General features: G+C 44.5%; 1 long non-coding RNA gene and 2 pseudogenes across 1 annotated transcript; 1 reads left to right on the forward strand and 2 right to left on the reverse strand.

The window, feature by feature from the left end:
- Nucleotides 1–2,585: 2,585 nt before the first annotated feature.
- Nucleotides 2,586–10,527, reverse strand: LOC138393997 (uncharacterized). Its single transcript, XR_011235281.1, has 3 exons — nt 10,213–10,527; nt 7,774–7,929; nt 2,586–2,771 (listed from the first exon to the last, which is right to left on the reverse strand). It is a non-coding gene; the product is annotated as an uncharacterized lncRNA (long non-coding RNA).
- Nucleotides 10,528–10,577: 50 nt separating this feature from the next.
- LOC138393903 (centromere-associated protein E-like) lies at nt 10,578–75,350 on the forward strand (annotated as a pseudogene).
- Nucleotides 75,351–83,798: 8,448 nt separating this feature from the next.
- On the reverse strand, nt 83,799–100,421 carry LOC138393904 (rho GTPase-activating protein 27-like; annotated as a pseudogene).
- Between the last annotated feature and the right edge of the window lie 43,758 nt (nt 100,422–144,179).

Raw genomic sequence — 144,179 nt, forward strand, 5'->3', positions numbered from 1 at the left:
TGGCTGGCTGAGCCTGGAAGCGCGGCGACAACGTCCTCCCGCCACACAGCCCTGCAGGCCCAAGCTCTGCCTCCCAGATGTCCCAGCCGGCGTCCCGGCACGAACCAGATGGCCCCGCGAAGGCTGCTTGCTTCCCGGAACTCAGCCTCGCTCGCATCGGGGACTGTCCCCTGCTTTGCCTGCTGCACCGAAGATTCAGAGGACAAGAGACTTGTAGAAAAGCGGCCGCCAGGTGGAGCCCGACCACAACCGGCGCCAGCCACCAGAGGTCTGCTGCAAAACACGGGGCAACCCTCTGGAGCCCATCATTTCAGAGTCCAGAAGGTCCCCCGGGGGCATCAAACACAGTCCCCCTACTCCCCACGGAAGCCATCGAAAAATGACGGGTCAGTCTAGGGCCACGCCACCCTGAACGCGCCCAATCTCGTCTGATCTTGGAAGCTAAGCAGGCCCCGGCCTGGCTAGCACTGGGATCAAAGAAAGGATGGGTCGGCCCGACCACCGACATCGTCCACCAAACCCGTCTCTGCACAGACCACAACATAGCCGAGAGACAGACAGGCAGAAACAGAAAGAGAGAAAGGGAGAGAAAGGAAAAGAACAGAAAGAAAAGAGACGGAGAAACAGAGAGAGAAAGTCAGAAAGAAGAAAACAGTAAATAAGAAAAGACAGGAAGAGGGCACGGGGAAGAAAGAAAAAGGAAGGGAGGAAGGAGATAGGAAACACAGAAAGACAGAAGGAAAGAAGAAATAAGGAAAGAAAAGACAGGCAGAAAGAAAGAGAATGAGAAAAAGGAAGGAAGGATGGAAGCAGAAAGAAAGAAGAAAGAAAGAAAGACAGACAGAGACAGAAGGAGGGAAAGAAAGAAAAGAAAAAGAAAGGAAGTTAAGAGAGAAAAAGAAAGAGCACGGAAAGATGGAAAGAGAAAAAGATAGAGAGAAGGAAGGAGAGAGACAGTATAGAAAGAGACAGAAAGGAAGAAGGAAGGAGAGAGAAAGGAGAGAATGAGAAAGAAAGAAGGTAGGAAAGTAGAAAGGGGGAAGAAAGATGGAAAAAACAGAGATAGAAACACAGGATAACAGGAGAAAGGAAGAGAGGAAAGAAATACGGAAGGAAGGAAGGCAGGCAGGCAGGAAGGAAGACAGGAAGACTGAAAGAAGGAAAGAACAAAGAAGTAAAGAAAAGGCAGAAGGAGGAAGAGAAAGAAAGAAAGGGGGGGGGGAGAGATGATAGGATGAGAAAACCTTTCTGTCGTGGAATCATAAAACCCCTTCCTATCTTAGGATCATGAAACCCAGGGTGGAACTATGATACACTTCACATTCTCAGAGCACGCCGGCTGGTGAAACAAAGAAAGAAGTCAGGGACAGAGAGAACACATTCACGGGGCCTGGCCGGGGGCCAGGGTGGGGCGGCCCGAGGCTGTCGCCAGAGCCATCTCTGTGGCAGGACGTCGCAACACGCCTACCGGATTTTCCCATAACGCTCGCCCGCCGCCAGGTGACCCCCGTCATCCACCGATCCAAGTGTCAGCCTGGAAAGGACGGGCTCCCTCGTGGGGGAGGGAGCGTGGGGGCGGGAGTGGGTACACACTGGGTCGCAGGCCTCCTCCCGGCCCCTCTCGGACCACGTCTCTCAGCCCTCGGGCACACTCCCCACCACTAGTCGACCAGAGAGCCCCCGGGGGCGGGGGGCCGGAGGGGGGCGTCCACGGCAGGGAGAGAGGACAGGGACCCATCGGCCCGTGCTAGATGCCACGGGTGGAGGCAGGACCTGCTGAAGACACACGAACAGTACGGAGAGGTTCAGAGCGGGGCCTAGGCGCAGCCACTCACGATGATCTCACAGTTGGACTATCTGTCACGGTGGACCGAAGCGCATGAAGTGGGCGCTCCCGGAAACGGCGTGTGTGTGTGTGTGTGTGTGTGTGTGTGTGCGCGCGCGCGCGCGCGCGCGCGTGTGCCTGTGTGTGGGAGGGAGAGAGAGAGAGAGAGAGAGAGAGAGAGATGGGAGAAGACGGTCGGTACATTCACTCACTCCTGTACCCGGGCCAGTCGTTTCTCCCGAAGGACAGAAATCCATAAAACACCCACGTCTAAAGAGTGTTTACACAGAGCTAACCCTAGGTCGAATCAGTCTGGAGTCGAGTGCGGGGAATCCTATGGTCCCAAACTGGGACTCCAGTCCCGGCCCCATAGCAAAAGGGGGTCATTTCTCAGAAAACGCACGCACACAGAATCGGGTAACGTTTATACAATTTTATACCGTGGTAGTGACTTCCTTCCCCGCCCCCGTGTTCTTAGGATCGGTCTCACTACATAGTACTTTTTTTTTTTTTTTCTGAGCTTTATTTTATTTTATTGTAATTTCATTAGAGATGGTGGGTTTCATTGTTTTTGTGCACAATAAGAGATGACACTACAAAATGATGATTTTTTTGATTTTCAGACAGCTCATGAAGCACCCACTTACTGAGCTTTTTCACCTTTGCAATTTGTTTCAAATGCCAAATGACCACAGAATGAATGCTCAACATTCAGTTCTTCAGCAACTTCTCCTGTATTTGTAAGAGGATCAGCTTCAATCATTGCTCTTAATTGGTTGTTGTCACCTTCTGATGGTCAGCCACTGTGCTCCTCTTCTTCAGGGCTCTCGTCTCCTTGCAAAACTTCTTAAACCACCACTGCACTGTACATTCCTTAGCAGTTTCTGGGACAAATGCGTTGTTGATGTTGCGAGTTGTCTCCACTGCTTTATGACCCATTGTGATCCTGAGTAATAAAATCATTTGAATTTTCTTTTTATATAACATCATTTCCATTGTCTAGAATAAATATAAAATAAACAGCAGATACTAAGTCCTTAGGAAATAAACATAAAGTGAGAAATGTGGATTAAAATAATATATAACATAACCATATTTATTTAAGAATTTATTCCAATATCAAACGACAAATGTTAGCAGTGCTAAAACCACAATTACTTTTGCACAAAGCTAACACAAATTAAAGTAATAATAAATATCTTTTTTCCTCTTAAAATTGACAAAAGCTGAAAATATTGATAATATCTAGTGATGAAGAAATGGGGAAGTGGATATTTACATATTGTTGCTTGTAGTATACTTCGAACAAATTATTTGAGAAGTAATTTAGTAGTACTTGCTATAATTCAAAACAAGCACATCATTTGCATCAGCATTTCAACTTCTAGCAATCTAGGTCATGAAAATAAAAGCCTAAGTGTATAAGGGTATATATGTGCAGCTGGATTTTTGTATTATAAGCAACATTGAAAAATTTGAAACAATCTAAATATACATAAAGAAATGAATGAATAAACTACAATACCACCATATAATTGAGTATTATGCAACCAATATAAAAGACAAATCTACATATTGACTTGGTAGTGCAAAAGCCAAATTTTACCTTAGTAGCCACATAATGACTCCATTCTCAGAAACATAAAAGTGTGTGGTTATTTATACATATAGATTTCTTGCATATACTCAAGAAAATGTCACAAAGGAACTTAACATAGGCCACCTTGGGGAAGATGGAATTTGATGAGTGGGTGATAGAACAAATGTTCACTTAACAACTTTAGATAATTGTTTTAAAGTAGTGGAATTACAAATTATTTTTCATTTTTGTTGTTTTCTAGCATTTTTCTGAAATAGAGAGCAAATAATGGCTGGATCAGGATCCTGGAGGAGACTGTAGAGGAAGGAACCAAGGGTATAAGCAGAAGGACGCACTTCAAACACAATGAATACTTCACTCCGCAAGTGCGTGACAAGAGGGAAGAATTGGTGGGGATGTAGGTCTGCAGGGGTGCAAGAGGTAGGGTCGGAGAGTTAGGAGTGGAGACATCTTGCCTGATGACCCTGCGTTCTCAGTAAAAATGAGAAGGAAACCTGGGCTTGAGGAGAGTGGTGAAGGTTTGGAGTCGTCAAAGAGGAAAAGAGGAAAAGATGCTGACCAAAGACAAGTGAGGAAAAATCCACCTGTGAAGTTTTTCTTATCTAGGCCTAGCGGTGGCCCCTCACTTGCAAGACACTAACAGCAAGACAGGCTAACGATGCAGTCTTGGTTTCTTGCCAGAAAGAGGAGAATGGATTCGGTGGACTGCCATCATTGTCTGCCACGTTGTGACTACCTTAGATGTTTTCTGTAACGCAGATCACTTTTCCTACCCCCTCACGCATCCATATTCAATTTGACACTCACCCATCCTCAATTTGAAATTCGTTTTTTAAATGTTATTATTTATTTTTTTAGTTGACAAAATTGCATACATTTACGGTGTACAACATAATGTTTTACAATATGTATATGTTGTGGAATGGCTAAACCAAACTAACATATGCATTACCTCATACACTTTTTTGTGGTGAGAACATGAAAAATCTACTGTCTTAACAATTCAAGTTTTTTTTTTAATGAAGACATCATACACTTATTGGAGCTAAAAATGACCTTTGAAATAAGCATTGTATCTATTAAGCAAAAATTACTCCTATGGAAGGTGATAGCATGATAGGTAACATAAACATATTGCAAATAATTTTATGTGAAATGCATAAAAGAGCATGGGTGAATAATTTGAACTGATGCATTTTTTTAGTACCAGGAGCTTCTCCAAATTCTAAAATTTGCACCACATTCACGATCTTCAAAACACTATCCAAGGATACACCATGCTTTTGGAAGGACTACACTGCCCTCTAGCTTCAGCATAAGTAATACCGTTTGTGGGGAAAAACCAGCAGTTGAAACATCAACACGGAAGTGTGTGCGATTAACATGCCTCAGAAATTCACTTTTCCTTCTTGAACTGAATGAAAGTATTAAAATTTTAATAAAATTTTATAAATTATATTTATTTTAATAAATAAAATGAAAATATTAGAATAAAGATCACATTTTAAGCAAAGTGTACTACAGTATGTATAACAGGTAACTAATTATGTAAAAAGATACTAAATATAGAAAAAGATGCATATATGTGCATATCTGTACATTATTTTGAGGAGAATCCTTTAGGAAATGACACAGTTGCCTACAGGGAGGCAAACTGGCATCTTAGGGGTTAAATATGAGATTTATTTTTCACTGTGGATCTTATTGTAAAACTTGAACTTTTTGATCATACACATTCATTAATCTTTCCAGTAAGAAAAGAGTTAATCAGTAAAAACTTTACTAATAATTACCTACCAGAGAAGTTTTATGCATCCAAATGTTAAGCATCTCTTTCCAGAAATTACATAACTTCAGATAAGTTATGTAATCTTTGTGCGTGCCGTGACCACTCAATTTAAATTAAAGCATACCTTCCTTAACTCTAGATTACCTTATTAGCTACAGCCCAACATCTTCACAATATAGCCACAAAAAGGGTAGTGTATATTAGCTCACATTTGGATAACAAAACAAATCTTGAATGAGTACACTGTATTTTATATCCTGTTTTTATCTATTAACTATTTTTTTAAGTTGAGAGAAACTAATTTTATATGGTTAAAATATTAATTATGAAAGAGTATACAATGAAAGGTAAATCTATTTCCAACTCAGTCCTTCTCGCCAAAGGAAGCTAGATACATTCTATATATCTTTCCAGAAATTATGCCAATAAGTATTTACTGAGTGATGGAATCAGCAATATTTCAATTGAATGTTTATTCTGTGCCAAGCATCTTTCTAGGTGCAGTGGATAAGGAGTAAACAAAACTGTCACTGACCTCATAGAGTTGACACTCTAGTGAGAGGAGGCAGATAACACATACATAAATTAATACATACATACAATGTCTAAAAGTTATAAGTGACATTTAAAAAGGAGAAGGTCAAAGGAACAGAAGTAACAGACAAGTGAGTTGCTGTTTTATGCAGAGAAAGCTTTGAGAGGATGACATTTAACCGGATATTGGATTCAATGGGAAGGACACATGAGTATCGGGGTAAGTGCCTACCAGCCAGAAAGAACAGCCAGCACAAAGGCCTTAAGAGGGAGTCTGTACAGGATTCAAGAAAATGCTAGGCCAGGTACAGTGGCTCACACCTCCCAGCACTTTGGAAGGCTGACATGGGAGGATCACTTTTGTGGCCAGGAGTTTGAGACTAGCCTGGGCACCACAGTGAGACCCCATCTCTATTTTTGAAAATATACATATATTTCTAAAAGAAAATAAAAAAAATTACAGCTGACTACTTTGTTAGAAACCATGCAAGCAAAAATGAGTGGAGTGAAATATTTAAAGTATTGAAAAAAAAAAAAGCCCACCAACTTAGAGTTATATATCTGGCAAAATTATTCTTCAAGAGAGAGGAGAAATTAAAAGGAAAAAAAACTGCCAAGAGGCCAGTGTGGCTGGTGTGTAAGGCCAGAGTACTGATAAGGAACAAGATCACATAAGGCTTGGGAGACAAATGAAAGATTTGTGTTTTATTCTTACAGAATCAGAGGGTACAGGGGACTTTGGGGGTCTTCAGAGAGGAGAGGTATGACCCAACTTACATTTTTTAAAGGCTCCCTCAAATTGCTAGGTTGAGAATAGACTGGCAGTGGAGGTGGGAAAAGGTAGAAACAGAGATGAGTTCAGTGTCCGATGATGGCATTTTGGACCAGGTGGCTAGCATAAGTTGTGACAAATGGTCATATTCGGGAATATTCTCAAGGTAGGCCCACAGAATTTTCAGGTACATTGAATGCAGACTTTGAGAGAAAAGGAGAAGTTGAGCAGCATGACTGGATACCTGGAAGGATGATGGACGCACCCTCAATTGAGATGCAGAAAACTGCTGAGAAAGCAGTTGGTGAGAAGGAGATTATGAATCAGTGTTGGACATTTTAAGTTTAGAGTATCTATTAGATATCTAAGATGGGAGAAATTACGCTATATGTTTGCTGCTGAGACTGGCTTATTAGAGCAGGAGAAGATGCCGAGGCAGAACAGAGAGGACTAAGAAGGGGAAAGGATCTAGTGTACACATGGAGAGATCTTCAGAGGGGAGAACGGTTGTTCATCTAGACACAACCGGGAAGGCAGGTATGTGGGCACAGGCACAGGTAGGTGGACAGATAGGTTGACAGGAGCTAGTGCAGAGTCTCTTCTGCAAGCTTCTGTTTTCATAGTGAAATAAAGAAATTCTTGTTTGAAGGAATTAATAAATCCCTTTTTACTCTCTTGCTTAAAACCCTCCCCAGGCTTCCTCTCACCATGAGAATAAGATCCAAATGTTTTATCACAACCCACAAGTCCCCGCAGGATCTGGCCCCGCCCACTTCTCTCCATTGCCCCAAATGCTCCAGCCACAGGGGCCTTCCTTCTGTGTCTCAGACCCATGACAAACTCAGACAACCATGGGTTCACCCTCTGTCTGGTACGCCCTCTCTCTTATCCTCATCACATAAGTTTTACCTCAAAGTTCACCTCTCCAGGCCTTTCTTGAACTTCCCATCTAGAGTGTCCCCTCCTCCCACCATGAATTATTTTATTCATTTATTCTGTATTGTCTGCTTCGTCCAAAAAGAATGTGTTTCCTAAGAAACTAGCACCCCTACTCCTGGCTCCCCCTCCCCCTCTCTTCTCTTTCCTGATTTGGCTTTAGTTTTCTTCTCAGTACTCATCAGAACCATATCTGGCACATAGCAGGAGCTCAGTCACTATTTCTTGATGAACAATTTTGACAATTTAAATGAAAAAATGGATATAGAGCATATAGCAGAGAGTCTGGCATATAGTAAATATTTGATAAATGTTACCTGCAATGGTGATGGCAACAAAGACAGCCATGGCAAGAATCAGAAGCACAACTCTGAAAGGCTGATGCCTCCTCTGTACTCTTGGACCAATTCCCTTTTGTCTCATCAGAGGCTTTCATTGATCATGTCCCTTCTTCCTCTTGATAGCATCCTTCCCTTCAAGTAAATATTAGTATGTGCAATATTAGCTCACCACTAAAAACAAAAACAGTTAAAACATACCTTCCTTAACTCTGGGTCATATTAGATACAGCCATGTGTCCTCATAGTTTAGCAATTAAAAAAAATATTCTATACTAGTTCACAACTGGTTAACCAAAACAAATCTTGAATAAGTAGACTCATTTTTATTTACCACTCTTATATATTGACTAGTTTCTTTAAATTGAAAGAAACTACTTAATATTTGCATGGTTACAATATTAATAACTATAAAATAATATTCAATAAAAGATCTATTATCTAATTCAGTGCTCACTCTGCAAAAAACTGGCATATCTGTGTATCTTTCCAGAAATTATATACGCATATCCAGACATATAAATATCTTTTGAAAATACCAATATGCACACAATTCTAAACCTTAGGTTTCCTTTAGTTAATAGATACCATGACTAGCTTTCAAAAGTACACATAAAGAGCTATATCATTACTTTTACTGGCTACGTAGTGTTCCATTGGGTATGAATGTAATGTCATCCATTTAACTAGTTCCATATTTACTGGCATTTAATGTGTTTCCAGTCATTTGTTCTTGTAAAGAATGCTGGAATTAATAGTCTTGTATATGTGTATGTATATTCATGTATACATTTCATATATACATACTTTTTCAAATCTATCCATACATAAATTCTTAAAAGTACCATTGCTGGCATAAAAAGCATATGTGTCTTCAGTTTTTATCAACATTGACAAATTACTTTCTAAATATTAATAAATTTTTTAAATCAGATTTTTTGACTCCTCTACATTATGAACAATTACTAAGTGCTTTGCTTCACATTATTGTTGAGGGATAGCGGACAATTATTTATATTCCCTGTATCAAAGCAGAAAAGGACTGAAACCACTTTTAAAGAAAATGTTAGTACCTACTACGATACATAGTTGTCCCCCCTTATCCAGGGTTTCACTTTCCACAGTTTCAGTTACCTGTGGTCATCCATGATCCAAAAATATTAAATGGAAAATTCCAGAAATAAACAACTCACAAGTCTTAAATTGCACACTGTTCTTTCTGTACTGAAATCTCTCACCACCCCACACAGTAGGTGAATCATCCTTTGGTCCAGTGCGTCTCTGCTACACATGCTACCAGCCTATTGGGCACTTAGTAACCATCTCCATGATCAGATCAAATCCTCTGTCCTGGTTCCACGGTGTTCGTGTTCAAGTAACTCTTATTTTACTTAATAGACTTAATAGTAGAATGAAGTAAATACTACATAATAGTGGTCCCCAAACTCAAGAATTGTGGTGCTGGCAATTTGATATGCCAATGAGAAACTGTAAAGTACTTCCTTTAGGCAGAAAAATGAAAGTTCTAAACTTAATAAGGAAAGAAAAACATAATATGCTTAGGTTGCTAAGATCTACGTTAAGTGAAAGTCTTCCTCAGTAAAACTGTGACAAAGGAAAAAGAAATTCTTGTATAGCATATAGAGGGTTCAGTACTACCTGTGGTTTCCAGCATCCACTAGGGGGCTTGGAATGTATCCCCCTCAGATTGGGGAGAGGAAGGGGAAAATACTGTGTTTAAGACAAAGGAAAACCAAGCACTATTTTGGGGAAAGAGATTCTGTATTTAGAATAGCTCAGTGTTGGAGATAAGTTCTTTGTGCCTCTGCAAAGGCTCCTTGCTTACCCAGTTTGAACCAGTTAGGTGGTAAAGAAGAAAGGATGAGGTCACTCATTGCTCACGCCATAACTTTGAGGACCGATGGTTTTGCAGTGGTGACTGACCTGCAGGATCCTCCTAATGATCCTGAAATTCAGGATCTGTGATAGCTGGGCTCACTTAGAATTTCATTTAAACTTCTTATGTAGTTGTAATTCAAGTAATGTTTTTAAAGTTTTAACATGGATGTCCAAGTTTCAAGCTGGTGTACAAATCTTGGCACACAGCCAGATTGCTGTAAGCCGTGAGAAAGCTAAGAGAGTTTAACAGGGGTGTGCTTTCTTTTGAAGCTGGACATTTTCTTTGATCTTTCAAGAATAAAGTAATTGTATATGGTAAAAAAAAAAAAAAAAAAGGAGCTTTCTCTTTCAGCTAATGAAAGTATCAACACATTAAATGAACTTTTCCAGTCCTCAGCAGTTCTTTCCCCTAAGTCAGCCTCTTAGAAACTCACAGCCTATGGAAACAAGAGTTAAAGACACAGAAAGAAAAAAAACCTAAACTCAAATAGTTTGTCAGGAGCACAACGAGCTTCTTACCTTTCTAGACCGGCCAGTGAGTTTCAACTTTCGTCGTTTGAGGTTTTTTCTTTCTTTCTTTTTTTTTTTTAAACTGTTAGTGTGGTTTAAAAAAAAAAAAAAAATGGTAATTCCCTTCTAGTGGAAAAGTACATGTCCCTGCCTGGTTTCTTCTACAGATTGCAAACTCTTCAAGGGAGGGGGTGGAGGATAGTGTTCAGGGGGTTTTAGCAAACAGCAGTGTCCGGCTATTACCGAGACGGCCGCTCTCTGTCAGGCCACCATCCCGTCCATGCGAGCCCCCCTCCCGCTCGCCGCCAGACTCCGTCAGGTGTGCGCCGCCTGCCATCGCGCTCCCCCGCACCGCGCCGCAGGTGGACTCGTCCATGACGTCACGAGACCGCGACCCAATCAGAGGCGGCGTTTTGGAAATTTTCAACTTAAAGGCGGGTCTGCCCTTGCGCCCTGAAGCGCCGGCGGCGGAGGGTTTTGGCCACTTTCCTGGGACCCAGCGTGAGAAAGCTGGCAGAGGAAGGCCCCGTGGCGGTCTGCGTGCGAGTCCCGCCACTCAGCAGCAGGTAGGTGGCCCAGACCGCGGCGGGGCGCGCACGGCTGCCGGCGGCGCGGGCCCGAGGGGGAGGGGCGAGTGCTCCAGCCTTTCCCAGAGCTGCTTTCCGGGGTTTGCTTGTCTGTGAAGTGACAGGGAAGGATCCGAGATCTGGAAGATAACTTCCAGTTGCGAGATTCACCTAACTCTAATGCGGGCTCGCTGACGTTGAAGACCTTCACCTGCTGTTTTTCCGACATCTGAACCTCCTTACCCATTCCACGCCCTAAAGAAGTCGTATGGGATGGTCATTTTAAGCTTAATTGGCGACCTCTAAACTCCCTGAGGGCAAGGACTAGTCTGTCGCATTGCATTCAATAGGCACTCAAGACTGCATCCATTCAGTCGTGCTAAAAATACTTATCTATCTGCATATATGTATTTTAGTACACCGTAACAGCACTGAACAGACGCTACCGCATTGCCCTGTGGATCTTCCATTCTAGTGGAGAGACAGAACATAAAGTTAAAAATATAGAGTGTTAAGTGGTTATACGTAAGTAATAAATGCTATGGAGAAAAACAAGGAAGGGGAATAAATGAAGTCAGTTTGTTTTAGTAGCCGCTGGTCCTCGACCCCAAGGGCTAACATTTTCTGTGTTTGAGAAATTTTTATTGAACACAGCGTTTAATTACAGAGAATATCAAGATCTGGGATTTCCTGGTTTTAAGGAGCTCCTTATCTAATACATTAGAAGACATCAACATAAAGAAGCCATTACAATAGGTTGTGACAAGTGTTATGATGGGCAGGTGGAGAATGTTTGCTAAAATGATTAGTCCATAGGAGAGATGACAGTTTGAGTGGGGTGGGCTCCTGTCAGGAGAGTCCTGACAGTTTTCACAAGTGAAACAATAGATAAGTTACTTAATGGAAAGGAAGGTCAGAATATTCTAGGCCCAAAGAGGTTAAATCTGTCATTTTGAGAAGACCTTCAAGTAGAGCTTAGGGTTCATGTAGAAATTTAGAGGACGATGAGGTTGGAGAGTGAAATGACATGATCCAGGTCTCATGTGCTATGCTAAGGATTTCATAAGTTTCCAGAAAGTTTTCAAGAGTTTTAAGCAAGAGGGACATAATCAGTTTCATTTTTAATCTATTCTCTCAGCTGCCAGTGTTGGGTGAAAGGGAGAATGAATGGTTTCACAAGAAACTCCCATGACAGGGCAAGAGGCACTGAAACCCCATTTAAGAGGGCTGAATCCTCAAAGCTGGATTTTTCCATCTTTCTCTTATAAGTGGTATATTATTACTATCTTTTAAAATAATCTTCATCTGGGCATGGTGGCTTATGCTCGTAATCCTAGCACTTTGGGGACTAAGGTGGGAGGATCCCTTGAGGACAGGAGTTCAAGACCAGCCTGGGCAACATATGGATACACCACTGCTCCACCCCCTACAAACAATACAAGCATGGTAACACAGGCCTGTAGTCCTGTCTACTTGGAATGCCGAGCCAGGAGGTCACTTGAGACCAGGAGTTTGAGATTGCAGTGAGCTATGATTATAGCCCTGCACGCTAGTGCCAGCAACAAGGCAAGACGCCATCTCAAAATAAAATAAAATGTTCTTGAGAAGATGAAATCTTAAATTATCCTTCCTATAACATAACTTTTATGACCAATTATGCTAAAATGCAGTATTATTATATTTTTAGAGAAGAACTTGGAGAAACTGCCCAAGTTTACTGGAAAATTGACAATAATGCCATCTACCAAGTTGATGGAAGTAATTCCTTCAATTTTGGTAAGATATAAAAGCATCAAAAATTAGTTTGCTATTCTTTTGCTATTAAGAGTACAGAAGGCTTATCAATAATACTAGATTTATTACTAAAGATCAGACTAAGGCTTTTGTAAACTGCTTCATTGAAAATGAAAAATTGTTTAGCCATCATGTATGATACATGAGATAATACATTGATATTTAAAGCACAGTTATATAATTTGTATGCAGACAAATTCCAGACCCCATGTGCAACCACTGTGGTCTACTGCCTTGTAAAAACACATAGGATCATTAACTTGTAGTATATTTTTTGTCTTTGAGGACCAAAACATTTTACCTCAAGGAGAGGTTTTTTCAAAGGATCAAAAAGTTGAAGAAAATACTGTCTTAAATATTTTATCATCCTAGATTGACAATTTTATTTCTTTGGGTAATTACTAGTTCAGAATGAAAACACATTTGATTTGTTTTGTTTAACTTCAAATGTGTTGTTGTTTTGCAGGTCATGTCTTTCATAGTAATGAAACTACTAAAAATGTGTGTGAAGAAATAGCAGCACCAATCATCAATTCTGCCATACAAGGCTACAATGGTTTGTATTCGCTCAGTGTTGCAGAAACATTTTAGTCTTGGGTGTCTGTGCAACATGTATTGATAGTTCTATCCACTGCAGATTCATTTTAAATCTTTGTGTGAGTGTATTTTGTTTGTTCAGGGACTATATTTGCCTATGGGCAGACTGCTTTGGGAAAAATGTATACTGTTATGGGTTCAGAAGATTACTTAGGACTTATGCCCAGGGCAATTCATGACATTTTCCAAAAAATTAAGAAGGTAAATAACTTAGCTGAATTTCTAGTATATACTGGTAAAAGTAGCAACAATGTTAGTGTTTTTCTTGTGTAATAATAAAAGGAAGTAAATTTACAGTTATCTCTTGATTATCCATGGGGATAAGAAGAGAGGCATAACATAGATTTACTTTTATCCCAACAAACTTACTTTTTTTTTTTTTTTTTTTTTTTTTTTGAGACAGAGTCTCACTCTGTTGCCCAGGCTAGAGTGAGTGCCGTGGCGTCAGCCTAGCTCACAGCAACCTCAAACTCCTGGGCTCAAGCGATCCTCCTGCCTCAGCCTCCCGAGTAGCTGGGACTACAGGCATGCACCACCATGCCCGGCTAATTTTTTCTATATATATTTTTAGCTGTCCATATAATTTCTTTCTATTTTTAGTAGAGATGGGGTCTCGCTCTTGCTCAGGCTGGTCTCGAACTCCTGAACTCAAACGATCCGCCCACCTCGGCCTCCCAGAGTGCTAGGATTACAGGCGTGAGCCACCGCGCCCGGCCTTCCAACAAACTTACTTTTTAAAGCTTAAAGTTCTTTTATTCTTTCCCTTGAATCCTGCAACAGTAATACTTTCTACAAAAGTAGTCATTAAGGAACAGGCGTATGTACAAGCCGCCATGATAGGTATACAGAAGGCAATCAAGAACTGTGGGTTGACTGACTGATGAGTAGGAAATAGCCCAATGGATGGCTTAGGGAAGAATGTTCCAGGAGGAGACCTGTATGTACAAAAGCTTGGAGTTGTGAAGCAGCATGATATGTATTCTTTGGACTCAAGATTTTCTGGTGGCAGGGGCATTTTAAACCACATTGAGGGATTTAAATGTGACATTATGCTAGGGACAAAGAAAAGCCATATATGTGACATCAGAATTGCGGTTTAGAAAGATGTAGCTGCTGTGCTGATCACATTGGCTGGGCCTCCACAAGGATTGTGGCTCCGGAAAAGGAACAAATTGGATAAATTGGAGAGCTATTTGAGAGGCAGACTCAACAGGACTTTGTGATTGGAATTTGGGGGCAGGGAAAGGGAGATGTCCAGAATGACGTGCAAGTATTGTTTGCCTTCCTGGATAGCAGGTGGCAGTATTCATTGAGTGAAGAGACACTGAATGAAGAGCAATGGAGATACTGAACATTTTATTTGGTACTTCTTCAGTTTGAGATGGCGGGCAGTCGAAATGCAAATACATGAAAATAAGGTAGAAGAGCTAAGATACAGTTAGTCGATTTGGGCATTAACTACTACAGATCTAAATTAAAGTCATGGGAATGAATGAGCTTGTTCGGTGAACATGTTGAGAATGAAAATAACAGAAGGCCAAGGGCAAAATCTCAAGAAATAACTTTTCAGATGAAGGCAGAAAAAGAATCCATAAAGGAACCCAGGTTTAGCTCTAGAATTAAGAATGAAATGAGGTGAATACGGTAACTAAGGAAAGAGACTATTTCAGGCAGCTAGTGGTCAGTGGTGTCATGGTCTGCCAAGAAGTTAAATAAGATAAAAATAGACAAAAATTCTTTGCATTTAGAAACAAGGAGCTCATTTGCAAATGTAGTTTGAGTTATGTGGTGGAGGTGAAAGCCAACTTACAGGGTGAGATGGCCCATAGAAATGGGGTCTCAAATATATTCGAAGGAATTGGCCTTAGATAGGAGGAGAAAGACCTCTTGAATTGTAACAAACATAGAGGAGAGGATAGGCCTCCGTGCAGGCAGTACTTCTATAAATGTAAGCGTACATTTTCTTTGTGGAATAAGTTTAAGTTTTCTGTGGATGTGGCAGGTGATGGTAGAGTCACAAGTTTGCAGAGTTACTAAGGATTTGAAATAGTCTAGCCATTGTAGGTAATGGAAAAGAAAGCTGACAGGGGGGAGAGGAGCCCTGCCATGTAGCATTAAGGACCTGATTCACGTTGGCAGCCAGTCTTCTGGCTTTATGGCTCTGGCAGTGCTCAGGAAGCTGATAAAGGTTCAGAACGCAGTGTATTCACCTGGGTATACATTGTGTGGTATAGGTGTGAGGCACAGAAAATGGGGCAAATAATTTGAGGATATTGACTTCAAATGTCAAACATAATTAAAATAATGAAATGGAATCTAAGGTGATGAGATGAGAAGCAAAAGGGAGCTGGCCAGAAGAAAGTCATATAACAAGGGAATAGAGTCCCTGGTAAGCTAAATAGCTTTAATTGGATTAACCTAATAAATGAGTTGGGAAGGATGGCAACTGGAGTAAGTGCAGAAGGTCTAGGATTTAGGTTTATGAGTTTCAGATAATGACAAGGTCCAGGGGTGGCATTGGGAGCAAACGAGGTTGAGCTAAAGGTTATGGGAGTCAAGGACATTTATATGACTAGGCTTTTGCAGAATGGGCTGTGGAAAATGCTGCTCATTTCAAGCAGAAGGGCAGTGTGTGGAGAGGCTTGAGAGAGCACGTAGTATGTTCTGGAGACAACAGATAATCTGGAGAGGCAATGTGGTAGGGTAGGCTCTGAACTTGTAGGCATGAGCTCAGCCACCAACTGGCTGTACAACCTTAAACAACTTCTCCAAACTTGTTGGGCACCCAGTTCATATATTAAAAGGATCTAGTAAGAGAACGTAACCCATAGGGTTGTTGAGAGGATCACATAAGATGAGATGGTACTTGTACCTAGTAAAGGCGCAAGAGAACAGTGGAGACTGTGAAACCTGGGAAAACACACATACTTAAGAGTCAGGCAGAGGAACAGAAACCAGCAAAGCGGAGTGAGTAGTAAGGATACCCAACTGGGTAGGATCAGAAGCCGGAAACAGAGGGGTCCCTGAAGGGATGAGGAGCCAGTGGATAAATGATGAGAGAGAACAAAGTAGGAAAAAAACAATGGTAGCTAGAGTGAAGTCTTATTTATGTTTTAAAAAACTCAACCAGAGAGGCTTGAGCATTTGTGAAGCAGAGAGGAGGGAGTCTGTGGAGATGACAGATGGACACATAACTGAATGAGCAAGTCTCAAGAGAGAAAGGAAGCAATGAGGTCAGGGGCACTGGTGGAGGCATTTGCTTTACCAAGGAAACTGGAAGGGAGTTGGCATTGGGAAGTACTCTGTGAAAGATTTATTTGCTGAGGGAAGTTCAGATGGGCTACCTGTGATATTACCTGCGATCTGTTCCTTCCCAGTTAGGGCTGGTACCCACAGGGGGTCGCTACGGTGATGGCAGCAGCAGCTGTCCCTCCTGTCTAATGACAGATTGTTTCAATGGTTGTAAGTCAACAACTTCCTTTCAAATAAGTCCCAAAGAAGCTTGTAAGTAACACTTCAAATAAAAAGTGAAATTTAAACAGTAGTTTGATCATATTATTGGTACTATGGGGTTAAACACTCATTTGAAAAGTTTGAGTATATTTTCTGATCTTGGGATGTCCTTTTTTCTTTTTTTTTTTTTTTTTGAGACACAGTCTCACTCTGTTGCCCAGGCTAGAGTGAGTGCCGTGGCGTCAGCCTAGCTCACAGCAACCTCAAACTCCTGAGCTCAAGCGATCCTCCTGTCTCAGCCTCCCGAGTAGCTGGGACTACAGGCATGCGCCACCATGCCCGGCTAATTTTTTCTATATATATTTTTAGCTGTCCATATCATTTCTTTCTATTTTTAGTAGAGGTGGGGTCTCGCTCTTGCTCAGGCTGGTCTCGAACTCCTGAGCTCAAACGATCCGCCCACCTCGGCCTCCCAGAGTGCTAGGATTACAGGCGTGAGCCACCGCGCCCGGCCTTGGGATGTCCTTAGACTAGTAAGATATCAAACTAGGCTCAATAAAAATTCTACCAAGTGAGTGGCTTTCAAAAATAGAAACTAGTTACCTTGTTTGAAACCAGACCTCTGTGACATAATTTTGATTTTTTTTTCTTTAGGCTAAAAGAAAACGAAGAGTTACTTGGTGCCTTGGCAAAATTAACAAGATGAAGGACTCAAACTATGCAGGTGGATTTCAAATGCCAACAACTATAACAACAAAAACACATAAGCCTGCTATAACTAACTCTATTAGGAGAAATTGATGAATGTGAGTTCTTTTTCAAGTGAATCTACTTGTAATTTTAAAATTATAAAAGCCTCCTTATAAAGAGAAGCTAGTTATAACTTAGTTAATGTGATAAACATGATTTTTAAATAAAGTGTGTATTCTGTATGTGATTACAATGGAGACTATTTATGATAAAAATAAGTAATTTTAAGAAAATAAACATTTATGAAGTTCTTTATTAATTCCAAATCTCTTAAGAGTGATGCACTATAGGGGAAACACACAAGAGAAAGGTGTTTTTGTTTCTTTGTTCTAATCATTATCCAATTAAATTACTAATGATATAACATCTACCTTAAACATTGCTAATCTTGAAAGGATAGCATTTACATAGGAATCTGTTTCAAAATTATGTCTCCAACATTATAATCTACTTTGGGGAGCATTTTAAAATCTCCTTACGGGGACCAAATTTCAAATTCAGAATTTGTCCTTTTTACCTATATTTCATTAAGGATCTTATATTTTATCACTCATTCATACCAGTTATCTTAAGTCACACAACAAATGAAAGACCACATCTCTTAATGTATTTTTGGCATTCATACTCTAAGCATGTATTAGCTAATTTGAGCTTATTATTTATTACCTCTGATTGAATTTTTTTTTAGAGATCTTTGACTTAGGATTTTCAATAAATATGTTTATGGATAAATTTCTTTTTCCCCTAATTACAGCTCTCTGTTCAGAGTCTGACTTTTGCAGTAACACTCTTGATACATTAACTGAAATAGAGTGGAATCCAGCAACAAAGCTGCTAAATCGGGTAATTCAATGATTTGATACAACATAATCTTTTTCCTCTTTTTAAAATTCTTTTCTGATTGGATTTTGTTGTTGTAGCACATTACTAGCTCTGACTTAATTTCAGTAACAATTGTGGCACTGAAGAAGGCTTCACTCACTCTTTATATTTATACTTGATACCTATGAGGCATCTAGAGGAAGGCTAAAAATTTCATAAGGCAAGTGTGTACTAATAGGTAAAACTTTGCTTCTAGCTCTTCACTAGCAGACCTTGGTATCTATGATGTCTGTGAAGTTTCTGTTTTGCCTTAGGAAATACCATGAGGATAAAAAGATTGATTTTAAAAGTGTCAAAATTCTCAGGCAGATAGAATGTACAGCTGGATACATTAGGGAGGGGTCATTTTTCCAGATAATACTGATAAAGATATGTAGTCTCATCAAAACTTTAAGAAAGAAGGAATACTGTGGTAAATAATAAAATAAGTTTAGATTCCATGTTTACCATCTAGATTGTTCATGTTCAAAGACACATAGTTATATAATGTATTTATTAAAGAAAATTTCATTTTTTTTTTTTTTTTTTTTTTTGAGACAGAGTCTCACTCTGTTGCCCGGGCTAGAGTGAGTGCCGTGGCATCAGCCTAGCTCACAGCAACCTCAAACTCCTGGGCTCAAGCGATCCTCCTGCCTCAGCCTCCCAAGTAGCTGGGACTACAGGCATGCACCACCATGCCCGGCTAATTTTTTCTATATATATTTTTAGCTGTCCATATAATTTCTTTCTATTTTTAGTAGAGGTGGGGTCTCGCTCTTGCTCAGGCTGGTCTCGAACTCCTGAGCTCAAACGATCCGCCCACCTCGGCCTCCCAGAGTGCTAGGATTACAGGCGTGAGCCACCGCGCCCGGCCCATTTTTTTTTTTTTTTTTGAGACAGAGTCTCACTCTGTTGCCCAGGCTAGAGTGAGTGCCATGGCGTCAGCCTAGCTCACAGCAACCTCAAACTCCTGGGCTCAAGCGATCCTACTGCCTCAGCCTCCCAAGTAGCTGGGACTACAGGCACGCGCCACCATGCCCGGCTAATTTTTCCTATATATATATATTTTAGTTGTCCATATAATTTCTTTCTATTTTTAGTAGAGACAGGGTCTCGCTCTTGCTCAGGCTGGTCTCGAACTCCTGACCTTGAGCGATCCACCCGCCTCGGCCTCCCAGAGTGCTAGGATTACAGGTGTGAGCCACCGCGCCCAGCCGGAAATTTCATTTTTATTTTGGAATGCAAGTGCAGTGCTTCTTATTATCATTAGTTAATGCCTATAAAGTACCACAGACAAAGTGCTTTTGTGTTCCTGAGACATACTCTAAAGGTTTGTTGTTTTTTCAAAAATCCCTGGTGTAGGCTTTTTTTTAACTTGTAGTATAACTCTTTCTCATCATAGTAGAGAAAGTAGAGATAGGCCTCTTTGAGTATGGTAAAACTTAGCCATACTCAAACCCATACTATTAGTTTTAAAAATCAATAAATAATATCTGTTTCCCTTCCTGAATTCAGAGCCATCTGAAACATAAAATAGGATTTGGGAAATTAAATTATCAGCTGTATTGCTGAAGAACTTGAGGATTTGTAGCCAAATAAACTTTCCAATGTGCACCCTACCTTCCCAGTTGAACTGTGCCTGTCAGGCACAGACAACATGATTTATTTCTATGATTTGTTTTTTATTCTACTCCTTTCAAAATAATCTATTCTAAATGAGTCACTTTACCAAAATGTAGACCGTTAGAAAGTTGTTAAAGAAAAGAATGGCTTAAACCACCAAATGCATCAAAGTTAAATTAATTACTTAATCCAAATTTTAGTTAAAGAAACAAAGCATATATGACATGAATTCCCTCTGATTGGAAAATCTGGTTTTGTTTATTATAGAAAAATGTAGAAAGTGAGTTGAACTCACTTTGTGCTAACTATGATAACCTGGTAATAGACTATGAACAACTAAGAACAGAAAAAGAAGAAATGGAATTGAAATTAAAAGACAAGAATGATTTAGATGAATCTGAGGCTCTGGAAAGCAAAACTAAAAAAGATCAAGAGGTAAGAGAGATAGAAAATATGAAACTACTCTAAAGTATACTTTTGAAAGAAGTCTCATTATCTTTTCTGATAATGTAAACATTTATTAAATTTTATTTTTAAATTCACAGACAACATTATGTTTTAATTGTGTACAGCATGATGTTTTGAGGTATTGTGATACGGCTAATCTAGCTAAATAACAAATCCACTGCCTCACATAGATATCATTTTTGTGGCGATAGCACATAACGTCTACTTTTTACAAGTTTTAAGAATATAATAGGCCGGGTGCGGTGGCTCACGCCTGTAATCCTAGCACTCTGGGAGGCCGAGGTGGGCGGATCGTTTGAGCTCAGGAGTTCGAGACCAGCCTGAGCAAGAGCGAGACCCCACCTCTACTAAAAATAGAAAGAAATGATATGGACAGCTAAAAATATATATAAAAAAATTAGCCGGGCATGGTGGTGCATGCCTGTAGTCCCAGCTACTCGGGAGGCTGAGACAGGAGGATCGCTTGAGCTCAGGAGTTTGAGGTTGCTGTGAGCTAGGCTGACGCCACGGCACTCACTCTAGCCTGGGCAACAGAGTGAGACTCTGTCTCAAAAAAAAAAAAAAAAAGAATATAATATATTGTCATTAACTATAGTCATCTACTGTACAATAGATCTCTTGAAATTTATTCTTCCTATCTCACTGTATTTATGTATTATCTGACCAAGATTTCCCTCTCCCCCTTCCTCGTAACCACCGTTTACTTTCTCTTACGAGAGATCGACTTTTGTAGGTTCTGCATTTGTGTGAGATCATGTACTATATTTCTTTCTCTGACTGGCTTGTTTCACTTAACATAATATTCTTCAGGTTTATTCACATTATTGCAAATGGCAGGATTTCATTCTTTCATATAATTCAATGGTAGTGCATTGTGTCTATATACCGAACTTTCTTTATCCATCCTTCCGTTGATGGACACTTAGGTTGGTTCCATATCTTGCCTATTGTGGATAGTGCTGCAATAAACATGAGAGTGCAGAGCTCTCTCTGACATACTGATACGATTTCCTTTGTGTGTATACCCAGTACTGGGGTTGCTGGATCATACGGTAATTCTATTTTCAATTTTTCAAGGAACCCTCCTCCTATTATCCCTACAATCCCACCAATATTATAAAAGAGTTCCGTTTTCTCCACATACTTGCCAAAATGTTCTCTTTTATCTTTTTGATAATAGCCATTCTAACTAAGTTGAGGTAATACTTCATTGTGGTTTGGATGAGCGATGTTGAGCATTTTTTCATGTACATGTTGGCCATTTGTATGTCTTCTTTGGAGAAACATCTCTTCAGGACTTATACCCATCTTTTAATAGGGTTATTTGGTTTTTTGCTATTGAGTGTTTTGAGTTCCTTATATATTTTGGATATTAATAGTTGATCAGATGTATAATGTGCAAGCATTTTCTCCCATTCTGTAGATTGTCTCTTCACTCTGTTAATTATTTTCTTTGCTGTGCAGAAGCTTTTTAGTTCAATGTAATCCCATTTGTCTATTTTTGCTTTTGTTACTTGTGATTTTGAGTACTTATCCAAAAAATTCTTGCCAAATATCCTGTCTCATTAGTGGTCCAGTTAGATTTTTTATTTCTTTGTAATTCGGTCTTGGTAGGTTACAGAAATGTATCCATTTCTTCTAGATTTTCCAATTTGTTGGCATATACTTATTCATAATAGTCTCTCATCAGCCTTGGTATTTCTGTGGCTTCAGTTGTAATGTCTCCGTTTTCATCCGTATAGCTAAGCCCTTTGAGAAACGAAGCTGTTTCCAGGTTTACACCTGGGAGTGCAATTGCCAGATCTCTCACCTGTGTGTTGTTAGGCACTCTCAAAACAACCCTCCTAGGTCTGGGGCTCCACAACTTCCTGCCTGAATCCAAAGTCTCCCACAAAGCATTTTGTCTGTAATGGGTGCAGAATTCTCATGGGTGGATATAAACAGGTAACCTCCTGTTCCACCATCTTCCTGATATCGCTCAGAAGTATTCTCTGAAAGATATTTATTTCTAAGATTGAGATATTCAGTATCTAACCATTTTTCAGATGTACACACAGTTTAGAGAATGTATTTAATTCATTTATGTTGTTTTAAAAATAGTTGAGTCATATTTGTTTCCCTTGTGCTTACACAAGACAAGAAAGAATTAAAAGCATCTATGGGAGCGTTTGGTATATCTGCCTCTTGGCAGATTTATATTGAGGAAATAGTTTCCTTATAGTTCCTATATTATCAATATTTAATTTATTGAGCATGCCATAAATGTGCCTAGAGCATAGCCATTTCCTGCTGAGACCAATATGAATTTAAATATCTAATTGACTGTTTTATATGTGGATGTTGCATATTAATGGATTCCTTTTCCTTAGAACGAAAGTATATTCCTAAATAGTTAAAACATTGGAATAACTGGAGAAGCTGATTTTGCATATTTTATTTTTCTTTCTCCATGTAAGAATGTTATTGTGAAAATTAATATACCTAATACTAAATAGTTTTAATGGAACTTTTAGAAATAAAGCATATGACTCATTTTCTAAGTATGTAATATTAATATTAAGCTACATGTTAAGAGACCCTAATCCAGAAACTGTCAGACTATAGAATCACAAATTATCCAAAAGATTTAAGGGACTTCTTAGTGCAATGTGTCCTTAACCTAGAGTCCACAGACACTATGAAATAATTTTATAAAATTTTTAAATGCATACTCATTTTTCTAAAACACGAAACCACGCCTGTTATCAGACTTACAAAGTTATCCATGAACCAACCCCCCACGATATATAAGCCAGTGCTTTGATATAGTTAAAATATGAGTTAATTTGCAGCTACTTTTTAGATTTCTGTATATGGCTAGTCCTAAAAGACATTCTCCCTTTTCCCTCAGTATCATTGCTTACTTTCCCACCCTTGTTTTCTTTTTAAGGGAAAAAAGAATTCTGTGCCAAAGCTATTATTTCCATTCTTCCTATAAATTAAAGTTAGTCCTACATTTCACAGGTATGGTATTCAGAGAGGTAAGAGTCTATAAGTTCTCCACAGGGTTACATTTAACTTGTTTTAAAATGTACTTATTAATAAAGTGAAAAATGTCATGAAAAGAACATTGGATTTCAATCCATAAAATTGGGTTTTATTGAGGGAGGTTGTCTAGTGTCATGGTTAAGAGCATGGTCTCTAGAGCAAAGCTGCCAGGATTAAAGCCCTAGTTTTGCTACTTAAAAACTCACTGCAGATCCAAACCCATCATGAATTATTGGCAAGGCCTCGAGCAAGTCATTGAATCTCTCACAGTTTCCTATATTTCTCCACCCTTGAGATAGAGACCAGGTGCTCACTAAGGTCCCTTCTGACTCCAAAATTTCATCTGATGTTTGCATATTTCTTATTGGTAATAATAATATTACATAAAACTATGGGCATAAGTATGGCAACAATTTATCTAATTTTTTTCTCACATCATTAATATAACTAGTTGATAATGAAAATTGAAGCTCATTGAATTGAGTCAGCACACTGAGAGATTACAAAATACCGCAGGGTATATAACTTCTTTCACATCCCCTCATTACTTCCCTTTTAACCCCAGTTGAGGAGGAAATTAATCCTACTGCCTTCATTTTTAAATGGACACAAAATTTAAGGTTACCTAAAAGATTATGTAATACTTACCCTGTTCAAAAACAGTCTTGAAGGATCTATTCCATGTTACTAAAACTATAAGTCTATGTGTAAGCAGCAAAATATGTTCCCAAACCTGCACTTTGGGGAAGAGTTTAACCAAAGGGAATAAAAGTCAAATTATGGCAGTAGGACACATGGTCATTTTCCTTGTTTTACTGAGGGTTTTGTCACAAATTATCAAAGCTGTGGGTAATTTTCAAGTGGGAATATAGTAATATAGGATACTTAAATAGTAAATTTTAAAGCGAAGAATAAAAAAGGTCAAGTGTCATCATGCTGAGGAACAAGAAAAATCTTAACCATTTACCTATTCTGATCTGGTTTATTTAATTTTATAATTTTCACAATCTCTAAGATTTAAGTTAAATATTTCATTTCACCTGCTGAAAATTATAGTTGAAATCTGCAATATTTTCTTATGTAGCAATGGTTAACTCTTGATAGGATCTTATGTTTAAATCATTTTTGGTTTTCACACACTTTCTCTTTGCTCAGCAACTTAAGCAGCATGTCATTGGGAGACTACACTTTTGTCTTTACAAAAGTTAATATTTTCTGTATATAAGAACCAAACTTAAGATGAGGTGCTATTTCCAATGAGAAGTGGGAGAGTTTTTCTTTCTAAATGGTTACTTCCTAAATGTTTTCAAAAGTTAAGATTATTTGGCCCTTCTTTATCGATAAATGTGATTTTCTTATCCAGACAGTAAAAATAGGAAAGAAAAGGTCAAGGATGGAAGCCACTTTAAATTATAACTAGTACAGATGTCTGAGACTGCGCTGTACAATAGGGTAACCCCTAACCATAGGTGGCAATTAAGCACTTGAAATGGGACTTGTCTAAATTGACTTAAGTATGGGAAAAAGAATGTAAAATATTTCATTTATGTTTTTTAATGTGTCTGCTAGAAAATTTTGAATTACATATGTGACTCACGTTATTTTACTATTGGACAGCACTGACCTAAAATAGGAATTTCAACATTGTTACTAGTTTGAAATCTAAAACTAGTCAGAACTGAATTAAACATCCAGAAAATATTGTTTAAACAAGACACTATTTTCTTAAATCCCTTACATACTATTAGATTTTGCTTTCACTCTGTAAGTGCTCATTTGACTGAGAAGATTAAATACTTCTAAGGGAAAATATGTTTATCCTCGGTAAGTTGTGGTTTGTTTTGAACACAACATATTTGTACTCAAGTATTTAATGCTACAGATATTTTGATAGAAAGGCAACTTTAATAGAAATACTTGTATCTTTATACTTTTACACAGTTGAACAACATAAAGCAATAGCATCATCTTTCCAATATTTCCTGTAGAATAAATCAACAAGGTAATAGTTGATAATCCCATACCTCTATAGCTTTGATGAACAGTAATAATATTCTAAAGGGACTACATGAAACGACTCTAGTCCAAACCTAGATTCCAAATCAGAACTTGTTACAAATTATGTCAGTGTAGAGCCAGATGGATAATTTATGGGAAGAAAAAACATCTTTATAGCATCAATACATTTCTACGCTTAACTTGCCGAAAATAAAAATCTATTAAAAGTGTATTTTTTAAAAGTTTGATTTCCACTTCACTACCTCCTCAAAGTGGTGCATACTAATTTGATATTGGCATTGTTGTAGCTTTAACAGAAAACTATTGGGGTCATGCTGAAATTGAAATTTTTTTTCTTATTTGCTTGTTTTATGGGGTTTTGGTGATTATTTTTTATATTTTTAAATAATGAAGTACTTTGTTATATAGTTGCTTAAACAGTTGATCTCTCAGTCCCTTCTAATTGTCTTGGATGATTCTGAAGCAGGGAATGATTGCTATCTTTTTTTGTTTTTGTTTTTATGTTTTTTGGTGAGTTTTTTTTTTTTTTTGCTTTATTAACTATTGGTTGGCTCTATTGCCTGTTCATGTACTCTCACAGATGCAACTAATTCATGAAATTTCCAACTTAAAGAATTTAGTTAAGCATGTAGAAGTATATAATCAAGATCTGGAGGTGAGAATTCATGTTGGTAATTCTATTGATAAGTAACTAGAACTATAAAACATGCAACATATATAATTAATTGTACATTATTTCAGAAAATAGAGGAATTATTTTTGAAATATTAATAACTTTGAATTTTACTATGAATTTAAATTGGTATATACAAGTTCTTTTTTAATTCCTTAGAATTGCAATCAGATGCTAAATCATGTTGCCCTCTGCTTTGGTTCTTTTCGAATGAACTAAGGTCAAAAGCAGACCTGCTTAGAGAAAACGAAGACCAGATTAAGAAGCTACAGCAATACGTAGCCTCTCAGAAGTTAGAAAATACGAAAACGGACTTGTCCTACTCATCGGTACAAATCAGGTTTATTTTGTTATGTAATCATGTTGGCATTTATAGTATACCATCATCATAGCAAATATTTCCTTGCTGTAATCAATTTACATATATTTCATTTAATTTGTCAATAACCATATGATAAAGTGACTATTAGTATAACTAAATGCCATTTTTACAGATAAGGTAACATTCATAAAGAGTTGATCATATTCTTTGAAGAAATATAAGGAAGTTAGGGACAAGCTTCCATTAAAAAGCAATAATTTTAAACATTTTGGATTTTTTCAATTGTTTTATTCTAATTCATGTGGAAGTATATAGTCAAGATCTTAAGGTGAACACTTAGAATTGATAAGTAACTGAAGCTATAAAATACATAAGTAATGGAACATGACTTCATAAAATTTATTTAATTAACAGATATTAATGCATTCTCATAATTTAAGTAACTGTTTTAACAGTTTGGTGAGTATTTTTTTAGAATTTTATATCTCTAGATTTGACATTAACATTAAATAACACTGATTCTGGTGGTGAAATTGATAATCTCTTTTCAATTTGCTTTCAGTCTGCCTGATTACTTCAATAATGTATCAGTTTGGTTCCAGTTTTTAACACCCTTTTTTAAGGCAATGGTTTCTAGCTGGGGCTCTTAAGCTATTAGTTTCTGTTGTTCTTTTGTTTTCATTTGAGTTTTTCAGAGTACTTTTTGTTACCTTCTATTATATTCTTTTTTTGCCTTCTATTTGTCACAAATGTGTCTCTTTAAAAGGGTTCACACCAGTTTACACCACACTATTCCGAGAGCCTGGGTAGGAAGGCTCTTTCATACATTTCTGGAGTATCCATTCATAGTGTGGCAAGCAGAATTGCCCAGTTTTTTTCTTATTCATACAATTCATTTATTCCTTCATTCATGTATTAATTTATTGCCAAAGATACAGTGTTGAATTTATGTAAGCTAAAGTCACTTTAAAATGCCACTGCTCTCTAAAAATGAAGTTGTGGATTTTTTCATGTATTTGTCATTTGCATTTTCTCTTCTGTGAGTTGCCTGTTAATATCTTTTTTTATATGTTTCTATTTCATTGTTTGTCTTTTTCTATTCAATTTCTGGTTTACTATCCTTATTTTTAGCTGTTAACTACTCACCTGTCATGTGTTCGAGAGAATAACTCAAAATGAAAATACGTAGGGAACTTAAACAGCATTGTTGAAACAACAATTGTGTTAACCTTTGGCCGGGTGCGGTGGCTCACGCCTGTAATCCTAGCACTCTGGGAGGCCGAGGCGAGTGGATCGCTCGAGGTCAGGAGTTCGAGACCAGCCTGAGCAAGAGCGAGACCCCGTCTCTACTAAAAATAGAAAGAAATTATATGGACAACTAAAATATATATATACAAAAAAAAATTAGCCGGGCATGGTGGCGCATGCCTGTAGTCCCAGCTACTCGGGAGGCTGAGGCGGTAGGATCACTTAAGCCCAGGAGTTTGAGGTTGCTGTGAGCTAGGCTGACGCCACGGCACTCACTCTAGCCTGGGCAACAGAGTGAGACTCTGTCTCAAAAAAAAAAAAAAACAATTGTGTTAACCTTTAATTAAACAGTAATAGATTTCTAAATTATGATACTTCTATACATTGCTTTTGTATTTTGGAAAAATATGACTGGAACTTTTAAAAATATTTTTATTAAGGAAAACATGATTTCTTTTCATTTATTGGTAATTAGCATATTTTTAGTTAGGAATAACATCTATGTACATGTTCACTAAAGTATTTTCCAACTCTATGAAAATTATGTTTCACTGAGGCCCTTTTGTCGTCTGTCTAGGAAAACACTGAAGACCTTAAAAAGATGAAACAGACTCTGTTTGATGCTGAAACTGTAGCCCTTGGTGCCAACAGAGTATCAGCCTTGCTTAGCAGTGAAAATCTGGAGCTGAAAGAGAAAATGGTAAGTAAGTTTTGTAATATTTTTTTTTTTAAGCAGTTGTAATGATCAGTACATTTTTGGGAGTTTGCAGTGTTTTTTTTTGTTTGTTTGTTTGTTTTCACTAGAAAGAGCTTGCAAGTACATGCAAACAAATTGAAAATGATACTCAGTTATATCAAAGGCAGTTGGAGGCAAAAAAAGAAAGTGCAAATTGATCTGGAGAAAGAATTACAATCTGCTTTTAATAAAATAACAAAACTCACCTCCCTTATAGACGGAAAAGTTCCAAACGGTATTTTTTAATTTCAAATATTTCTTTGCAAGTCTGACTTCCTCTAGAAATGTACCTAAATGATTTGACAACTATATTCCAAGGATTAAACATCCATTATACTCTGATTTTTTTAAAGAACTTAATATAAGTTTTAAGATTATTGGTATTGGTATTTAAGATATGGATATCATTGGTATTAGTACTTATAATGATTTCCATGGACTTCAAATAATAAGGATTTAAAAAGTATTTTTCAAATACACTGGGCCTGATCTTAAAAAAGGCGATTCAAAGATATTAAAAACAAATTATCTGTTTCCCAACATTGGCTCTTTATTTAATTTATCAGAACTTCCTGGATTTGCTCTCTAATATGGAACTGGAAAGAAAGATTACTGATCTCCAAAAAGAACTGAAAAAAAAAGTTAAAGAAAATGAGACTTTGTGGAAAAAAGTTAATTTGCTCTCAGAATTAAAATCTTTACCCCCTGAAGTAGAAATGCTGAGGAAAGAGGTAACACAGTTTTAAGCACTTAACCTTTGTTTTAAAATAAAAAACATCGTAATAGTACCTTAAATATTTTGATGTCATTTATTTTAAACTAGCGGAAGAGACACTGAAACATTTGATTCAACTCGTTAGGAGGAAAAATGAATATAGTTCATCTTTTAATTTGTTCTTATGCTACTGGATGAAAAAAATACTTATTTTCAAAGTGTATTTAACATATTTGACATAATCCACGTAGCAGCCATTCCTCTAGTCCTCAAATGGCCCACCCTTAGTCTTGACCTCTTTTTTCTTGGTAGTAGCCAAGAGAGTAATGAGGTAAAGGGGCAGCGAACAATTAAGCATTTAAATTATTCATGGATTAAGTTTTGGGACATCTGACCTGCATTCAAAGCCTTTAGGGAAAAGAAATAAGTCAAATTCTGAGAAAAACCATAAAATACCTGGCACGCAATAAAGTTAGAAAACTCTTTAGAATAAGAAAATAAAGACACATCCTACTTAAGTGGTTTCACTGACTGTTTTCCATGCAGTCCTTACTAGACCCAAAGAGATTAGAAAACACAATATTGAAGGTAAACAGACTAAGAGAAATGTGGCAATAAGAATACTGTATTGCCTTTCCTCAGTCAATTCTTTAATTTAAATGACTTTTTTTTGCAGAGAAATTTTTTCCTGAAAATTGCTTCAATGAATTATACAGTGCTAAATCTTATTTCTTTTCATAGATACATGATAAATCTGAAGAGCTCTGCATAATAACATCAGAAAAAGACAAATTGGTGTCTGAGGTAGTTCATAAGGAGAATAGAATTCAAGGTTTACTTGAAGAAATTAGTAAAACTAAAGATGACTTAACAACTGCCCAATCGAATTATAAAAGCACTGATCAAGAATTCCAAGATTTCAAAAGCTTTCATATGGAATTTGAGCAAAAGTATAAGATGGTCCTTGAGGAGAATGAGAGAATGAATCAGGAAATAGGAAATCTCTCAAAAGAAGTACAAAACTGGAGGACTGAGTTGGTACAAGATGCAGTCTAAAGAAATGACCTTTAGTCTTCTTGGGTTTGCTGTGTGTGTGTGTGTGTGTGTGTGTGAGTGTGTGAGAGTGTGTGCACACACACATACACAGCCACACCGTAAACTGCTCTGCTTTTACTATGTCACGTTTACTTTTTTTTTTTTTTTTTTTAAGCTTTCTCCCAAGACCCAAGAACTTCAGCAGAAAACATTTCAGGATCATGAAAGGTTAAGAGAGGTGGAACAGCTGAAGAAACAATTAGAAAATAGAGGCTCTGTGCTGCAAACTGTAGAAAAGGAGAAAACACTGATTGCTGAGAAACTTCAGCAAACTTAGGAGAAGTAAGAATTTTAACCCAAGAAAGAGATGAACTAAAACAACTCCAAGAGAGCCTTCAAATTGAGAGGGACCAACTCAAAAGTGATATTCAGGATACTGTAAACATGGCAACATTTTGATTGATTAAACTTTGAAAAAGCAGAGTCTATAAAAATATTTTAAGAGCCATCATTTATTATTTATGATCAAGTAGTAACTATAAAATAATTTTGTTTCATATGCGTATGGAAATTATTTTATATTTATCTGACAAAGAATATAGATGCTCAAGAACAATTATGAAATGCTCTTGAGTCTTTGAAACAACACCAAGAAACAATTAGCACACTAAAATTGAAAATTTCCAAGGAAACTTCCAGGAATTTGCATATAGTGGGAAACATAGGAGAAACTAAAGAAGAATTTCAGCAAAAGGTAAAGGGTGTTTATTTTCAGAGTTTTCATATACTTATATATAAGCTTTCTCTTTAACCTCAAACACTTAAGTATATAATGATAATTTTGGTTTTATTTGTTATTCACAATGGCAATAACTAATAATAATTTTATAAGTTTAACCCAAATGTCTTTGAAATAACTTTGAACATAACTGTTTACAATCAATCTGAAAAGGAAAGGACAAAAAGGTAGTTCAAACTTTGGATAGCTGATATTTTTGAGACCCAAAGTATTTTAAATATCTTTAAAAGCCCCTCTGAATTATAATTATGGCTAAAGTATTTATTTTATGTCAGATTTTCTGTACTGAATTTGCTTAGAGTTCACAATTCGGTCCATTACAGAGGGGATTGCCTATAATGTTATAAAGGGCTTTATTGTCAATGCATTTCTATTTTATCAAAATAACTTTAAAATATATTGTCAATGGTAAGTTTTTAAATAATCTTTCATTTTTGTTTTAGTCAATACCATTTTAATCCAGAATATTTACTATTAGAATTTTAAAGCATTCTTCAATGGGAAACTGGTGAAGTAACCTTTCATACATCCACAGCTCAGAATAGTGTATAGTCTTATTTTTTAAAATTTGTGGTAAAATATGCATAACATAAAATATACCACCTTAATGATTTTTATGTATATAGTTCAGTAGTGTTAAGTTCAGTCACACTGTTATACCACCAATCTCTAGAACTCTTTTTGCAAAACTGAAACTCTATACCCATTAAACAACAGCTCCCCAATTTCCCCTTTCTCCAGGCCCTTGCAACTACCATTCTATTTTCTGTCTCTATGATTGACTATGATGGGTACCTCGTACAAGTGGAATCATGCAGTATTTGTCTTTTTGTGACTGGCTTATTTCAATTAGTACAATGTCTTCAAGGTTCATTCAAGGTTTACATGTTATAGCATGTGTTAGAATTTTCTTCCTTTTTACAGTGAATAATTTTTCATTGTGTGTACAAGGGGGCATGCAAGAGTTTGTAGAAAATGAAATTAAAAGATAAAAATTAAAAATATGAACTTTGTTTTTGAACATAAACTCCATCAAAGTCAAGACACTTTTGTAAGCAGTGATACCAGCCATTTAGTCCATCCATAATGAACCGAGTCCTCGGAATTTAACCATGTCAGTGCAGTCTTCTTTACATCATTAACTGAAGAAAAATGGGTACCCTTTAAAGACGTTTTTAAGATTATGACACAAAAAGAAGGCAGAAGTGGCCAAATAAGGACTGTAAGGTGATTTCGCACCAAAACTCTCCCAGAATTGTCCTCATTTAATAATGAGCAGGAGCATTGTTGTGGTAAAGGAGGATTATCTCATGAAACTTTCCTGGGCATTTTTCTGCTAAAGCTTTGGCTAACTTTCTTAAAACACTCTCATAATAAGCAGATGCTATTGTTTTTTAGCCCTCCAGAAAGTCAACAGATGAAATGCCTCAAGTATCCCAAAGAACTGTTGCCAATCTTTGCTTTTACTAGTCTACGTCTGCTTTACCACGTCCACCTCTTGGTAGCCATTGCTTTGATTGTGCTTTGTCTTCAGGATTATACTGGCAAAGCCACATTCCATCTCTTGTTAAAATTCTTCAAAGAAATGTTTCCACATCTTTTTTTTTTTTTTTTTTTTTTTTTTTTGTGAAAGAGTCTGTGTCTGTTGCCCAGGCTAGAGTGCTGTGGCATCAGCTTAGCTCGCAGTAACCTCAATCTCCTGAGCTTAAGCAATCCTTCTGCCTCAGCCTCCCAAGTAGCTGGGATTACAGGCATGCACCACCATGCCTGGCTAATTTTTTCTATATATTTTTAGTTGTCCAGATAATTTCTTTCTATTTTTAGTAGAGATGGGGTCTTGCTCTTGTTCAGGCTGATCTCGAACTCCTGACCTCAAATGATCCTCCTGCCTCAGCCTCCCAGGGTGCTAGGATTACAGGTGTGAGCCACCATGCCTGGCCCATGTTTCAAAATGTTGATCCCACTTGTTTAAAATTTCCATTGAAAAGCCCTGCTTTTGTGTGCAGCTGATCTGGTTGCAACAGTTTTGATACCCATCAGGTGGAAAGTTTGCTCAACTTTTAATTTTTCAGTCAGAATTGTACAAGCTGAACCAATTGCGATGTCTGTGGTGTTGGCTTTTGTTTCTCATGTTAATTGTCTATCTTCTTCTATTAAGGCACAAGCAAGATTAATTTTTTCCTTGCAAAATGATGTGGATGGTCTGTTGCAGTGGGCTTCATCTTCAACATTGTCTCATCCCCTCCTAAAACACGTTATCTATTTGTAAACTGCTAGTTTCTTTGAGGCATTGTTCCCATAAACTTTTCATAAAGTATCAATGATCCCACTATTCTTCCACCTAAGCTTCACCACAAATTTGATGTTTGTTTTTGCTTCAATTTTAGCAGGATTCATGTTGCTCTGATAGGGACTCTTCTCAAACTGATGTCTTATGCTTCTTAGTGCCTCAAACTAGATCCTGTTCAGACATGTTATAAGAAGTTAGTATAAATTTATTTTGGTGCAAAAAATTTTGAAATCTGTTCATAGATTTTTCATAATATACACTTTCCATGAACTTCTTGAAGTCCCCTCATGTGTATCATATTTTGGTTATCTATTCACCCATCACAGAATCACGGATACTTGGGTTGCTTCAAACTTTTGGCTATTGTGACTAATGCTGCTTTGAACCTAGGTGTACAAATATGTCTTTGAAACGCTGCTTTCAATTCTTTTGGATACATATCCAGAAGTGGACTTTCTGGATTATATGGTAATTCCATTTTTAATTTTTTGAGGAAGCATCCATAATGATTTTCACACAGCTGCTCCGTTTTACATTCCCACCAACAGTGCACAAGTATTCTAGTTTATCCACATCCTTACCAATACATTATTTTCTATTTTTTTGGTAGTAGTTGTGCTAACGGATGTGATGTGATATTTTATTGTGGTTTTAATTTACATTTTCTAATGATTATTGATATTGAGTGTCTTTATATGCTTGTTAGCCATTTGTATATCTTTGCAGAAATGTCATTTCAAGTCTTTTGTCTATTTTTAAATTGGGTTGTTTGATTTTTATTGTTGAATTGTAAGAGTTCTTGATATATTCTGGATATTACCCTTTTTTCAGTATATGATTCGCAAATTTTTTCTCCCGTAGGTTGCCTTTTTAGTCTGTTGATTGTGTCCTTTAATACACAGAAGTTTTTGATTTTGATGTATGTAGTCAGATTTATCTATGTTAACTTTAATTATTGCCTGTGCTTTGATATCATATCCTGGAAATTATTGCCAAGACCCCTCTATATTTTCTTTAAAGAATATTCTCCTATGTTTAGGTCTTTAATTTATTTTCTGTTAATTTTTATACATATGGTATACGGTCAGGATCCAACTTCCTTTTTTTGCATGTGGATATTTAGTTTTCCCAACATCATTTGTTGAAAAGACTATCCTTTCCCCATGAAGTATTTCAAGAATGCCCCTTTCCCTGGCATTTGTTGGAGATCTTGTGACCATATACACAAGGGTTTATTTCTGGGCTTTCTATTCTTTCTATTGTTTTATATGCCTGTCTTTATGCTGGTACCATACTGTTTGATTACTGTAGCTGTACCGTTAAGTTTTGAAATCAGGAATTATAAAACCTCCAACTTTGTTCTTTTTCAAGATAGTTTTGTCTGTTCGGGGTCCCTTGAGATTCCATATGAATCCTAGGATAGGTTTTTCTATTTTTACAAAAGACATCATTGGGATTTGGACAGAGATTGCATTAAATCTGTAAATTGCTTTCGGCAGTATTGACATCTTTATAATATGAAGTCTTCCAATCCATGAACATGGATGTCTTTCCATTTGTGTCTTCTTTAATTTCTCTCAGCAACATTTCTAGGTTTCAGTGTACAAGCCATTTACCTCCTTGGTTAAATAAATCTCTGTGTACATTTATATGCTACTACTCTATAAAATGAGCTGCTGCTTTTCCCCATTTACTCTGGAGCACAGTCCTGCCTTGGAAAAGGAGATTTTTCTGTTTCTGTCTCCTTGTGCTTCAGTAATTCTCTCCTATAAAAACATTTTCGCTTGATCCATATCTTGTGTCTTGGCTTATATATAATTTGGATCAACCATGGGCCAAAAGCACTTGACCTTGATTTGAAATTTTTAACTTCTACTTATGTGATGGGAAGGTTTTTTGAGTAGATTTTTGAAAATAAGATACAATAATCACTGACTACTTCGAGTAAATCCAAAATGCAATTACAGGACCCTATAGGAAAGGGGCAATAGAGGAGGAAAGAGGGTAAAGGAGTGTTATACTCACTGGGAACTGCTAGATCCTCTGTTATAAAGTTCATTCTGGAATCGTCCATCTATGTCAATAAAAAGATCTAGCTGTGGATTCTTTGGGGCAATTCTGTTCATTAGGGGTCCTATAGTCTGGGATACAAGACTGAGATCAATTTGGTTTTCTATCATGTTCATGCTGGAATTGGCCATGAATATATAAGAGTGGGTGTGGGGATTTCCAGGGGTCCCCCTGTCCATCTGGGCACCAGGGGCTGCATCAGTAGACCTATCATGAATCTGCCTGGAGTGCTCATTTTCAATCCTGCTCGATGTGTCTCTGGAAATGTAGTTCCTTTAGCATATCTCAACAAAAATTTTAAACTTTGTGATTAGTAAACTTATTCTCCTATAAAGGACAAAAGTTTTTTCTTTATGTAATAATTAGATCTGTTAGATTTTACTGATAACCATGGTAGCTGAAATGCCTTTTGGGCTAAATTCAGATTGGAATGTACTTTGACTATTGCTACAGAATACTCTGTCTCAGTCTACTTTGTATTTATGTATACTACTGTTTTTAGGAATAAAGATGCAACATTCCAAATTATGATATCTAACAGACTAATCCCAAAGATTATGTGTTCCCCACCTTAATTTCTCATGTAGTTAGCTCTGTGCTCACCATTGTCAGAAGCTCATGCATATTGCCAGCAATAAGAGTATTTCAATAAAGTATGATTTATCCATATCCACTCTAGAGAATGAAGCAGCTACTAAAAATTATGATTTGAAGATTACGTAACAGCATGGGAAAATAGATATGATCTAAGTAGATAGAAAAGACAAGCTAAAAATAATCATAGGTATATAAATTAATTACAATAGATATGTTTAAGAAAAATTTTTAATAGAAAAAACTCTTGAAGGAAATATACCAGAATTCTAATAGTTGGTTATATGAAGTTGCTAATATTAGATGTCTTTCCTTTATCTTTCAATTTTTTTCTAATGTGATTATAGATTATCATAAAAACTTTTAAATACATGTGTGGCCAATATGGATCTGAACGTGTGTAGTGGGCTATTGTAAGGTTATGGAATAATACCCTAATGTTGTGCTAACAATTGTAATGTCAGTCTCTGTCTCCCTTTACCAATGAGTTCATACATTAGGTTACCTTTGGTTGATTATGACTTATTAATATTTATGGATAAATGAATGTATATATCTTGCTTTTCTTATCAGCATATAAAAATAAGTATATTAAGAAAAGATGAATTATGCCATAATATTATGAGATAGGTCTCTATCAAAATTATTTTACCCTCTACATATAATAACACTCTCTAGCCTTTTGTGAGTACAACTGCCTCAGAACATATAGATTTGCTGGAGTGGGGGATAGGGAATGATCTCCAGCTTTGGGGTGGGGGAGAATAGGTAAAGTGATAGAGTTCAAAGTTGCCCATTCCACTCCTATAGTAGTAAAAAAGCAAACTACTAGTAATGTGAAACTTAGAAAGTATTTATGGAAGATATGTACAAAGGAAAGGCAAATATCTTTTATTTATTATGTAATTGGTTTGAAGTAAGTGAATATGCATACAGTCAGGTTAACCTATCATATATCAAGATTATTATAGTAATTCTTATCAGTGAACAGGCATGAGAGCACAAACTCTGGAGTCAGCCATTTGGGTGCTAAACCTGGTTATATCTCTCTGAGTGACCATGGGCAAGTGACTTTACCTCTCTGAAGTTCAGTTTCTTCATCTCTCAAATGGGGATTATGATAATACCTACCTCATAAAGTGATAGTCAAGATTACATGTGTAAAGATATGAGAATAGTACCTGGTACATAATATATGTATTGGCTATTTTATTAGTATTACTGAAGTTGTTGTTATTAACTACAAATTTAATGAATTTGTATTTTAGATGGATGCCATAGATAAAAAAAAGAATTTGGATACTGAAAACACCCAAACACTGATTGCAGATGTTAAGGATGACAAAGTAATTGAGCAACAAATGAAAATATTTTCTTTAATACTGGAGAAAAATGAACTCCAACAAATGTTGGAGAGTATTATAGTGGAAAAGGAACAATTGAAGACTGACCTAAAGGAAAAAATCAAAATGGTAGGATTTAGCACTGTATATTGGCAATACATTTTCATCTTTGTTTTACATTTTTATCAACTTTATTTAAGTATAATTTGCCAGCAATAAATGTATCTGATGGAAGTGTACAGTCTGATGACCTTTGACAAATGTCTTTACCTTATGTAGTCCCCACCCCAGTCAAGATAGAAAATATTTTCATCACGCCAAAGTTTCCTCATACCCCTACCAGCTGATCCTCATCTCCCCTTTTGCCCCCGATACCGCCATGATGTGTTCACCTCATACTGTCTCTTCTAGAACTTCATACAAGTAGAATCATGTAGTATGTAGTGTTTTGTGTTTGACTTGTTTCTACATTGCTTTTTATTGCTGAGTATTAGTCCATTGTATGAATGTCCCTCTGTTTTTTTTCCCTTATTCCTTCTGCTATTGATGGAAATCTGGGACACTTCCAGTATTTGACTATTTTGAAAAAAACTTTGAAAACATTCTTGTACAACTCTTTATATGTGTACATTTGTTTTTTATTTCTCTAAGGTAAATATCTAAATGGAATTGCTGGGTCATAGGGAGGTGTATGTAACTTCATGAGAATTTGCTAGATTGATTTCCAAAGTAGTTATACTGTTTTACATTCCCATGAGTAAATTAAGAGAATTCTGGTGGCTCCACATCCTTCCTCACCAACACTTCCTATTTATTGTTGCTTTTAATTTTAGCCATTCTAGTAGGTGTGTAATTTGTCCTTCCCTAATGACAAAAGATATTGAACACTTTTTCCTATGCCATTGTATATCTTCTTCTATAATTTATGTGTTCTCTCAGTGGTATGCTGTAGATTTTCAGTGAACAGGTTTTACATATTTTGTTAAATTTGTTCATAAATGTTTCTCTTATCTATGCTGTCGTAATGTTTTAATTTCATTTTAATTGTTTATTGTTGGTGTTTGCCAATATTTTCACACCATTTAGTTTCTGTATCTTTGTTTAGGAGCAATATAATGTGTATAGGTTGAAATTAATATTTGGAGAAGTTCACTATGGATCACAGTCAAACTTGACCATTTGTGTTTTAATTTTCTAAGTTTCTTGGTATTGTCAGCTTGGTCAAAAGAGCTGAATGTAAATAAACATACAAACAAAAACTATATTCTCTTCTCTTTCTCTGGCTAGTTTTGTTTTTTGTTTATTTTATGTTTTTATCTTGATATGAGAATGTCACTGTGTGAGTTTACTGACTGGGATTAGCCCAAGACATGCTAGCAAAGGGTGGCTGCCATTTTGAGCTTGCTGGTGATCGGTGCCACAAATCAAAGCCATCCCAGTGTTTGAAAAACCCATAACTACAATCTCATTATTAGTCGATGATAGTTTGACAAAGTCTTTTTTACCTTACAGGCAGAAGTGAGTAAGCTCTCATGATAGAATGTAAAATCCAGTTCTAATTCTCACAATAGGAATGTAGATTGAACAATAAAGAAACAATAAATAAAACATATTCTTGACATCTATATGATTAAGGACTCACTTTCTTTTTAGAATTAGTCTTTTCCTAAATAGTTTGCCTTGATGTCTTCATTTGTAGGCTGAGGTAAATGCTGATTTTTACCTGATTTCATAAATATAAGTTAATATTTATTTTAATATCAACTTTTTTTAAAATTATAGACCATTGAAAACCAAGAAGAATTATGAGTTCTTGGAGATGAACTTAAAAAGCAACAGGAGATAGTTGCTCAAGAAAAGAGCCATACCATAAAGAAAGAGGAAGAGCTTTCTAGGACCTGTAAGAGACTGGCAGAAGTTGAAGAAAAGCTAAAGGAAAAGGTGAATTTTTAAAATTATCTTCCTGGCCATTTTTTCTGACTAAACATTTTTTTTTGCTAATGTATTTTGATTCCCATAGACCTAAATCCAGAAATAACATGTACCTCCCAAATGAAGATCTTAATGCTAATATTTTAGACAATTTCATCTTACACTAAGATCTAAATTAACATACTTTGTAAGGATTATATTATTCTAGAGTCTTTAGGTGAGAGATGGCCTGTGTCATTTAAAGAAATCATTCATCAAATATATATTGAGTAATACCATGGACCAAGCACTGAGATGCATTAGACAACAAAACAAATATCCTCTCCTTATAAAGATATGTTAGTCATTCTCTAAAATGTAAGATTTATAACTATCACCATGGTTTTGATGTCTGCAGTTTCCTGAATCATTTATTTTATAGAAGTAAAGTGCTGTTGTAATATTTGCGTAAGAGCTAAGACCCCTGTAACAACCTGGGCATTTTAGCCCAGGTGATTCTAAAATGCACCCACAAAAATATTTCTAGATAAGCTGAGGGCAGTGCCACATGTATTATAGATAATATATTGTGGTTTCTATTGTTCTCCTGTTGAGTGTTTTTTCCCTAATATGTGTTTTCTTTTAATTCTGATCTCTCTCATCATTTCGCCTAATTGAGTTTACTAAAACCTTATATCTATTTCATACTTCTCCTAAAGAAGTAAAATCAATAGCCTGTGAAGGTCGATGTCTCAGTATTTTGGGGGGGGTCACCCCTTATAAGCATTTTATTAGACATGAAAGTAAATTATCCAAAAAGTTTTTAAGAGAGTGAGGAATTAGTCATTTGATAGCCATATATGTACATTTAATTAGTCTCTTTGCTTTTTTACTTTATCTCATTTTCCCCTTACCTCCTTAATGAACCTATATCAGTGTCCTAGGGCTGCCAAATCAAATTACCATAAAATTGGTAGCTTACAACAACAGAAATTTATTCTGTCACAGTTCTAGAAACTGGAAGTCCCAAATTGAAGTGTCAGCAGTGTCATGTTCCTTCTGAAGGCTCTAGGGAAGACTCCTTGCCTCTCCCTAGCTTGTGGTGTCTCCCAGCCACCCTTGGCATTCTTTGGCTTATTACTGGATCACTCCAGTCCCTGCTTCCATCTTCACATGACCTTTTAATCTGGGTCTTTATGTGTCCTTTTCAGTCTCTTATAAGTACACTCTCATTGGATTGAGAGACCACTCAGTAGGGTCTCTTCTTAATCATAATCTAATTACATCTGCAAAGGCCCTATTTCCAAAGAAATTCATACTCTGAGGTTTTAGGTAGACATGAATTTGGGTGGGACACTATTCAGCCCACTACAGACACGTATGCCTAGAAGATTAGTTTACTTTTAGTGATACTTGCCTGTTTCCTGTGGGGAGGGGAGGCAGGGCTATTAATGATTTTACATAAGAATCTTGAGAGAATGTAGACAAAATGGTAATTATAAAAATTGTACATCTTAAGAGCCAACAACTTCAAGAAAAACAGCAAGAACTTTTTAGTGTACAGGAAGAGATGAGTGAAAGGCAGGAAAAGGTGAATGAAATGGAGAATTTAAAGAAGGAGTTAAAGAATCAAGAATTAACGATGGAACGTCTGGAAATAGAGCGACTTAAGTTGGCTCAGGAACTTCATGAAAATTATGAGGAAATGAAATCTATAACCAAGGAAAGAAATGATCTGAAGGAATTACAGGAATCATTTGAAACAGAGAGAGACCAACTTAAAGGATATATAAGAGAAATTGAAGCTACAGTAAGTTATATCTTTTTCCTTTATCTGTTAAATGTTTCTTTCAAAAACTGAGGAAAGGGGGAGGCAATGTTGGGACAATGTTGTTATATTTCTTAAATTTCACTTGTTAATTAAGGGCCTACAAACAAAAGAACTAAAAATTGCTCATATGCATCTAAAAGAACACCAAGAAACTATTGATGAACTAAGAAGAAGCATTTCTGAGAAGACAGCTCATATAATAAGTATTCAGCAGGACTTAGAAAAATCCAAAACAGAATTACAAAAAAAAGGTATGTCTTTTCTTCGTCTCGTTGTTTGACACTTCTTTCCTTACTTTCTCCTTTAAAGAAAAGATAAGAAGTAAGTAGTGGCTAAGTTATAGTTCATTCATTTATTTGGTAAGGATTTGGTGAGTGTTTAATGTGTCAGGCATAGTCCTAGGTTATGGAAATACAATGGTAACAAGGTGGACAAAATCCCTATGATCCATTTGTAGTGGAAGAAAATAGTTGATAAATAAGTAGTCGAAGGTACAAGATAACATCAGATAATGATAAATGCTATGGAGACATGAAACATTGGGATAACTGGGACAACGTGTTAAATAACTACTCTGTGCCCAACATTGAGACTATGGATATAAATAAGACATCGTTCTGTGCCCCTGATATAGGCATATAGAAAATCCCTCAAGTCCAATATGGTGAATACAGAAATATGATAATGCAAAATTACATGGTACCACTAATGACCATGGATAGGGTAATAAATCTGTACACATAGAAAAATTGAAAAGTAACATGGGGACCTATTTGAAAATGGGCACCATATAGTTACTGGAATACAGCCTGCTTTGATTTTTCTCTTGTAGCATTTGGAAACTAGTATAGAAATAAGGGTGCAACTGACTGAATCAACAGTTTGTTGGTAAAGCATAAGGATTGGTTCACTTTTGGTCTAAGCTGGAAAGAAAATTATGATAGAAAATGCCTAGCATGGGGGGGAGGGACATATACCTACCTGATGGGTGCAATGTGCACTACCTGGGGAACGGACACGCCTGGAGCTCTGACTTGGGGGGAAAGGCGGTACATAGGCAACGTATGTAACCTGCAATTCTGTATCCCCCATAACAATAAGATGAAATAAATAAAATAAAATAAAAAAAGAAAGAAAATGCCTAGCAGAAAAGTCATGAATAGCTTTAGTTGGAAATGAGGGAAAATGGATAGGAGTTTGCGACCCAAGGTAGGCTCTGAGGGTTCAAGATCACTTTCATTGTTGTAGAAAGTATCCTGATCTTTTCCCTTTAAAAAATTATGATATTCATAGTGATCTTCAAACAGTAACCTTGGTATTTTATCAATATGATAAGATCGCAAGGCTTCATGAGGAACAGGAGCTATTTTCCAATGTGAAGATAGTCAGCTTGTCTCAGGAAATAATAAATGAATTGGAGTTATTGAAAAACAGTCCACAACCAAGGACTCAACAACACTGGTAAACATAGAAACAGAAAGGCTCAAGTTGACTGAGAAACTTCAAGAAAGTCATGAAATAAAATCTCTAACTAAGGAAAGAGATGATTTAAAATAATAAAAGAAGCTCTTGCAGTTGAACATGACCACCTGGAAGCAGACATTAGAGAAACTTTGACTTAAGTCACTGTCATCTTTTCCTCCCATTTAATAAATATTTTATAAGAGAAGACAGCTGTTTTCTTAAATATTCAAAAATGATTTTGAAAAAGCAATGCTAAATTACAAGAAAGGGTAAAGCCAAAAATGCATCATTTCTTTTCTCCTTTAAACCTGTTCCTCCAGCATCCCATAAAGCATGACGACTGTCTTCCTCGTTACTTGAGTCAGATTTCCGGGAGTTATCCCTACTGGTGGTATCCCTCCTTCTCTGCTCATTCTATAATCCAAGCACCAAGGTCATTGATTTGAGAGTGTAAGAGTGAGTGTGTGTGCGTGTGTGTGTGTTTAAAATCCTCCCACTTTTCTCTCCACATTGCCACCACCCTATTCCAAGCCACCATCATTTCTTTCTGCATCAGCCTCCTAACCGGTCTCCCCACATTCATTCCCACACTTCTCTACTCCAGTTTCCATTCTGAGCCCAAGTGATCTTTTCTTCTTAAATTCCCTTAATAACTTATTGTTGCTTTTAAAATGAAGCCCAGGATCCTCTACATGGCCTGGGAGGCCCTGGGTCCCAGACCTTGCTGGTCTCTAGACTTCCTTCAGCTCACTCTTCCTCCTGCTCCTTGTGCTCCAGCGACACTTACTGGTTGCTCTTTCTCATCTCATTGCCTTCAGACATTGATCTCTCCACCTGCAGTGCTTTCTTACTCCTTTTTGCCTAACTAATATTGTTATTCTTCAGATCTCAGCTGTAGCTTTCATCCCTTAGGAAGCCTTCCTCATGACTCACAATAGGTTAGGTTTGACACTAGTGCCTGGGGAGAACTCAGCACCTCTATTTGGTAAGATACAGCATAAAATCTATCTTTGTTCCTAAAAGTGTAAGTAAAAGGCAGAGATCAGGTAAGTTTTACTTATCATTTTGTCTCTGTCCTCTAATAGGATACTGACAACAGAGTGAGCCCTCAGTAAAAAAGTCTTAAATACCTGAATAATGGAAGAGCAGGAGGGTGGAAAGATTGCTCTGTAAATGAGTCATTGAATCCTACCTTAATTGTTTTAGGAAGTATTCTGATTTCTTTTCCCCTAAAATAAAATCTCTCCAAATATCAACTGTATTGTTGTTTGATTCTCTTAAGATCCAAGAGTCTCAAGACCAACAATCACAGTCCTTCAATATGAAAGAAAAAGACAATGAGACTACTAAAATAAAGAATGAGACGGAGCAATTAAAGGAGAAGTTGAAAGCCAAAGATTCAGTACTACTAAGAATAGAAATAGAAAAGCTCAATTTGTCCAAGAGACTTCAAGAAAGTTATGATGAAGTGAATTCTGCAGCTAAGGAGAGAGATGACCTACAGAGACTGCAGGAAGTTCTTCAGTCCGAAAGGGACCAACTCAAAGAAAACATACAAGAAGTTGTAGCTAAAGTAGGTTTCATCTTTTCACCATATATTTTCATAAATATTTTGTAAGCAAATATTTTCATAAGCATTATAGCTTTGGAAAACGGTGTTAGTTATAGTATAATGGTTATAATTTTTCTATAAATGTCTTGGAATTTCCTCTAATAAAGCACCTGGAAGTGGAAGAAGAACTTAAAGTTGCTCATTGTTGCCTGAAAGAATAAGAGGAAACTATTGATAAGTTGAGAGTGAATCATTCAGAGAGAGACACTGAAATATGCATTCAAAACAAGTTAGAAACAACCAATGATAAATTAGAGAAAAAGGTAAATTGTGGGTGAAGGAGCAGTGGGAAGAAACCTGGGCACAGTGTAGCCAACTAGATTGTGAAGACTACTGTTTAACATACTTAAACAAGGTTGCTTTCCAAAGCAATTTTTTCCTTAAAATAAATAAATATATATATATGTTCATATGTATATTTTTATTAATATATAATTATTTTTAAGATCCAACAGCTTCATGAGAAACAGGAACTTACTAATGTAAAAGAAATTAGTGAGACTGAGGAAAAAAATGAGCGAACTGGAACAATTCAAGGAGTATCTCAAAGCCAAAGACGCAGCATTACAAAATTTAGAATGTGATAGGCTCAAATTGACTGAGAGACTTCAATAAAGTCAAGAGAAATAAAAATTATGATTAAGGAAAGAGATGAGCTGAAAAGGGTGCAGGAGGCCCTTCAGATGGAGAGAGACCAACTGAAGGAAAACATTAAAGCAATTATAGCTAAAGTAAGTTTCTCTCTTCTAATGTTTTTTGGGTATAAAAATAATGTTAAGGTGACAATGATGTTCACTATTAAGTTTTATTAATTTTCCTCTAATCATAAAGAGACTGGAAATGAAAGGAACTAAGAACTGCTTACATTCATCTGAATGAGTACAAAGAAACTGTTAGTAGAGGGAATATTTCAGAGAAGACAGCTCAAGTAGCAAATATTCATTGGGATTTAGGAAATTCAGATGTTGAATTACAGGAAAAAGTAGGATTTGTTTTGTTAAATTGGAAAATGACATCTGATTATTGTGTTATTCATATCCCTTATGAAAGAAAACAGAACATAAGTTAGATTACAATGTGGAGATGATTGCCTTAATTTAGGAATAATTCTGTTTTCCTAAAAGACTCTGCTTGTATCTTAACTGATTTTATGATTTCTCAGATGCAAGAACTTCAGGAAAAAAGAAGATCAATTTCTTAAGATGAAAGCTGTCAAGGAAGCTCAAGAAGAATGAAATGGAACACTTGAAGGAGCAATTTGAGGCCCAGAAGTTAACTCTGGAACATATAAAAATGGAGAATGTTAAATTGACTCAGAGACTCCATGAAAACCTGGAAGAAATTAAATCTATAACAAAAGAAAGAGATGACCTTAGGAGTGTGGAGGAGACTCTCAAAGTAGAGAGAGACCAGGTCAAGGAAAACCTAAGAGAAACCATAATTCGGGTGAGTTACCATCTCCTACCCACCCCCCCAGGAGCTAAGACCTTGTGTCCTAAAACAACAATTGGCCATAGCATTAGTGGGAGTGTAAAATAGGTCCGATCTTGGGGAAGATTGGAGGGAGTATATTTGGTAATACCTTCCACATTTTTCAATAAGTTTATTCATTGACTCAAAAAGTTCAATCGTGGCTATTCATCCTGCACACATTTGCATAAGTATTCAAAGATATTTGTAGAATATTTATTACAGCAAGTTGCAATAATGACATAAAGCAAACAAAAAATGAGAAAACTTCTAACTGTCCATTGGTAGGGGCCTGGATGAATAGATGCAGCACATTCACATCATGGAATACTACACCACAGATAAAGAGTGTTGTAGGGGTGGAGTGCTGATTTGGAAGTGTGCTATTAGGGAAAGGGGTAAGTTGCAGAGTAGTGTGGGTGAGGACTGGGAGGCCTCAGAAGGGGGTAGGAAGATGTTTACTTCCTGCCCTAGATCTTTCTATACTATGTGAATTATTTTACTCTCAGTGTATTATTTTTCTTTCTCTAATAATAAAAGACCTAGAAAAACAAGAAGAACTAAAAATTGCTCAAATACATGTGAAAGAGCACCAAGAAACTATTGATAAACTCAGAGGGATTGTGTCACAGAAAACAGATGAAAAATCAAATATGCAAATAAAGTTGGAAAACTCTGATGCTGCCTTAAAGGCACAGGTATTTTGTTTTAAGTTGTTACTGAGTAACAGAGTTTGAATCAAATATTTTTTGTAATAAAACAAGATATGAATTGGCTGAAAATTGAAGGCAAGTGAAGATTTATTTGCCTATTCAGAGACTACTATATAGATTTTTATGTATATCTATTGATATTCTAATTTTACTGTATGATTATCTCAAGATCCAAGAACTTCAGGAGAAAGAACATCAACTTCTTAAAGTAAAAAATGTTCTTGGGGGGCTGGGCGCGGTGGCTAATGCCTGTAATCCTAGCACTCTGGGAGGCTGAGGCGGGTGGATTGTTTGAGCTCAGGAGTTTGAGACCAGCCTGAGCAAGAGTGAGACCCCGTCTCTACTAAAAATAGAAAAAAATTATCTGGCCAACTAAAATGTATATATAGAAAAAATTAGCCAGGCATGGTGGCACATGCCTGTAGTCCCAGCTACTCGAGAGGCTGAGGCAGTAGGATCACTTGAGCCCAGGAGTTTGAGGTTGCTGTGAGCTAGGCTGACGCCATGGCACTCACTTTAGCCTGGGCAACAAAGCGAGACTCTGTCTCAAAAAAAAAAAAAAAAGTGTTCTTGGGGAAGCTATGTATCAAACAGAGCAACTGAAGAAACAATTAGAGGCCCAGAGTTCAACTCTGGAAAGTATTAAAATGGAGAAATTAAGGTTGACTCATGTGATGAGGCACAGTAATCAGTATAGCTCTGTGAGCCACAGTGCAGCCATCTTGTGTACGGACTCACTGCTGTGTAAAGTTAAAAAATACATAAATAACAGAAAAAAATTTATACAGTGATTAACTTGTAAGTGATTGTTTAAAATCATTAGATGTATAGTTACATTGTACTACACTTGGCAGTTCCTTGGAAAAATGTTCCTTGGATGTTCCTCAAGGAAATGTTCCTTGATTTAACGGATGCTGTTTGCTTCTGTAAGTTTGCTTGCTTATGAATTATTGTAATCAACATGTTTTTAGCCGTATGTGTATTGTTAGTATTGTTAGTATTGTTAGTGGTGAAGGTATATAACCCCTGCTCACTTTAAGATCGGGGCCATTCTCTGTCTCTGGACTTTCCCAGGACAGGCGGTGGTCGCTGGCCAGCTAATAAAGACTCCTAATTTGGCTCAATTCGGTCTTTAGGTGGTCATTTCTCGCATCTTAGGCTATAACAACTCAGAAACTTCATGAAAACATTGAGGAAATAGGGTTTGTTACTAAGGAAATTGATAGCCCAAGAAGAGTAGAGGAAACTCTCAAAGTGGAGCGAGAACAACTTAGGGAAAGCCTTAGAGAAACAGAAGCTAAAGTAAGTTATACTCATTCCTCTTCCTAGCAAGTAAATGTATTGTTTCTTAAAGCAATGAACCCTTCTTTGAAACGAGCAGTATAGTTGGCAAGAGTGAAATGGTATAAACTTTAAGTGCATAATTTGGTATTGTTCTTGAAAACTTTAAAATAGCATTTTCTTTATGGACTTTATCATACATATATATTGAATCAATGTTAAATGAATATGTGTATATGTATATATACCACAAGGTTGTTCATAGTAGTAGTTTGTAATGGGAAATAATTTAAATGTTCCTTAGAAGGAAACCGAGTAAATGTGAGCAATAAGTCAAAATAGTTTGCAACACTTAAAAAAATATTATGTGTTTGCTTCATAGAAAGCAGGAGAAGATTAAGGGGAGATGAGAACAGGGAAGAAGCAGCCTACAACTTTCTAAAAACAACAAAAGTGTAGAGTAAAAGTGTTATTATTTTTACTAAGAAAATGTATCACTTTATAAAAAAAAAGTACTAGTTAACATTAAGATATGTCATTGTTCTTAAAATTTCTCTAATGATAAAGGATCTAAAAAAACAAGAGGAACTAAGAATTGCTTATGTGCATCTGAAAGAGCACCAGGCAACTATCGATAAACTCAGAGGAATTGTTTCTGAGAATACAGATGAAATATCAAATATGCAAATAGATTTAGAAAATTCAAATGCTAAATTATGAGAAAAGGTATTTTTGTGGGGTTTTGTTTGATTGGATGTCTGATTTATCTGTGCCTAAAATTTGAGGGGATGTAAAATGGTTCAGCCACATAGGAAAACAGCATAACAGTATTTACTAATGCTGAACATAGCCAGCCTTAAGGCCTAGCATTTTGACTCCTTGGGGACGTACGCAAGAGAAAAGTTTTGTGTATACTTCCACAAAAACACATGTACAGGAATATTCATACCAGCTTTATTCAAAAATAGGCATTGGAATTGTTTTCAGTTGTTTGCTATCAGTAAGAGAATGGATACATATATTGTGATATATAAGTTCAAAAGCAGGCAAAACTAATCTAGAATGATAAAGGTCAGAATAGTGGCTCCCTCTAAGAAGGGACACACAGAAACCTTATGGAGTACTGGAAATATTCTCTGTTTTAATCTGGCTTGTAGTTACATAGCTGTATAACATGTCACAAATAATTGAGTTATATACCTAAGATTAATGCACTTAATGTATATTGTACTTCAAAAGAAAATTAAATTCTATGGAATTATGCAGGGTATCAGTGACAGTAACATAGGTAGACTATTTTTTTTTTTTTTTTTTGGAGACAAAAGTCTCTCTCTGTTGCCCGGGCTAGAGTGCTGTGGTGTCAGCCTAGGTCACAGCAACCTCAGACTCCTGGGCTCAAGCAATCCTCCTGCCTCAGCCTCCAGAGTAGCTGGAACTACAGGCATACGCCACCATGCCGGGCTAATTTTTTCTATAGATATTTTTATTTGTCCATATAATTTCTTTCTATTTTTTTAGTAGAGATGGGGTCTCACTCTTGCTCAGGCTGGTCTCGAACTCCTGAGCTCAAACGATCCACCAGCCTCGGCCTCCCAGAGTACTAGGATTACAGGTGTGAGCCACCATGCCCAGCCAAGAACCAAGCTTTTTTGAAAAGGATAACAATAGAAAAATAAGCACCACATGTACTCACCAGCAAATTGGTTTCCCTGATCATCACCTAAATGCACATTTAGGAATAACACCAATTGGGTATCGGACAGAGGTAGGGGGTGGAGGGAGGGGATGGGTGTATACCTACATGATGAGTGTGATGTGCACTGTCTGGGGAATGGACACGTTTGAAGCTCTGACTCGAGAGGATGGGGGGATATGGGCAATATATATAACCTGAACTTTTGTACCCCCATAATAAGCTGATATGAAAAGAAAAGAAAAGGATAACAATATTTTTCTTTTCTGGAAATCTCTATGAACAGTAAAGGGTAGTGGGAAAACTATTTACTATAACTTTCACACAAATAGTAAACAGTCTTAAATGAAGTCACATTTTTTTTTAGAAAATACCATTTAATTCATTATTTTTGAGAAAAGATTTGTTAAAGCAACTATTTTCCTTAATATAATTTTTTAAATCTTTTTTAAACCAAGAAATAGCATTATTCTAAATGAAGAAATATCTGAAGGATTTGATTTGTAAAAGAGCAAATAATCTCATTTCTCTACATGAAATGATAGACTTCTAGAGATGGGCTCTTTTTGGTGAAGTTAAAAGGGAAAAAGGCAACATAAATATAAAAAAGAGAAGTACTTCTGGTATGACTATTGATAAATACTCAGAATCTCATATATTTATGAGAATATTTATGAAAAAAAATATATATATTTTTTAAGACAAAGTCTTGCTGTGTTGCCCAAGATAGAGTGATAGGGTGCCAGGGTCATGAACATAGTTCACTGTAACCTGGAACTTCTGGGCTCAAGCAATGCTCCTGCCTCAGCCTCCTAAGTAGCTAGGACTACAGGTGTGTGCCACCACTCCCAGCTAATTTTTCTGATTTTTTGTAAAGACAAGGTCTCACCAAAGTGAGCCACTGCACCCGGCCCAAAATTATATAGTCCTTTTTTTTTTTTTTGTAGAGACAAGATCTTGGTATGTTGCCCAGGCCTAGGCTGGTCTCAAACTCCTGGCCTCAAATGATCCTTCTGTCTTGCTTGACCTCCCAGAGTGCCAGAATCATATATTTTTAAAAAACTTGATTGAATCCTCTAAAAAGTAACAAAAAGTTCAAATAAATGAGTTGTATGAAATAAGTCTGTAAAAATGTTTTTCATTTTCAATCAATAATAAAATAGAAAACAATTTCATTTGCTATCTGAGCAGAAACACTAGATATTTGGGAATCTTTGTGTTTCCTAGCTAACTTTATATAGAGAGTTAATTCATTCAACAAATATTTATTGAACAGTTAGTCATTCTCCTATGTACTCTAGTGAACAAGATAAAACAAGTGGGAGAAAGTGTTGTGTTTTGTACTTTTTAATCAGAAATGCAAAACATAAACAGGTTATGAACTTTCTGTTCCCAGGTGCTGGGAAGAATATATGACTAGGGCTTGGAACACTGTGGACAGTGTAGGTAGCTTTGCTAGCATTTTTGGTTGGTGGCAATAAAGTGCTTTAGGATAAAAGTTAGTGCCCCCTGTCAAAACTACAAATGAATAATGCAGAGATTTGGAAAAGTCAGGACCAGAAATAAATCTAAAACCTTATTTTACAACTATGAAGAATAAATCTTACCTCCAAAAAGTACATGATTCTCCCACTTTTTTTTTCCCAATGAGTTGAAGTCACTCAGTATAAGATTTAGTGATATTATTATTCATTTTCAGATCATTTTAACATTGCTTTTGTGTTATAAGTGTAATATTTAATTCTATTATTAAAAGTTAATGTAAAAAAGTGATAAAAGAGTATATAATTAATTAGACATTATGTGAGAATGTAATTACAGCTGAAGTCCTGTTTATTTCTTTGTACCAAAACAGAACCATCAGAACCATGAGGAGGCAGTAAAATATGAAAAAATGTTACTAAGCGATGGACAACAGCACCTTACAGAAAGCCTGAAGGAAAAGCGCTTTAGGATAGAAGTAAGTGCCCCTCTTAAAACTTCAAGGATTCCTAAAAAGGATTCAAAGGGACCTCTGTGGAATGAATAGTTGGTGCTCAGTGATTTTCTAAACGTTCTAATCTAGTACATGTATGTATGTGTGTGCATGTATAAGTACATACACAAACAACAATAGCAGTTTGTGAGGTAAGGCCTCTCTGGAAAGGTGACATTTGAGCAAATACCTGAAAGAGGTGACACCAGGTGAAGCCATACAGGTATCTGGGAGAAGAGAATTCTAGGCAGAAGGACCACCAAGTACAAATCTCCTAAGGCAGAAGACTGCGTGGTGGATTGAAGGAACATGAAGAAGGAGAGAAGCTAAAAGGAAATACGGTCAGCAAGTTACAAGGGAGAAGGCAGGCTGCGGGACATTAAAAGGACTTTGGGTTTTATTCAGAGTAAGATGGAGATCCATTGGAGAGTTTTGACCACAAGAGAGACATATGTGACTTACATTTTAAAGGGATGACTCCTATTGTTGTGTTGAAAATGGACAGAGTGGAAGCAGGAAGACCACTGCAAAGACTAATTTCAATAATCCAGGCAGAGGTGATCATGCTTTGGCCCAGAGAAGGAGCAGTGGAAGGTAGTGAGAAGTATTTAGATTCTGAATATATATTGAAGGTAAAGCCAACAGGATTTGCCGTCACCCCTATCAGAATGCAAGATCACGAAGGACTTTTTGTATAGTTTATGGTTATACCATTTAGCACAGTCCTGACAGAAGTCAGTGCTCACTGTGCCGCTGCGTACCATAACGTGGTTCATCCCAGACCAGAAGTAGGAATCCGCTCTCCAACATCACAGATTAAGGAACGTGTAGCTTTTCTTAAATTATGAAAAACAGAGGGCTCATCATTGTGAGAAGCCTCCTGTTGTATTGCTTCACACCCTGATTGAAACATGTCACTGACAATGATTGCAGCAACTTGAACTTAACATGCTCCTCCACCTGGGCTCTGACCAGTGTGTCACCTTCCTGGCCCCTCGTCATTGGAGTTTACAGGCCCAGGTTTATTACATGTCTACCACATGCCAGGTCCCATGCTGGGTGTTTTACCTCAGGAGATAGGCTTTGTCACTCCATTCATACACAAGGGAACTAGGGCTCAGAAAGGAAATTTAGCAGTTGCCCAAGTTTACACAGCTAATAAATTGGTAGAATAACTTGAAACCAAGTCTAAGTTCAAAACTTGGGTATAGAAACATTTTTACAAATATAATTTTATTTCCTGCAAGCTTAATGTCTGTATCTTTTTATAGAGTACATAGATATATATAGATGGAGTTAATATTTTACTTAATTCCCTGGAAAACTTTGTGGCAGTTATTGTAGTCATCCTGTTGTTGATGGAAATGGCTCGGTAACTTCCCCAGTTAAGAAGTGCCAGAGCTAGAACCTGAACTCTAGCACTGAGAGAGGGCTAGAAAGCAGATTCTAGGCAGATAATAGAAACATGTGAAGTGGCTATACCAAGCTTGCAGATAGGCAGTTTGATTCTTAGTCTCTTGTTTTAGCTGCTAATTTATACTGCCTACTATAAACATAAGCCAGCATTCAGCCTTGAGCTACAATGCGTACTAGAGTGAATTCACTCAAATTTCTCATCAGATTTTGCCAATGTTAATTCAAAGCATGGATATTCAAAGACTAAAAGAAAAAGCATCAAAATGATAAGAATGGTTGTTCCTGGTTTTCTTTGTAATGTTTAAAATTTTTTTAATTTCCACAATAATGGTGTATTATTTCTTTAATCCAAAACCAAAAATAACAATTTCCTTTTGGTTTTAAATGTAAAGGTCTTAATTTATTTCTGGTCTACAGAACATGTAAAAATGTAAGTTTAGTTAAAATGTTAGGGTTGGAACTACTTATTGTTAAATTTGAATGCATTGTTAAGTTGAATGAATTCTAATTTCCTTTAGGGGCTCCTGAAGAGATACTCAGAGATGAATAATCACTATGAGTGCTTAAATGGATTGTCTCTTGACTTGGAGACAGAAATTGAAACCTAAAAGGAGCTTTCAATTAGAGTAAAAGCAAACCTGTCACTTCCAGATTTGCAAACCAAACAGATTCAAAAACTTCTTACCGCAAACCAGAGATGTTCCATGGAATTTCATAAAATCATAAAGAAATTTAAGGTACTGTCTTTTTTAGTAATATCTTTATAGATAGAGCTATAAATTTCAGTTACAAACTTCAGTGTATTTAAGTCCTGCTATGGGTGCTGGCATATTTGCTATTTTGTGTACTTACTACCAAATTAAATATTACATAGGTCTGTGAATAATATGTTCAGAATCTTCAGTATTCCTAATACTTGTTCATTCAGCAAGGCCTGAGCTCTGCCTGTGGGTCTAGACACTGCCAGGGTGTTCAGGAGGCAGATGTGAACAACATCTGAAAGATCTCAGTCCAGCTTGGAGTTCATTTTGTAGATGATAGGCAGTCATTGGACGGTTATTTTGAGGGGTGGCAGTAACAGGATCAGATGACCATTGAGGTACTTCAGTACAGAATAAAGAAGAAATGAGTTTGAGGGGGATATTTCTTCCAGTGGTAGAAAGAAGAGACAAGAGGCAGTTACAATAGTCCAGACGAGATACTTGGTGTGACTGTACTGCTAGGGAAGGTTTCATAGTGCTGGAGAGGACAAAAGGGATTAAAGCAATATTTAGCAGCTTAAAATGGTAGGTCCACATGATAGATTGTGGAGGTAAGGGAGAACAGTTTAGATGGAGTCTCGAGGTTGGGCTCAGTCAGGTTTGTGAATAGTGGTACCATTAAATGAGATAAAAAAGAAAGAGAAGCTTGGTAGGTGAGGCAAGAGAGACCAGGTGATTAGACTGAGATATTTTGAGGTTGAAAACCTTATAATGGAATATCCAAGAAGAGAAACCAAGTAGGCATTTAATTGTGATTCTGAAGTTTGGCAGGAGAAAAGTCGGGACTAAGATTTGAGATTCATCAGCATATAGGTGATAGGTAATAGAAGAAGTGTGAGGTAAGATCATGCAGAAAGCATTTGAAGAATAAGAGTCTTGGGCTAAGAAGAGAACTCTGGAAAAGATAAATGTCTAAGAGGCAGTAGCAGAAAAGGGAGCAATACTTGGGCTCAGGGTTGAAAAAGTAAGTGAGACAGGAAAGAACTGAGTGAAAGTGGTATTGCTTAAGTCAGTGGAGAAGAGTATAAAAAGTGAAATGGTCAAGGCCCGGCGCAGTGGCTCACAGCTGTAATCCTAGCACTCTGGGAGGCTGAGACGGGGGATTGCTTGAAGCCAGGAGTTCAAGACCAGCCTGAGCAAGAGCAAGACCGCGTCTCTACAAAAAATTAGCCAGACGTAGTGGTGCAGACCAATAGTCCTGGGAACCATGCACCATACTACTACTTGGGAGGCTGAGGAAGGAGAATCACTTGAGCCCAGGAGTTTGAGGTTGCAGTAAGCTGTGATAATGCCACTGCTCTCTACCTTGGGCAACGGAGCAAGATCTGTCTCAAAAAAAAAAGAAAAAGAAAAAGATGAAATGGTCAAGAGTGGCAAAGACTTCAGAGAGCCAGAATATGGACTGGTGATATCCTCTCAATTTGGTGATAATAGAGCTCATTGGTAACCATTGTCAGAACCATTTTCATTGGGTGGTTAGGGAAGAGGCCAAATTATAAGAGGTTAAGAAATGGTGGAAGTTGAGCAATTGGGGAGCAGTTATCTCCTAGGTAGATGGCCCCTCAGGCCGTGATAATTCTTCCTCAGATCCTGGCAATGAGACATCCAGAACTTATTCCTGAGGTCCACAGATACATATGGCATTCAAGTCATTGTCACCTTGAAGTCAAACATCTAAATATGCTTAGCAAGGAAGTTTTGAGGTATGTAACATCATCTGTTTGGTTACCCAATCAAGGAGGGGAAGAGATGATGTTGAAAATGAATCTCAAGTGTCTAACTAGGAAACCTGGGTGATTGGCAATATAATTAACCAAAAAGAGGGCAATAGAAAAAGGAGGAATCATTATGGGGAAAGGGATTATGTTAAATTTTAAACATACTGAATTTGAGGTACTTATAAGACATCCATGAGGTATATCTAGTAGGAAGTCAGAAATATGGAAGTAGAGGTCTGGAAGTTATTCTCCCAAGATGCTGAGTAGAAAAAATTAGGGATAGAGAGAAGCTCCTTACCTGTTCCTCACTTATCAGAGTATATAGATAAATAAGAAATGCCATCCTACCTCATAGTTTCAAGGATTAAAACTTCCTCTAAATGTGATAAAAGTTTCATTTTCCAATTTGTTTAATTTTTTTCTGCCAGTGTGTACTAAGCTGTATTACAAAGATGAAAGAAGAACAACATGAATCCATCAATAAATTTGAAATGGATTTTATTGGTGAAGTGGAAAAGCAAAACAAATTGCTAATTAAAATACAGCACCTTCAACAAGATTGTGATGTACCATCCAAGGAATTCAGGGACTTCAAGTTGAACCAGAATATGGATCTACATATGGAGGTATAAATGGATTTAATTAGACTTTAAGTCATTTTAACAAATAGAAAGGGGTCTTCTCATATGCTTAGAGCCATTTTTATTTGACATAAGTTAAAGATAGGGTTGCAGAGTGACAACTGCCAAGACACAAACGCTGCCAAGTAATGGACTAGCCTCCCTACTGACCTCCATAGATAGAGAAAAACAGATTTAACATCAGCAAGTGGGAATTCATGGAACCTCAGAATAAGTTTCCAAAATGCCTTCTAAAACTTCTTTCATCTACGCTAGGAGTCAGAAACTTTTTATTGCAACAGCTCCATGTGGAGTGTGTTACTTTAACCCAAAAATGTGAGGCTGGCATCCAGCTCCTAACATGCATGTTGTATGTAAAAAGCTACATTCAGAAGCACTTCATGAAGCTGGGCATGGTGGCATGCACCTATAATTCCAGCTCCTCTAGAGGCTGAGGTGGGAGGATCACTTGAGTCCAGGAGTTGAAGACCAACCTGGGCAACATAGGGAGACTCAGAAAAAAAAAAAAAAAAAGAAGCACTTCATGTATCATGATAGTGAACCGCGTAGATTTATCATTTTGACAGGTTCTAATTCTAACAGATAGAATCTATTACATTACCTATGCTGCCAAAATTTTATTACAGAAATAACTAGAATAAAGTTTTAAATTAGAATTATATTTCTTAGTTTACTTTAGACATTAAGAAGAATAAAGGGCCAGTAGATACTTTACTTTTTTATGATATTTGTATCATGTATGATAAAATTTATATCATATTTGGATAAAAACTTTCCTAATGTTCAGGCCCTTCAATGCTTATTCTTCACTAGGAAATTCTTAAAGATTTCTCAGAAAGTGACTTCCCCAGCATAAAGACTGAATTTCAACAAGTTTTAAGTAATAGGAAAGAAATGACGCGGTTTTTGGAAGAGTGGTTGAATACTCATTGTGATACAGAAAAGCTTAAAAATGGCATCCAGAAGGAAAACGATAGAATTTGTCAAGTGAATTACTTCTTTAACAACAAAATAATTGTAAGTATTACTTTTTATTATACCACCTCATTCTTGTTGTTTGCTTTAATTTTTTTACCTCCTTAAAGGGGGTTAGAGCAACTTAATTTTAAGTATTTTTTAAAATTTATTTGTATATGCTTTATAAAAATTGGTTTTGTAATACACGTTCTTCTAATGTATTATGGTTCCTTAAGATAATTAAATATATCAATTTCTGCTGATAAAGGTAACAAAATATTGATGTGTAATGTTCAGTTTCCACTTGTGGAATCTTGAATCCTCTTACTGTTCTCTGTTCCATCTCCTCACAGCTTTTGTAAGAATTGAGCCTTTTCCCCGAGTAGCCTCAGAGATGGTGAGACATGAGTCCACTTCAGGGCTTTGGGCAGCAGCTGCGGTAAAGCCATAGCCAGGCCTGGCCAGCTATGTTAGTAGGGCCCCATGTGCTAATCCTTGAACACTGAGGTTCAAAAATGTAGTTTGTTTTTTATTTATAAGCTTTATTTTTCAAGAGCAGTTTTCAGTTCACAGCAAAATTGAGCAGAATGTACGGAGAATTCTCAGTTACCTCATCTCCACAAGCACACAGTCTCTCCTGCTGTTGTCATCCCATACCAGAGTGGAATATTTGGCACAATTGATGAATTGATATTTCATTATCATCCAAAGTCCATAGTTTACATTAGAGTTCACATTTGGTGTTATACGTTCTATGAGTTTTGACAAATGTATAATGACATGTATCCATTTTTATAGTTATCATACAGAATAGTTTCACTGCCCTAAAAATCCCTTGTGGGCTCTGCCCATATTCATCATTCTCTTCTCTAACCCCTGGCAAGTGCTAATCTTTTTACTGTCTCCATAGTATTGCCTTTTCCAGAATGTCATATGTTGGAGTCATACAGTATTTAGCCTTCTCAGATTGGCTTCCTTCACCTAGTAATATGTATTTAAGTTGTCTCCATGTCTTTTCATGGTTTTATAGCTTATTTGTTTTTCACACTGAATAGTATTCCATTATCTGGATGTACCAATTTACTCATCTCCTGTAGGACATCTTGGTTGCTTCTAAGTTTTGGCAATTATGAATATAGCTATTGTAAACATATATAGGCATCTATTTGTGTAGACATACATTTTCAACTCATTTGAGTAAATATCAAGGAATGCAATGCTGGATCCAATAGTAAAAGTATGTTTAGTTTTGTAAGAAACTGCCAGACTGTCTTCCAAAGAAGGTATACCATTTTGCATTCCCACCAGCAGTGAATAAGAATTCCTGTTGCTCTACATCCTCTCCAGAATTTGGTGTTGTCACTTTTGGATTTGGGCCACTCTAGTAAATATGCAATGATATCCCATTGTTTATTTTGCAATAACCTCATGGCATATGAGGTTGAACATCTTTCATATGGTTATTTGCGGCCTGTGTATCTTTTTTGATGAAGTGTCTATTCAGGTTTTTTTCCCATTTTTCAGTCACGTTATTAATATTTGCTTCTTTATTATTGAGGTTCAAGAATCCTTTGTATATTTTGAATAACAGTCCTTTATCAGATATGTCTTTTGCAAATATTTTCTCCTACATTGTGGCTTGTCTTCTCATTCTCTTGGTGCAGTGTTCAAGTGCTGAGGATTTTTGCATCTATGTTCATGAAAGATGTTAGTCTGTAGTTTTCTTGTGTAATGTCATCCTCTGGTTTTGATATTAGGATAATCCTGGCCTCATAGAATGAGTTGGGAGGTATTCCTTCTGTTTCTATTTTCTGGAAGAGATTATAGAGAATGGGTATAATTTTTTCCTTGAATTTGGTAGAATTAACCAGTTAACTCATGTGGGCCTGGTACTTTCTGTATTAGAAGGCTCTTAATTACTGATTTCATTTCTTTGATAGATGCAGGCCTACTGAGACTGTCAATTTCTTCTGTTGAGTATTTGTAGATTGTATCTTTCAAAGAATTGGTCCATTTCATCCATGTTATCAAATTTGTGGCTTAGAATTGTCCATAATATTCCACGAGATCTGTAGTGATGTCTCCTCATCCATTTCTGATATTAGTAATTTGGGTCCTTTCTCTCTTTTTTTCTTAGTTTGCCTACCTAGAGACTTATATATTTTATTGCACTTTTCAAAGAACCAGTGTTTGGGGTTCTTTATTTTCTCTGTTGATTTCCTGTTTCAATTTCATTGAATTCTGCTTGCTTTAAACTTAATTTGTTGTTCATTTTTAGTGTCCTAAATTTAAAGCCTACTTTATTGATTTAGATCTTTCTTCTTTTCTAATATATGTATTTAATGGTGTAAGTTTTCCTTTAAGCACTGCTTTCACGGATTTTGATAAGTTGTATTTTCATTTTTATTTAGTTCAAGATATTTTTTAATTTCTCTTAATATTTCTCCTTTGAGCTTTATATTATTTAGAAGTGTGTTGTTTAATCTCCAAGTATTTGTGGGATTTTCCAGCTATCTTACTGGTTTCTAATGTAATTGCATTGCAGTCTGAGAGCAGACCTGGTATGATTTCTTTTAAGTTTGTTAAAATATGCTTTATGGCCCAGAATGTGATCTGTCTTGATAAATGTTCTATGTGATTTTGAGCAGAATGTGTAATGTGCTGTTGTTGGATTAAAAAGTAAAGGGCTGGAGAAATTTATACAGCTACTCTCACTTTTTTTGATTAATGTTAGTCTCTATGTGCTTTTATATTTAAAGTGGGTTTCTTGTAGACAACATATAATTGAGTCTTGTTTTTTGATCAGATCTGACAATCTGTCTTTTAATTGGTGTATTTAGGCTATTGACATTTAAGGTGATTATCAATATAGTTGGATTAATATCTACTATATTGTTACCGTTTTCTATTTGTTGCCCTTATTCTTTGTTTCTGTTTTTGTCTTCCACACTTTTTATGCCTTTTATGGTTTTAATTGACTATATTATGATTCCATCTTCTCTTCTTAGCATATCAAGTATACCTCTTTCTGTACTTTTTCAGTGGTTGCTCTAGAATTTGCAATATACATTTACAACTAATCCTAGTCTACTTGCAAATAACACTATACCACTTCATGAGTAGTATGAATACCTTATAATAACAAAATATTTCTAATTCCTCCCTCCCATCCCTTGTATCATTGCTTTTATTCAGTTCACTGATAAGCATGCATATATATATGGACTTATGTAATGAAATACAATGTTGCTATTTTTATTTCAAACAAACTTATTTGTTCAGTTAAGAACTCACTTATTCTGTCTCTAATGCTTTTCCTTTATGTAGATCCAAGTTTCTGACCTACATTATTTTCTTGTCCTCAGCATAACTTCTTTTTAACATGTCTTGCAGAGAGGTCTACTGGCAACAAATTCCTTCAATTTTTGTTTTTCTCAGAAAGTCTTTATATCTTCACTTTTGAAGGATAATTTCACAGGGTCTAGAATTATAGGTTGGTGTGTTTTTTTCTCTTAACATTTTAATTATTTCACTCTGTGCTCTTCTTGATTGCATGGTTTCTGAGAAGTTGGGTGTAATTCTTAGCCTTGCTAAGGTAAGCTGTTTCTTCTCCTCTGGCTTCTTTTAAGATTTTTTTCTTTATCTTTGATTTTTCTGAAGTTTGAATATAATATGCTTAGATATAGTTTTTTGGGCATTTGTCCTGTTTGGCATTCTCTGAGCTTTCTGCATCTGTGGTTTGGTGTCTGACATTAATTTGGCAGAAATTCTTAGTCATTATTGCTTCAGATATTCCTTCTGTTTCTTCTTTTCTTCTGCTTCTGGTATTCCCATTATGTATATATTACACATTCTGTGTTGCCCCAGAGTTCTTGGACATTCTGGATTTTTTTTTTTTTCAGTCTTTTTTCTCTTTGCTTTTTAATTTGGGAGATTTCTGTTGTAATTCTCTCAAACTAATTTTCTTTCCTGAGCCCATCTACTAATGAGGTCATCAAAGGCATTCGTCATTTTTGTTAACAGTATTTTTGATCTCTAGCATTTCTTTTTTATTTTTTCTTAGAATTTTCATCTTTGTTTATATCATCTATCTGTTCTTGCATGTTGTCTGCTCTTTCCATTAAAGCCCCTAAAGCATATTAATCATAGTGTTTTTTTTTTTTAATTCCTGGTGTGATAACTCCTATGTTCCTGCCATTTCTCACTTTGTTTCTGATACTTGTTCAATCTCTTCAAACTGTGTTTTGCCTTTTAGCATGCCTTGTAATTTTTTTGTTGGCAGTCAGGCATAATGTGCTAGGTAAAAGGAAATGCAGTAAATAGGCCTTTGGTAATGTAGTGGTCAGGTGTGGCGGGGGAGCATTCTATCACCCTATGACTAGCTCTCAGTCTTTTGGTGAGCCTGTGCCCTGGGGCTGTAAGCTTCACCAGTGCTTTTCAGTGCCCCCTCCTTAGGTGGAACAAGATGGCTGGATGCGGCTGAAGTAGTGTATTTCCCTCTCCTCACGTGGAAGGCGAGTGGTGCCTGGAATTGAGGACTTTTTCCTTTGCCCTCATGGAAGGTTAGAGGGAGCTAGAGCTGGGTATTTCCCTCCTCCCACATGGAAGGCAAGAGCCACCTAGAACTGGGCATTTCCCCTTCCCCCAGATACATTAGGCCCTGATCAAAGCCGAGCATGTTAGGGTCTGCTCAATAGTTTTTCCTCAGAACAGGCCTTGTTGAGAAAAACAAAATGGTATGTTTTATTTCAAAATGGTTCCTTTTCTCCTCTCCTGCCACAATCAGGTACAGTTGTCTGAGCCTCCAACAGTTCACAATTACAGTTCAGGTTTTCCTACCTCTTAATTGATTCCTGCAAATGTTTCTGTGATTCTCTGTATCTGCCTCTCTGTCTCTCCAATTTTGGGGGCAGCCCTTTGTTCTGTGACCACACTTCTCTGATGGATCTATATTGAGTTGTTGAGAGTTTTCAGTATTTTCCTTTTTATTTGTTGTTAGCATAGACTGGCAATTTCTAAGCTCCTGACATGCTATACCAGAAACTGCAAAGTTGTGATTTTTATCATTGTTCCCAAGATGGTTGGTTGGTCCTAATTTACTAATTCATAAGAACCAACATTGCCTAAGACCAGTTTGTTGACTTGTTTTACTTTTCAGTGATGGGTATATTCATTCTGCTTCCTGAAGTAATCTCTTCTCCATATATTTGGTAAAATATGTAGTATTCAAAAGGTTGCTTGTTTATATGAAATTGGAGCAGTGGGTCTTCCCATGCATAGTTCATCCCATTTGTAGAATAGCCAGAGTTAACAAAATAGTAATTGAACTCTTTAGGGAAAAAAGAAAAAAATCACAATCAATAGAGAAAGGCACAAAACCGGTGTTTGGATAAGATAAACTCTATGTAATTTGGTGTTTTTCATATAATATTGAGGGCCCAGCTGCAATTAGAAAGTAGGGATTTCTACTGTGCAGACCAGCATGGATATGTGGCTTCTTCCAGCGCCATGAGAGTAGGAATTGATACAGTGTGAGGTCAGTAGTCCAGAGCCAAGGAGAGTCCAGGATACCAGAAATACAACTAACCTAAAATCCAAACCTGGTAGAATGACCACAAAGCCACAAAGAACTTGTAGATGATAACACAAAGTACATTCCATAGGAATTAGGAAGTAAAAAAGATATAAATAATTTTAGAGTGAGTTAGCCTTCAGTATAAAAGAAAGTATAGATTGACTCTTATTCCTTGCATAGAAATACAAGGTTTCCAGATTAATTACCAAAAGTCAGTGAGTTATTTTCCATATTAACACTGAGGTTTGGAATGAAGTAGGAAAATAGATTATTGTTAAGTTTCTAGGTGTGCTTTGCTATGTGATGTCAGTTAATGTTTCATTGTCAGACATAGCATATATAATGATTTTAATCTGCATCATTCTTCAGTTTCTCTTTATATGTGAATATAAATCTAATAAAGTGAGATTATCATCTTGCAGATCAATATGAATCCTCTCCAGTCCTTATTTTCATTCCTGTCATCCACTTCCAACATCTCAAATCTCAGTGACTGATGTAAACCACAAAGAATGTTCACAGTCTTTTGAAACATTGTTCTAAATAATAAATTTTAGCACATACATTGTCCTAGAATTCTAATTTTTTTTCTTAGGGTTTTTTATATATACAGTAGTCCCCCCCACCTTACCCATGAGGATATGTTCCAAAATCCCCAGTGGGTGCCTGAAACCCTCCATGTCGGTAGTATTGAACCCTATATATTCTGTTTTTCCTATGCTTACATACCTATGATAAAGCTTAATTTATAAACTAGGTACCATAAGAGATTACTAATTATAACTAATGATAAAATAGAACAATTATAATAATACTATAGTAAAAGTTATATGAATGTGTTGAGGCTAAGAATACTGAGTTTTAGAAATGCCCCCTGTATTTTTTGAGACAAAATTTGATTTCAGAAGTCAAATAAGGCTTTGCCTTAAAGAAAAAATAAATGTGTTAGTTCAAAAGCTGCCTTGCCTCAGGAGGGTGTCTCCTTGGTCAGTGACAGCTGCATTTCAAAGAGACAGCTGTAAGCTGGGCCTATGGTTCTCCCCTGTTTTGAAAGACAAGGCAGGCCTCACCAAGAGCCATAGGTTGCCAGAGCTGATCATCAAAGGCTGCTGGAGATGAGAGCTGATCAAATAGATACGCTAATGCCCAAGCCAGGCCCAGACGGAACCATGTGGTTAAAGTAATTAGTACAAGGCACAGCTCATGTTGACTTCTGAGATCATCTCTGTTTCCAAAAACACAATTACTGGAGCCAAGATGTCTCTGTTTTTTGCTAAAGTAATAGCCTTATCATAAAACTTAGAAGTTTGCCCTAAGAAGATTTTGTAACTCATTGTTCACCTAGATAGCGTTAGTTAAAGGATCTGTAGTGGCCTTTTAGAAGACTTTGACTCTAAACCAAACTGCCTGTTATGTAAATCCCATTGCCCTTGACAACCTAAGCATGTATCTGCCCTGTAAATACCCATGTAAAAAGTTCAGTCTTTGTTATATCTCCGCGGGAGAGATATATACCTTCCGGATAGCCTCCCTTTGTGTATTTTCATAAACCTTTACTTTATAAACTATATCTTTGGCTCTGTGTATTATTATTTTTTATTTCTGTTTCCCACTATTTTTTCATCCTTTGTGACGACCCCTGCCTGAGAGACCCCACTGGAAAAAAAACCTCTTTGCAGGGAGCATAGCTAACTCCCCACATGAATGTGGTGTGTCTCTCTCAAAATAGCTTATTGTACTATACTCATCCTTCTTGTGATGATATACGACGATACAATTCTACGTGATAAGATGAAGTGAAGTGAACCATGTAGGCATTATGATCTAGCAGGCTAACATTGATCTTCTGTATTCCTGATTCTGTATAACCATCCCTTACCTAGAGTAAATGGCTCGATATCACTTGCTTTAGGGGGATCCCTTGCTGAAGTCTTTGTATAGGCTCAACACTTTCTGGTGCAGCATTTTGTCATTAATTGGAACACTTTTCTGTTGATGTCTTCCACCCACAAATGTAAGGCTTTTTCCATCTTAACTGAGCACTGCCATGCACTGGGGCTGTAAATTTTGCAGATTGGAGATGCAATAGCAAAACCAGCATGAATTTCTTTCCTTGTTTACAATTTCATGGGAAGATTTGTTTTTACCATAGATATTAGCAACCCCAGCATATGATTTTTTTCTTATTAAATTGAGGACTTTCACCTTTTCACTTAAAGGAAGCACTTGACAGCTCCTCTTGGTATATCTGAATTTTTAGCCTTACTACTCTTGCATTTTAGGGGCATTGTTAAGTAAAATAAGAGTTACTTGGGGCTGAGCATGGTGGCCCATGCCTGTAATCCTAGCACTCTGGGAGGCTGAGGTGGGTGGATTGTTTGAGCTCAGGAGTTTTGAGACCAGCCTGAGCAAGAGCAAGACCCCTTCTCTACCAAAAAAGGAGAAAGAAATTAGCTGGACAGCTAAAAATATATAGAAAAAATTAGCCAAGCATGGTGGCGCATGCCTGTAGTCCCAGCTACCTGGGAGGCTGAGGCAGGAGGATGGCTTGAGCCCAGGAGTTTGAGGTTGCTGTGAGCCAAGCTGATGCCACGGCACTCTAGCCTGGGCAATAGAGTGAGACTCTGTTTCAAAAAAAAAAAAAAAAAAAGATAAAAAAAAGAATATGGAGAAATTGAAACCCTTACACATTGCTAGTGTGAATGTAAAATGATGCAGCCACTTTGGAAAACAGTTTGGCAGTTTCTTAGAAAGTTAAACACAAACTTACCTCACAACCCAGTAATTCTACTCCTAGATATCTACTCAGGAGGAAAAACTAATGTCCACACAAAGACTGGTGTGTGAATGCTCATAGCAGCATTATTCATAATAAACATGCAAGTGTCCAAGAACTGGCGAAGGAATGAGCAAAATGTGCCATATCCATGCAATGGAATACTACTCAGCAATAAAAACGAGCAAGCCACTTAAACACATTACAACATGGATGAGCCTCAACAACATTATGCTCAGTGACAGAAGCTAGACACAGAAGACCACACATTTGTATGATCCCATTTATATGAAATTTCCAAAAAGGCAAATCCATGGAGACAGAAAGCAGATCAGTGGTTGCTGGGGCTGGGGTAGGAATGAGGATCAACTGTAAATGATTCCAAAGGAAAAATAGTCTAAAATGGGATTGTAGTGATAGTTGCACAACTCTATAAATTTACTAAAAATTGTTGAACACTTAACAAAGGATACATTTTATGAAATTACATCTCAGTAAAGCTGTTAACAAAACAAAACAAGCAAACTTGTTAGGCATTGTTTTATTTACTTATTTATTTATTTAGTTTTAGAGACAGGGTCTCACTCTTGCTCAGGCTGGTGTCAAATTCCTGACCTCGAGTGATCCTCCCGCCGCAGCCTCCCAGAGTGCTAGGATTACAGGCCTGAGCCACCGTGCCTGGCTCCAGAGCTCTTTTCAAAAATGGAAACTTCATACCCATTAAAGAATAACTTCCCATTCCCTCCTCCCTCAGCTCCTGACAACCACCAATTTTCCAAGAATAACGCTACCTGGGGTTCCTCATACAGCAGAATCACGCAGCATTTTTTTTTGTAACTGGCTTATTTCACTGAGCATAATGTCCTTGAAGTTGGCCTGTGTCAGAAATGCCTTCCCTTTTAAGGCTGGATAATATTACACTGTATGTATACACAAGCCACATTTTGTTTACCCGTTCATCCTCCATGGACACATGGGTTGCTTCCACCATTTGGCTAAGGTGAATATCCCGCTATGAACATAGCTGTACAAATATCTCTTCGAGAGCGAGACCCTTGTATTTTTACATTTTTAAAGTATATGAATGTACTACCTATTTGAAAAAAAAAAAAAAGAATTAAAAGGTTGAAATACAAATAACTAAAACTGAAAGTTGTGCTCTTTCGTCCCACATCCCTTTTGGAGGTTCCTGGGCAGCCCCTTGGGGACAAGCGGGTGCGGTCCCCACACCCTTCCTCCCCAGTCTTTGGGTCAGTAGCCGGGCTCTCCTGGGCAGCAGCCGCGCAGGGCAGCCCCGCAGTGCCCTCGCCTGCCCGCAGCCCACCCAGGCCACATTCCTGGGTGACTCAGGGCCCAGGCAGCCCAGAAAATCCGCTCCAAGGATAAGGCTGCAGCTCGCCCGGCCGCGTCCTGGGGCCTGCAGCCGCCGGTTTTCCCATTTGGAAACTCCTTAGACGCCTCCACTTCCAAGGAGCCGGTCTCCTCCCTGGTGCCCCGCAGGCCGGCCAGGAAAGGAAGGCAGGGAAGCCTGGGGACCAAGCACCCTCTCTGTGCTGGGACCCCAGGCCTTATCCCCCAAGAAACCGCCCTCCCTTGTCCTCAATTCCAGAATCCTCAAATGCCTGGAAACCAAACTTACAGGATGGCAAAAACTGACCTGACCTGAGTCCAAGTTGTAGACTACTTATCCTGCTTAGCAGTGAACATGCATGTTTGCTGCGGAAATGTCCATGTTTGCTCATAGGGTGCTGTTCTAGGTCCCCTGGGGGTGCTATAGAACATACAACTCACGCACCAAACTCCTTTCTAATATCTGAAAAGTTCTGAGTTCCAGACCACACCTGGGCCCAGGATTTTCAATAAGAGGCTGTGGGTCTGTGTTATACCCATTTTACAGAGCAGAGTCAAGGCTCAGAGAGGTGAAGTCACAGCTGGGAAGGGCTGGAGTCTGAGCCTGAGTTCCCCTCTCCCTCACCCAGCTGCTGCAAAGCTCTGCCCACCCTCTCTTTCCCACCCCTCTCCCATCCCTCCGCTGAGAAGCTTTCCTAGTCCACCTTAGCCGTGGCTATTGTCCTTCTTGACAAATGACCTTTCCTTCTTGGGTCCCAGAGCCAGCCCAGCACCCACTACTTATGGGCACTTGTTGGGCGACAAGGGATCTTGGTGATTAAGCCTCGACTCAGGGCTCCAATTACAATACCCAGGACAGAGCCTTTGGCCACTTTTCAGCTATGTGACCTTGGGCAGGTTACTTATCCCTTTGGTGCCTCAGTACCTTCATCTGTAAAGGGTTGTGATAGTTGTACCCCTGTCACAGGGTTGGTGTGAAGATTAGAGAATGTGGCCTGGCACGGGGCTGCCAGGTAAGACACAGGACACTCACATTGCATGGGACATACTTAGGCTAAAAAATTATTCAGTGTTTATCTGAATTTCAAATTGAAGGGGCATCATTTATCTTTATTTGCTTAATCTGGCAACTTTAGCCTGGCACAGAGTTCGTGCCCAGTATATGTCAGCTGGCATGTTAATAATTAATGTTGCATGGCATGCCAGGCTTATCGTAGTATTGGCACATGCCTAATCGTCCTCCACTGGATTAAAAATGCTTTGAGACAATTCATTCATTCACTTAATTATTTACTGGGTGCCTCCGGCATGCAAGTCACAGTTCTAAGCCTTGGAGATACAGCAGTGAACCAGACCTGGGCCCTGCCTCCAGGGAGCTTCCAGTCTGGCAAGGAAGATGAATGTTAAACACCAGTTATCAAAAATGATTAATAATTATTGTTATTGTCCCAGCTGCAATGAGAGTCTATGGGGGCCTCATAATTTCCCAGCTCCTCCCTCACCCCTGCCCCCATGGGTGCCTGGGCAGCGGTGCGGCAGAACGGGGCTTGGCCAGCATGCTCCTGCTCCCTCCGGAGGAGGGCTGGAGAGTCCAGTGGTGTCCCTAGTGGGGGAGCTGGGCCACCCCAAGCTGCTCACACTCTCTCCCCACCTCCCCTGTGAATGGAGCAAGTTGGCCGGTGGCAAGGGTAGCGGAGGAGAGACCCTGCCTGAGGTCATGGTGGGTCTGGGCTACACCCACGCCCTCATCTTTGGGAACACTTGCCGCTTCAGCAGGCTCTGCATGGGCGCCAAGAGAAGGGGTTTAGGGAGAAGAGTCTGTGTGGTGACATCAGGGGAGCAGAGGGCCTTACAGACCAATCAACCTGACATTTGATAAATGAGGAAACTGAGCACTCAGAAGGGAAGTGACTTCTGAAAGTCACGGAGATCTTTCCTGGTGTAGCTGCTACCAAAACCCAGGCCAGAGTCCCTCCCCCAACCCCGGGGCACAGTGTTAAAGGAGAGGGGTCCTGTGAGTTCATGGCCCTTCTCCCAAACTGGGAATCCCCTCAGGGGGTCCCCTCTCTCCCACATCCCTCAGGCAAGTTTCGGTGTGTTTCAGGCCCCGCCCCTGTGCCCCTGTCTGCCTCTCCCGGCAGCGGGGCCACTGAAGGCCAACCTCAAACACCAGATCAAGCTGGCCTTGAAAGTTTCACTTCCCAAGGGCTGTGGTGGCTGCAATCTGGGTATGGGGATCTGACACCCCCAGGGCCCCTTGCCAGCTCCTCGCAAAGCCTGGCCAGGCTCTCTGAGAGCAGGACCCTGTCCTCCATTCTCCCTGGCCCATGGTGTTATTTCAGGCCTCCAGCCCAGGACCAGGGCTTCTCTGAGCATGCGCACATCCAGCCCCAGAACCACCCACTGGCCCAGCAGTCCCTGGTCCTCCATATCGTCCACACCGCACAGGGCAGCCCTCTTACCATCCTAGCATGACTCCTCTCTGGCCCATCCCTGGCCCACAGCCACTGCCTTCAGGAAGCCCTCCTCTCTCCTGGCAGCCTGGCGTCATATGGAGTCCCAGGGCCTAATGTAGACTCTGCCATCGCACATCCTGCGTTCACCTTCTGCTGCTACCTCTCCTAGCTGTTTGGCGGTTCCAAATGTCCACAAGTTATCCGGCACTCCTCCCATCGAGAACTGGTCTTCTCTCCTTGAAGCTGAGCCAGCCTTATAGAGGACAGTGACAACAGGACATGGCAGAGCAATGCTATGTGATTTCTAAGGTTCAGTCTTAAGGACAGTTCAGCTCCCTTCAAGTTCTACAGGGACACTCACCTTCAGAGCCCTAAGCTGCCATGGAAACGGTGCAAGGCCATGTGTAGGTGTCTGGTCCACAGTGTCAGCAAGGGTCCCCGCCAACAGCCAGCATCAATTGCAGGAAGTTGGGGGGGGCGGTAGGGTGGAGGGTGGTTGCACTTAGAGAGGAAGGGATAAGCCAGAGATGCCATCAGCAGTTCTATGAGCTCCTCGGTCAGGACTCACCAAGTGCTGGGACCCCACTCGGCCCAAATCTGGCTCCATGTTGTCTGGTCTCCGGAGACATGTGGGCTCAGGGGGCCAGACAGCCTCTCCCACCTGGGCTCACAGTAACGAGACAGGCCTGGGCCTGGGGGCTGCCCCAGCCCTTGAGCGAGCATCCTCCCTCCTGGGGCTCCCGCCCAGGCGGAGTGCTCTCATGACAGCAGGGTGGCAGCCGTGGTGGTGGGTGCTGTAAACCGCACCAGCTCTCTGACTGACTTTGCGTTCCCTCTGTTTCTGTGTCTGGGAGGCAGAGTGTGAGCCCATGAAGGCAGCGATGTTTATCTCGGCTGTAATCTGCTGCAGCCTCAGCACCTACCTGTGTCTGGCATGTAGCAGGGGCTCAAAAACCACTCACCGCATAAATAAATGGACCGAGAGCACGCTCGCCACCATGGGCCAGGGCAGCTGCGGGGAGCTGAGCTCCCTCCTCTGTGAGATGGGGCTGTGACACTGCCTACCTGCCAGAGGTGTGGCGGGTCACCTGACGGGGTGGACTCCACATCTAAGGCTTATGCCTAATGTGTCGTAACACTCAGTGGGCCTTGCTGGGCCTGTTACCTTTATCAGTTGTCACAGGCTACTAGGTGAGCACCCTCCAACCAGAAAGACAAATTCAGGCTTCCTGGTGCCTCTTGGCCCAGGCTCCATGAAGACTCCCAACCTGTGAGCATTGTGACCCTCCAGGCAGACAAGGCACCTCCTTGGGGATCCCATATGCCTGTGCGTGTCCCCAGTCCCAGCTCTGGCACACCGATCACTTGGCGGCCTGTGAAATCCCAGGGTTTCGGGACTGGACCTTACCCCCTGCGTTGCAGGGTCTAGCCCCACTCCTGCCCGGGCTGCGGAGTGGACACTGAGGGCACTGAGTTGGTCAGAGCTTCCCCTGACATCACCTGACACCCTTCCATCTAGCAGACTTTGTCCCAAAACACCACAGCCTCCCTCCCTCCCACGGTAAGGTCCACTGCTCTGTAATAGCCAAGATGGTGACCACAGGGCCAGTTTCTTCCCATCCCCTGCCCCTAGGTGGGAGTCCCATGGCAAGCCTGTCAGGACAAAGGAGAAGGTACACGGGTCCCACCTGCACACACGGATAAGGCAGCCTTGGCCCTCTGGGAGGCACCTGCCTGTTCCACGGAAGAGAGACCGCAGGGGGCCTGATGGCTCGTCCAGTGCCCCAGGGTCCCCACCAACCCCCTCGTGGTGGGAGAGTGGTCTCTGCGCTGCTGTTAGGTGGCGCCTCTCTGCCCAGGGGAATTCTCTGCAGAGGAGCGGGACTGCGGAGGTGGGCCCACCCCTGCGCCCTTCATCCACTCACACCTGGGTCTGAACCGAGTGCTCCAGAGCCGAGGGGGGTGGGGAGACTAGTGCTGCTGGCCTGGAAAGAGCTGGGCAGAAAGCTTCAGTCTGGGAGTTCTAGGCAGTTCTAGAAAAGGTAGTTAACTCACACTAAATGTTAGTTACCTTCTCACCCCTCGGACCCTCCCACTTTCCCCCGTGTCCTCGGCCACTCACAAGTCCCTCTCCCCGTCCTTCTCTTACCCCACCCCACCCCGCGCTGGCCCGCTGGAAAGTCTGTCTGCCAAGTGTGGCCTCAGCTTGGCCACCTCCCTGTCCAGACTCTCTCTAGGGGCTTTGGGGTTCTCAGGGTTCCCCTACTTCCGTGCCCTGGTGGAGACGTCCCAGCAGCCTTTTCCAGAGGAAACACCTCCGGGCCAGCACGTGGAGGTTGGTACCCTCCTCTTCCCTTCTGCAGCTTCCAGACTGTTCCTCATCCTTCCTCCTTCACCCCTTGGCTTCTCTGGACACACACCAGCCAGTGCTGGCGCCCAGCACCTCCACCTCCACCTCCAGCCACTCCCCTCGCTGGGGGGACTTGGCTCTCCTGGTGCATGGCATTTGCAATACCCAGACGACAGCATCCTGACCACCTCACCTCCAGACATCACTTCCTCCCCTGCACCCAGCTGCCCACTCCCACGGCCACGCCCCAGAGCTCGTCCTTGTTGCTGACAGCACCGTCCCTGCGTTTGCACCCTGACCACAGCTCTTGCACCTCCAGCTCACTTTCTCTGGGGCGGCTCCTGCTCAAGTTCCACTCTCTCACGGCCACCACGTTTCCCCTGTCCCCTCCCTCCTTTCCCAACTTGGAGTCCATGGTCTACCATTTTGATTTTTCTCTGGCAACAGCCCCAGCTCTTGACCCTTTTCATCTTCACCTGGCGGAACCTCACTGTGGCTGAAGCTGAATGTCCACTGTCTCCACCTGCAGCAGGGAAGAGTCAGTAGCTGGGACTCTCCCACGGCCAGGCTGCCTGGGTGCACCTTAACCTCAAACACAACTTGGCACTGCCTGGAAACTTCCCTTCTCCTGGTGTGGACACTGACAGAGCTGGATGCGGGGGAAGGGCCGGGGAGGGGAAGAAGAAAGGATGCAGAAGTTAGACATTTCTGGCTGGAGCCATAGGGTTGCAGTGGTGCCGTTTTCTGGAAAGATGGGGAGAAATAGGTTTGGAAGAGAAATCAAGGCTTCTGGAATTGGTTCTGACAGTTTTATCTCTCACATAGACCTTAAGCCAATGTGGATCTTCCCATCTCTGCTGCCTCCAGCGTGGCCTGGTGATGGTGTGGAGACGTCAGCCAGGACACGCTGGTTCACCTCTGTAGAACTTTTCAGTGGACTCGAATCTTACTGTAGGGACCAGGCACGGTGGCTCATGCCTGTAATCCTAGGACTGTGGGAGGCCGAGGTGGGAGCATCACTTGAGCTCAGGAGTTCAAGACCAGCCTGAATAAGAGTAAGATCCCATCTCTACTAAAAATAGAAAAATTAGCCAGGCCTGGTGGTGCACACCTGTAGTCCCAGCTACTTGGGAGGCTGAGGCAGGAGGATCATTTGAGCCCAGGAGTTTGAGGTTGCTGTGAGCTTGGCTGATGCCACGGCATTCTAGCCTGGGCAACGGAGTGAGACTCTGTCTCAAAAAAAAAAAAAACCTCTCACAGTAGGATGAATCCAAATGTCGACAAGCCTTTCCTAATCTGGCTGCTGGCTTCCTCTTCCATCTCATCCCTTTCTCTCCCCACTTCACCCCATCGAATATTCTAGTTCTCCGGTGACACTCAGGTACTGTCCCTCCGATGCCCAGGTACTGTCCCACACTGCCGGACCCTTTGCATTTGCTGCGAGCTCGGCGTGGCACGTTCCTCCCATGGCTGGAGGTTTCTCCAATGGCACCTTCTTAGAGAGCCCCCCGACTGACCAGAGTGATGGGCCCAGTCTCTCCCCATAATATCACCCGTTTGTTAGGTTTTACACAGAGTTTATCACACTTGCAGACTGCCTTGCTGGTTTGTTTACGAGTTCGTTCTTCCCCACTCCATGAGGGCCTTGCTGGCCTTCCCTGCTTTGCATTCCTGGCACCTGGCACGTGCTCAGCACTTGATACACATTTACTAAATGTTTGAGTACGGGAATGGACGGACGGATGGACGGATGGACGATGCCTTTCTGTAGGGCTGCTGTGAGCATGAGGCGTGATACTGGGTGGCAAATCACTCTGGAAATTGGCCTGTGCTGCACATGGTAGGTGTTTTGCCCCAACGCCATACCTTGCACACAGTAGGGGTTCAGTAAGTGCTGATGAATCAACTCGCATGACATGAGACAGGATGTAGGGTGTGAAGGAAGTGTAGACAAAGTGCTAGGGCTTGGGGTCTCATAATAGGCGGGGTGAGGGAGGCTGAGGGCCTCTCCAGTCTCATCCCTCTGGCCTCTGCCTGTCCACGACAACTGCAGCCCATCTGCCCCCCACACCCTGCTGCTTCCCACCTCCAGGCCTTTGTTCACCAAGTGCCACCCTTCTGGAATACTGTCAGAAGGGCCACTGCCCACGCAGCCCTCACTACGTAGCTATTACCTGATTTCCCACAGATGCTGACTGAACACCACCTACTCTGCGCCCATCACCGTACCGGCCACTCAGAATCAGAGACAGCCAAGGACGAGGTGGAGGTCCCTGCCCTCGTGGAGCTTACAGTCTAGTGGGACAGAGCAAGCAGTCCAGCAATCAAAACATTAACCTCGGCAGAGCGTGGTGGCTCACACCTGTAATCCTAGCACTCTGGGAGGCCGAGGCAGGAGGATCACTCAAGGTCAGGAGTTCGAGACCAGCCTGAACAAGAGTGAGACCCTGTCTCTACTAAAAATAGAAAGAAATTATCTGGACAGCTAAAAATATATATAGAAAAAAATTAGCCAGGTATGGTGGCACATGCCTGTAGTCCCAGCTACTCGGGAGGCTGAGGCAGGAGGATCGCTTGAGCCCAGGAGTTTGAGGTTGCTGTGAGCTAGGCTGACACCACAGCACTCTAGCCTGGGCAACAGAACAAGAGTCTGTCTCAAAAAAAAAAAAAAAAAAAAAAATGGCTAAGATGGTAAACTTTATGTTATGTATATTTTACCACAATGAAAAAAAATGTAAAGGTACAAAAGTAAATCTCATTCCGGGGAGGCTGAAGCAGGAGGATCGCTCAAGCTCAGGAGTTCGAGACCAGCCTGAGCAAGAGTGAGCTAGAAAAAATTAGTTGGATGTGGTGGTGTGTGACTATAGTCCCAGCTAAGGGGTCTACAGAAAGAAAGAATAAAAAAGAAACCTGATATCACATGTCACATATAGAAGGTAACTGTAAAGTAAATAAAATAAAAATATTAATAAGACCATGTTATCGTTCCATCTATTAATCACTAATTGTCTTTCTTTTTGTTGTGTTGTTTTTTCTGCTAGTGGCCTTTCTGGCTGGCCGGCGGCTGTGGCTGGAGTCCTGATTCCCGCAAGAAGGAGAAATTAACGAGGGAAAAAAAGATGTTTCTTTCTCCTCAGTGTAATCAGAGTTAGAAAGAACCAACTTTCTCATCTTGCAATTCTGTGTTAATGGTCACCCCAGGGTGCCCTGGTGCATGGTGTAGGTCCTTGAACCTCCCAGAATCATGTCATGTGCCACTCGCTTCATCAGTCCTACATTTCAGGAGACACAACTGGGACATGGATGCAATGAAGGCTTTAAGTCAGAGTTGACATAACACGACTAATATTTTAGACAAATCATCCAGGCGGCAATGTGGTCAGCAGCAAAGGCGCAGGCAGGAAACCCAGCTGCCCTGAGGAGAGGAGGTCCAGGTGGGACGTGTGGAGGGTCCAGCCTAGGAGGGACTGGAGTGAGGTGGGGGCGGGAAAGCTCAGAGGTGCAATCCGGGCAACGTAGTGACTGGCTGACATGGGGAAAGGAGCCATCTAGGGGGACTCCGGGATTTGTAAATTTGGGGAGGAGGAGGAGAGAGGTGGCAAAGACAGGAGAAGGCAGTTGTGGGGGGTGTGTTGTGTTTCAAGTATCCGCAGGACCTCAGAGGGAGAGTCGTTCATTCATTTATTCATTCATTCATTTCACAAATATTTTCTGAGTCCGAGCAGGTGCTGGGGGTGCATTGGTCCATCAGACAGACAAGATTCCTGCTGCGATGGAGCTGAATGTTTGCGGGAAAGGCAGACACTGGGAAGGGCAGAAAGAGACAAGCAAAGAAGAAGCAGTGGGAGGTATGCGTGGGGCTCAGGGCTCTGGGCTGCGTGGGGGATTTGGGGTCCGGCAGCACAAGTGCGGAAAGTAAAGCTGTCTGGGTGGGTGAGCCTGCTGGGGAGGGGGCGGAGTGACCTGAGCAGGGGGGAGGGCAGCCCACCAGGGTCCCTGGGCTGCAGGGGAAGGAATGCCCGCATAGAAAACCGCCACGGAGCAATCAGTGGGGGAGGGGAGCTTCAAAGACAGGACAATTGACAGGTTCATTCATTTATTCAATCAACCTTCACTTGGCCCCTTCTGTGTGCCAGGCTCCGGGCAACAAGAGACGAATGAGAAGTCTCACAGGTGTATGGACCGAAAATTACTAGGCAAGGCCTCATGAGGGAGATTCTCTTAAGTACAGGTAACTTACACGCGGAGGGGACACAGAGGATGGGGATGCGCATTGTTTTAACCCACACACAGCCAGCGCCCAGACCGCGCCCTTCACGAATGCGGATCCGCACAGCCCAGAGCGTTCCGGTGAAGGGGCGGTGGGTGGGGGGGCGTCGGGGAAGGCGTCTTGCAGGGAGGCGGGTGGGAGGGTGTAGAGCACACGCCAGGGGCTGGGGAGAGAAGTGGGCAGGGAAGTGCGGGCAGTCGTTAGGGATGGGAAGGGCGGGCAGAGGCGCCCCGGCGCAGCCCCGTGGCCTGAGCTCAAAGCCACCCTCTGAGGGGCAGTCCCGGCCTGCTGAGGACCGCCCTGTGCCTGACCCCAGCCCAACACTTCCTGGTCCGGGCCTCCCCTTACTGCCTCCTCCTTGAGTACACATCGGCCTCATCCCGCAGTCTCGGACGCTCAGGGCCGGACTGAAACCTGAGCGCCGGGGTGCAGAGACCGACAGGACTTCAGGGTTCTCTCGGCCGATGTGCACAGTGGCCCAAAGCTCCCTCTAACCTGCCCTGGCGGTCCCGCTTCGGAATCACCCCTTGGACAAAAGGCCTCTGGCGCCCCCTCCTGGCAGCTCTGCTTCTAGACTCCCAAACGCTGCTCTGCCGCAGACCGCACCCGCGTGGCCTGAACTCATCCAGGCAGTGCCAGCCGGGCGGGATGCGTGTCCGCCTCGCGCTGTTTACCTGAACACCGGCAGCCTCCTAACTGGGCCCCTTCCTCCGTCCTTCAGCCACCGCTGGGAGAATCTCTGTAAGAGCCTATCTGTGGAACGCTACCGAGCAATACAAGTAAGGAACGATCGATCCCCACAGCAACTGGATTGGGTCTTAGGGCCCTATGCGGACTGCAAAAAGCCAATCTCAAACATACCGCGTGATTCCACCTATTAACATTCTCAAAATGAAACATTTATAGTGATGGAGAACGACAGGGTTGCCAGGGATGAGGGAAGGAGAAGGAGGATGTGACTATAAGGGGAAACGTCAGGAATTTCTTCTCCAGAATGGAACATTCTGCGTCTTGCTTGTGGTGGTGGTTATATGAATCCACACATGTGATAAAATGTCACGGAATTATACACAAAGACAAGCAAAAATGGGTGCATGCAGGCGGCGGTGACGTCAAGCAAGGTCTGTAGTCTGATCAACTGCAGTGCGGGTCACTTTCCTGATTGTGATAATGTGCTGTGGTTATGTAAGATGCCACCACCAGGAAAGCCAGGTGCTGGGCACACCAGACCTCACTGTACTATTTACATAACTTCTTGTGAGTCAACAATTCTTTCAAAATAAAAAGTTCATAAAAAGAAGAACGCATCCCTGGCCATATTGTCCACCTGGTCGTCACGAGTGGTGCCTGCTGGGCTCTAAAGAATGACGTCCGTTCTCCCAGCCGGACATGCGGGGCTTTCCGGGCCTGCCACTTCTCCCTGAAAGGAAACCTGCCACCTCCCTTAGCTCACCAAGCCGCGCCCCGGGGCTGGCCAGCAAAGTAGAACGTCCGCTCTTGGAGGGCACGGGAGGCTGGACCTCACTCGCCCCCCTAGTCCCATCTGGCAGGACCTCTCAAGTTAATCCCAAGGGGTCCCCTCCTGTCCTGGCCTGCGGGGGGCACTCTTCTCTCTCTGCTGCTCTAGTCCTAAACAGACAAAGTACCCTTCCCCATGGCGCTGCCGGGCTGAAGTCTTGGAAAAGGACTGCTCTAGAGCTCTGGAAACAAAAGGGTCCCAGGCCCAATGTGCTGTCCTGCCCTCGAGGCAATCTGGCTGCACCACGGGGGGACCTCTGTGACCCTTCTGCATCTGGCTCCTTCTGGCCCTGCCACAGAGACTGTGTCACCCCGGGACCCAGGACTATCCTTGGCTCTGAGGAATGAAGGCCAGCGAGACTGTGCAAGTGTCCCTGCACCAGGTTCTGGGCCGTGCATGTTGCACGTCTCATTTTATAACGGTAAGAAGTTTCCGAGGTGCGAATGTCCTAACTTTACCGCTGAGCACGTTGAGGTGAGCAGCTTGCCCACGATCATGCAGTAGGAAATAGCAGAGCCGGGCTTCTCGCTCGGGCTGTCTTCCTTTTCATGTATTGGCTTGAACACCTGCTACGTGGCAGGCACTGTGCTGGGCGCTGGGCGTAGGATGGTGAGCAACAACAGAGTCCCCGCCCTCCTGGGCTTATAGGATTGTGGGGGGAGGGACACACAGCAATAATCATGATGTATAAATGTAAAATGACAAACTGAAATAACAGAAGTGTATGGGTCTCTGATGGTGTGTAACAGAGAAAGCTGACCTGGCTGGGCACTCCGCAGAGCCGCCTGAGGAATGGTTACCTGGGCACAATGCTAAAAGATGACTAAGCAAAGGCAAAGAGAACTGCAACGTGGGCACAGCACGTGCAAAGATCCTGGGGTGGAGGTGGGGGAGCATGAAACATTTGAGAAACCCATGGGAGGCCAGTGTAGCTGCAGTGCAGAAACTAAGAAAGCGGGTAAGGCGTGAGGCCCAGCGAGTGTTCCCTGAATGTTCGCTCTGAACAGACTGTGTTCTCACAACCTTGCAGGTGTCATCTCGTCATCTGCCCAGCCCCCCTGAGGCCGGTGCTGCTGTTGCATCCCTATTCTCCAGATGAGGAAACGGGACACAAAGGATAAGTCAATTACCCAGAATCCTCTAGCATGGCGGAGCTCAGATTTGAATCCGGGTGGCCTGACTCCAGAGCCCATGCTCCCAGCCACTGAGCCACACTGCGTCACAAGAGGAGGCAGAGGAGTGGGCAGGCCATGCTAAAGCTTGGGGTCTTTTCCTTGGGCAGGTGGGATGGTTTCTAAGCAGGGTGATGATATGATCAGGTGTGTGTGTTTAAATGAGGCTGGGGGGAGTGGGGGCCACGAGGATGTGGGAGGGGGAGGGCTGGGAGCAGCCGCAGTGTCCAGGTGGGAGATCTTAGCCCCTGAGGCCGAGCAGGGGCCCTGGCTGGAGAGGAGGAGTGCGGCAGAGGGGGGAACGACAGGACTGGGACACAGATCAGGTAGGGAGGCGGGCAGAGAGGGGGAGATGGAGGGAGCAGGCCACATTCCCAGGTTCCTGGCTTGCCCGGCTGGGGGTGGGTGGAGCCTGTTCCTGGGACGGGTAAAACCCTGGAGGACAGGTGTGGGGAGGAGCAAGAATCCAGTCTCAGACTGAGGACTGTCCCAGAGCAGACATCATCAGGTCGTCAAGGGGACACTGGGGTTGAGAGTTTTGAGGGGCAGTCATGCCTGCTCACTAGTCACTGATGTGGCGGTGGATGCATGTGTGGACGGCGACATCCAGGGAGGGAGGCCAGGGAGAGGAGGGCTGGCCCCACGGGCTCTGCCCTTACTGGCCACGCAGCAGAGAACGGGCTGCTTGGCCAGAGGTAGGAGGAAGATGAGGCCGTGGCATCGTGCAAGCTGAGAGGAAGGCAGTGTTTCCAAGGCAGGAGCAGCCAGCAGAGGACAGGATGTCCCCAAGAGGACGATGACTGTGAAGACCCAAAAGTACCCAACAAACATGATGTGGCATCGCAGTGGTCTGTTGGTGCATCGGGGTTGGGGAGTGAACAGGAGCAGCGCGTGGGGACAGTGAGTGTGGAGGACTCTCAAGAAGTTTGGTGTGGAGGAGGAGGAGGAGGAGGAGGAGGAGGAGGAGGAGGAGGAGGAGGAGGAGGAAAGCAGGCAGTTGCGGGGATGTGGGGTTGAGGGAGGATTTTTGAGAGAGAGACTTGAACACGATCCCATGGTTAGGGGAAGGGGCCTGTTGGAAGTCAGAGCGGATGCCACGGGCACCACCCAGAATCCCAGGACCGAACCTGAGCTGCCCCAGCTGCAGGGGGGCCGGAGGCTGACGGCTCTCCTCCGAGCCTCTCTCCAGGACGCGCCCTGGGCTGAACAGAGCCATGTGGCCCCAATCTGTGCCCTCCCTGCCCCAGCCCTGGAAGGCAGTGGCCTGACTCCTGGCCACAATGTGGTGTGACGCTGAGGCTGTGCCTGCTCCAGAGCTTCCTGGTGGGGTGGCTGAGGCCTTCCATGGGCCTGCGTCACAGCTCAACTGTCCCTCGGCCCCGTCCTGCCTCCCCCAGCACAGGTGTCGGTCCTGAGAGCATGCCCAGTGAGCTCCCTGCTCGCTGGTCTCCGTCTCCCGGGCCCTCAACCCCAGACAGCAGTTCAGTGAGCAAGAGAGAGGAGCGGTCAGTGATCGTGGGCATTTCCCGAAAGACGGAGATCAGCTGTGCCCTAGAGAAACGTCTGCTCTGAGCTTCCGGGGAGAGGAGGGCAGGGAGGGTGGGGTGGGGGAGGTCTGAGCTGGACGCTGGGACAGGCGGTTCCATTTTCCTGCGAGGTGGAGGCAGGCCCTCTGTTGAGAGGGTGGGAAGGTCGGGAGGGCCAGGGGTTTGAGGAGAATGAAGACCCGAGACAGCCGTTGCAGAAAGTGAGAACAGAAACCCTCGTGCCCTGCTGGCAGGTGTAACTCGTGCCGCTGCAAACAATCTGATGGTTCCTCAACAGGTTAAACTCAGAGTTACCTTTCATCCAGCAATTCCACTCCTAGGTATGCACCTGAGAAAACTGAAACATGAGTCATCTGCTGAATATTTGTGTCCCCCCCCATTTATATGTTGAAGCCCTAAGCCCCAATGTGGTGGTATTTGGAGGTGAGGCCTTTGGAAGGTAGTTAGGTTTAGATGAGGCTGTAAAATGAGACTAGTGTCCTTGTAAGAAAAGGAAGAGACCAGAGTGCAAGCTCTGTCTGCCACGTGAGGACACAGCCAGAAGGCGGCCGTCTGCAAACCAGGAAGAGGGTCCTCATCAGAACCCGACCATGCTGGCACCTTGATCTCGAACTTCCAGCCTCCAAAACTGTGAGAAACAAATCTCTGTTGTTTAAGCCACTAGTCTATGGTATTTTGCTATGGCAGGCCGAGCTAAGACAATATGTCCAGGTAAAAACTTGTACACAGATGTTCATAGCAACGTTATTCATAATAGCCAAATAGTGGCAGCGACTCAAATGTCCATCATTTGATGAATGGATAAACACAGCGTGGCATGTCCATAGGATGGGGTGCGATCTGGCAACAAAACGAGTGAGGCAGCAGCACTGGCGGCAAAGTGGGTGAGGCTTGGGAACATTCTGCTGGCCACAGCCTAGCGGGAGAGGCGGACACGGAAGCGCAGTTGCGTCCAGCGAGCTGAGCGTGACGAGGGAGCTGCACACATGGGGGAGCTGAGGCTTCAAGGCGGAGGAGAAATGAGACAGGGGAAAGTGGGAGAGGCGGGGGGACCGTTGACTCAAAGACACTGAGGCAAGAAGCAGCCTGCAGTGTGCTGGGAGTGACAGGCACGGGCACAGCTGGCATGCGGAGATTGGGGACGTGGCCTGGTCAGACGGTTGCTGGGTGGAGGATGGAACAGGGCGAGAAGCCCTTTCAGAGGCTGCTGTGCTCACCCAGATGAGAGAGAACAGGGGAGGGTGGAAGAGGCAGATCTGGAACATGTTTAGAAGGTAGAAGATGGGGACTTGGGGACTGGAGGTGCCATGCTCAGAAATAGGGAAAAGAGCTGGTTTGGAGTTTCATTGCAGGCAGGTTGCACTTGGGGTTTCTGGCAGCCATCCACGTGGCGGTGTCCTGCAAGCAGGTGGACCTTGCACATGGGACTCGGGAGAGAGAGGTTTGCATTGGTGATAGAGATTTGGGTGACACGTGCAGGCATGGTGGCTGAGTGCCCACAGTGGAAGGCATGAGGGCCCCAGGGAGGGCACAACCTGGGGCCCATCACCATTTACAGGGCGGGCAGAAGAGGGGGAGCTGAGGAAGGGAGGGGTGGAGTGATGGGGAGGACCCGGGTTGCCTGGGGCAAAGGAGCGGTGTGTCTCAGGGAGGACAGCGGGCTGTTCATGTGTCCACCGGACTTAGCAATCAGGCGGGCACCAGGGCCTTTTCAAGAGTGGCTGCAGGGACATACTCCACGCTGCAGGAGGACTTAGGGGCACCTGCTAGGAGGCTGTAGGCTTGGGGACAGGCCCCTGTGCCAGCTTATCAGCTGTGCCACTGTCACTCCTTTTTATGTCCCTTCCCCAACCAGACAGAGCCTCAAAAGGGCTGATACTGTTTCTATATGTCTTTGTGTCTCTGGACAAAGTCCAGTTCCTTCAAAACATCTTGGCAGTGCACCTACAGTGCCTACCACACGCTGTGCTCAGTGTTGAGGACGCCTGCTGTGCCTCAGACTTTGGTGGGGCACACAGTAGGTCCTCAGACTGTGCAAACAAAGCTCTGGGCCAGGCCCTGCCAGCAACCTGCCAGTGACCTCAGGCGAATTCTGACGCTGTCTCTCTAGGAGTTTTCTCATTGGCAGTGGGTGATTCCTGAAAGACAGAGATCAGCTTTGATTTCTGGGTGATTTCTGAAGCTCTTCCTTGTGACAAAATGTGATGATTCTGGGACTTCTCAGCCTGCTGCTGCATTATTTGCCCATGAGGCCTTGGCAGAGTCATAAGCCTGGGGTGGGGGCGGGGAGCAGACACTTCCCAAGGCCTCTCTGCCCAAGGATCCTCCAGCTTGTTGTCCCGGTGACCCAAAGCTCTCGGCCACATGCCCCACATGCTCTGCCCCCTGCCAGCTCTCTGGCCTCAGCTGGTGCCCATGCCCACTGGCTTTCTGGGCTCCAGTCATGAGGGTCTTCTCTCAGACCTTGTTCTCCCCACAAGCCTTTCTGCCCCAGAGCCTTCGCACATGCTGTTCCCTCTGACTAGACACCCTTCCCTTAACCCCTGGCCTGGTTGACTCTTCATTCTTTACTGCTTCACTCAAATGTGGCTTCTGCAGAGGCATCTCAGATCCCTGGACAACAGTCACCGCCTTGACACATCTTCAGAGCACCCTGTGCTTCTCCCAGCTCTTGTGCAGTGGTTGAGCAAGTCATCAGCTGCTCAAGGTCTGTCCAGTTCCGCCCTTAGACTCGGGTGCGGGGCGTCCCTACCATGGGTCCCCTGCTTGGCAAGACTCCAGCCCAGACCTTCTCTGTCTGCGGCTCCCCTCACAGGATAAGGAATCTGTGGGGCCCTCTCGAAGGCCAGACCCTCCCCTTTAGACCACACTCCCAATACGAGGGACTCCAGAATGTCCCTCAAGGGTGGACTGTGTCACCAATGGGGTAGCCAAGTGGCAGCGGGTTGCAGGAGGTATGGGCAGCTGCACACAGGGACTAGAGTGTCCACACGTGTGCATGGGGACCTCTCCTTGGGCCAAGATGGCTGGGGGTGGGAAGACAAGTGGGCAGGCTGAGGGCCAGGCCAGCTCTTCTCATGCCCACATTGGGGCAGGGAACTCGGAAGTCACAGAAGTTTTAAATTAGAACCTGGCCTTCCAGGTCACTATCAAAGCATATGTCAGAGTAGGGGAATAGAACATATTTTATTTAACAGTTGTTAGTTTGATTTATAACTTCCAAATGTCCAGACATACAGTGCGAGGCCTCTGTGTATACTCTTGCCCTGGCCCTGCGGGCACTGGGGTGGGCGTGGGCGTGGGTCAGCCCCACCCATTGGATTATAAGCTCCACCAGGGCAGGCAGTGTGTGCAGTCCCCGGCCCAGGACACAGTGCGTGGCACAGAAGAGCAGACAATAAATATTGGCTGTGAGTAACAAGGAGATAGGCCAAGTAAAATGCTTGGTGTGGTACCAATGTCCGATAAATAGTAGCTGTCATTTTTTGAAAAAATGATCAGGAGGATAGGGCGGGGGGCCGAGATCTGTAAACTGAGGTGGCTCGTGTCTGAGGAGGGAGGGGCTGCAGACCCCAGGGTTCACACTTCCTATCCTGGGGTTGTGTCCTCCTTTGCCCCACTCCGCAGCGCCTCTCAACTCTTCAGGTTAGGTGGGCACCAGGCAGGAATACCTGACAGCTAGAGGGCCCCCACCCCGCCCCCCGGCTGTGCTCTAGTGTCAGAGGAGCCTTTTCTGGGGAGTCAGATCCTCTACTGGGCCCTGAAGAAGTCGCTTTGCCTCTGCAAGCCTCAGTCTCCTCATCTGTAAAATGGGACGGTGTGTGGAAACGGTGCATGTCAAGTGGCAGGTTCAGAGTGCACATTTAGCCAACATGAAGAACCCTTGCGCAGAACACCAGCGGGTCAGGGAGGGCAGGAGCATGGAGCCGCAACAGGAAAGCAGGTGAAACTGGGCCGCAGCCAGCCTGACGGCGGGCCCTCGGCAGCGTCATCCCTGAGGCCTGAGGAGGGCAGGTCCGGCTGCCAACGCTGGAGGCCGAGTCAGTCCTATTTGGGCAGCGGGGCAGTTGTCTTAGGGGCTTCACGGTCTGCACAGGGCTGGGACACATGGGGTCTTGGTGAAGGGCCTAATTCAGGGGAAGGCCCGAAGAAGCCGGGAAGCCCCCTCACCAAATTTCTCCTCCCAGGATGGTCTCTCCCAGAACACTCAGCCGCACACTGTCGCATGCGCACAGGGGGCGACACTGCCATACAAAGCAGAACCCAATTAACCCCAAACAGGACATGCCTCAGAAAAAAAATCACATTTTGCGAACTGCCCACCAGGGGTCACCATAGCCTCGGAACCGAGAGGTGAGGACGTCACAACCGCCTGCAGACGCGGGGGAGGCGGAGGGTCTCCTGAAGTCCAGCTGGGTGGCCTCCAGCCGCCCCCAGTCGCAGGTCCGCAGTCAGTGCGGCGGGAAGATATCCGAGCACTGCGGCAGGATGCGCTCCACCACCTGGTTCTGGAACACCAGGGTCATGGGCATGCTGGTCTCTTCTGCCTCCCGCCGCAGCAGCGTGGGCCCCAACACGATGGCCAAGCTCTGCACCGACATGCGTTTCTGCTTGCCGTGCTCCATCACCCTGCGGCCAGACAGGTGGAATCAGGGCCCAGAGCTGGGGGGAGCCGTGGAGGGGGTCCTGCCAGGACCCGCCACCCCATTCCCACCCACCCGCCCGGCTCACCGGCACAGGTGCTGGAAGAGCAGCCACAGCGTGTCGCGGTTGGGGGCAGGCAGCGAACCCACCAGGTCACGAATACAGCGACTGCGCTGGGCCTGGTCGTGCAACTCAAGCAAGGGAAGGATCAGAGGGAGGGAGTCAGACAGGAGGGAGGAGGAGGAGGGTGGGCTCTGCGAGGGGAGCAGGGTCAGCAAGCGTGGTGGCACAGAGCCTGGCCAAGGCGGTGGCCCTAGGCAGGACAATTCCTCTCCTGCCCCATCCACCCCACCTCTGGGCAACTCCCGAAAGAAGAGCTTCGCGCGCCCGTGATAAGGTGCACATCCTCCCAGCGTCAGCGTCGGTCTCCCAGGTCGAGACGCTCATTTGGGGCGGAGGAAGGGAGGTCAGGGCCGCTTAGCGCCTTCAGACCCCGGGGAGAGGCATGGGGCCCGGCCTCACCGTGGTCCACCTTGTAGCGCAGCTTCTGGATAGCGGCCAGGTTTCCACTGATGCGGTACAGCCTGTCCATGTCCAGCCCTGGGATGGAGGGAGGCGCGGACCCGGGTTGGGTGGGGTGGGGCTGAAGCCCCTGCTGTGATGCCTACTCAAGGCCTCCTGTTCTTTCCCCACTCAACCCTGCGCCCACCCAGGGGTCTCCAACCTGCAGTCCTGGTAGGAGGCCCGGCCAGGCCCACCCCAAGTACCGCGCACCGCGACCCACCGGGGCACAAAGCGCAGCACCCGGCTCCGCTGCCCCTGGCACAGCGCGGCCAGCGCGCGGCTGAACCTGGTCTGGGGGACAGGCTCGTCAGCGCCGCCCAGCGGCCGCCGCCCGGCCCTGCGCCACCCGTGCGTGCCCTCTGCAAGCCGGTACCTTTGATGTAGCCTTTCTACCGCAGCGACGGCAGCGTGGGCCGCCCCTGCAGAAACTTGCGCTCTCCAGCCCCCTGGGGCCCAGGGTGGGCACACCTGATGTAGGGGAAAGTAGGACCTTGTGAGTTGTCAGTGGCATCTGGGTTGTTGGCAGGGCAGGCCCCAGCAGGGCATCGCCACCTGCTGAGAGAGGTCTCTGGGATGCTCCCCACCCCGTGCCCTGCACACACTGGGACTCAGCCCTGTCATCCTTTTCTCCTGCCAGCTTCCCAGGACTCACTAGACCCGAAGGCCACACTGCCGCTCTCACTTTCCTCCTCCGGGGCGGGGGAGTCTGCAGACCGCAATAACATAGCTTCAGAGAGGCAGGACCTTGGGCCAGCTGGGGGTCCTTCTGGGGCGGGGCAAGGGACCTGAAATGCCCTCCCAGCAGGCACGGTCCTCAGGCAAAGCGATCTCTCTTCCCTTACCCAGGTTAACTCCCCTCACCTTTACTATGAAACCTCAGCACATTGGCCTCCTTTAGCTGCCTGGAGCCGAACAGGTGTTGGAATCAGTCATCCTGTCCTCCCCTACCCACCTCCCAGTGCCTGGCCCCTCTTCCTGTATTTTCCTCAGCTCCTGTAGTCGTAACCCAGTATGTGGCTCCCAGTTCTGAGCTTCTAATTCCGGCTGGGGCTGGAGTACTGCCAAAAACTGCACCAACATCACCTCTCTGGCTCTGGGTTCCTACCTCTATTAATACAGCCAAAAGCTGCACCCAGTGTTGGCTCATAGGGAATTAAGGGTCAAAACCCCCCAGGTCATTTCCAGGTAAATAGTTGTCAGAGGGGACCTGCCCTATCTCTACTTATACAATTGATATTTTGAACCTAGGAAATGGGAGACTCTTGAAATCAATACTTTTAAACTTTACCTTCTAGTTTCAGCCTGCCATTCCAGCCTGAAGTTGGTTCCCAGAATATTTACTTTTCCTCCTGCCTCCCTGAAAATGGGAAATTCCTCCAGGGTGAGCTCCCCACTGCACGTGGAGAGGGTGCCTGCAGGGCCACCCCCGGGCTGGATTCACAGATGACAGAGGGCAGTTGCTTTAGCATCCTGCCATCCCAGCCATGCAGGGGACACTGCATTTGCAGGGAGTGGCGCTTGCCCACTGGTGCCATGGAGCTCCCTGTGTCCCACAGTGGGCACAGCTGCCCTGTATAACAGCTGGCCACCCCTCCCTAGTGGCCCTAGAGACCCCAGGCCCTGCCTACCAGCTCCTGGATGCCCTGGGCAATGGCCTTGTGCCAGGTGTTGATCATGGCCTGAGTCATGCTGGATCAGGTACTCCGAGCCATTGCGACCCTGTAGCTAGAGGGACACAAATCACTGGGTCATCTCTGGTTCCCTGAGTCTGCCCTGGGTGTTGGCACTGAGGGAGGTGGGTACAGAGATGGAGGTGACCTGTCCCCTACTCCCAGGAACTCAGAGCCTAATGAAACCAAGGGCTTCCCCCACACTTAAAGCAGTGGGTGACAGCTTCTCTGTGTTCCAGATGACCAAACCAAGGCTCAGTGAGTTTTAGCAGCTTCCTCATGGGCACATAGCTAGTGGCAGTGGAGCGCAGATCTGCATGGCTCAGCTGTCGGGGAAACTTCCCCTGCCCCAACCCACCTCCACATGAGCCCCCGCAGGACGTGGCGGCCCTCACCCAGAGCACTGGCCTGCAGAAATCTAAGGAAGGGAAGCTTCCTGAGGGACAGCCTCGGCCACTGGAACTAACAGGGAAGGAGATGTGGGGAGAGAGAATTTGAAAGCGGATCCCAGAGGAAACGAGTGTCCTCCGTGCCCCTCCGATATGCTCACTGAGGACCTAGAGTGCTGCCCTCCTTTAGCAGCCAGGAGTCCCCACCCTCTCTCACCCCCCAGCCCACTTTACTGAGATGCAGAAATTCGAGAAGCAGAAATTAAACAAAATGCCAGAAGAAAACTGGCTACAACAGGCCTCAAGCTCCAAGCCCTTTCTGAGTGGATGGATCCTCCGTAGCCTCTGGCTCTGAGGACCAAGTTCAGGGTTAATGTCAATGTTGGGCAGTGGCAGCCCCCACCAACCCTGCCCTTTAGGTCCAGTGGGAGAGGCAGCAGAAACTGGCTCAAACAAGGAACAACTTCTAGCATCAGAGAGGACTGTCTTTCGGCTGCCCTTTTAAACTCATACATGAATACTATTAATATTTAAACTGCTTTAAAAATGAAGAAAAAAAGAAAAACGCATGTTCCACCCCTCCACCTCCCTTGCAAAGACTAGAGACTCTTGAGCGGCGGCCAGCGCAGCCCCACTGTGATCTAAGCAGGCAGGGGCCCCGCTGGGGATGACCCCAGAGAGTGGCCTAATGACACTTCTAAAACAACCTCCATTCTCCATGGCAGCTCTCTCAAAACATAGTCAGCTCGTATCTGAAAGTTTCATGCAGAAGACAAAGCTGTTTTGCAGATTCGTTCTGGTTAAAAAAACAAAATGTGGCCAAGCTACATAGCTACCCAGCAACGTACTGCAGGACACGTCGATCCTGCCGCACGCACAGGCAGGCTGAGGGTACTAGCGGCTCTCGGGGGACTGATACTAACGTTTTCTGTGGCTTTGGGGTGACTAGGAAGACCTGGTGTGGACATCTCCTGGGCCCCAGTAACCCATCTGTCCTTGATGATATAGAATTTGGGGCTGTCTCTTGAGGAACGTCCTGGAGTGGCCTACAGGCCACCTGGAGCGGAGAGACGGTGGCCGCCAGCTAGCCAGGAGGCAGGGGGTTCCTTGACCTCCACTCAGGACTGTCAGCCTCCCCTTGGCCTGAGCAGCTTCCAACAGCACCATCTGCCTCCTGCTCCTGGCCAGCGCCAACAGCTCAGAAAGTCCTGCTCTGACACTTTCATCAAAAGCCCACAGATGACCTTCATAAGAGAACTGTTGGAAGGCTGTCCCTCAAGGTCAGAGAAGGCACATGGCTAGCAAATGTGATGTCCCTCCTCCACGTGACACTATAGCAGACATTGCTAGTTGATCACAGAACCCTACCCTGCCAAGCCTGGAGAAGGCTCCAGAATTCTCAAGGTAGCTCCAGATCAGAGTAGCTCAGGAGACGAAACCAGTTTTCCAACTCTGCTCTGTAGATATCCTGGTTCTAGAACTGAATGAACCTTGGTGAATCATCAGAAAGCTACACACTCAGGCTCCTTGCAGAATGGCTTTTTCTGAGCCGAGGTACAAGGTTATGCTTTTGGCTATCATCACCATATGGTACCCAACAGCCCTGAGACTCCTAACTAAACCTCTGGGGAGCTCTTTTGCAGACACTGGGCTCATGCCTCTAGATCCCACATTTGTGGAGCTACACACTAGACATTTTTTAAGAGCTAAGGGTTAGGCTGGGTGCAGTGGCTCATGTCTGTAATCCCAGCACTTTGATAGGCTGAGGCAGGAGGATTGCTTGAGGCCAGGAGTTTGAGACCAGCTGGGACAACAAAGCAAGACCCTGTCTCTACAAAACATTTTTTAAAAATTGGCCAAGCATGGTGGTGTGATGGTGGTGTGTGCCTGTAGTCCTAGCTACTTGGGAGCCTGAGGCAGCAGGATTGCTTGAGCCCAGGAGTTTGAGGTTGCTGTGAGCTATGATGATGCCATGGCACTCTAGCCTTGGTGACAGAGACTCTAACTCCAAAAAATAGAAAAAGAAAGAAAAAGAAAAATGAGACAGCACGTGAACAGTGAGGGGCGTGCCGTGGGAGGACCCTCGCCTGCTGGGGGAGCCTGGCAGCCCATCCCCCGCCCTGGCTTACCCACTGGGGACCCAGTCCAGTGGGAAGCTGGGCTCTGGCCCAGGGGCAGGATGGGGACCCGGGGAGAAAGAGCAGGTTGCCCAGCCCGTCAGAGTAAGCACCAGGGCCAGGGAGCTTCCTGCCTCAGGTTGGGATGCTGCCACCATTCTAGCGGCCACTATTCTAGGCACACAGGGTCTCATCTCCCAGAGGCCTCTACTTCTCACCACCCTCCAGGGCAAGGACGAGTAACTCAGCTCCTGGGGAGGGAACTACAGAATCCATGGCCTTGAGCCCTGAGAATTCCAGCCCCAGCTCTTCCCAGGTGCTCCTCCTTGGGGCTCACCTACAGTGAGGGTCCCTGGACATCAGGACACCCCTTCCCTCCTTCTGGATTTGCCTTTGGGGACCCAGGAGAGAGAGGTCCCCTTCGGCTCCACCGTGTACTCAGGGATGCAGAACCTGGAAGGCTGCCTCTGTGGGACGGGGAGGAAGGGTGGGCAGGGTCACAGGGAGCCCTCAGCTCCGAGGGGCCTGCTACCGCACTGTGGCTGTAGGGACAGGATAGGGTTGCTGGGTGAAAGGGACCCAAGGGTTCCTGGAACCCAGAGATCCTGCTGGCTGGCTTGTCCCTTGCTGCCTGTCCACCCAGGAGACAGACAGAAGGAGCAGAGCCCTGTCCCTGTGAGAAGGTGTGTCCAGCCCCAGCCTCCCCGCCCTCCAGCCTCGAGCTGTCCACCCTCAAGGACTGCTCCCCATCCCCGAGTGGCTAAAACTGCTTGTCCTGGGGTGAACCTGCTGTCGTCACCCTCTCCCTGCGAAGGCCCAGCTCCTTGGACACTCACGGACCGCTGTCTCAGACCTGGTCTGTTCTAAGCCAGACAGGGTGGCCGGGGGGGGGGGGGTTCCCTGCCCTGGGGGCCTGGGCCACCCCAGGCCAACTGCAGTCGGGGTCTGTGAGTCCTTGAAGATCGTCAGGACACACCCTCCAGCACCGGCCAGGAGGCGCTCCAGTGCTTCCTCCTAGATGAGGGTAGGGAAGCGGCAGGTGGGCAGGACTTAGATTCGGTCCTAGGCTGAGGGCCCCTCCTAACCCCAGGACCAGGGCACCCGACTGTGAGAGGTGGACTCCCAAATCTAACACTGATAGCCAGGTGACCTTGGGCAAGTCACTTTAAGCTCTCGGTGTCTCAGTTTCCTCACAGGCCCTCTCATGAGGTCACTATGAGGATTAATAAGAGCCTGGCTTGTGGGGAGTGAACTTCATCTCTAAGGCCCATCCTGCCCTGGTCTAGGTGCAGAGGCGCTCTCCCCGGAGCCGCTTGCCCTTGTCCACCGTCCTGGTGCCATGCGGCACCCCTGCCTTGTCCAGGGTCCTGATCTAAGAGAAGAGGAACGAGCAGGGAGTCCAGAGGGTGAGGCACGGGGGGCAGAGGCCAGTCTCCCCCTCAGGGGCAACCCCCCACGGGCTGGGCCTGTGTCTCCACTGAACGCTCCGTACCAGCCCAGCCTCCTGGCTGGAGCGGGTGGTGCCTGTGCCCCGGCAGCATCGGCAGGAGAGATTCCTTCCCACTTCCCAGCCTCACCCACCTCTGGGGGCCAGTGCTGGGGCCACGGGGGAGACAGATGTGTCCCACCCAGTCTTTGCCCCCTGGATCTCCAGAAACTCCCCATTTCTTCTGTGGTGGTCCTGCCAGGGCCTTCGTGCCACCCCTGTTACCTTCTCCTCAGGAGGGCTGGCCTGGGCTGGAGTGTCACTGTCCTGGCTAGATTTGTGCATGCTTCGAGGGGCAGGGACAGGGACCTGGGGAGGAAGACACTGTCATATATAGTCTCCCCGTCTCTCCCCAGCTGGTTACCTGGGGCAGCTCCCACCGGACGGAGGAGTCGTCTGGGCTGTAGAAGTATTGTTTGTTTCCCGTGCTGGTCCTCCAACCTCACCCGCTGTGGGGAGCGGGAGGATCAGGGCTCCCCACCCAGCTCGTTAGAGGAGAGAAAAGGCTCCCTCCAACCGGTGTCCAGGTCAGCAGCAGGAAGCTCGGAGAGGCAGATGCGGGCGACTCCGAGTCTTGGGCTGGCTTAGGGTCTGCGTGGGAGCTGCGGTTTAGAGTGCCAAGGGGAGCTCATAGTGAGGAGAGTAGAGAGGAGCCACCCGCGGCTGTCTGGGTCCATCTGCCCACTGCCCCTACCTGCTCTGGGGTGAAGTGGTTGGTGTAAAGCTTCTGCTTGTCCTGGCTGATGTGACAAGACCAGCCGGGGGGTGTGGTCAAGGGAGAGGTGGGGCTGGGCTCCCCGAGGGAGCCCACGGGGAATAGTCTTCGTCTGGGTAACTGGTCAGCAACTCAGGGTAGTCCGTCTGGGGTATGGGGGGCTGCAAGGACCAGCCCACCCCCTTGCCATTGGGTCCCTGGGGCTGGGTGGAGCAGGGGGCGGGGCCAGAGGGATCGCAGATAGCCCCGCCCCTCGCCCTCTGGTCCCTGGGGCGGCCGGGGTGGTGCATCTCCTCCCAGGCGGTGTCCCGGTCAGGGGGCTGCAGAAGAACACCCTGCGGCTCTCCTCATCCCAGTGTTGGCTCCACTCGGTCTCGAGGCTCTGGTGGCTGCCCACGGAGGTCGGGGAGGTGGCTGGGATGGCAGAGACCTCAGCAGTCTCCAAGGGCGACTCCCAGGTCGTCACACCCGTGTCAGGGTTGTAGCAGTAGGGGCGTCCGGTGCTGGTGCCTGTGTGCGTCCCCCACACAGGGTTGGGGTGGGGGGCCGCGGCAGCGCCCGGCGAAGTGGCCCGAGGCTGCCTCTCTACGTTGGCGTAAACGGGCTCCGGGGGTTCGTCCACCTAGGGAAGGAGGAAGGAGACGTGTCTTTCAGAGGACCACTGGGGTCACACAGTCCTGACTTGGCCACTTGCCACTTGGGTGACCTTCAGAAAGTCACAATGCCTCCCTGCCTCAGTTTCCCCAGGTATAAAATGTCTACTCTGCCCATTCCAGAAATTGTAGTGAAGATAGAATGAGTAAGTGCTTTTCAAAGTATTTAGTGCTGCAGATGCATGGGACAATTGCATTAATTATATTTATTACCAATAATAAGATATCGATAAGCCAGATGTCACAGCTGTGTACTCACAGAGGCAAGTAAGATGTCGGGCAGGAACAAAGAAGTGGCCTGGGTGCTCCCTGGGCCCAGCTCGCATCGCCTTTTACAGACTGATTCCTTTCTCCCTTCCTCCTTTTCAGAGCTGACTTCTCTGTCCCTCACTTAGACACCAGCCCCCTGCTCGGAAGGCCTTCCACACTCCCTTGATGACAGATCCGGTCCTCCTTCAGCCGGACTGGGCCGGGGCTGCGCCGCCTCTGCCACGGCCTCAGTGCCGGGTGTCTCACCTGGCTTCTCGCTCTGCCGCCTGCGAGAGCACGACCAGCTGTAGGTCACCAACTCGCAACCCCTCTCTAGGCTCACACGTCCAACTGCTGCCGGGTGTCCTTTGTAGGCCTGGGAAGATGTCCAAAATCAAATTGTCTCCCTTTCTCGTGTCAGCATCACCTGTTACACAGGTAGAATCATCTGTGACTCCTGCCTCCTTTAGCGTCATCTGTCGCTGAGCCCTGGGGATCCCCGCGCCTGAACCTTTCAGACCCTACCGCTTCACGGGTCACACGGGTTAGAACAGGGAAACGCTGCCACAAGGAAGCCAGCACACACGACAGACAGGTACCCCACGGGGCAACTGGTCTGGTCTCTTGACGAGTCAGCGTCAAGGCAAAGGAAAGGGTGGGGGGTGTTCAAAAGCGATTAAAGAGACAGCCGGAAGCAAGGCACGACCTTGGACTGGATCCTGGTGCAAACAAACCAGGAGAGAGAGAGAGGGAGGGAGAGAGAGAGATGTGTTAGGACAACGGAGGCAATTTGACTATAGCCCAGGTCTTAGAAACATTCAGGAATGAATGTTAATTTTGTCAGCTATAATAATGGTAGGGTGGTTATGGAAAACAAAACATTACTTTTCAGAAATGCATGCTGAAGTTTTCAGGCGTGAAATAGGATGTCTGGAATTTATGACTCCTCAGCAGAAAATAAATAAATAAAATTAGCCTGTCAGTTATTAAATGAAGCTCGAACAGATCGAATTCTCCTAGTAAAAGAGTCAGCTCAGGTTTTAAAATCCAGTGATATGATGTATACAAGAAATACAGTTTAAAAAATGATAATGGTTGAAAATAAAAGGATTTATTTTTAATGTAATATAATGTAAAATAAAGAGTGGCCATATTAAAAATAGAAGGGTAAAATGTAAGATTAAGCAATAAAACAGGATAAAGGGGGATGACATGTAGTGACAGGAATGCACAATTCATAAAGATAGAATACTCAAAATCTGCACGCTCTCAAAAGCAGCATCATTAAATATGAAAAGCAAAAACTAATAAAAGCACCAGAAGAACTTTATAGGGAAAATTTGAGAGGGAGGTTTAACAAAACTTCATCAGAATTAGCATAAAAGACCAAAAACAAAAAGGATACAAAGGAAGTGAAAATTTGAATTATACATAATAAACTTGATTTGATACATGAAGGACCTTTTATCCCTTAAATAGAAAGTGTACATTTTTTCCATATGTCTATGAAAAACTTAGAAAAAAAATCATTTACTTGGCCACAAAGAAATTAATAAATTTTAAAAGTGTAATGTATACAAATCTAGAGAAAACAAATGCTTTCGTAGTAAAATATAAAATGACCAAAATTAACTAGAGAACTAGTAGATACTTGAATAGATCTAATTAGCACTCAGAAAAAATCTGCCACTGAAAAAGCCCCGGGTCCAGAGGGTTTCATGGGAGGGAATTGTAGAAACCTTTAGATTTTACCTCTGGTAACACCTTCCTCCTCCAGGTGGCATCCAAGATCCTGCACCCAGCAGACACGCCACCACATCATATCACAACCACAGCATATCGCATTGTCACATCGTGTCATGTGCTTCCCATGCCCCAGGGCCTGGCACTGACCACCCGTGCAGGCTGACATTTCAGTACTGATGCCCGTCCCCTCCCACCACTGGACTCGGTCAGCTCTAGGAAGGGCAGAGAAAATAGGTGCAGAGGGAGGCCGACTGCTGGGGCCCAGGAAGGAGGAGAGGAGGCGAGTGGGCTTGTCAAGGGCCCATCTCAGGAGGCCTGGGGCTGCCGGGAACCAGGGGCTGAGAGGCGAATAATGAGGCTGGGGCTACAGGGAGATCCCCAGAGGACCATGGGGCCACCTCCCAGCCTGCAGGGGACGGAGGGGTAGGTGGGGAGAGCTCCGAGTGGCCAGAGCTATGTGGGTTGGGGGGGACCCAAGAACCTGCTCCCTCACAAGCCAGGTCACAGTCTGGGAAGCGGGACTCCTGGGCCCTGGGGCAGCAGGTGAGTCACGGGGAGGAAAAGTCAGGCCAGGTGTGCGGAAAGCAGCCAGCAACCCAGGGCTGCCCTAGCTGGGGGGCGGGGAGCCGTTGGAGGAGGGGGACAAAGGGCTCCCTGGAGTCCCCTCAGCTTGGCTACAGGGCCCCTGCTGTTACCAACCCCACTTTCCAAAGGTCCCTGGCTGGCCCCGAGAGAGGACAGGTGGATCTGTCCCACGGCCAGTTGCTGTATCTCAGACATGGCCACCTCGGGCTTCCCTTGGAGTTTGCCCCAGGAAGTGGGAGCGGGTCTGCGATCCAGAGAGGAGGGGTCACCAGGTGAGTTTTTGGACCGGGATAGGGAAGGGCCTGGTGGGGAGTCTGGGGGAGGGGGAGGACAGGAAACCGTGGCCGCCCCCTTCCCCAGGTGAGGGGTCCACTCACAGTCCCTGGAGGAGGGAGGACGAGGGCCCTGGGCTCCTTCCCGTGCAGGCCGCCTGCTCAGGTGCGGCGCCTCCTGGGCTGTTTGTGTAAGAAGTGGCGACTGGGCCGTAACTCTTCCTCCCAGTGGCCAGTGTCCGGCAGCAGCAGCGGGCTCCCGGCCGGCTCTCCCGCCTCTGGGGTGGGACGGTGACCGCACCCAGAAATAAGGACTGTGGTCTCGGGGGAGGGGCCTCAGAGGCTTTCGCCAGGCTTCCCTGGCTCCCTGAGTGGCCACCTTGGAGGAGAGGTGTCCACCCAGCTCACCCCCCCTCCTCCATCTCTCCCTCCTCAGAAGCCTTTGCTTCTGCCCTCTCCTGGGATGTCAGATTCTCCTACTGCACCCTCAGCTGCAGATAGCAAGGTCAGGGTTTGGAATTCATGGCCACGACAGGGCTGGGCACATAGGTGTGTGCAGAAAAGTGAGCACTTGTTTGCCTTTGGCTTGTACTGTTCTTGCTGAGGGTAACAGGGTGGCTAACCCTGAAGGCCACCTGGCTGAAATAGGGCCCAGAACTGACCTGGACACAGCCACTTCCTGGCTGTGTGACCTTTGGCCAGTTACTAAACCTCTCTGAACCTGTTTGTACTCAGGGCAAATTGGGGTACCTATTCCTGCCTTCCAAGATGCCGGGAACTTAACCCTGGGTGCAAGCCTTTGAATGAGAGCCCACGGGACTGTTAGCTCATTTGGGACTGTGTCTTATGACGCTTTGGGTCCCCAGTGTGCAGCAGGGTGACCAGCACCCACGAGGTGCTCAGTATGTGCTATTTGAGTGAATGGTGAATGACAAGGCTGTAAAAAGCCATACATGGCAGAGGCTCCTCTCCTCTGGGGGTGCCCTGGGCCTGCTGAGTAGCCTGCCCCAAGCCCTGAGCTGATGCCCTGCAGACAGGCACCCTTCACCCTCCCAAGTGACCCTGGTCGCCTCCCTCCTCACATCCTTGCCTCTCTGTTCTGGGCCCTCCCTCATCTTTTCTCCCAGGATCCCCGCTCAGCAGCCCCCTCCTCCCCATCCTCAGCCTCCCAGTCTCCTGGCTCTTGCCCATCCACTTAAACTTGGGGAAGGCTCCACCCTCGGCCATATAGTGGCTCTGGCCAGTTGTCTACACGCCGTTCTCATCTCACCTTCGCGCCTGCCTTCAGCAACTGGAGATGCCAGGACCTGGGGGATCTCCTTCCTCCTTGGTTTGGGCTCCTAGGTGCTGGCCCTTGGGCAGACTTACAGAGCCCTGGTTCATGGTCAAGGGCTGCCTCCTCGCCCCTCCTCAGCACACACTCTCTGTGCACACTGTCCAAGGGCAAGGCCATTCCCCCACCTCCAGGGCATAGCTCAGAGGGGCAGGCACACTCCCACCGTCACCGGGACAGAGAATGTGCCTGGGAGCGCGCCACCGGGAGCCTGCCCAGAAACGAAGGGGCGCTGGGGGAAGGAGCGCTGGCATCCAGCCACCTACCCCAGAGAAGCTGCCTGCCTGCTGGCAGAGCCACTGGACACACGGCCCGCCTGCGTCCCCGTCCGCCGGGTGCTGTTCCCCACCCTGGCCACCAGGGGGAGGGCTGCCCCCAAAGAAACCCCAGTGAAGGCTGCGCAGACCCGAAGGGAAGCGCACCGAGGGGGACCCCAGGTCGTGTGAGGGGACCGCCCGCTACTGCCCAGCGCTTCCACGCTCCGCCCCATTTAAGGATTGCCACAAGGCTGATCCTTACACTTGGGGACACTGGGCTGGGGCAGTTAGGTGGCTCATCAGCAGCTGGCAGGGCACCCAGTGGAGTCAAATCCGAGCCTCTGCCCCTCCCTTTGGGCTGACGAACAAACCGAGACCCCGACAAGAAGTGAACCCCCCGGAAGTGAACCGCCCATAGAAAATGGCGGGGGGTTAGCCTTAAAATTTTATTTTAGTTCACACTTAGAAACATTTACTCTGAGGCTGCTTCTCACCCAAGGAGAAATCAGGGAAATTAATTCACACTCAATAGAAATTTCCAAATATTAAATCCTGTGTCTTCCTCCCTGTAAGGCTGGTGGCGGGCACCCCTCCCCTCCCTAATGAAAAAAAGAAGCCCACGAGAGCTGTCAAAAACAATGCCTGCAAGGCCCAGCTAAGTTAAAGAATAGCCACACCTGGATGGTTATCCTGATTAAAGTCTCGGTTCCTTGAATCCATACATACCACCAGCCCTTCCTAGTTCTCAATACCCACCCTAAAACCATAACGGAAAATTGCTAACTCTCTATGCCAAAAAACCCCCATCCCCCAGCTCTAAAACATATATAAGCCCACACAAAACTTCTGGTTGGCATGACTTCTCGGGCCCCTCTTTCCCGGGAACTGTGAACCTCGCCTGGGCCCCTCTCTTGGGACCCATTACCCTCACCTGGGAGCACTCAAATAAAGCCTCATTGCTTACCCCTTTCAACTCTGCTTTCTTTCTTTCTGTCTCTCTTTCTGTGGCACCAACCATCCAAAAACCTTACACCCCCATCCCCATTTCTTATTCGTTAGCATAAGAGCTGAATCATGATGGTTTACATAACTGATAAAATTTCTATTGCCTTTTTCTCTTCTTGGAAGGAAGGTGCTTTGTGATCCATTATTTGTTTATATCTAAATTCATTTTGATTTGGCATGCTTTCAGTTTCTCTCCTTTGTTTTCTTTACTTCCTGTCTTTCTCCTCTTAATAGTTTATCATCTAATCCACCTGCTTTTAGGTTTTATCTTTGATCATTTGTGAAGCATGCCAAAAGAAATGACTGACATTTTTCATGAGATTAATAAGTAAAGAAAGTTGACATATAAGAAATAGTAAATCTTGAAATTTGGGCACCATGGCTCATGCCAGTAATCCCAGCTATTTGGTAGGTTGAGGTGGGAGAATCCCTTGGGGCCAGGAATTTGAGATCAGCCTAGGCAACACAGTGAGACCCTGTCTCTAAAATAAACTAATAATAATAATAAATCTTAAGAAATGAGAAGATAGTAGGCTGGGTGCAGTGCCTCATACCTATAATCTTAGCATTCTGGGAGGCTGAGGCAGGAGGATTGCTTGAGCTCAGGAGTCCCAGATCAGCTTGAGCAAGAGTGAAACCCCATCTCTACTAAAAATACAAAAATTAGCCAGGCATCATAGCACTCACCTGTGGTACCAGCTACTAAGGAGACTGAGGCAGGAGGATTGCTTGAGCTTGCAGTGAGCTACCATGACATCATTGCACTCTAGCTAAGGGTAACAAAGCAAGACTGTCTCAAAAAAAAAAAAAAAAAAAAAAAAGGAAAGAAAAGAAAAGAAAAGAGAAGAGAAGATAGCATAAGTCCCCGTGAAGTTTGGGTTCTGAGTTTTACATATTCCTGGCATCCATGTTCCCACCAAATCTGACCAGATGGTACAGTTGTCCCAGCTGGCTCCCTTGGATCACGTTGCCAGGCCACTGGGATCACTGAAAACACAACACAGTTCAACGTAATAAAAACAAACCCTTTGACAGTCTTCTGCATGCTGAATACTCTATGTTCGTGCCTTTCAGAAGGCATGGCAGCTGCTTGAAACACAGAGATGTGGCAACACCTTCATATTTACTTAAGGATTCAGAGCTCCCCAGGATTAGCAAGTTGCAGGTCCTATAATCAAATTTTATCTTGTGTAAGGCACAAAAGCACTCAATATTCTTTCCCTTTGTTTCCTTTTCTGTGAAGAGATAGGCATGGAGACCCAGACAAAGGCTTGGCCAGGAGCTGGCACAGGATCCAGACATGACGTGTGGGTAAGATTTCCAGGACGCGCTTCAGCAGCTGCTGGCTCAGTCGGCTGGCGCGCAGTGGCGGCCCATCATCAGTGAGGCTAAGTTTTCAGGACTTCCCCGGGGCAGTGCAGAGGAAGGGAACCCAAGGAGGGTGAAAGACCAGGTCTGCCAATGACTTTCATGGGTAGTTAGGACTAAGTAGTAATCGAAGTGTTTTGAACCACAGGATATTTGGGAGGGGCTAATCAGTCGCAGTAGCCTTAGAAATGAAACAGGTGAGTAGTCTATGCTGGATCTATTTAACAGCAGTAACTTAGGTCTTGTTCCAGTTATCTATTTTTGTATAACAAATCATCACCTCAAAACTTAGTTGATTAAAACAATAATCATTATCCTCAACAGCTCTGTGGATGTTTTTTCCTTTTTTGTAAAAGACATATGACATAAAATTGACTACTTAACCATATTTAAGTGTACAGTTCTGTAGCATTAATGACATTTACAATGTTGTGCAACCATCAGCACAATCCATCTACAGAACTCTTTTCATTTCCCAAGAGTAAAACTCTATATGCATTAAACACTAACTTTCCATTCCCCCCTCCCCCACCTTCTGGCAACCACCATTCTATTTTCTGTGTCTATGCATTTCCCTATTCTAGGTACCTGATTGGGACGCCAGCCGAGAGGGAGAGAAAGGGAAGAGATTTTTGCCCAGAGAACTGACTGGGCTCCGGCAGGTGCCTGATTTCTACATGCAGTGTGCCCAGGGGCTGTAGTGGAGTGGATGGCGGCCTCCAAAAGTGACATAGGACCCCCGGAAGCTGTGAACGTGATCTTCATCGGTAAAAGAGTCTATGCAGACATTAAACAAAGTATCTCCAGATGAGATCATCCTGGATTATTCGGGTGGGCCCTGAATCCAGTGACACGTTGCTGACGAGAGAAAGGAAGAGGGACATGTGACACACAGGAGAGCAGGAGGACAAAGGCCACGGGAAGGCAGAAGCAGAGATTGACATGAGGAAGCATTAGCCACACAATCCTCCCGGGTTGTCCGGTAGGCGCTAACTCCAATGAAAAGTGTTTTTATGAGGGAGACAGAGATCTGAGACAGAGAATGAGAGAAGACCATGTGAAGACACAGGCAGAGATTGGAGAGATGTGGCCACAAGCCAAGGAACACCTGGAGCCCCCAGAAGCTGGATGAGACAAGGAGGGATCGTCCCCTAGAGCCTCTGGAGGGAGAGTCAGTCGCCCTGGTGACATGTGGAGTCTAGCCTGGAGAACTGTGAGAAAATAAGTTTCTGTTGTTTTAAGCCACCCATTCGTGGTCATTTCTTACAGCAGCCACAGGAAACTAATCCGGGGTCCAATCAGAGATACCACAGGACCTCCATGGCTAAAAGGGGGTGCCCTGGTCACAGCCACAGCCCAATCAGTGGTGGGTCAGGCTGTGAGGGCCTCTGCCATCGCCTGGGTCGACTCCCTGTTGGCAAAGACGGAGGGAGTTCTCTGGCCTATGGTGGTTTAGTGGGTCGGGATAAGAAGCAGCTTCCAAGCCCCACCACGTGCAGGAGCAGGGGATGGGGAATGACATCCTCAGGCTGGGAGAGTCCCTGGAGGTCAGAAGCCAGGGTAGATGGGGCCACTTCAGAACAAGGCAGGAAGATCCCTGTTGCTACCAGCTGTGCCATCTCCCTGCTGTGACTCACCTGAGCACCGGCCATGGCAGGGGCCTGGGGCAGGTTCATTCCCACAAATCCCAGCTCCACGTGACCCTGAGGAGTGACTGTGAACATAGGGCGGGGAGGATGGTGGAGCAGAGGCCACGTGGAGCCCTCCCCTGGGGGGTTCAGGGAACCCTTCGGTACTCTGTGTCACTCCCCTGGATGGTCATCCTCCTCCACAAATAGGAAGGGTGACAGCAACATCCAAGGAATCCAGCTTCTCAACACCGGAGCCTCGGGTGGCTGGCTTGTCTCCTCCATCAGATGAGCACAGGGGGAGGGACTCCTTCTGCCCTGGAGTGGTGCGGGAGGGAGTTGTCACATCAGCCTTTTGTGGAAAAGCCTGGAAATCCCGCTGGGTTAGACAGACCTTCTCTCTCCTGCCCGCCCTGACACAGAGCTTTGTAAGATTTATTTATTTTTATGGTTCAGTTTATGAAGCATTTACATCTAGCAAGCACATTTCCCCAAATCTTTAAATGCTGCTACACAACTAATAAATCAAATCACACAGTTCATGAATCAATTGACTGCAGTGATTAAATGCTGATTTCACACTTAGGCAAGGTCTTTTTTTCACTGTGGTACAGGTAACAGCGATTGTGTCAACCAGTTATTTGTAAGTGTACAATTCTGTGACATCAGAACATTTAGAACATGTTGAACCATCACCACTATCTGTACCTGACATTGTTCATCGCCCGACACAAACTCCAGGCTTATTAAATACTAACTCGCCAGAGCCCATTCCCCGGCCCCTGGAACCTCATTTCCACTGACTGTCACTATGAATTTACCCGTCCCAGGTCACTCATAGAAGTATGTTTCCCTCTCTGTGTGCCTTACTGAAATGTGGCTTTTTGGTGATCTTGGCCCTATGAGCAGAACATCAATTTAACCACAAAGTGTCATGCCGTTGGATCCCATGGCTGAAGCCCCGCTGAACAGAGAGACCCTGGAGACCTGACCTGAGTTTCCTCCCATCCTGCCCTTGCCCGGGCCGGGGCCCGTGGCCTGTTTCCACGCATGGTACAGTCCCTGGGCCAGGCCTTTGTCCCACCGAGAAGCCCTCCCGCCCTGCCCTGGCCCTGGCCACACTCCTGCCTTTTTGGCTAATTGGACTTGATTGGGTTCCAGAGAGTTCCAGAAGCCCCTCTCAGTGATAGCAGAGACCCCTAACGTCCTTGGGAGGATTACCTCAGCAACTCACTGACCCTGAGCAATTAGGAGCATTTGCCCAGACTGTGACCTCTCCCTCCCTCGGTGGACCCCGGGATCTGCCAAGGGAGCCGCAGGCTGCAGAACCAGGTGGGATTTGGCTCTTCCTGGTGTGTCCTGGGGTCTGGGCTGTTCTAGGCACAAGAAAACTTGTTTTCTTCTTGCTTTTATTTGTGGGCAAAATAAGATTCTGCAAGAGCACTGCTTTCCTCCCCCTAGTAACCTCATTATAACCTTTATGGGTGCCCTTCCCTTAAGCGTGTACAGGCATGGTGGTCCAGCCTGCAGTGAGAGTGTGATGGAAACATTTCTTTCACACTGGAAACCTATTTTCAGCCTACTGTATTTTCTTCTCTTTTTTTCAAACAGGGTCTCACTGTATTGCTGGGCTAGAGTGCAGTGGTGTGATCATAGCTCACTGCAGCCTTGAACTCCTGGGCTCAAGCGATCCTCCTGCATCTGCCTCCCAAAGTGCTGGCATTACAGGCGTGAGCTGCCATGCCCAGCCTGTTTTTGTACCTAAAGTGGTATTGGTGCAGGGCCACATGCATTCATTTACATATTGTCTGTGGCTGCTTTCTCAATACAGTGGCAGAGTTGAGTCATTGTGAATGTTCCATATTAAATCTCCTACTGTTAAAAGACGTCAAGCGGTTTCTGTTTCCTGCCTTGATCCCTGGCTGATACGCTTCCTGATGATACATAATGAATTGATCCATCCAATTGCAGCCGTGCCAAAGGATGCGTGTGGTAGGCTGAATGATGTCCCCTCAAAGACATCATCTATGTTCTACTCTAAGGAACCTGTGAATGTTACCTTACGTGAAAAGGGACTTCACAGATCTGATTACCTTAAGGATCTTGAGATAATGGGGCAATTATTCTGGAGTATTGGATGCGTCCTAAATGCACTCACAAGAGAGAAGCAGAGAGAAACTTGAGGAAGAACTAGGAGATGCGACAATAGAAGCAAGAGGGTTGCAACAGGAAGGTGTCATGAGCAAAGGAACGCAGTTGTCCTCCAGACACTTGGAAAGGCAGGGACACAGATTTCCCTCTACAGTCTCCCGAAGGAAGCAGCCCTGTTGACACCTTGATATGAGCCCAGCGACACTCATTTTGGACTTCTGGTCCCCAGAACTATGAGAGATAAACTTTGTGTTGTTTTAAGCCGCCAAGTTGGTGGAGAATCTTTACCGCAGCCATCGGAAACTGACACAGCTGTCCTTTGCTTTTGGCACCAGCCTGATGTCTCTGCAGATGTGTCATCTGTGTGAAATGGCACCGTGATCCACTTAGCCATCTGCGCCCCTGCTGGACACTTACGGTGTCCCCCAATGTTGCCTCGTGTGACAATTAAAAACGTTCCATCACAGCGTGGCATGAGAGTGTTATTAACAGCATTTGTCTCTTTCCCACTTTATGACTGATTAAAAATGACTCATGGGCATTCCTGCTGAAAGGACCCAAGGGATTATCTGGATGCCCCCACAACCCCGCCCCCCGTGCACAGCAAGGCGGCTGTGGCCAAGTCCCAGGCAGAGCCCCCTCCTCCTCTACACCGAGTTTCCTCGACGACCAAGCCTGGGACAGTTCCCCAAAGGGCCCAGGAAGCAGCTCACTCAGTAGATGTTTGGTGATTTCAGAAAACAAAAAGGGTCAGTGGGCCACGTCCATCAGCTTCCAGAAGAGTCCCCTAGGATGGTGCCTGCTGCCTTGCCTAGCCCAGCCAACACCATGTGACATGGGCTGTCCACCTACATTGTTCTTTTAATCACTTCCAGGGTGGGTTAGCTCAGCTTACAAACCACACCAATATTTTCCTGTTGGCATCAAACTTTCCCCCTGGGGAGCCGGAAGCCCAGAGCTGACCTCAGATGTGAGCCGTTGCACCAGCCCCAGCTGCAGTGAGAGCCCGCGGGGAGCAGGAGGCTGTTAGGATCGTCACCCTCCACAGATCTGGCATAAGGGACTGACAGCAGGGAAGGCAGAAGAAATGGGGGGTTCCAAGCGTCCCTGGGCAGTTGCTGAGCCAAAGCACAATTGCGATCAGGAAGCCAAATAAGATGTTTATTAAAGCCAGGTGCAGTGGCTCACGCCTGTAATCCCAGCACTTTGGGAGGCTGAGGCAGGTGGATAGCTTGAGGCCAGCAGTTTGAGACCAGCCTGGGCAACATCATGAGACCCCATCTCTGCCAATTTTTTTAATTAGCCAGGTGTGTTGGTGTGTGCCTGTAGTCCCAACTACTTTGGAAGTTGAGGCAGGAGGATCTCTTGGGTCCATGAATTCAAAGTTACAGTGAGCTATGATCACGCCACTGCACTCCAGCCCGGCTGACACAGAGAGACCCATCTCATAAGGAAAAAAAAAAAGGAATTACAAGGACATTCGAAGTAAAATGGTTTATGAAATAACATGGTGCCCCTTGCATACAAAGATAAATATAGTTTCTCCTTTTGAAACGCCCGTGATCTGACTGCTGGAGGGCAGACCCACGAGGGAGATGTCATTAGAGTCGGGAGGAGGGAAGGAATGCTCCAGTCGGCATCTCGGTGCTCTGTGTGCATCCTAGTTTTCCTGAGTGCGACATTCCCTGCAATCCTTCCTTTACCCCATCCCCAATGGTCCTACACCAAGTGCTGTCTGGTCACCAGGGAAGCATCTAGGTGAGACTTGGGCCCTGAGAGCTGAAGATCCTGTTTCCAACTTAGGTCATGGTCACAGGTTCTAGGCTGGAGATAGGACATGGACATATCTTTTATGGGACATAATTCAACACACTGCAGAGGCCAAGATTTCTGTCCCCTGCCACCCCAAAGGCGCAGGGGAGGCCAGCTGGCTGTCTCTCATCCCACCAGGAAGGAACCGGCCACACAACCAGTCTCCAGTGCAGAGTGTCACAGGTGGACCCCCGGGTGGCACAGGAGTCCGTTAGACGTGCTCAAGAGAACATCACCCTCAGGGCCGGCAGACCTGGGCTCAGATCCTGGCCCTGTCACTTGGCGCCGAGTGTCTCTGGGCTGCAGCATCCTCATCCTTGCTCAAAATGGCTATGAGAAAAGGAGGAAAAAAAGCCTGACGTGATTCATGCCTAGTAAGCAGTCTTCACTCTTATTATGCTCAATACTGATAGCGTTGCTGTTGTGGGTCATTTTCACATCAGAGAGTTTGGGGCGCTTTTCCGTGGTCGGCCAGGCCATGGTGGGTTTTGTCTGTCATCTGTCCTCAGCCCACAAGCACCTTTGGTAAGCAGTGAAGACTGTCCCAGGAACGAACCTCAAAAACGTTCCGCTGATAGGTGATGTGTAAGCCGTGCCCATGGACAAGGTCCTCACGGACTGGGACAAGTGCTCTGTCGATTTTGTTTTAGTTTTTAATTCTTTTTAGTGATGCAGTCTCCCTCTGTTGCCCCAGGCTGGAGTGCAGTGGCAAGATCATAGCTCACTGCAACCTTGAACTTCTGGGCTCAAGTGATCCTCCCGCCTCAACCTCCCCAGTAGGTGGGACTACAGGTGGTGTGTATCACCACATCTGGCTAATTTTTAAATTTTTTTGTGGAGATGTGGTCTTGCTAAGTTGTCCCGGCTGCCCTCGAACTCCTGGCCTCAAGTGATCCTCCTGCCTCAGCTTCCTGAGACACTGGGTTCACAGGTGCCCACCCAGCCTGGAAGTCAAGTGATGAAAACATATCAAGGAAAAAGTGAACTGCATGTCCAATGCTTCTGATAAATCAAATAAAACCAGCACGCAAATGGATCATTCAATTTAAGAAATTGTCTATCAGTGAAATCAATGACATCAGATTCAGAGGACGTTTAAGACTGAGGGCAAGAGCCTGATTGGGATGGAATGGAGAGAGAAACTGGAGACACGAAGTCCATCACCAGAAAAATAAGATAGACTCATGAGAAACCAAACCAAACCAAAAACACTATGTTGGCCAGGCGAGGTGGCTCATGCCTGTAACCCCAGCATTTTGGGAGGCCGAGGTGGGAGAATCACTTGAGCTCAGGAGTTCAAGACCAGCCTGAGTGATAGCTAGACCCCTGTCTCTACAAAAAATAGAAAAATTAACCAGGCATGGTACCAACCTGTAGTCCCAGCTACTTGGGAGGCTGAGGCAGGAGGATTGCTTGAGCCCAGAAGGTCGAGGTTGCAGTAAGCTATGATCATGTCACTGCACTGCAGCCTGGGTGACAAAGTGAGACCCTGTCTCTAAAAAGAAACAAACAAACAAACAACATTATGCTAAGTGAAAGAAGCCAATGACAAAAGGTCACATATTGCATCATACCGTTTACGTGAAGTGTCCAGAACTGGCAAATCCATAGACACAGAAAGCAGATTAGTGGCTGCCAAGGGGTTGGGGGATGGGGAGAGGGGAGTGACTGCTGATGGAAACGGGGTCTCCTTTTGGGGTGATGGAATGTTCTGGAACAGGATAGAGGCGGTGGTTGCACAACCTTGTTAATGGACTAAATGCCACTCAATTGTGCATTTTAAAATGGTTAAAATGCTAATACATTTTTTTTTTCTGGATATAAATGGAAACAAACAAGAGACTTAAGGATCCACCCTGGAGTGGAAACTTTGCTGGGGTAAAATTTCCATTCCTCAGGGACGGAGCCCACCCTGTACAATTCCCTGCTGTCTGTCTAGGCGATGAGTGGAGCACCTTGGCACTTGAGTCATACTCTAGTCAAGGCTCCTTCCTGCTCAAACCAAAGTCACGCCTCCCTCGGTGTGACGCACATGCGATGACAGCTACTACGTGTGGCAGTCCCTGGGCACCCGGTGGGTGGACATCATCTCTCCACAGTTCACATGGGGAGCCACGTGTACCCCCTGTTCCTAAGACCATCCAAACGTGGGCTATGCCCTTTCTGAGGGCTCACCTGCGAGCGCCCCCGAGGGGCGGAAGCCCAGTGAACGGCTACGAGAAGCATCCTGCCGAATTACGTGACATCCTCACGGCGTTTTGCACCATCGTGTCCATTGCACGGGTAAGGCCGGGCTCGTGCCAGGACCACCATCCCTGAGACCACACAGGGTCAGCCCTGCGTCTCTGGCTCAGGGTCAGTCCCGACCTTGTCTCCAGCCACCCCCCTCCTGTCTGCTTGAAACAGCATCACAGAGACCAGCCCCACCTGTGGCCCTTCGGACCAGCCTTCTGGGGGGTTGACAATGGGGACCGGGTCTCCTTTTGGGAGGAGTGAGAATGTTCTGGAACTCGATAAAGGTGATGGTTGCACAACTCTGTAAATATACTAAAAGCCATTGAATTGGACACTTTCAATGGGTGAGCTTTGTGGTATGTGAATTATATCTCAATAGAGCTATATATTTAAAAAAGGAATAAAATTGTAAAACAGTAGAAAGAAAAGAGGTCGCAGGAGAGGCAAGGGGTGGGCGCTCTGCCCACCAGAGCTGAAGCCCAGTGGAGCTGTGGCAGGTGAGAAGCCAATGGCTGGGAGGCGGGAATGGGCCAGCCAGGCTCACCAGGCAGCGGGACACCGTGTCGGGGATGGGAGAAGCCGCCGACGCGATGCGGGGCTTGGGGAGCTGAGCTGGCAAGGGAGCCTGGGAAGGTTTGCATCAACAAATGATGAAATGTCTCCTCCTGCAAAATGTCCCTCCGCGTGGGAGCCAGACCTTCCCGCCCCTGGGCTGCCTGGCCCCTGCGTCCCCAAGCTGTCCTCTGTGGTCCCAGGCTCAGGCCTGGCTTACATTGCAGGGTTCTGGTCCCCGCCACGGTCCTGCAAGGGTAGCCTTGCTGGCAGAGGTTCTGAACTTGCCTGGTTAGAACTGATCTTCCTAAACATTGTGAGCCACTGAGGCTGGGCCAGCCTGGAGTGCTTGGTTCGCTGGCCTGATGGGCAGTGTCCACAGATGCTCGGTGAGGGGAGGGAAGAAGAGAAGGAAGGGGTCGCCTCACCTGGGGGCCATGTCCTGGTGCCCCTCCCCTGGGGCCTGTCTACACCCATCCACTTCCCCTGGGGCCATGTCCCTGTCTACCTTCCCCCGGGGCCACTGCCTGGGGACAAATGTTCCAGGCTTTGTTCCAGCAGACATGAGCATCCTGCAGGGGGACTGAGCTTGGCAAGTCCCCTCCCCAGCGCCCACCCCAGCATGTGCTTGGAGCTGCTGGCAGCCCGGTGGCTATTCAGTTCCTTCCTGGCCCACGTTGTGTCCAGAACATTCCTGGCACTGAGCTGGCATCTTCAACGGGACAGACGCACCTGGTGGAGCTAAGGCGCGCCAGGGCATTCACTGTGGCACTCGTATTCCCTGTCTGTTTACCCAGACCCTGCCTGCCAGGGTGCCTATTGAATTGTCTGGCGCTCAGTTTGTTCGTCTGGGTGCCGTCCGAGGCCTTGTCTCTGCTCAAAGTTCATGGAGCTGCCATGAAGGAATGGTCGGGGCTGGGACGCAGCCTAAAGGACAGAAGGCGGTGCTGGCTGCCACACCCCATGCCTGGGAGTGTCTGACTCCGAGTTGCACCGAGGGCTCTGGTGGAGGTACAAAGGGCTGCAGAGGGCACCTGCAGTCCCCTCCCAGGACAGACACACGCATGCCCCACCCTGCCCCCTGCCTTCCACCTGGCTGGCCCTGGAGGGTCCCAGTCCCCAGTTGAGGTAAGCAGGTGTAGACAGCCATCAGGTGGGGTGAGCAAGGACACAGGCCCCCAGGAGAAATGGGCCACTGTACACAGCCCTCTGAGGAGGTGGGCAGGGACATGCCCCCCAGGTGAGAAAGCCCCCAGATGAGGCAGACAGGTGAGGTATAGACAGCCCCCGGGTGAGGTGAACAGGGACGCAGCACCCCCCCAGGTGAGGGGGACAGATGTAGGTAAGCTCCAGGAAAGTTGGGCCCATATAGCCAGGTGAGGTGGACAGATCTCATATGAATTACACGGGCCCAAGGAGAGAGGGGCGGCCACACAGCCCCCAGGTGAGCTAGGGAGGTGCGGACAGCACAAGGGTCCATCTGGTGGTGCAGTCACCCAGCCAAGGGAGCCCTGAGAAAGGGCTTCATGAAGATGAAGCACCTAGACGGGACCAGAAAGATGGAAAAGGAGCCACCAGTTTGTGGTTCCACCAAGAATGGAAGGGCTCACCCTGAATATAAGAAAATATTGGTGGGGCTGGTGGCTCACACCTGCTATCCCAGCACTTTGAGAGGCCAAGGTGGGAGGATCGCTTGAAGCCAGGAGTTCGGGACGAGCCTGGGCAACATAGCAAGACCCCATCTCTTAAAAAATGCAGAGGACAGTAAGATATAGTAAAATAAAAAGAAAGTGATCAGTTTTGAGTACTTACATCACCTTACATTTTTCTCTTTTATAGCTAGATATTCCAACTCATCCCTATAGGCACCAGTGTATAAAGAAACATGTTTTCAAACATGTTTATTAGTTCATATTACACAGGAATTTCCTTGTCAAACTCCTGTTTTCAATACATGTTGAGTATCCACAATGCAAAAAAATCCTAAATCCAAAAGTGCTCAAAAATCTGGAACATTTTGAGTGACAACAGGCCTCTCAAAGGGAACCCTCACTGGAACATTTCGGATTTTTGGATTTGAGATATTCCACTGGTGAGTACAATGCAAATATTCAAAAATCTCAAAAGAATCCCACATCTGAAACACTTCTGGTCCCAAGCATTTCAGATAAAGGTTACTCAACTGTATAATGTATTCAATTGCAAGGTTTGTATAATTTAATTTTTAGTAATGGCTTTGTTAACCCCCCAGCTAGCATGATTCCTGGAAAAGTATCAATCGACTCTTCCAAGTTGTGGGTCTTTTCCTGTGTGCCGAGTGCTTTGAGCCAGGGCCCGGGGTTGGGGGGGGGGGTGGGCGGCAGGAAACCAAGCTCACACGCCAGCAGAGACAGACAGGAAGCAGGTGTGCATGGGGTAGTAAGATCGTGTTCCGTGTTTGGGCACCGTGGAGAGAGTTAAACTGGATGACAGGCTGTGCTAATATTCCCGCTTTCTCCTAACCACTCTCTTGGTGAAGGAGGAATCTCTGGCCCTAAATAGTACAAGATGGGGCCAAGCACACGAAACGCCTGACGCTGGACAGATGCGATTGACCACGGTGTATTGCTCACATACGAGGTCTGTCTGGAAAGCATCCAGCCAAGTAATATGAAAAATTAGAGACATTGATTGAAGATGATATAAGATCCAAGAAACATTGTGCACAGGAAAATGACACCTCAGTCCCCTTCAAAGTAGGCACGTTGGGACCTCACACAGTTCTCCCAGCATGTCTTCACCTGACCCGTACACGTTCAACATCCTCAGGTGGTCTGCTCGTGGCGGGCCTTCCAGGTCGTGGATCACTTTCAACAGATTCTCGACCATCACTGAAGTGTTTGTGCCACACTTTGATCTGTGGCGCACTCATCGCAGCGTCCCCGAAAGCCTTCTGAGTCATCCGAATGGTTTCTGCGGAGGATGGTTCAAGCTTAATGCAAAATGCGATGCAGATTCATTGCTCCACTCACTCAGTCATTTTGAATGTGACAGCCACACAGTGTTCATGCTCACTCCACGGCATCTAGCGCCCCACTGACTAGTACAGTGACATCGTCATTGCTCAGACAGGCTCATCCCAGTCCACTCTCCTTGGCAGCCTGGTTACATCGACGTCACGCAAACTGTTCTCGTTATATGAACAGTGGCTGGTTACTTTCCAGACAGACCTTGTATACGGTCAACCTGCAGGGGCAGGACACCACAGGCCGAGCAGGGCCACAGGGGGGTTGCACCCGGGAGCAGAGTGAACAGGCGGGGGCTTGGGAGGCCGGCTTTGCAGTAACAGGGTGGCCCCTGGTTCCCGTGGAAGGATGTGATTAGCTTGTTTGAATAACGTCTCAGCCGGCAGGGAAGTGAAATCTGTCAGCTGAGGGCCCTGTGTGGTGCAGCTGGTCTGGCTGCTGCAGGAACGACCTGGGTGGGGAGCAGCTTGTCCCGCTGGGTGGGAGGACATATCTGGCCAGAGCAGGGGGAGTCATGGTGAGGACTTAGTGGCTCTTTGAGGCTCAACGGTGTTGTCAAGGCAGCGCTTGAAACTGTAGGCCTTAGGACTCAGTCAGAGATGGCCCCTCTGAGCTAACGCCGAAGGTGGAGGGGAAGGTGGCCAGAGCTGGAGCACCTCGAGCAGAGGGGACAGCTGACACCTTGGCCTGAGATGGTGGTGGCAGGTGGGGGTCCATGGAACTGGGAAGGCCAGTGTGGCCAGAGCCTGATGACAAGGGGACAAGTGGAGAGGCAGAAGGCTGGCCTGTGGGCTGAGGAGTGGAACTGGCTTGTGTAGGAGCAAGGTTGGTTGCAGGCACTAGGCAGGGCAAACGCTGAGTATAAGGGGCTCGGTGCTCCCTGGGTGGTCAGTGCTTGGCCCGAAGCCTGTGGGGAGGGCCCAGAGGCACCCGGAGGACCCCCATGCCTGGGAGCGGGGAGGGGCCAGGGAAGCATCTCCCTGGAAGCATCTGAGTTGGCCGGTGAATTAGTTTCGCAGAGTGAAGTGAGAATTTCAGCAAAAGCAGGCAGTGGGGTGGAGACAGGGTGTCCAAGGAGCTAGGCTGAGATCAGGACCTGAAAATCCAGAATTTGGACTCAGTCTCAATAAAGAGGGAACCCTGAGGATTCGGGGAACACCAGAGTTTTAGGAGAGTAGCTGGTAGCTGGGGGGAGGGGTGGAGGGTAGGGAAGGGAGGTTCCTGCTAGAGGGACCTAGGACAGCAGGACCATCGCTGAGGTGGAGACAGGTGGAGGGCAGAAAGAAAGGGGGGCGCCACCCAACCCCTGCATGCTGGAGGGTAAGGGGGACCCTGAGGCCCAGAGGGGGAGGGGAGGGGCCTGGCTGAGGGGATCTGTGTGGATGGTGAGGGCAGGGAGAGGGGACAAGAGAGGACAGACAGTCTGCGGCCTGGAGCAGCTGCAGGTCTGGAAGGTCTGACTAAACACCTCCAGACTCAGTTTCCCCAAAGGGTCCTCCACTCCTCGGGCCACTCACACTGCCCTGGATCCCAGATCCAGGCCAGGGCCCGCGGCGCGGCGGGCCTTGCAGGGTCCAGGGTGAAGCCTGTGCAGAGACTCAGAGGACCCTGGATGAGGCTGCCCTGGGAGAGGGCCCCGGGGAGGGGCATTGGGGGGGCGGGGGGAGGGATGAGGGGTGTGAAGGGAGGGGCCGACAGGTACAATGCGGGGAGGGAGAGAGAGGCCAGAGAGGGAAGGGTTAGGGGTAATGCAGGGCGGGGCGACATGGGGACAGATGCAGGGCAGGTGGGAGGCAGGGATACCAGGGTGGGGAGTGGGGCAGGAGTACAGGGTGGGGATGGGAGTGGTCCCGATGGAGGCGTGCAGGGCGAGTCCGGGAAGGGGACTCTTCAGACTGTTTTCCATAGAGGTTATATTAATTTGTAGTCCCACAAACAGTGCATAAGCTTTCATTTTTCTCTGTATCTGCAGCAGCATCTATTGTTTTATGGCTTTTTAATTATGACCATTCTGGTATGGATAAGGTAGTATCTCACTGAGGCTTTAATTTGCATTTCCCTGATGATTAGTGATATTGAGCATTTTTTCATGTTTATCGGCTATTTGTCTATCTTCTTTCAAAAACTGTTCATAACTTTTGCTGACTTTTTGATGAGGTTATTTGTTTATTTCTTGCTGATTTGTTTGAGTTCTTTGTAGGCTCTGGATATCAGTCTTTTATCAGATGTACAAGGGCTGTCCAGAAATTATCCAGCCATGTGTGTCTCTACTTTTCATATTCCATGGCTGGATACTTTCCGGACAACCCTCGTATACTTTGGGAATATTTTCTCCCATTCTGTAGGTTGTCTCTTCACTCTGTTAATTATTTCCCTTACTGTGCAGTAGTTTTTAATTAAGTCACATCTATTTCTTTTTGTTGTTGCTATATTTGCCTTTGGGGTTCTACTCATAAATTCTTTGTCTAGGGTGATGTCTAAAAGAGTTTACCCTACATATTCTCCTATAATTTTTGTGGCTTCATACCTTACATTTAAGTCTTTAATCCATCTTGAATTAATTTTTGTTTATGGTGGGATATAGGGATCCTGTTTCATTCTTCTGCTTGTGGCTATCCAATTTTCCCAGGACCATTTACTGAATAAGTCTTCCTCTCCCCAGTATATGTTGTTGTCTGCTTTGTGGGTTCTCTACTCTGTTCCATTAGTGTTTGTCTCTACTTTTATATCAGTACCATGCTGTTTTGGTTACTATATCCTTATAGTATAATTTGAAGTCTGGTAATGTGATATCTCCCAATTTGTTCTTCAGTGCAATATTGGATGCAGAGGTCAAAGTGAGCATCTTTGATTTGTTCCTGATCTTAACAGTAAAGCTTTCAGTTTTCACTATTGAGATGATGTTTGCTATGTGTTTTGCATAAATGCTTTTTATCATGTTGACAAAATTTCATTCTATTCCTAGCTTGCTGGGTTTTTAGATCATAAAAAGGTGCTGGATTTTGTTTAAAGCTCCTTCTGCATAAAGCGAGATGATAATATAATATGCTTTCTTTCATTCTGTTTATATGATATATTACACGGATAACTTTAGTATATTGAACCATTTTCGATTTTCTGAGATTAAGGCCTCTTGGTCATGGTGTATAATCCTTTCAATATGTTATATAGTTGAGATCTAATATATACTATTTGGGTGATGTGAAATCTGCATATACAAAAGACCAACTTTTCATATCCACAGGTTACATGGAGCTGTCTACAGGATGTGAGGATGCCTGGATGTTCGTATTGGGAGTGGTGCAAGATGCAAACTTCTTCCATTACTGAAGGAAAACTGTGAGTATTATTACTATGTTAAGGGTTCTCATGTATGGTAAGAAAAGATAGTGGTGTGTAATTTTACGTCTTTGTGATGTCATGCTTTGCTTTGTTAAGGGTTACCATTTTGGTTAGGATTAGGGTCACGTTAGAGGATAGTGGGGTTGGAGCAGGGGTAGGGTTACATGGTTAGGGTTGAAATTGGGGTGACAGATGATTAGGGGTTTAGAGGGTTACAGAGAAGGGGTTAGGGGTTGTGTTGGGGTTGGGGAAGGGGTAAGGGTAGAGTTAAGGTTAAGAGTTTAGGGTGAGAGCTAGGGCTAGGTTTATGGCTAGGGTAACTAGGGTTAGATTTAGGGTTAGGGTAGGGCCTTAGGGATAGGGCGGTGGGAATAGGGTTTAAGGGTTATGGTTAGACAGTTAAGGGTAGACTAAGAATTAACATTAAGATTAGTGGGTTGAGGATAAGGATTAAGGTTAGGGTTAGGGTTAGCCATAAGTGTTAGGGTTAAGGTGAGGTTTAGGGTTAGGGTTAGGGTAAGGGTCAGATTCAGGGTCAGGAGTTGGGGTAGTGGTAGATATAGGGGTAGGGGTTAGGGTTAGAGTTAAGGTTGGGGTTAGGGTTGGGGTTGGGGTTGGGGTTAGGGCTTGGGGTTGGCTTCATGGTTAATGTTAGCATTAGGGCTAGGGCTAAGGCTAGGGTTAGGAGTTAAGGGTAAGGGTTAGAGGTAGCAGTTAGGGGTAGGGGTAGGGGTAGAGTTTAGGGGTAGGGGTCAGGGTGAGGGTTTAAAATTTAGGGGCTGGGGTTGGAGTTAGGGTTAGCATTAGGGAATAGGGTTAGGATGGGGTTAGGGGTAAGGGTAGGGATTAGGGTTTAGGGTTAGGCTTAGGGGTTAGGGTTTAGAGGTTAGCATTTAGAGGTTAGCGTTTGGGTTAGGGTTAGGGGATAGGGTAGTTAGGGTTAGGGTTTTTATGGTTAAGGTTAGGGTTAGTTTAGGGTTAGTGTTAAGGGTCACAGAATTAAGCAAACCTGTTAACAATTGAACATCTATCTGCTTTCTTTCAGTGAATGGAAATGTTTTCATATGAAACATCCTTTCTTCTAACATTACTTTCTTCCAGCAAAAATGCCTTTCTTCTCCTTTTAGAAGCTTATAAGGCATATGGAAGAATCAATTTCTAAAACTCCAATGCATTTAAACTTCCTAAAAGATACATCTCTATGTAACTTCTCTTAGTAAATGGAGGGGTTTAGGTTTGGGGCTAGGCTTAGGGTTAGGGTGAAGGTGAAGGTTAGTGTGAGGGTTAGGTGGCTAGGGATAGGGGGTTGGGGTTAGCATTAGGGTTTGGTGTAGGGGTAGGGTTAGGGATATGGGTAGGATTAGGGTTCTGGTTGTTAGGGTTAGGGTTCACTGTGTTAAGCAAACTTGTAAACAACTGAACATCTTTTTGCTTTCTCAACATATGATAACTTCTTAAAGACGCATATCTATGTAAGTTCTTTTAGTAAACAGAGATGTTGTACAAGAAACAGAATACACTGCTTCAATTCACAAAGACAAGCAAACCTGTAAGCAACTGAATACCTAGGTGCTTTCTCTGAGTAAATGGAATAAATGTTTTCATATGAAACATCTTTCTTTCTAACATCACTTTCTTCCTGCAAAAATGCCTTTCTTCTCCTCTTAAAAGCTTATCAGGCCTAAGTGAGAATCAGGTTCTAAAACACCAATGCATGCAAACTTCCTAAAACATGCATCTCTAAGTAACTTCTTTGATTAAATGGAGAGTTTTGATAAGAAACACAACACACTGCTTGAGTTCACAGAGTTAAGCAAACCTGTAAACAACCAAAAATCTAGCTGCTTTCTCTAAGTGAATGGAAGTGTTTTCGTATGAAACATCTTTCTTTCTAAAATTACTTTCTTCTTGCAAAAATGACCTTCTTCTCCCTGTAGACGCTTATAAGACATAGGAGAGAATTAGGTTCTAAAACTCCAATGCATGCAAAATTCCTAAAACATGCATCTCTATGTAACTTCTTTTAGTAGATAGAGATGTTTGATAAAAAACAGAATACTCAGCTTCAGTTAACAAAAACAAGCAAACTTGTAAACAATTGAACATGTAGCTTCTTTCTCTAAGTGAATGGAAGTCTTTTCATATGAAACACCCTTACATTCTACCATTACCCTCTTCCTGCAAAAATGCCTTTCTTATCATCTTAGAAACTTATAAGTCCTTGGTGAGAATCAGTTTCTTAAACTTGAAGGTATATTAACTTTCTTAAAGATTCATTTCTATGATACTTCTTTTAGTAAATGGAGGTGTTTGATAAGAAATAGAATACACTGCTTCAGTCCGCAGAGTTAAGCAACCCTGTAATCAACCGAACATCGAGCTGCTTTCTCTAAATGAATGGAAGTGTTTCATATGATATATCTTTCCATCCCTGTATTACATCTTCCAGTGAAAATGTCTTTCTCCTCTTAAAAGCCTGTAAAGCCTAGGAGAGAATCATGTTCTAAAACTCCAATGCGTGCAAACTTCCTAAAAGATGCATGTCTATGTAATGTCTTTTAATAGATGATGGCGTTTGATAAGAAACAGAACACACTGCTTCAGCTCACAGAGTTAAGCAAACCTATTAAAAAACCGAACATCTAGCTGCTTTCCCTAAGTGAATGGAAGTGATTTCATATGAAACATCTTTTTTTCTAACATTACTTTACTACTGTGAAAATGTTTTTCTTCTCCTCTTAGAAGCTTATAAGATATAGGGGAGAATCAGTTTCTAAAACCCCAATGCAGGCCGTGCGTGGTGGCTCACGCCTGTAATCCTAGCACTCTGGGAGGCCGAGGTGGGCGGATCGTTTGAGCTCAGGAGTTCGAGACCAGCCTGAGCAAGAGCGAGACCCCATCTCTACTAAAAATAGAAAGAAATTATATGGACAGCTAAAAATATATATAGAAAAAATTAGCCGGGCATGGTGGCGCATGCCTGTAGTCCCAGCTACTCGGGAGGCTGAGACAGGAGGATCGCTTGAGCTCAGGAGTTTGAGGTTGCTGTGAGCTAGGCTGACGCCACGGCACTCACTCTAGCCTGGGCAACAGAGTGAGACTCTGTCTCAAAAAAAATAAATAAATAAAAAAATAAAAAAATAAAACCCCAATGCATATGCAAATTTCCTAAAAGATGCATCTCTATGTAACTTCTTTTAGTAAATGAAGTCATTTGATAAGAAACAGAATACTCAGCTTCAGTTCACAGATTTATGCAAACCTGTAAACAACAGAACATCTAGCTGCTTTCTCTAAGTAAATGGAAGTGTTTTCATAGGAAACAGCTTTCCATTCTAACATTAACCTCTTCCTGCTAAAATGCCTTTCTTTTTTTTCTTAGCTTAGAAGGCCTATTTGAGAGTCAGGTTGTAAAACTCTAATGCATGCTAACTTCCTTAAAGATGCATCTCTATGTAGCTTCTTTTAGCAAATAGATGTCTTTTATAAAAAACAGAATACACTGCTTCAGTTCACAGAGTCAAGAAGACCTGTAATTACTTGACCAAGCATCTAGCTGCTTTCTCTAAGTGAATGGGTGTGTTTTCATATGAAACATCTTTCCATTCTAACATTACCCTCTTCATGCAAAAATGCATTCGTTTCCTCTTAGAGTTTTATAAGGCATAAAAGAGAATAAGATCTAAAACTCCAATGCATGCAAACTTCCTAAAAGATGCACCTCTATGTAACTTGTTTTAGTAAATGGAGGTGTTTGACGCCCAACAGAATACACTTCCTCAGTTCAGAGTTAAGCACACCTGCAAACAAATGAACATCTAGCTGCCTTCTCTACATGAATGGAAGTCTTTTCATATAAAATGTATTTCCATTCCAACATTACTCTCTTTCTGTGAAAATGCCTTCCTTCTCCTCTTATTGGCTTATAAACCCTGGAGAGAATCAGGTTCTAAGACTTCAATGCATTCAAACATCCAAAAGATGCATAGCTAGGTAACTTCTCTTACTAAATTGTGGTGTTTGAGAAGAAACAGAATATACTGCTTTAGTTCACAGAGCTAAGCAAACTTGTAAACAAACGAATATCCAGCTGGTTTCTTTCAGTGAATGGGAGTGTTTTTATATGAAACATCCTTCCATTCTGACATGGCCCTCTTCTGCGAAATTGTCTTTCTTCACCTCTTAGAGGCTTTTAAGGCCTAGGAGATAATCAGGTTCTAAAGCGTTGGTGTTTGCAAAAAGAGAGATCTCCTCTCTTTTCTAGGATTAGCCTGATATTTTCACATCTGGGTCCCTAGTTTCAGCTCGACCTTTATATCAGGCAACCACAGGAAATCTTAATGAACCTTTAAATCCTACCATTAACATTCAACCTTCTTTTGAAGCCCTAAAAAATGCCCTGACCTCAGCTCAGACACTCATACTTCCTGACCTCACCTGACCTTTCCAATTACATACTGTTGGGAGACAGGGTATAGCAGTGGGAATTTTAACACAGAACAATGGCCCCGATACACAGACAATAGCATGCTTGTCCCAGCTACTAGACCCAACTATCAGGGGCTGGCCAGCTTGCTTAAGAGCTGTAGCTGCAGCTGCTCTCCTCACAAAAGAGAGTCAAAACTGACTTTAGGGCAGCCCGTTGCTGGTTATTCATCTCACTCTCTTGCTGATCTTCTCTCATACCGGCCTTACAGACCCTGGCTTTTCATGTTCAACAGTTTCATCTACTCTTTGTAGAATCTCCATGTGTATCTCTCACCAAAATCCCTCCTTTAACCCCGGCTAGTCTCTTACCCATCTCTCAAACTCATCCCATACACTCTTTCACAGGAATATTAGATTATAGGATTCCTAACTTTCCTAACATCTCCCAACAGCCCATACCTCATTCTACTTATACCTGGTTCATAGATGGCAGTTCTTACAGACATGAAAAACAGAGGAGGGCCAAGTGTGCTGTAGTTTCCCAAGCAAACATCATTGAAAGTGGGTCACTACCCACAGGAACATCCTCCCGAAAGGCTGAGTTAGTGGCCTTAATGAGGGCATTAACACTCTCAAAAAACATAATGATCAACATCTATACAGACTCCAAATACGCCTTTTGCATCCTACACTCACATGTCCCTGTACGGGAAGAGTGAGGTTTCCTTACCACAAAGGGCTCTCCAATAATTACTGCACCTCTCATTCTTAAGCTCTTACAAGTGGCTCACTTGCCAAAGGTGGCAGCCGTTATGCATTGCAAAGGACACCAGCAGGGTAGTGATCCCATAAAATTGGGCAATAATCTAGCAGATCAGGAGGCAAAGAGAGAAGCCTTAAGAGATCCTCCCACTTCCGCCAATCAAATGATAGCTATCCCTCATGACTCTATTAATTACTTCCCTGAAGAAAGACATTCTGTGCTAAAAGCTGGGGCCACTCCAAACGGCCCCTGGTTATTAAACAAAGGAAAATATATCCTTCCACAAGAACAGACATACACTATACTAAAGGCTATACATGATTCATTACATGTAGGATTTAAACCCTTACTGTAGCTTTTAAAACCTCTTGTCCCCTGTCCAAGCCTAACTTCTCTTCCGCAGGACATAACCTGCAAATGCTCCGTTTGCTACTCAGTCTCCCTTCAGGGAGAAGCTTGGCTGCCCTCCTTTCCCCCACATCAAACTCGGGGCCATGTGCCTGGCTGGGACTGGCAGATAGACTTTCCCCATATGCCCCCGATCAAACAAACAAAACACCTTCTCATTATAGTGGACACATTTTCAGGATGGGTAGAAGCATTCCCCACAACCTCAGAAAAGGCTTCAGAGGTCTCACCTGCACTTTTAGAACCTGGGAGACAATGTCACCTGCCACTTAAAAAACGGGACCATAACTCAAGGGATATGTAATGGCTCCCATATTTTTGCAGGTCCAGATATAGAAAACTGCTATATTTCTCCAAAGCCTGGTACTCATGCTTTAGGGAAGTTTGATCAAGCCAATTAATGACTGTCCTGTGTGTCACCCAGAAGGACGCAGCCCAGACAATTACTTTGAAGAAGGCCTTGAGATTTGTTATACATTTGTATGGTTAGACTTCGTACGATGTCCTCTTGGAGGCATTCGTTACAAGCATGAGTACTGAATGACTGAGTCAGCTTCTTACCTAAAAGGCAATACAACTGGGAGGGGATTACTCTGCTTGCCATCCAGTCTTATGTTTCTGGGGGGAGTCGAAAAAAAGGGAGTTGCTTTACAATGCATTGACTCCTTAAAAGCAAAGGGAATCTGGACAGTAGGTTATGTTTTATCCTCCAGAAAGGATATTTCTGTCCTATTCCCAAAATCCATAACATCCGCTCACTCTCACCAATTACACCGTCAAAAGTGCGCAGCAGGTCTCATAGTGGTGGGAATAATGGCCCTTCTGGGCTTAGCAGGATTGGCGGGAGGAACAACCTACAATGCACTCACAGCAAAAAAATATCATGGCTACCATGGCCACAGTAGCGCAGGACACAGGAGAAAAGTTTAAACTCTTACCAGCTTCCCTCAGTTAATTAGCAAACATGGTAATGGATAACAGAATAGCCTTGATTATCTGTGAGCTTCAGAAGGAGAAGTTTGTGCAGTTGAAAACACCTCTTGTTGCTTTTATGTAAACACCAACAGACAGGTAGAAGAAAGAACTCAGAGAATCTTAGAAAATGCAGAATGGCTAAAAAAAATTATCAGAGAAAGATATAGGAGACCCGATTTGGAACTCTCTCCAGTCTGTCCTCCCCCAAATGACCTGGTGCTTACCCTTCTTAGGACCTCCAGTAGTAACCCTGCTTGCCCTCCTTTTTGGTCCCTGTATAGTACAATTTTTATTGCATTTTATTCAAAACAGAGTCCAGGCTATCACCAATAAATCCATTGGAGAAATCTTCTTGAGACAGACCTTTCCCCATTATCAACCAATACCCCAAACTTTCACGCCATAAAACGCTGCCCCCCAGCCAGCATGAAGCAAAGAGCAGATTCAACGCCCCTAATCCTACCCTCCCATGTATTCTTGGTATTATATATATATATACACACACACACACACACACACACACACGCATGTGTGTATATAAACAGTCTGGAATATTAGGCACGTAGCCTTTGCCAGACCCCTAGGGAGATAAAGGAATGGAATGCAAAAGGGGAGCTTGCATTCGTTTCCCGCCGGTAGAGATGAAGTTTATCCTTCCCTCTCTTTCCTGATGAGGATGACACTGGAGCTGAAGGCAGGGTGTGGGTGGGGCAGGCATCCTAGGAGCTAGTTGTTTGAAAAAGAATTTATTATAAGCGGCTGTTCTGGCCCACTTACCTACTCCCCCAGGAAAAACCCTCTGTAAAACCCACCGCTCTCCTTTTCCTGGGGTGGATGCTTTTTCGGCCTCCACCCATCTGAACCCAGATGCTCAAAATAAACAGCATTTTGCTATGCATGAGGCTTTGTGTGTCTCTCTCAGCTCCGGACCTAACAGGTGGCAGCTCCTCTGCTGAGAGTCCAGGACATCACAGCCCAAGCTGGGCCATGCCCATCTGCCTTCTCAGGGACAGAGCCTGGGGTGGGCATGGGACGAGCAGCAGGAATGAATCGGAAATGAAGTCAGTGCCACGTGGCAAAAGGAATTCCAAGCAGCTGTCTTTTTCTACCTGAAAACAGTCAGAAGCTGCTAAGATACTGTTCCCTTGAAGCTCCTGTGCTGTTGCTGCTACACTTTGCACAGAAGGTGGCAAGCCAAGAAGACAAATTGTCTTCTGGGTTCTTTGCAGCTGGAATTCTGAGGGCCCAGCAAGACCAGGGAGGAGGCTGCTGGGGGAGCACCAAGAATTTGAGTTGGATTAGCACTTCACGTTGTAAACGCGTGGTCAAGTTGGGATGTTGAAACAACAAATGCTGCATCTTCAAGGGAGTCCACCTGCCTGGCCAACAGGTACGTTGACTGCTGTCCACACCTTCAGCTCTGCTGCGCCAGACGGGGGGGTGGGGGTGAGCATGACTACACTGTAAGAGGAAAGGAAAAGAAGAAGGTGGGCGGAGACCCTGGGCCCTGGCAAGGGAGACAAGGTGAGCTGCAGACTGACATGGAAATTTGTCCGGGGCCTCAACAGCCAGAGCAAGGATGAAGATCCTGGATATGTGCGTGGGGGAAAGGGCGGCCCCAGGCTTGGGAACTGGACAGATCAAGTTCAAATCTTGCCTCTCCTGGGTCCTTTCTGTGTGATCCTGGCACATGATCCAAGCTTTCCTTGCCCAAACATGGACTCTCGATGGTGCCCTTGCAGAGTGACATGAGCTCAGGCTAGCGCCTCGCCCAGGGCCTAGCATACAGCAGGTGCTGAAAAACCCCAACCTCTTTTCTTTTGAAGGTCCAAGAATGCAGGGGTCTGAATTCAGCTGACCTTTGGCCAAGCACCCCTTGTGATCACAGACAACTATTCAACTTTGTCTCATTGTTTGTTCTTTACAAAAACAGGAAGCAAAACTGGTGATGTCCAATTTGTAAAGTTTTCCACATGAATTTCAGTCTATACAATTATTTTTAATTAATATTTTAATTAAATATTAATAAATATTCTTCTTCCTTTTACTGGACCCTCAGAAGACAACAATGGCTCCTTAAATGAAATTTTAAGAGTTAGAATAGGAAGACAATCATGCCAGATGAAAGAGACCAGTTGAATACAGACCCCATGCAAGATAAAAGAAGCTAAGACTCTAACATTTTCTTTCCTTGTGTCTCTATTTTCCTGCCTTGTTCCACCACTGAAATCAAAGCAGAGGAATGCACTGTATTTTCCAGCAAAGGCATGCCTCCAGCAGACATGGAAGACCAAAAACTTGACCTTGTAAATCCAACCATGCTGCTCTGGAGCCCTTGAGACCTTCTCCCCAACCCCCACCAGGCAGTAGCTGGTCTTCCATGTGTACACATGAGCACTTACATCCAAAAACCAAAAAAGGTGTGGTGAGTGACCATGAAGCATCGTCAGGGGAAGTTGGTCTGGACGAGAGGCACCTCCTTAATAACAGGTTGCTGGAAAGGGGTACCCCACAGGAACCACCTGGGGCTCACAGTGTGAGTTTCCCCTGCTCCTCCAGGCTTCTGAGCGAATGACTTGCAAGCCGGAAGTCAGGACGTCATTTCCCAGCTGGTGACTCCTTTCTCAGCCCTGCCCAATTGCCAGAATGAAAGTGCTCTCTCTGCCAATAATTTCAAGACAATGCCTTTGAGCAGACCCTGGCAAAAAGGTCACCTGGACACGAGTGCCTCACTGGTCTACTTTCCTCTCCTTCCTCTGCCCTCTGGCACTGCACTTCTAACAGTGTTTAACTCCCTAACCCACTGTTTAGGAAATGTGGGGTGTGTTAAGGGTCAAAAGCTTCAAGACTACTGACTGTTATAACTTTTGGCCATATAATGTTAAAGGCTGAAATTTTAACATTGTCAAAGCTATTTCTATAATGTCACAGTGTGAGTTTCGTGCTGAAAAATCATTAACCTGCTATCTCGCTTCTGTAAAACTGCTTGCTAAAGACAGTGCCCCAAGTGTGGGAAGGCAGCACCCATGTTCTGCGTGACCAAGCCCTAAACTGCCCAGGTCCTGTTGCACCAGGACATGACAGTGATGTCATGCTGCTTTTTGTGCCTGGACTCATGCTGGCTCTGCCCCAGTGATTTTTCACTCACGATAAAAGCTTTCTGCTTCAAAGGCTCAAGGCGCTCTCTGTGCTGCCGCCTTTGGCGGTGCAGAGGGTAGGCGCTGGCCAGCTAATGCGGACTCCTAATTTGGCTCAATTCGGTCTTTAGGTGGTCGTTTCTTGCATCTCAGACCATAACATTTGGAGGCCCCAGAGAGATTCTTCCCTATATAGGGCACTTGGCGACCACCGGTGCCTGGAGACCGGCGCGGAGTCGAGTGTCTTGCCCAGGGGAGGCCTCTGAGAGACAATCCTCAGCTCCAGGCAGAGGCTTGACAATGCGCCGGCCCCTGACACCTTCAAAACTGCAAATTCTTCTGGATGAGTCTTCTGGTTCTGTTCACTGGTGAGTTCTTTTCTGGTCTGTTTCTGGCTCTGGAGCTGTCTGGCACCTCAGGAGATTGGCTGGACGCAGCTTCACTCCTCAGGTGGGTTCCAAGAGGTGAGACGTCACCTGGAACTTACTGTCAGGATCTGATCCTGTTTTCCCTTTTCCTTGGGCGAGTCCTGGAACATGAGACATCACCTAGGACTTGCGAGTCCTGGTCAGATTCCTGAGTATTTTCTTTTGGATTACTCTTCTTCTATTTTCATTTCTTTCAGCTTCGATTCCATTTCGGTTTTACCTGCCATCTGGGTCCTAGGTTATAGTTTCGAACTTTAAAGAAAGATGTGCGCTTATCATTGGGATCCGTGATTGTCAGTTTCCTATCTGTCTTTTTCTTGAGGCCGTCCGGGGTGGTAGAACCGGGCCTCCACCTCTGCCCAGCTGCTCGCTGCTTGCTTTCTCCGCCCGTCTCCCTCTCTCCCTCTCTCCCTCTCCCTCTCCCCCTCTCTCTGTCCATGCCTTTCTCTGTGCGTGGTCTTCAGATCTTTTCAGGCGGCTGAAATTTCTGGTTTTCTTTTTGAATGAGATTCAAAGAGTCGACTGTGAAATCAACAAGGCGCCAAATTAATTCGACTGCACCGGTCAAGCCAAATTGGCAGCTCCCTGACTGCCCTTGGTGTCGGCAGGTCCAAGGCCCTTATTATCAAAATCAAGAGAAGGGTAGATGGCCTATGCCACCACCACCATCTTGGGTCCATCCAGGGCAGCAGCAACAGTAGGGAGTTCAATTTATGCGCGCTGTCATCATTGGCCAATTGTCTTGTCCTGTCCTCTGTCCTTTATGTCCACGTGTGGTGTGAGTGAGTAACAGTGTCACAGCTCCACGGCTGAAAGGCCACGGAGCTTGAGACACCCTACCCTGTAAAACAAGTCTGTGTCTCTGTGTTTCGTCGCCGGCATAGGTGCTTAATAAATGTAGACTGTGTATAAAAATTGTCTTTGAGACAGACTACTCAGGTCCCCTTGAACTGAATGACTGAGTCAGCTTCTTACATTGCCATTGGTCTGTTCGGGTTGACTCTATTGCTGGGTATCAGGCTTTACTCGGTGGGCCCAGAGGATTGGGGGCCTGGGAGAAGGCTGTGATTAGTGGTTGTATACTGGACTGCAATAGGTTTCCTTCTCTGATTGTGGTGTTGCTCCCCATTTTGACCATTGCCTGAATCTTATAATATTTAAGCTTTTCATCATGGGCCAATCTCAGTCCTGTGTTACTTGCTCTCCTCTTAACTGCTTCTTGAAAACTTTCCAGGACTTTCAACATTGGGCCGGGCCTTATGGCTTTTCAGTTAACACCTTTGACTTACAAAAATTGTATAATGAGAGTGGCCCACATTTGGTGTTGGATGGCCCCCGGAGGGCAGTGTCCAAGTTACTGGGACCTGACCACCCTCCATTCATGGTCTATGTCCCCTTCTCAACCAGTGACTTGTATAAATGAAAAAACCAAAACCCCTCTTTTTATGAGAAGCCTCAGGGACTAATTTCTCTCCTGGAGACTGTCTTTTATACTCACCAGTCAACTTGGGAGGACTGCCAGCCTCTCCTCCAAACCCTCTTCACTTCTGAAAAGCGCGAGTGGATGAGGAGGGAGGCGGTTTCAAAACCATTCCTGGCCCAGATGGGCAACCCACAACCCACCCAGCCCGAGCAGAGTTTGTCTTCCCCGCCACGCGCCCAGACTGGGAGCCAAATGAGGAACGAGGTAAGGAGGCTCTCAATCAGTATCGCCAGACTCTGCTAGGAAACATACAGGCTGTGGCTAAAAAGCCGAATAATTTGTCTAAGGTAAGCAAAACCATACAGGGACCTAATAAGCCCCTGGCGGCATTCTTAGAATGCTTCTTTAAAGCTTACCGCCTGTATACTCCCATAGACCCAGAGGCACCAAAAAATAAACGTGCCCTTAAGATTGCATTTGCTACCCAGTCAGCCCCAGATATTAGAAAAAAGCTGCAAAGATTAGAGAGATTTGAGGATAAAATGCTATCTGAACTAGTAAAAATTGCCCAGAAGATCTACAACAACAGAGAGGACCCTGAGACTGCACCGTCTAAGGGGATGGCCAAAATTCTCCTATCTGCTATGATAAAACAGAAAAAATATAAAACTGAGAGAGGCAAGGAGCCTAAAAGACCAGATCGGGATACAAAAAAAAAAAAAAAAAGCCCGGCTTAAGCTGTGACCAGTGTGCCTATTCCAAAGAACATGGTCACTGGAAGAATGAGTGTGCCCACAAAAAGCATGAGAAAACCAAGCCCATGCCAGTCCTTATGGAAGACACAGACTGATGGGGCTGAGGCTCCATCCCAATAAGCCCCCGGGAGCCCCAGATAACTTTAAATGTTGGCGACAAACTTTAGAGTTTTAGGTGGATACAGAAGCAACATACTCCATTCTCCAACAAGCTGAAGGGCCCCCTTTCTGAAAAAAAGAAACTCTAGTTTGGACTGAAACTGAAACCCAGGCTTTTGAAACTCTGAAGCCCTCACAAACGCTCCTGCATTGGCTTTGCCTAACCTAACTAAGCCTTTCCAATTACATGTTGCCGAGAACCGGGGCATAGTAAAGGGGGTATTAACCCAGACGCTGAGACCCTGGAAAAGACCAGTGGCTTACTTATCTAAAAGGCTAGACCCTGTGATGTCAGGTTGGCCAAACTGCCTGCGAGCCATCGCCGCAACTGCCATCCTGGTCAAAAAGCCCCTAAACTAACCTTGAGGCAGGACTTGCATGCTATAGCCCCACACTCCGCTCAGTAGAAGCCTCGCTAAAAGGTCCCCCTGAGAGGTGGCTTTCAAACTCCCGCATAACCCAATATCAGGTGCTGTTGCTAGACCCCCCCCAGATTTGCTTCCTGAAAACAGCCTCCCTCAATCCTGCCACATCTCAAAGGGAGTCAGGTATGCAGGGGCGGCTGTCATGACTGCTGACCGGGTTACCTGGGCACAGGCTCTTGGACATACAACCTCAGCCCAAAAGGCTGAACTCATAGCCCTGACCCAGGCCCTAAGGCAGGAGAGAGCCTTTACAGTGACATATGTACAGGGGGCATTTTACCAAGAGCGAGGACTGATTCTGCAGTGATGAGAGGCGATGTTTTCATGGATGTGACAGCAAGAAAAGTCGCGCAAAAACCAGTGGGGCCTCTCCTAACTTTCCCTGCTCTGCCAAAACAGCTCTTGCCAAACTCTCCAAACTACACAGAAAAAGAAGTTAAAATACAAAAATCCCTAAAGACTAGAACTGATTCAAGAGGTCGGATATTCCTCAGCTATACCACCAAGCCCGTCAAGCTTCAGCAAGGTGCCACGTCTGTGCTCGAATAAATACAGGCAAGTACGGATACTGGTAATTGCTTATATTCATTGATGCTTTCTCTGGATGGGCAGAAGCTTTTCCTACAAAGTCAGAGACAGCACAAATAGCTGTAAAAAACTAGTTACTGAGATTGTTCCCCGATTTGGCCTCCCACTTGCACGGGGGTCCAACAATGGCCCGGCATTCGTTGCCCAAATGACTCAGTTATTAACTAAGACATTAAAGATTAATTAAAAATTAAACTGTGCTTATAAGCCTCAGAGTTCAGGACAAATAAAAAGGATAAATAGAACTTTAAAAAAAATTAAACAAGTTAAAGCTAGAGATTGGCACAGACTGGGTAAGCCTCTTCCCCTTTGCTCTGCTAAGGGCTAGATGCACTCCTTATGTTAAAGGCTTAACCCCATATAAAATCATGTTTGGCCAACCGCCCCTGCTTATCCCCAAGCTGGGGGAGGACAGGGTAGTAGAGTTTAATAACCATTCTCTTCTTAAGTCATTGCAGGCCTTGCAGTCTGGTGTCCAGCAGACCCGAGACCTCGTAAAGGCCACTCATCCTGGACTAATTGATCTTCCCCCCAAAAAAGGCTTCATTTCAGGTGCAGCCCAGAGATCTCGTCTAGATAAAGAAACTCCACCCCGCTACCTTGGAGGCAAGCTGGACTGGACCCCTGCCAGTAACCCTCACCATGCCAACAGCCATAAAGTTTGCCGGAAAGCGCCACTGGATCCATCACAACCAGATTAAAAAGGCATCTTCAGATCAGCTCCCAGAAAAACAGATTATCCAGCCAACCGAAGACCTGCTAAAGATCAGACTTTCCAAAGACTCCTCTGGTTCCTCCTAATTGCTTGCTTTAAACTTACAAAGGCACCCCCCCACCACCACCATCAGCCTGCAAACAACACTTAGGTGCTTACTAAGACAATAAATAACACTGTTATAGCACAAAATTCCACTCCATACTTAAAAGATAAATCCCTGGACATAAGCTAAACACTTTATTTACTTAAGACATTTATATGGGGGGTGGGGGCAGGATGGTACAGATAGCCAAAAAAAGGTTAGAATAAATTGTTTGTAAAATCATTTTTAACAGTATATATTAATTTATTTGGCAGTGCTGTGGGCACTAAAAAAGAGATATAAAGTACATATATAAAGCAAATATTTTTAAATTACAAAATAATGTACCTACTAAAACCAAAAAGATAAAAGGCTATTTAAAAAATGTTATGAGTTATAAGTTTAAAAAATATTTCAGGATCTTGATAAGATACACAATAGTTCAACTCTATCTTTCCAAAACTTAAAACTTATAACAAAGAATCAATGATTTGATTCCTCCTAAAAACCAGTGGGGAATGTTAAGGGCCAAAAGCTTCAAGACTACTGACTGTTATAACTTTTGGCCATATAATGTTAAAGGCTGAAATTTTAACATTGTCAAAGCTATTTCTATAATGTCATGTGAGTTTCGTGCTGAAAAATCATTAACCTGCTATCTCGCTTCTGTAAAACTGCTTGCTAAAGACAGTGCCCCAAGTGTGGGAAGGCAGCACCCATGTTCTGCGTGACCAAGCCCTAAACTGCCCAGGTCCTGTTGCACCAGGACATGACAGTGATGTCATGCTGCTTTTTGTGCCTGGAATCACGCTGGCTCTGCCCCAGTGATTTTTCACTCACGATAAAAGCTTTCTGCTTCAAAAGTTCAATGCTGCTCTCTGTGCCGCCGCCTTTGGCGGTGCAGAGTGTAGTCGCTGGCCAGCTAATAAAGACTCCTGATTTGTCTCAATTCAGTCTGTAGGTGATCATTTCTCACGTCTCAGACCATAACAGGGTGAAGTGCTAGATTCCCAGGGCAGTGGCTGGTACTGTCCAGATCTCAGTTTGCACAAGAACGTGCTCTGGTAATATTTCAGCCATCCTTTAATTATGCTTTTAGTCCTAAGTCTTAAAGCTTTTATTAAGCACGTTTTATGAGCTGGATGCCATGCTGGCTGTTGGGGATACAGCGGTGAGCAGGACAGACACACGGTCCATGGTCCCGGCTGGCGCAGAGCTTGCGTTATCCTGGGGTGGGCAGCTGCACACCTAGGGAGCAGATAGAATGGCTGTAAAGAGTGACAGGCACTAAGATGCCTGGCCGGGCATAAAGGGGCGGACATGGTAAAGGTGCAGATTGTCTTCCTAGTGCAGTGGGAAGCCCTGAGGGATGATCCGAGGGAGGGCGAGGAGGGCTGGGCTGGGAGTGGCAGCTAAGTGAGAAGAGGCAGAGCTAAGATGCAGCTTGGGTCTGGAATCGGTAAGGGCTAGCAATGGGCTGATGAGGTTTAAAAAAAGCAGAAGGAATCAAGGGTGACATGGAGGTTTCCAGCTAAACCAGGAAAGCTAGTGGGACTATCCCATGAGGTATTTGGGATGCCAATAAACATATAAAAAATGTTCAGAATCACTAATCATCAGGTAAATGCAAATTAAAACCACAATGAGATATCACCTTATCCCAGTTTTTATAGAATGCCTTTTATTAAAAAGTCCAAAAACAATAGATGCTGGCATGGATGCAGAGAGAAAGAAATGCTTACACACTGTTGGTGGGACTGCAAATTAATACAACCTCTATGGAAAATAGTATGGACATTCCTCAAAGAACTAGACGTAGACCTACCATTCAATCCAGTAATCCCACTACTGAGTATGTACTCAAAAGAAAATAAGTCTTTTTACCAAAAAGACGCCTCCACTCAAATGTTTATTGCAGCACAATTCACAATTGCAAAGATGTGGAATCACCCCAAGTGCCCATCAATTCATGAATGGATTAATAAAATGTGGTGTATGTATATCATGGAGTATTACTCAGCCATAAAAGGGTGAATTAATGTCTTTTCCAACAATTTGGATGGAACTGGAGACCATTCTGCTAAGTGAAGTATCTCAAGAATGGAAAAACAAACACCACATGTACTCACTATTAAACTGGAGCTAACTGATGAGCACACATGTGCACAGAGGGAAATAAAACTCAGTAGAGATCAAATGGGGGAAGGGGGAAGGAGGGGAGGAGCAAAAACCTACCTAATGAATACAACAAACACTATTTGTGTGATGGGCACATCTATAGCTGTGAATCAAGCATTACAAAAGCAACTCATGTAACCAAAAAAATTTTTACCCCCTTAATATTAATATTATATTTTGAAATAAAAATAAAATAAAAGTCATTAAAAATAAATAAATTCCAGGGTCTTCTGCTATGATGCATACAATTTTTGTAGGGTCAGACTGGTGGATCAAATGGGACATGACAGGCACCACCACTCCTGAGTGCTTCAAGACTCTACGGTGACACTGACCTCTGCTCTGGAACCTAATACTGTTTCTCATTCACTATCTTGGCAGGAGGCTCAAGTTCTAGGGCCACAGCTGGTCTTTCCTACTATAATAACTCTCACTCTGCAGGTCAGGGAACCAGAGTGAGGGTCTTTCCAATGGCTGCATGTCCTTCCTACACATGTTTAGGACCCAGGGAATGACCACAGGGTGGGTTTGTGGACTCATTGCACCCACCTTGAGACACACCTGGGCCAGAGCCCTATTTGCTACCTGACTCCCATATGGCCTGTGGTAACATGGAAGCCAGGATGATGTTTTGCATCAACCCAGACCCTGTATCAAAGGCCCCTGACACATGTGACTATTACTACTTTTCCCCCAGTGTATGGTTGCTTGAGTAAATGGCCACAAGGTCTTTGGGATATTAAGTGAAAGAGTCTCTACTCATCTGCTTGCTATTCCACCTTGAGGCAAGGGACCTGTCATTGACACCCTTGGATCAGATAGTCATTGCGGTTAGTAGCCTGCCTGGCAAGGTGCTCCTGTTGGCTGGGGGAAGTTCTACCGAAAACAGAGCGGCTGAGATGAGAGACAAACCATAGCAGCCAGGGACAGGGGACCTGGAATGTCAGAGGGGCTGTAGGTAGGGTACCAATAGCATTCACTACCGTCAACTACTGAGAACAAGGAGTTGATGGGGAGGTTAGGGGATTAAGGAAAACAAAGGAGGCTCCAAATACACTTTTTGGAGAGAGATTGAGAGACGTACCAGTCACCCCTCTGAGTGTGGCAACAGTGTGTCATGATGGGATCTGTAGGAGCCAGTGTTCTCTAGAGAAACAGCTCCAATAGGAGACAGATGGATTTATTACAAAGAATCGGCCTATGAAATTATGGGGGCCAAGTCCCAAGCTCTGCAGTCAGCAAGGTGGAGACCCAAGAGAGCCAACGGCATAGTTCTCATCTGAAGACCAGCAGGCTCTGGATCCAGGAAGGGCTGTTGTTTCAGTTTGAGTCCAAAGGCAAAGAAACAAACAAACAAATAAAAAAATATGATCCAGCTCAAAAGCAGTCAGGCAGGAAGGATTTCCTCTTATTTTGTTCTAGTCAAGCTGGGCAAGGCCCATCTACACTGGGGAGGGCCTCTGCTTCACTCAGTCTGCTGGTCAGGTTCATCTGTGTGGATGCCCCCGGTCCCCGGGTCCCAGTGTCAAGAATGAGTGCTGGTACCAAGTCGAGCTGATGACAGAGTGATCACAGATACAGGGCAATTTTATACAGTTTATCACATAAAAGAAAGTATGAAAGTGAAGAAGGAAGTTACACAAAGTGAAAACACATTCCAGAGAGAGTGGAACAGGTCAGTGTCCACCAATGGAGAAAGACAATGGAGGCCAAGCACAGCTGCCTTTTATAAGTTCACTAGTTTGTCCCGCCTCTCTCCTGGCAGGATTGGTTGTCATTTCCTACCTTTGGGGATGATTGACAGGTTGGTGTTATACAACAGGTTACCTAACAGGGTAGGTTATATAACAATTTCCATTTCTGGCCGGGCGCGGTGGCTCACGCCTGTAATCCTAGCACTCTGGGAGGCCGAGGTGGGCGGATCGTTTGAGCTCAGGAGTTCGAGACCAGCCTGAGCAAGAGCGAGACCCCATCTCTACTAAAAATAGAAAGAAATTATATGGACAGCTAAAAATATATATAGAAAAAATTAGCCGGGCATGGTGGTGCATGCCTGTAGTCCCAGCTACTCGGGAGGCTGAGACAGGAGGATCGCTTGAGCCCAGGAGTTTGAGGTTGCTGTGAGCGAGGCTGACGCCACGGCACTCACTCTAGCCTGGGCAACAGAGTGAGACTCTGTCTCAAAAAAAAAAAAAAAAAAATTTCCATTTCTGCACATGTGTCATCTCCCAAAATCTTCACAAGGCTCCAACCATGTTATGCTAATTAGATGGTAATGAGCTCTAGGTCAGTGAAAGGTTACTAGGAACTTTTTACAATGTATGTTCCCAGTAGGGAACAGTTCCTAGCTGCAATTCAGCTCCTGCTCTCCACCCTTAGCCATTTTCTTGCCACCTGTTTACCCTCCACCAGCCCTAACATACTGACTCAAATGCTAGTCTCATCCCCAAACACCCTCATGACATGCCCAGAATAGTGTTTGACCAAACATCTAGGCATAAAATGAACCAGCACAGAGTCCATCCCTTGTGCTGGCCTACAAAGCAGAAGAGAAAAGAGGAGCATTAGGGCCACCCAGGCTCAGGGTCCTGCCAGAAATCTGTGAAGAAAGAAGGGGGGGCAGAAGAGTTTAGGACATCAGGTGGATATTAAGTTAAAATCCTGGACCTGACTTAGATGAGAACAGGGAGGGCTGGTGGGCTTGGGAGAAGCCAACATGCCCAGTGGCTCTTAAGCCATAGACCAAGCAGAAACAGTGTTGGGTTAAGTTGCAGGGGCTGCCATGACAGTACCACAAACCTGGTGGCTTAAAACGACAGAAATTTATTCTCTTACAGTTCTTGAGGCTGGAAGTCTAAAATCCAGGGCCATGTGCCCTCTGTATAGAATCCATCCTTCCTTCTACCAGCTTCTGGTGAAACCCACAGATCCTTGGCACCCTTGGCTTACAGCTGCATGGCACTGGTCACTTCCTCTGTCGTCACATGGCTCTCCCTGTGTACCTCTCTTATTTTTATAAGGACACCAGTCATACTGGACTAGGGTCCATCCTAATGACCTTGTCTTACCTTGATCAGCTCTGTGAAGGTCCCACTTCCAAATAAGGCCCTATTCACAGGTACAGGGGTTCAGAGCTTCAACATATCTTTTTGAGGAGACACAGTTCAACCCATAAAAGGCATAAATTTTAACTGTTGCTGTGAAAATTAAATAAGATGATGTATGAAAAGATATTTCTAGAAGAAAAAAAGCGTAGCAAGTTATTGCTTCCCATACTTGATGGGTGTCTATTAACAGTCTCTAGTTTGTGTAGGAATAGCAGGTGATCCAGGGGGAGGTCAAGAGGCAGGCTCAAGTTTGAGTCACTTTGAACTAGAATATTCTGAGGTGTCAGCATGTCTCTATTTGAAATAGTTCCAAAGACAAATGATTGCAGAAGTCACAAGCTCAAGAGTCTTCCGAGTCATAAATCAAGTACCGTTCCTGGAGCCAGCACAGAATGTGTTATGATTGAGACAAAAATGTCGCAGCATTGATAGCCAGCTTGCTTCATTCAAACCTCCTTACTTAGACTTTGTGATATTCCAAAGTCTTTGTAGAGTTTGTCTTTTTATATCTCATAAAAAGGTATGTTCATGTTTTCCACTCTTTTTTATTATGATAAAAACACATAGCATTAAAATTAATCATTGTAACCATTTGTATAGTTCAGTAGTGTTGAGTATATTCACATTGTGGTGCCACAGATCTCCAGAATGTTTTCCTCTTGCAACCTTGAAGCTCTAAGCCCACTAGACACTACTTGCCCTTCCGCTTTCCCCAGCCTTTGTTAACCACCTTTCTACTCTCTGTTTCTATGATTTTGACTACAGTAGACACTTCATATGGAGCGAATCCTATAGCAGTTGTCCTTTTGTGGCTGACTTATTGTGCTTAGCATAATGTCCTCGAAGTTCATCTATGTTGTACCATGTGATAGGATTTTCTTCTCTTTTAAGGCTGACAAATATTCCACTGTATGTATATACCACATTTTCTTTATCCATTCATGGGCTGGTGGACATCTGAGTGGCTTCCACCTCTTGGCTATTGTGGATAGTGCTGTGATGAGCATGGGCATGCAACTGCCTCTTTCACATCCTACTTTGAATACATTTACATAGATACCCAGAAGTGGGGTTGCTGGGTCATATGATAATTAAATTTTTTGAGAAACTTCCATGCTGTTTTCCACAATAGCTGCACCATTTTGCATTTCCACCAATAGTGCATAAGGGTTCGAACTTCTCAACATCCTTGCCAACACTTACTATTTTCTGTTCTTTTGGTTGTGGTCATCCTGGTAGATGAGGTGATGACATACTGTTGTTTTGGTTTGCATTTCCCTAATAATTAGTGATGTTGAGCATCTTTTCATGTGTGTATTGGCCATTTGTATATATCCATCTCTTCTTTGGAGAAATGTCTACTTAAGTCCTTTGCCTATTTTTTAAAAAATTTTTAATTTTTAATTATTGTGGGTATGTAAATAGTTGTATATCTCTATAGGTAACATGTAATGTTTTGATAAAGGCATACAATGTGAATTAATCAAATCATGGTAATTGGAGTATCCATGACCTCAGGTGTTTATCATTTCTTTGTGTTAGGAACATTCCAATTCCATGTGGGCCTGGGCCTTTCTTTGTTGGAAAGTGTTTGATTATAGTTTCAATCTCCTCACTAGTGATAGATCTGCTTAGATTTCCTATCGCTTCATTATTCAGTCTTGGTAGGTTGTATGTTTCTACAAATTTCTTAATTTCTTCCAGTTTATCCAATTTTTTGGTATTTTTAAATATTTAAAATTATGTATTAGCAAAATATACCTGAACATGTCTTGCCAAATAAAGTTATCAGCATGGTTTCAAAAGGATTGTTGAGCAAAGTAGAGGGTAAGCTACTTTGCATAAAATTAGATGGCTATTGGAAAGCTGCAAATCATTGTAAGCACTTTATTTTAAAATCAAGTTTAATTTTCACTTTAAAATAACACTTTCATGATTAGAAAAACAAATAAAAAAATTAGGAAAAAACCTTGAAAATTTAGAGGGAAGTAAAATCAAACATATTCCTGAAAAATGCTGTGAACATTTTTCTTATTTCCTTTCTGACTTTTTGAAAGAGTGGTTTATAATCTTTGGTTTGTTTACCAAGTTCTCTGGCTGCAACTACTGAATAAAATGGATACAACTACCACAAACCACAGTGCTATTCATTCCACTTATGTTCCTGCAGGTGTTTTGAAGGGAAGACTCTGTTCTTGGCAAAAGGAAAATGACACGTCACTAATGGATTTTACTCAAATTATCCAGACAGCTGCAAATTCTGCGGGCCTGGGGCTGCCTTGCTTTCCTTACTCGGCCTGCATAACTGTTCTCTTTGCATGGTCTCTTTCTCCTTTTTGGCCTCCTTGGGAAGCAAGAAAGGAAAGGCTAATTCCTGTGTTTGGAACAATTAGTCTGGTTTTCGATTCTAATAAAAACCTCCAGCAGTTTTTGGTGTTTCACCAAAAACTAGGGCCATAACCACTGGGTTTGTTGATTTTTGCCTTGGCATAAAAAAGTCAACCACCAATAGCCACGGTGAGGAGCAGTGACTTCAAGGGGCTGACATCCCCAAAGGGAGAAACAATTGGCAGTCCTTCAATTGTCCAACACATGGAGAAAAGGGCCTGGTTTGAAAACCTGGGTCCAAGATGCCGTGCAGTTGAGAAGACACCCTCTAAGTGCTGCTTGGAGGAGGAAGTTCAGCTCTCTCCCACTCCGGCCACAAAGGCAGGACAACTTGAAGTCTGTTTCACTGCTGGAAGGGAGATGCAAAGCCGAGATTTGTCTGTGCCGAGTGTGATGAGGCACAGTAATCACTACAGCTCTATGAGCCACAGTGAAGCCACCTTGTGGACAGGCTCACTGCTGCTGTGTGATTCATGAGCTGGGAAAATATACATGGAAAACAGGAAAAAATAAAGTGACTAACTTGTAATTGATTGTTTAAAATCACTAGGTGTGTATAGTTAAATTTTAGTATGCTTGAGAAATGTGCCTTGACTTAACTGATGCTATCTGCTTCTGTGAAGTCGCTTGTGTATGGAGTGTAATCAAAACAGGTGGTCTGGGGCTGGTCCCAGGGCCCCTGGTAATGGAATTTATTGCAAAACTGATTCCACCTTGTGTACTCAGAGTCACGTAAGACCCCGATGTAGAATAGTATAAAAACCCTTCCTCTTTTCTGGTTGAGCGCTGCTCTCTGTGCCGCCGCCTTTGGCGGTGCAGAGGGTAGTCGCTGGCCAGCTAATAAAGACTCACTAATTTGGCTCAATTCGGCCTCCAAGTGGTCATTTTCTCACGTTCTGAACCATAACACTGAGGCCAGCAGACATGGGATTCTGCATGTCATGCAAGAAGCCTATTGCTTAAAATGCTCTCGGAAGCCTCCAAGAGCACAGTGCAACCAACCCCAGGGTTTCTGATGTTATAGACCACGTGTTCCTTCTCCAGATTCTTCCAACACAAGATTCTTTAACAGGTCAGAAAGCCGACAGCAAGTGGCTGTATGGGAGACCTCCAATGTCCACCCTCGGCTCGGCTCCTCAGCTCTTACAAATCACATCTTCTAACCTCCAGAAGGGCAGTGTGGCTCTGCAGTTGCTGTGGGGCTGATGGAGAGGGAGCGCAGAGACCGCACTGCGCTTTCTCCTACGTCTGGTGGGCAGCCTATCCTGGGAAAAGACCAAGGTCATGGGGACTCCCAAACTTCATTCCCAATTCCTGGCTGTGTGACCTCAGGCAAGGTATTTGACCTCTCTTAATCCTGTCTGCTCATCTACAAAATGGGCACGGCAGTGCTGCTGCATCACGGGAGTCAAGGAGAAAACATGCAGAAAGTGCTTGTGCGGAAAGGTGGTCAGAGGTCGGCTTTCTCTGCAGGGCGTGAGCGGTAACCTGGAAACCAGCTGCCTAAGGCACAGTGCTGGGTGGTTTCCCTTTCAGTGTCTTGGTTTCCCATTACGCAGTGATTAATTTTGAAGAGTCACTCAAGCAATTACAATTAAATCCCTGTCAGTATCAGCTCTCACAAAGGGAAGCTGATTGCCATTTATCCCCTCTGTTCCTGCTGGCTCAGCCTGGCACCAGGCACTGAAATTAAACATTCTGGACTCCAGAGGGGAATGTGAACTCTCCACCGGAAGCTGCCCCAAAGGCTGCATAGGAAACTCCAGACTGGAGGCAAATCCTAGGAATTGGTCAGGTGATGCAAGCAGGCAAAGGGCATCCCTGACTGGGGGGACGCCAAGGGCCAAGGCAGTGACAGGGGAAGGGCAAGCATGTGGGGAAAGCCATGCGCTCCGTGCTGGGAGCCCGTGGTGTCTGCAGGTCGCATATCAGCACAGGTGGGTGCAGAGAACCAGCTGGCAGGAACGATGCGCTGCACAACAAGCACCCGCAGATGCTGCGCTTCCCTCCCTCCCTCCCTCCTTTCTTCTTTCTTTCTTTGAGGCTTAATCTAAAAGCAAGCGGGAGCCATCTAGGGCTTTTGAGCAGAAAAGCGACGATACTGTTCGCCTTGAGAAAGATGAGCCTGTTAGGTTTGTTCCAGGTGGGAACTGGAAAAGTATGAATGGGACAAAATATGGTTAACGGAAAACTGAGGTTTGTGAAAGGATAGCCGCAGGGGTCTGGAGAGTCCCCGGAGGTTGTAAACCTAACAGACAGCCGTGCATTCTTATCCCCCACCAAAAGGACAGAACTACCTCTCCCCTTATCTCTACAGGATGAGACTGACCCAAGGGTCCCAGAAATTGGTTGTTGAAAAAAAAAATTTATTGCAGTGGCTGTTCTGGCCCAGGTGCTCACTGCCCCCTGAGAACCCTCCGTAAAACCCAAGGCTCTCCCCTCCTTCAGGGTGGACGCTCTTTGGTCTCCACCACCTGCACCCAGATGCTCAGAATAAACAGCATTTTGCTACACACGGGGCTCCATATGTCTCTCTGGGCTCTGGACCTAACAGAGTCCGGATATGCTGTAGAGAATTGGATTAGAGGGTACAGAGTGGGGAGAGGGAGGACAGTTGGCAGGCGGATGTCCAGGTGGGAGAGGAAAAGGGCCTGGACCAGGAGGATGGCAGCTGGGATGGAGAGGACCAAGTTAGGGACATCTCCTGAGATAGGGTCCCTGGATGTGGGTATCCAAGAGAGGGAAGGGGGTGGGAGGATGAGGACAAGTTGTCCAGGTGTTACCCAGCACAAGCAGTAGGGCTTGTTTGAAGGTACTATGGAGATAGAGACAGAGGAGTAGGAAATGGAGGAGGGAGAGATGGAATTGTCTTTGTGGAAAAAGAGTTTTGTGGGAAATGACCTTTGCACACCTCCCAGTTTCCTCTTGCCCTTCACTTCCTACCTTGTGTCATCTGCTCTTTATCCCTGCTGGACAGTCAGTCACTCCTCACTCTCATCCATGCACCCATTTTCCAAAACACTGTCAACTGCATGCATGAGGGTGCTCTGCTGAGCACTGCCAAGCGTGTGTAGCACGTAAACTGTCTGCAAAAGGTTCTTAGTAAAGCAGTTCCACTAAAAACTGTTCTAAAGGACATTCTGGGCAACTTCTGCAGTAAGTATTAATCAGAGGTTCATTGAGCTGACATTAACACTCTAGGGCATGGGGAGCAAACTTTGACCCACAGTTCAAATTGGCCCACTGCGTATTTTTATAAATAAAGTTTTATTGGAACACAATCATGCTTATCCATTTACACATTGTCCATGGCTCTTTCCATGCAACAATAGCATAGTTGTCAGAGCACAGAGACTGTAAGGCTAGCAAAGGTGAGAGTGTTAGCCATCTGGCCCTTTACAGAATATGTTTGTCCACCCTGCTCCAGGGTGTTCCCTTCTCTCCCTGGTGCTGCAAGAGGGTGTTTGATAGTAATGGGGGCCTCAGTCCTCCTTTGCCTAAAAGCCCTCATGCCTAAGAACAAAGGCCAGGCTTCCCAGCTCGGGAAGCAGACATCCTCCCCACCATTGTGTAAAACCTTGTGTATTGCACTCGGTTCTTATGCCTTGAATTTTGAAAAATCTATTCCAAGGGAAGAATCCACATGACAGAGGAAGGATTTTCTCCTTGGCTTGGCCACACCCACTCATCTGGCCTCATTTTTTATAAGATACCACCTCTCACACACACTCCACAAATGAAAAAACATGTAAGGGATGGGCATGTGCTGAAAGTCTTAGGAAGAAAAATTAAAGCAGGGAAAGAGGCTGAAGAGTGCAGAGCGCTCTTTCTCAGATAGGACGGTGTGGAAAATCTCGTCCCAGGATCTGACCCCACGCTTGAGAGACTCACCTAGTTCACTTCCTCCTCATCCCTGCCCCATTGGGTCCTGACTTTATTTAAAAAGTTGACATTTGTTTTGATGTTTTAAAATATTGCAGTAGATATTATTTACCTTTGAGGACTGAGTTCTCAGTACTTCCTTAAATGTTGCTCCCAAGGCAAATGCCTCACTTGCCTCACCCTGGTCTCGGCTCTGGGAGCAGGAGTGACCGGGGAAGGGGAGGAAACAGAGCCCAGCACCATGGAGGCCAGATGAGGAAGGCTGATACCCAGAAGAAGGCTGATAAAACAGGGTGAAGGTGAAACAAGTGATGCTAAGGGAAAGAAACCAGACACAAAATGTCACGTGTACTGTATGATCCCATTTTTATGAAATGTGCAGAAAAGGCAAATCTAAAATCTATAGAGACAGAACATAGGTTAGTGCTTGCCAGGGGCTGGGAAGCAGTAGTGACTGCAGGTGGACCCGAAGTTTATTTTGGGGATGATGGCAATATTCCAAAACTAGATTGTGTTCATGGTTGCACACTCTGTGAATATACTTAAAAAACCACTGAATGGTACACTTAAAATGAGTGCCTTTTACCATGTGTAAATCATACCTGAAAAAAGCTGTTAGAAAGAAAGAAAGAAGGCTGAGCAAGGTGAGGTTTGAGAATTAAGCATTGAATGAATGAACAGGTGAACCAATGACTCAAAGACAAGCAGTGTCCCAAACGAGAGGACGTGACAGTGCAAAGAACTAACAGTCGGAGGCTCAGGTTGGTCCTTAACAAGCCGAGGAAGAGCGCCAGCCACGTGCTGCCCGTGTACTTCCCAGGGTGGAAATCTATGTAACCGTTTTGGAGCACACAACATCAATACATATCAAGGGACTTAAAAGTGTGCACCACATGCTGTTTCTATGGATTGCCTTTTGACACAGTAATTCTGTTTTTTGAAATCTATGCTAAGAAAGGAATCCAAATGTTGGAGATGGGCACGCATTTGCCCATATGTGCTTATTGCCAAGGTGTTTGTAGCACTGACAAAAGAGACACAATCTATGTGACCAACTGGTTAAATGAAACGTGATCACCTACGAGGTAGAATACCAAGCAGCCATTAAATACGATGCTGCTGATGAGAGCAAGTACGCTGGAATGTAACCTGGAAAAAGCAGCACAACCAAGTGTAAATGGAGATTGAAACCCCCATGTGTAATTGTGTGTGTAGAGTGAATGCTAAATAGCAACATAGAACAGTGTTACCGAGAGTGAAGAACATACTGAGCGATTGATGTTTACTTTGTGTTATCTGCTTTCAGCATTGGCATAAGACGTTTTCGTATGTCATCTCTTTTAATATTGGCCCAAAGTCTGTGAGTTAGGTATTTTTTTTTTCAGTTTTACAGATGAGAAAACAAAGACTCAGGTTTGAGGAAACGTAGACAGGGTTGCACAATTTGCAAGTGGTGGAACCCAAACCCGAAGTGGTGGGGCCAGCCTTCCCGAGGGCATGGGCAAGGGTTGTCCAGAGGGGCAGAACCAGTAGATGTGCAGACAGACAGACAGATGAGAGGGGACTTGCTAGCGGAACTGGGTCCCTCGATTACGGAGGCATGAAGTACCGTGACAGGCCGTCTGCACGCCTGGGGATGCTGGGATCGTGGTTCAGTCCAAGTCCAGAAGCCTCAGAACCAGGGAAGCTGAAAGTGTGAGTCTCAGTCTGAGGCCAAAGACCTGAGACCCCAGGGTCAGGGGGCTGCTGGGGCAAGTCCTGGCCCGAGGCCGGAGAGCCTGGAGTCCTGACGTCCAAGGGCAGGAGAAGAGTGGCCCAGCTCCAGGAGGGAGAGAGAGGAAATCGTCTTTTTTCTGCTTTTTTTTTTTTTTTTTTAATCCGGGCCCCAGCTGATTGGGTGGTGCCTGCCTACCTGGGGGCCGATGCTCCCCACTTGGTCCACGGACCCACACGCCAGTCTCCTCCGGAAGCACCCTCACAGACACGCTCCGAGCAATGCTTTACCACTCTCTGGGGTCGACCACGCATGCGTCCCCGCGGCCAGCCGCGAGGTGGGGTCGGCCGCTGCAGTGCCAGGCCGGAGAGGCAGGAGCTGGAGTTCTGAGCAGCTCAGCGAAGGCCCAGGGCCGCGCAGCCGGCGACAAGCGGGGAGCCGGGCCCCCTGCGGGCTGGCCCAGGTGGACCTCCTGCGCACCGCACCGCACCTTCCCAGGGTGAGGTAGGCAAAGGGCCTGGCACGGGGCCGAGGGTGTCATTGAGGAAAGGAGGACTTTGCTCTGTGTCTGTTGTCAGTGGAGCCAGTGCACAGGGCCAGAGGGCACAAAGACAGGGAAATTGGTGACACAGCAGAAGGAGCCCAGCCTGGTGCCAAAGATGCAAGTCAGCACGTCCACTCTCAGTGCCACTGGGCCTTGAACCCAGAAATCTGCAGGCCAGCGGTGTTCTGCAGGGAGTGGGCCAGCGTGGCAGAAAGCAGAGAGGGCAGAAGGTCTTGCACTTGACGGCTGGTGTTGTTGCTGAGGCTGGCGGTGGAGTCTTCATCCGAGAGCCTGGGTCCCTTTGGGTCTACGGTCAGCAGCAACACTGGAGCTTTTCTATTGTGTGTCCTGACCCCACGCCCAGGTGCAAAGAAAACCTGTTGCCTGAAGGACAGCAGCCTCCAACACGCCTCAAGGGCCAGTGCAGCACAGGGAGCTCAGCTTGGATGTCACTCTGCCTCTTTCTTGCTGTGTGACCTTGGGTTAGTAGCTTCACCTCTCTGAGCCTTGGTTCTCCCACCTGTGATTAAGCACTGCGGGTGCCAGATGCTGTTCTAGGTGCTGTGTACCTACTGCTTCAGTTCCCACAATGAGGCTGGCATCATTGTCTCCAGACCTATTCAATGATGAGGAAACAGAAGCCCTGTGAGGGAAAGGAACCTGCCTCGAGTCACAGCGAATGGTGGAGGAGGCAGGATGGGAGCTCGGGAAGCCTGGCCTTCAGGTTCCACTGCCCCTGGAACGAAGACAAGTGCAGTGAGGACCAAGGCACATAACATGCCCAACCAGGGGCTCTGACCGTGGTCTCTCTGGCTTACCCTTTTGAGTTCCTTCCTGACTCTCTTGACAGCTGCCAGCCTCAGGCACAGAGTCCCAGGGTAGAAGGGAGGAATAATTCGTTTTGCCCAGCTGTGTTGGATGAATTCATGAAGGAGGCAGCATTTGGATGAGGCGGCAGGGACAGGTGGAGAAGAGGGAACGGGCGGAGGCGTGGAGCCCAGGTGTGCTCCCATAGCAGGATCGCGTCAGCAGCAAGGGCAAGCCAGTGGCACCTCCCTGGGCAGCCCGGACCCCTGGCTTCCACTGAACCTTGTAGTGCTGTGTCGAGAAGGATTCTGAGGCTGTATCTGGGCCCAATAGGAAAAGTAGTACGATTAATTGATAATGTTCCCCCTGCTACTTCTTGCTTAATATAAACTTGAAAAAGACAGTGAGGCCAAGCGGTGAAGGCTGTTGTGTATCTGCTGCAGGATTTGGACCTGATTATGGATATCAAGGATTTTAAGCTTAGTTCCTCCATTTATAAAACACAGTCCCTTATCCACAAGATTTCTTGGTAGATATCAAAGATTTCTTATAAAAGGCAGGACTGAGGCTAAGTTGCAAGAGGTGGGTGTGCTGGGAAGCAGTCTGAGCAGGAAGGATGCGGTCCGGGGGGACAGCGAGTCTCTGGGGGAGAAGGGAGGTGGGAGCATGGGGTGGGTCGACAGGGTGGGACAACAGGAACAGGAAAACGCTGATCCCATCTGTTGCAAGACAATCTTTGCTCTCTCCAGTAACATAACCCGACATAATGGACTCAGGTAAGTCATGATAGGACACCGAGAGCAGAAAGTTTATTTCCGTGGAGCTCAGGACAAAAGGAGGGAGCTGAGTTAGACAGTCAGAGAATCCTCAGCATGGGAAGGGCTGGGGAGGGGCGTGCGCTGCCCGCGGCCTGAGGCGGAGGACTAAGATTTAGCGGACAGCTCCGCTGACGTCACGGCATCTTATTTCATTGCTGCACTCGGCCTGCAAGGAGAGATTCAAATTGCTCTTTATGAAAAAAGGAATCGTGGCTCAGCTTGGTTATACAATGTGCCCACAGTCACAGCTAAGTCATCAGAACTTCAACCTCGCCACATCCCTGAAGCCAAAGTCCACATGCTGCCTGCCGCACACGCCTCCTTCAAGGTGCAGCCTGGAGAGTTTTGAAAGAGGGTAGTGGTCACCTGTCCAGTGTGGTCTGAGGGTCTGAGGGTGGCACAGGTGGGGTAATGACAGCAGCTACGTGGTCTTGTGTCGACCATGGCCAGGCACTGTGTGTGCGAAGGACTCGGCCCGGTGCATCTCCTGTGGTCCTTGGGGCCACCTTGCCAGCTACTTCCCTGACAGTAGCCTCACCCTGGTCTCAGCCTCCAGCATTCCTCACACGGACCAAATCAGGTCTCCTGTTGCCACGTTGTCAGCTCCCTCCCCAGCCCTGACAGCCCAACTCCCTGTGGCTGCCAGAAAGACCTTCGTAAAAAACTAACCTGAGCATCCCCCAAGCCCGTGCTCAAATTTAGAAACCATCAGTGTTTCTGCTCCCAGGCTATAATCCCACATCGCTAAACTTGTCCACAAGGCAGGCTGTGGGCTCCATGACTGTGGGCTCCGGCCACACTGGTCTCCCAAACCCTCGAACACAAGCTCCTGCCAGCCCACATCCACACATGCCCAGGCAATTGTCACTTGTCTAATTAGGCTAGAATTTCCTGGTGTTGCCTCTGCTACCACCTTACACCACTTTCTAGAGTTTGCCATAATCGTACCAAACATCGATTTAAGTACGCAGTTGTTTAGTGTCTGTCGCCCCACTTGTGTGTAAAGGCCAGGAGGGCAGGGACTTTCTCT

Source organism: Eulemur rufifrons, chromosome 13 (assembly GCF_041146395.1).
Source record: "Eulemur rufifrons isolate Redbay chromosome 13, OSU_ERuf_1, whole genome shotgun sequence".
Classification (NCBI taxonomy): Eukaryota; Metazoa; Chordata; class Mammalia; order Primates; family Lemuridae; genus Eulemur; species Eulemur rufifrons.